The 144,179-nt window shown below is 48.5% G+C and overlaps 2 protein-coding genes across 2 annotated transcripts; both read left to right on the top strand.

The window, feature by feature from the left end:
• The first annotated feature begins 437 nt into the window (after positions 1–437).
• Positions 438–2,324, top strand: LOC125538007 (DNA-binding protein S1FA). The gene is made up of 2 exons (XM_048701317.1): positions 438–651; positions 1,876–2,324. The coding sequence occupies exons 1-2, from the start codon at positions 625–627 to the stop codon at positions 2,089–2,091; spliced, it is 243 nt and encodes an 80-aa protein (XP_048557274.1). The 5' UTR covers positions 438–624; the 3' UTR covers positions 2,092–2,324.
• Positions 2,325–5,840: 3,516 nt separating this feature from the next.
• Positions 5,841–7,126, top strand: LOC125541687. Its single transcript, XM_048705028.1, has 4 exons — positions 5,841–6,191; positions 6,408–6,518; positions 6,635–6,715; positions 6,876–7,126. Exons 1-4 carry the CDS (start codon positions 5,949–5,951, stop codon positions 6,948–6,950), a joined length of 510 nt encoding a protein of 169 aa, XP_048560985.1. The 5' UTR covers positions 5,841–5,948; the 3' UTR covers positions 6,951–7,126.
• Positions 7,127–144,179: the final 137,053 nt, after the last annotated feature.

Genomic DNA, 144,179 nt, shown 5'->3' with positions numbered 1-144,179 from the left:
AGCACACGATACGTGACGGTAGCTGGACGGACCACTTGAGGCACTCTCAACTCACCAAAGTGACTCTTGAGGGGCTCCCCAAGCGGTACCCCTTAAGTAATTTTATTTTTCTGGTACCCCTTAACTAGTTGCTCTACTAAAAAATGGACCTGAAGTTTTTGTTTTGCGGACACGTGGAAGCCTGGCCCGAATGTTTTTTCGGGCTGCAAAATGAAGCTCGAGCCCGACCCAGTTTTTTTTGGGCCGGGCTGCCCCCGATCACGTTTAGCACACGGGTGGTGGCAACAAACTTAACAGCAGAATTTTGTCACGGTCCAAACAAGATAAGAAAGGCGAAGCAATTGACGTGGCGTAGAAACTTCCAAACAAACCAACCCATACGACCCACGCGAGGAGGACGTCAATACGGGCAAACAAAAGGGGGGAGTTCGTAAGAAGGCCGCAGAAAGAAAGGTCCCAGCTGCTCGCAAAGGTGAGTTTTTTCTGGAACCCACAGATCTTACGAACCATCCTCCTCGAAGAACTCCAGTGCTTATCTCCTACTCGCCCCTGGCCTAATCCATCCAATCTCTCGGTTCAGAAGGCGAGGAGGGCGCGGTGCCTGGTCCAGATCTCGTGGCCGCCATGGCGGAGAAGTTCGCGGAGTCAGCGGTAAGGAATTTTCCGCCACTTCTTTCTTCTTCACTGCGTTGTTTCAAGATCGCTCTTCTTTGTGCGCAGCTTATATAGATGTGAGAGAGCGAGATGAGTTGTTTGCAGATCTGCCTTGCCCCTAGCCACCCAGATCTGCCATTCACCTCCCCGCGCCGGCGGGTGAAACGACGGTGCTTACTTGGTCACCGTGGGGCTTGCGTAGCGAGTAGAAACGCGCGGTGGCCGGCATCGTCGCCGACCATTGCGCATCATACGTATTTCTGTGGGTAGATAGTTAGATCTGCATAATAACTAATGCAATCATCTTATGTCTTCTCGGTGGTAATTGTAACAACATATCATGGTTCTTCACAATAGAAAAAACGATTGCAAAATGCTGAATTGTTTCAAAAGATTTGTTTTTTCACTTGCCAAGTTCGGCGACTGTTTACTGCTCTGAGTAGTGAATTTTAATCTGTTCAAGTATTCTATAGTTGATCCAATTTGTTTTCATTGTTTAATTTGTGGCGCACCCCCTTACCTGGCTTATGTCACGACTACCTGAGGATAGTTTAGTGTAACTGTTTATACCATGTGTTTTACAAGTTTTTGAAATGATGCTTAGTTTTACACTTATCTGCCTGCGAAAGGTAAATCATTTAGTGACTAGTTGTTGTTCTGTGATTAATTCGACATCCTAAACTCACTGTTTTGAGTATTTTTCTATCTAACGAATCCACTGAAATTGACTGTTGGCATGCATTGCTTTGTTGTTTTAAATGAATGTGTAGTTTCAGACACTGCAAGATAGATGTTCTGGATGTCCCTGTGCATCCTTGTGCCAGCGAACCTGCATCTCTCACTTTGACCACTTAGCTTTACCAATCCTGTTTCACTTCACTTTAGCTGTGACTTCTTGTATTCCTAAAATAGTCTCTGCTGTGAGTGTAGAAACATGCAAATATATGAAACTTCAGGGTTACTAATCTATTGAAATTAAGCTTCAGTTTGTGCTGTTGTCAAACTCGTGACTGCATACAACAGCTCTGTATTAGAAGTGTCTATTATTATATATAGGGAACGATCATTGATAATCTGAGCATGCGAAACTGTGAAGTATGTGACTTTTTCTTGCTAACCTAGTAAGGTGTTATCCATGCAAGCTCTATGCACTTACGTTTGTTTTGTTTTCACATAAGTATGTATGTTATAGCTTCTGATAGATCATCTCTTTATCTTCAGAACAATGTAATCATCGAAGAGGTGAACAAGGGCCTGAACCCTGGAATGATAGTCCTGCTTGTGGTTGCTACCACCCTGCTGCTTTTCTTTGTTGGGAACTATGCGCTGTACCTGTATGCGCAGAAGACGCTCCCTCCGAAGAAGAAGAAGCCAGTCTCCAAGAAGAAGCTCAAGAGGGAAAAGCTGAAGCAAGGGGTTTCTGCACCAGGGGAGTGAAGAGATCCATCGATTTCGCGTGTCGATTGCTTTATGCTGGGCTCCTCTTTACCTGATAAAAAATATATACCAGCTGGAGCTGCGGTGTTGAGCTACTGTTTATGTAGAAACCTTGTCTTGAGTGGTACATCGTCGGTATTGGACACCTTATTTAAGCGAACTGATAAACCTTAGTCTGAATTGAGCTGCTCCTGGTTATAGTTTTTATAAATTTAAAACTTTGCTGGGGATCATCTGTGGCAAACTTGCGAAACCTGTGTTGCCGTTTGCAGTTTGGTATGTTGTGTTGCATTGTGGTTTGGTGTCTCTCGGGTTTTTTAAGAAGTTTTCAAAATTTCATGCTGCCAAAGATACTTCATCAGTCTGCCAAATTAAAATAGTATGTTGATCACTTTTATGGCCTGTGCAAAATTGACTGTCCTGGATTATTTGACTTGTCTGCAAGGCTTCGGGTTTTGCTTTGTTATATGGGAGATGAAGAGGTATTTCTTGTGTTGAATGCAAAACAGGTAATCCCCTTGTATGTACCCCACGAGTCCTCTCAACCTATGAAGTGCTCATAATACAAACTCCATTGTGCGCGCCTCAAATTCGAAGCATGAGCTTTACAAACTGTTCGGTACGCACAGCCTTGTTTTGATGACGATCATAATGTTTCTATGACGACCCCGTCGTCTTTGCTGAAGTGGACCTACTAGATGACACGGAGGTGCCAAAGAGATGATTGGCTCTAATTAGCCTTGTACATGGACTAAAGGCAATGATGTCAACTCATACCGTATACAGTTTGACTCTTCAACTGAGCCAGCTCATACCACGGTTTCGTAGATCAGGTCTCCTTTGGTTTTGTTTAGAGGAATTTCATAGGAATTCTATCGGATAGGATTTTTATAGATTTTTTTTCCTTAGAGCTTTTTGGTTCATAGAAACGGAATCCTATTTCTACTACATAGGATTGGTTTCTATCCTTCAAATTTCAAAGTAAAATAAACATTAGCCTAGGCTCAATACAAAAATTCCTACCAAATGTCAGCCGATACATGAAAATGGTACTATAGGCGGGCAGGATTTATCATGCTCATGGTTAACTACATATGCATACACCAGAGACATCTCGCACCCTGGCTTCATTTGGAGATGCGACCGGTCTTATCAACAACTGTGCTAAAAGTCTTGTTGCTCCTATTTGATGTGATGGTATCAATCTGGACAACGTTCTTCATGCTTTCCCGGCGGTTCGTTCATCATTTCCAATGCGTTATCTTGGCCTTCCTCTGTCTGTTAAGCGTCTCAAGAGAATCCATTTCCAGCATCTTGAAGATAAGATCACGGGCAAGCTTCCCCCTTGGCAAGGAAGGCATGTGGCTGCTGCAGGCCGAACGATTCTTGTCAAGGCTGTCCTAACAGCCATCGCAATATATCATCTCACTCCTCTTGACATCCCAGTGGAGGTCCTTCAGAAAATTGATAGCATCCGCCGTGCATATCTTTGGGCGGGCACGAACAAGGTTTCTGGAGGGAAATGCAAGGTAAACTGGGACCTCGTTTGCAAACCAAAGAATAAGGGTGGCTTTCCTCAAAAAAAAAAAGAATAAGGGTGGCTTGGGGGTGCTCAATCTGAACAAATTTGCTAAGGCCCTGAGAGTTCGATGGTTATGGTTTGAGTGGAAAGATAAGAGCAAACCATGGATTGGCATGAGAGTGCCGTGCACGGAAGACGACCGTCATTTCTTTGCGGCAACCACCACGGTCACCGTGGGAAACAGAAGGACAATGAGGTTCTGGACTTCATCTTGGCTAGGAGGATTGTGCCCTCATGACATCGCTCCCTGTCTCTACGATCTCTCTCGCAAGAAAAACTCCTCGGTTCAGCAAGCTATGGCCAACAACCAGTGGATTGCGAATATTGACAGCTCAAATGGCCTCTCCTTTGAACACATCCAACAGTTTGCTAACCTTTAGCACAAACTAATAACGGTGGCTCTTGATGACGACGTTGAAGACCCTATTATATGGAAGTTCACCAAAGATGGGGCATATTCTGCATCCTCGACCTACAAGGCTCAATTTGAAGGCCTCGCCACCTCGGACCTTGTCCATTCTGTGTGGACGGTGTGGGCGCCCCCTCGATGCAAGTTTTTTGCTTGGCTTGTTCTTCAAGATAGGATTTGGACTTCAGACCGCTTGAGCCGCCGCGGTTGACCTAATTACGGTCTATGCCCTCTTTGCATGCAAACCCAAGAAAGGGCAGCTCATCTTCTCTTCCAGTGCCACTACACCATACGCATTTGGAATGACGTCCTCCCATGGCTCGGGATGCATCACATCACCATGTCTACTTGGGCGACAAGGGCTTCGGCCAGAGACTGGTGGAATGATAACCTTCAGATCCGTCTCGGCTCGCCCAAGGCGCTTGCCTCCCTCACGATGCTCATCTCTTGGGAGGTTTGGTTGGAGCGCAATGCTAGAGTCTTCCGCAACTCGGCGACCCCTTGCATGGTCATCATCAACAAAATCAAGCAGGAGGTGTTGCTTTGGGCTTTGGCTGGAGCGAAACATTTGGGTGTTGTAATGCCGCGAGAGTAGTCATTTTCTTCGCCGCTTTGCGGTTTCTGTCTAAACTTTCTCCTTTAATCAATGAAATGCAAGTCTTTTGCCTTGTTTCAAAAAAAAAAGAGAGAGAGAGAGACATCTCGCACTGGTTGAAAAATCTGCTCCGGCTTGTCTCCTTTCCCCCTCTTCCCCTCGGACTGTTTGATGAAAAGATGAGAGCGGCCACCTTCCTTCCTTCCCCGTCCGTCTCACTCTCACTTACACCCATCGATCAGCTCTGCAGCTGAAGGAGCGCAACCAACTCAACAAGAAAAACCGACCTTGTTGTCCCAGAGCATCTGCTAGCTAGCATGTTGCCTTCCACTCCAGCTAGTGACCACTGTAGTGGCTGACGGACGACAACACGCATCCACCACGTCCACACCACAGTATTTGTGTGTCTTCCAATCCAAGCCTCGCGTTGCAGACGGCTTGTCCCCCTCCATCGTCTTCCTACTCCCCAGCTGCCGCAACGCCTTTCTAGCACTATAGCTTAGCCACTCAACTCAAAATAAGCTGCGCCCAAGTGCAAGTGGTGGTACCTAAGAAAGAAAGAAAGAAAGAAAGAAAGAAAGATCGATATGCACAAGGAGACATGCATGCGCCGGCTCACCAGAATCACTTCCCCCGCACTGCACTGATCGAGCTGCACAGTCCGATCCCTGTCGAGAGCGAGCGGTCGAGAGGAAGAGTTACTTGCACTCGACCCCAGCCAGCCAGCCAAGACGGCATGGCAGCTCACCTAACGCCAACTACAGGTGCAGGGCAGATAGTAGCAATACAATACGAATATACGATCGACATGGTTTCTCTTCTGTCTAAAGCGATCGTTGGTTGGTTCGGCGCACGTACGAGATCACCCGGCCACATGCATGCAAACCACTGAAATGATGCATGCTTCCGTCCTTTGATTTGAATCACCTCCGCTTTTGTTTTGTTTTGTTTCCCGGCCGGGCCCCCTTGCATTGCATTGCATTGTGCGACGCAGCCGTTTCACCTCACTTCCCCTTTTATACTGTACAGCAGGATCGATCGCATTACTAGTTCCGCGGTCATGTTGCAGCCTGCCTGTTGCGTAGACGATAAGCATGCGACGGCGAAAAGCGACAAGGACTCGCCGCCGGTTGGTGATATAAGTGGCCGGGAGCCAAGAGGAAGAGAGAATACTACGCCAACTAGTAGCAACTGAGGAGTCGATTGATTACGTTACGTGCGTCGAGCGAGGGGTGCCGATCCATCCATCCATACCTAGGAAGGAAGGAAGGATGCAGGGGGAGGTGGAGCAGCAGGCGCCGATGCAGATGGTGCTGCGGGTGAAGCACCCGTCGTCGCTGTCCAGCGGCAGCGAGGAGGCGTCGGAGGGGGAGGGGTCGTCCAGGTCGGCGCTCTCGGTGTTCAAGGCCAAGGAGGAGCAGATCGAGAGGAAGAAGATGGAGGTCAGGGACAAGGTCTTCGCGCAGCTCGGCCGCGTCGAGGAGGAGTCCAAGCGCCTAGCATTCATACGACAGGTAAACTACTCTTCTTCGGTTAGTAATACTACTAGCCAAGTGTAAGTAGTACTAACGGCCGATCGCTTGATGGCATTAACTAGGAGACCCAAAATGACGTATACTAGTACAGTACCAACATGCATGATCAGTTTGTTCAGCCCAGTCGGGGAACTAATAACTCTGTAACAAGAAAAATGATATAGCTTTGTTTTGTTTTGTGTTTGTTTTCTATAGGAGCTGGAAGGGATGGCCGATCCTACGAGGAAGGAGGTGGAATCAATACAGCGGCGGATCGACACCGTCAACCGCCAGCTCAAGCCTCTCAGCAAGAGCTGCGTCAAGAAGGTGACAAGGACTTCCTGGACGTGATAGCTAGGAATTCTACTTACTTTCACTGCATTCATTATATGTATTGACATGTGGATTCTATTGTTCTTGAATTGGGAAAACGAACAAAACAGGAGAAAGAATACAAAGAGATTCTCGAGGCGTACAACGAGAAGAGCAAGGAGAAGGCCATACTTGTCAACAGGCTAATAGAGGTGACCTGACCTCAACATCATGCATGCATCACCTCGTCTTCTTCTTAATTACTCCCTCTGGTTCCCCCAGCGACAAGTATTGTGGTGCAGAGGGAGTAGTTAAATATATCAGCTTCCACATTATTAGTACTGACCACTTTACTCGGCTCTTCATGTGCAGCTGGTGAGCGAAAGCGAGAGGATGAGGATGAAGAAGCTTGAAGAGCTCAACAAGACAGTTGATTCACTCTATTAGACGTAATGATACCAGCTTAATGTTAATTACCACCCCTGAGAGCTTAATTTCGATGTGCAATCTCCGTCCATCCCATGAATTTGTGGCATGTCCTTGTTGCATGTATGTGATCTGTACGCGTCAGCTTGTAACTCACACCATGTCGTGAGCAATTCTTCTTTAATTTTCGCCTTTCTTCTTGCTTGCTTCCTTGTGATTGACGGCCGGGTTTGAGTCCATCTCTTGTTGCACTGTCGTTGTCGAGTAAAACTGACGTATTTAAACGAAAGGGACCAAGGAACAAGACTGACAAAAAGAGGGTGAACATCGCTGGAATTGGTGTCGTGTGTGTTGATTCATTCTTGACCAATGTTGATGGTTCATCCATTGTTGTCGCTGTTAGCTGCAGCTAATTAATATCGCTAGAGAGAGGCCAAGGGGAGGTGCCACATTGATTCTTCCGTTAGTGCTTAAGTAGCCCACCTAGTACTGTCCCAAAAAGGGTGCTCTTGCAGTTTCCGATTCGAAAGGTGAGCAGGTCAGCACTGTCGATCACACCATGAGAATTGAGAACCGATCATCCTGCTGGTGAGCAACCACCTCACTGACACCCATAACGAACTGGTGGGTGGCTAGCGGTAGCGGCTACTAACCGGGAGGTTAAAACGTCACGTTTAGCTGCAAAACTTCGTCGGATCGACCTAGGTAACATTTAATTAAGCTCCAGGAAAGGGAATGATGAGCGCTTGCTTCTTGGTAGAAGACTGCAATGCAGGTGGCTAGCTGGTCCCTGAGTTAGCTAGTGAGTGAGATGGAGGGGTAGCCATGACTCATGATGCTGATACATATAGATATGCTGTCGAGGAGACAGGCCACATGAACCCCAGGTGATTAGTGCACGCAAAGGCCCAAGCCATGAAGCCATCTTTTGGCTGGCTCCATGCTCGCCGTCCCGGAGCATGCATGGACTGATGAGTATGGACCAGCTGGTATGGTATGTTATGGTATGGTGCCATTACATCACCGAATAGGCGAATAATGTCACGTAGTACGAGTACTTGTGGCTCCAGCCATCACGCCATTAAGCTGTTCAATTATGGTACGTGCATGCTTAGGTGAAGGTGAGTACTTGTTGTATGTCCACCGGATCGTCAGTCCGTGTCATGTCACACATCTCTTCACTCCGCTCTCTGCAAAATGGTGCTGGTTGTTAGAAATATAATTAGGTTTAAGTTAGAGATAAGAAGATAAAGATAGAATTAGTTTAAATCACATGTAACTTGTCTTGTACTCCAAGTCTCTACCCCTCATATTGTACTCTATATATATCCCACATCTGGGTCAGATCAATACAACACATGATTCTAGGGTTTCATATTTTTCACATGGTATCAGAGCGGTTAGTCTCACGACACCGATCCTAGGTTCCTTCCAACACTTCCGCAGCGCGCCGCCCCCGGGGAGATTAATCTCCTCTTCCCGGGGGCGTGGCACCCGATCAACCAAAGATTAGATCGGTCTCGTAGCTTTAGATCCAATTTTTGAGTTCATCATCAGTAGATCGATTCCCTTGGTAGATTAGATTAGATAGATTTTTTTAGCCACCAAATAAACTCGCCAACCCTCAAATTTCGGTGAAGAAAATCCAACAGAAGCGGTGCAGGCGGCAGCGCCGCCGATCTCGCACGTGACCGCCGCTGCCAAGAGACAGGTCGGGCAAATCGATCATCCTCTCGTTGCACAACGAGCCAACTCCGGAGTGGGGCGCTCCGATATGATCTAACCGGCTTCATCGACTACATCCACATGCGGCGGACACAACGTATTCGGCACCAAGGGTACATCTGCACCGACCTTAAGCTCCGGCCAGCGATGGGTAGGCGGCCGCACACGCTGATGCGGCAACGGGCGTGCTCATACGCGCGCACGCGAGGACGAGCGCAGGCCAGGAGGGCTGGTCACGAGCGACGCCCCCCCTTGACTTCGAGCCACACATCGGCCCGACACCTCCCAACGCAATCTGCATCGACAAGCACCATGTCCTTGCTTCAGGTTCAGTACAATGCAAAGTTGATGTGTGTGCTGCCTGTTGCACTTGAAACAGTAGTACCGTAGAAGCAGATGAGGGCAGTAATGGTGATCGATCTGGCATCAGCCAGTCTAATAAGCCAGTTAACAGTTGGCGCGCCGTACTGGACCAAAAACAAAATTGTTAGCGAAAAGCATTGGTTGAAGTCGGGTCCATTTATGCATTGCATCAACGTATGGAGCATTGAAAGCCCCAGAACAAGGAAAACTAGATCTCCATTGTAGATCAGGACCTCCCAGGCTCCCGCTCCCGTGAGGTGCCGCCACGCCACATCGGAGCGCCCTCACCCCTTCCTCCGGTCCTCTTCAGTGCCATCTCCCTTACCGCCGCCGCCGCCGGGGGCTCGCAGGCAAAGCCTGTGCGCCGCAGCGATGGCGGCGACGCTTCTCCTTGGCCAGATCCGGTCAGGGGGGCAGCGGTCCACGCCGGCCGGACATACGGCAGTGGCGCAGGGCGGCGGCGGCCAGTTTCGGCATGCAGGCGGCGGCGTACGGCGACGGGTCCAGCGACGACGGCTTGGGCGCCCGATCTGATCTCAGATGGGTTTCGGCGGGCCGCACAAGCTGCTGTCGTGTACCATCCCTGTCCCGTCAACAGCATTGCCGTCACTGGGCTCGACCTGCAACACAAGGACGTTGGGGGCTCTGGCCCTAGGCGTGGCGGTGGTGGCCACCTCCTTCGCCGGAGGTGGTCGGCCTGAGGCTGGGTGGTCGGATCTCAAGATCCATCATCTAGTCCCGGCTGCGAGTTGGGGAGACATAGTTACCGGTGAAAACCGAGCCAATGGCGGTGTTTTGCGCCCTTACCTTGTTGAAGGCATCATCGTGTAACTGTTGTCGACCCACTCGTGCTGCTTCAGGGGAAACCCTAGGATCCGGTCTTCCAGATGGGACGATGACGGTACTGCGGTGTCGTTACTCTATTGGGAGCATCGTTCATGGAGCAGCGCTCGAAGACATAGGCAGGAGGTGGAGTGGCTTCGTCTTGCACGGAGTTTCAGTGGAGCTGCCAAGTCATGCCTGACCGACAGGTGCTACGCGGAGTCATGCCTGGTTGGCAGGTGCTACGCACGACAGATCTTCCAGAGTCTTCGCGTTTGGACGGACGAGCGTAGGGCGGTGGAGTCGTTGGGCGCCGTGATGGCGTCGAGGATGTCCAGACTGGCAAGGATGATGCGAATCTCTCTTCTGAAGATGGGTTAGTGGTCAGATGGGGATGGTGTCTTCTAAAACGTGTGTATATGATGTGCGCTTTAGGTCTGCTACAACGGCTGTTGGTTCTGATTTGTTACATGGATGGATCGACGATGACACCGATTTTAGATATGGAGAGTGAGAGCACCTCACATTATCAAGTTTGTAGGTGTGCGTGATGATGGATTGATGTATATTCTTGTCAAACCTTTGTTAAATAAAAGTAATGCTACACGTACAAATGAGTTACAGGATTTTACAAAGAGAGTTAACTTGATTGGTCAATACGTGGGGAGGCGGCCCACCCCTCCTGAAAATCAGGGAGGAGCAAGTTTGTGATTGGTTAGTAGATGAAAAGAGTTTGTAAACTCATGTATTTGTTTGTATGTCTAGCATTTTTGGTTGAATAATTAATAAAAGATGACTGCATGCATCGATTGATGCAAAGGCAGGGGGTTTAACCTCTTTTTCAAAAACAAAAACAAAAGGAGAGGGATGGAGATAGATACTCGTGTCTGTCCGATGTGTTCTCGGTTAAGGGCGTGTTTGGTTGCAGTAGTGAACAGTAGCTGCATTGCATAGCCTTCTCAACTCAGTCTGGCTATGCAAATGTAGCTTCAAAATGCACCATCTGCAAGTTGTTTGGTTGCCTGCATGCCCTCTTGCCTGCATGGGCTGGACCACACTTCCTGGTGTTTGGTTGCCTGCATGTTAGTGGACAAACCCAAGGCATGGTGTTTGGTTGTATACAACGCATGGTGTGTGGTAACCTCTTTGGCTAGTTGGTGAGGTTACCAACACACTTCGGCACAACCATGTAGCACACATCATAAGCAGAGCAGAGTATAAACAGAGCATCAACTACTTAACAGCATAATTCAGATAAGCAGTATCACACTTCATAACAGTTCAACGCATAAACTATAAACAGTTCAAAGCAGACTCGATAGTACTTAGGAAGGAGGTGCCCCGGCCCTAGTCCTTGGCGGCGAAGGCTTCGTCGTGCTTCCTGCACTTGTTGACGACCTCAATGCCATCGTCATCGAAGATGACGACCTTGAGGGTGTCGGGAGTGAGGAGCTTGAACGTCGCCATGTAGCCGATCTTGATCTGATGAACGGCTGCATAGGTGGCCCAACCCTGATCCAGGGTCACCCTGCCATTCATCAGCTTCACCGTCACCTTCCAGGAGCAGCCGGTGTTGTTCCTGAGCTTGAAATTCGTCGGCACCGCGACGAAGTGCTTGGTGAAGTCCAGGGGCATGGGGATGCACTCAAGCTTCGGTGCAAGGATGACCTTGCAAAAGTGAGTTGGGTCATCCTCCTCATGGTAGTGGTTGTAGTTGCGGTGCTTGTTGCTGGGGGGCTCCTCCATGCGCTCGTCGTTGCCAACCTCGGGCGTCTTTGGTTCTTCCTCGGAAGTGGGCGGCAGCACAACCTCGGGTATTGGATGAACGGGCTGCTTGCCCTTGTTGTCAATGTCCGGGAGCACCACTGTGCCCATCTCATTGCTCTCCTCGATCTGCACATAATTTATTAAGTCAGTCACAACACAGAGTTCATGGCTTATTGAAGAGCGTGTAGTTAAAACGGCATGACTGTCACTCTTTCTCCTCTCCGTCGTGCCTATATTTACTCACTCTGCCCACCACTACTTACCCACCCCCTCTTCTCTCACTATCTACCTTCCTCCTCTCCATCGCCATGAGCTCTAGCTCCAGCTCCAACGCCAACCCCTTCCCTTGGGGTATTGGCTGGAGGGCCTTCTTCCTCAGGTGGTCGCCCGGTGACCGCACCAAGTTTAAGAACAATGGAGGTGTGCTCGAACTTCGGCTCCATGCCTGACATGCAGAAGGAATCTAATGCAGTGCTCATGAGGGCCACTGCATAAGAGCCGAAGACGCTGATTCCAGACCCAGCGAAGGGCGCGATGACAGACAACATCATTCGCTGGGCCATGAATCAGGGCATCTCCGACGACACTAAACAGAGGAAGAAGTGGTCCAAGAACAAGAACTACTGGGCTCCTAATGATCGCCGTGCTGCAGTGTACTGGGAGACGACAACCGTGCCGCCGACGGTCATCGGTGGGGAGCCTAAGGAGGAGGAAGAACCGGGGCAGATGCCAGTGAGGGCGCCGGAGCCAGGCCGTCATACGTGGCAGATCGACCTCGACTCCTCCAACAGCGACGACGACCCGCCGCTCCGCACGATGATGGACAAGAAGATGAAGGCCAGCCACTCGACCCGCCGCTCCGCACGCCGGTGACGGCCGCCGCGGTTAGCCGGTGTCTATTCTGTACCCCCAATCCCCCTTCTACTGCATCCGCATCTACCTCTATTCCGACCTTGCATGAACTAGTATGAACTCGTATGAACTAAGTATGAACTGTCATGCTTATCTACCTCTATTCCCCATTCCCCTCTCCGTTGTGGATCGAATCTATTGCCGGATCGAACGCGAAATAGTAGTGCATGACGAACAAAGAAGTGCTTACCGCCATTGCCGCGGGCCAGGTGATGATCCGCTCGCCAGTGATGGAGTCCGATGGTCTTCTTGCTTTCCTCCGATCCGCCACCGCCGGTGAGAGTTAGGAGAGTGGGGAAAGGAGCGGTGAGGGGTGGTGAGGTTAATAACTGCCGGCGCTTCGGGAAGCAACGCGGCTTCTCGAGCGTGGCCGCACGCATGCAGCTGCGACGCCCACGTGCACCGCTCGGGCCTGGCCCTAGAAAAACTGCCGATTCAAACGTTCCCAGGGAGCCAGGCCCAGGAGTACTTTAAGGTTTGTGCCATGCAGACCGAACAGTAAAAGCAGACAACCAATCGACCTGTTTTGCGTCCCGCGCGAGGCAGGCCGAGCCTCATGCAGGCAACCAAACACGCCCTAAATGAAGACGCAGACCATTTGTTTCTCAAGTGTAAAGCGGTCAGACCCATCTGGAGAGAACTGCAGTTGGGAACGAGAGGGATAAGTTTCTTAGTTGTGGTGGCTCCAAAGAGAGTTCATAGATGCAGTCCTGAAACAACCTGATGAAAAAAGACTCCCGTGTATCACGATGCTATGGGTATGGTGGGATGGCATGCCAGGAACAAGAAGAACGCTGGAGAGTAGCGACGTGCCACAGGAGCTGTGGTGAAAAGGGCGCAATTGATGGTCAGCGATTTCCTGTTACATGTCCCTGCAGCGAGCGGCAAGTCAAGTTTCAGTACGATCCCGAGGCCGGCTCCCAACCAGGATATGCCACGGATCAATGTGGACGGGAGCAGGAGCCGGGCCATTGCAGTACGTACTGGATCCTCTCCGGCCTGAAGCTATTGTTTGTCTTCATAGCCTTCATGCAGCTCAAGGCTGGGGAATGACTAAGGTTTAGATCCACATGGATTCGCTCAATCTGGTGCAGGCCCTTAGACAAATGAGTTTGATCTCTCTGCTGATGGGACCCTGATCAAGGAAATTAGGTTCTTTGCTAGTTTGAATTTCACCCAGGTTGGGTTCATATTCTGCCTTGCGGACACGTTAGCGGCGTGTGGTGCAGATGCATACCTTGTGTCCCCAGCCTTTTGGCCGGACCAAGCCCCTGGCTTAGTGCACTGTCTGGTAGCCAGCGATGTGGCTGAGCTGTTTGGTTAATGGAAGCTTTGATTTTTTTTTATTTAGAAAAAACGTATGCATGCCCCGTCTTCAACAACTATCTTCGCGGAGCAGGTGGATTAAAGCTCGAAAGTGATAGCCGAAATTGACCTGCAACCGTATTAGCATACGTACATACACGGCCGTGTATAATAAGTCGATATAATGTTGTCAGCTGTCTATATAGTGCTCCTAATTATAGGTGACACGACAAAAAGAACGTGGATTGTTCAGCCATCACATGCAATAAAGATAGTATGACTTCTTCAAGGAAAAGACCATGTATTTATGTTTAAAACTTTCGAGGATACAAGACATTTTGAAAACTAGATGACATCCGGCGTGTTGTAGGGGATATTTGTAGAAGGCACATAAAACAAACGATTGTGTGACATGCACTCAATCCTTCATTATATTCTTTAGCTCGGATGCCGTAGTATCATGCTATTTGTTATTTTCAGGTAGACGATACAAGCGTGACACTCCTAAATACAAACTATCTAAATTTATTTTAATAATATAAATGGAGGTCCATGTAGAGCAATGATGCCTCTAGAAAAAAGAACAATGATCTTTGCATATCTGGAAAGTCAAAGTGCCCTTAAAAATTAAAGTATTTATGTTGTTTGTTCACGAGCAAGTCATTCTAACTAAGAATAATTTGGCTAAGCGTAACTGGACAAGATCGCGAAGATGTAGTTTCTGCGATCATGATGAGTCTGTCAAACGCATCTTTCTCGATTGCCCAATGGCAAAAAATTTATGGCGGTCTGTGCACATAGCTTTTAACATTACTCCTTCGAATACCATCCACACGTTATTTGGGACATGGCTGGATGGAGTACAACCAGAAACCATGAAACTGATTCGTGTAGGAGTGTGTGCTTTTTTTTGAAGGACCAGCAAAGGCTGGTGTTTCATTGATATTAAGCAGGGAGCAGATGACAAAAGTGACAAGGCGAGGATCTGAAGATCAAGGGGAGAAGGAAGAAGAATGGAGAGAAAACAAAGTGCCCTTGGCACAAACCACTAGCCTATTCTCCTGGGGGTCCCCGAAGGGGCTCTGGATGAACTTGACGCTGCCTTGTTGCCAGAGGTTTAGGCCTCTCCCGATTGCTAGTAGTACATCGGCCACATTGGCCTCTTTTGCCCTGAAAGTGCAGCGATCCCTCTCCTGCCAGATCTCCCACACGGCAAGCATCGCAAGTGCCTTGACTGCTTTCCTGGTTTTTGCCGGCGTAGCTTCGATCATGGCTTCAATCTTGTCCAGTGAGTTGGGGCTGCGGATCCAAGTCGCCTGACCCAGACCGTGGCAGCACTGCCAGGTAGATAGAGCAGTCCAGGTCGTGGCCGCGAAGTGGCAGTGCCAGAACAGGTGCTCGGAGCTTTCTAGGTTGCGAAGGCAAAGCTGGCAGAAATAGCTGTTGGTCCACCCTCTTCGCTGCAACCTATCGTTGCACCAGAGACGATCTTGGTGAAGCAGCCAGGGGAAGATCTTCAGTTTCCCAGGAGCCCAAGTGTCCCTGATCAGCGCGCGAAACTGAGTTTGCGCTGAGCCCTAAAACTGAGCGTAGTAGGCCGATCGTGCGTTGTACTGTCCGGAGGCAGCAATCTTCCATCTGATCTGGTCTTGGCTGGTCTCCTAAAGAGCAAGTTGTTGTGGATGAAGTCGCCTATGCAAATTGAGCATGTCCTGGACGATTGAGCTGGTGTCCCCGTGCGCCAAGTCGGAGATCCAGTGATCTTCAGAGAGGGCTTGAGCTACTGATCTGTTATTTCTTCTGGAGTGCTTATAAAGGTTGGGGAGGAGGAGTTTTAGCGGTGTGGAGTCTAGCCATGCAGAGTGCCAGAATGATACGGTCACCATTGTGGCCGCATTGAAGAGGGCGTGATCCAAGGCATCACAAGGTGTCTCCGTCCCCACCCACGGCCGCTCCGGGCTTTTCCAGGCATGCCATAGCCAGTGTAGGCATAGGGCGCGACTGAATTTCGTCAGGTCTAGGATGCCAAGCCCGCCATGCTCGATCGGGGAGCAGACCCGCCCACAGTTGACTTTGCAGCTGCCCCCAGAGAGCTCTTGATCACGACCCAAAGGAAGCGACATCTAGATTTGTCGATTTCCTTTAGCAGCTTCGTGGGAACGCGGAGCACCGTGAGGGCAAACGTTGGCAGGGCGGTGAGAATGCATCTGACAAGGACCCTACGCCCGACGATGGAGAGCATCTTTCCCTTCCAGCCAGCAAGTCTAGCCCGAATTCGATCTAGGATGAATTGGAGATGAACTAGTCGAAGCCGGCCAATCGTGAGGGGAAGCCCTAAGTATCTGATCGGGAATTGCGCAATTGCCCCCCCAAAAGACTGAAGAATGGTGCTAAGGTCGATGTCGCCGCAGCATATCGGAGTGGCCGTAGACTTAGCGTTGTTTATCTACAGGCCCGTTGCATCGCCGAAGATCTTGAGCATGGGCATTAGCTGATCAATCTCCTCCTTGACGGGGTTTGCAAATATGATGGTGTCATCCGCATACAAGCTAACCCTGAATTTGATCTCCCTGCCTGGCACCAGAGTAATGTCGAGTGCTTGTTCTACAGCTTTGAGCAGGTGATGGATGGGATCGATCGCTAGGATGAAGAGAAGCGGCGACAGGGGGTCGCCATGCCGTAGGCCGCGCCGGTGCAGGATTGTTTTGCTAGGGATTCCATTGAGGAGGAAGGCAGACGATGAAGTGGCAAGCAGCAGGGTAATCCAGTCACGTCATCTAGCACTAAAACCTAATGCCAGCATGAGCTCAAGCAGATACTCCCATGAAACGTTGTCGAAAGCTCTTGAAATATCTAACTTGAGGAGGACAACTGGCGTCTTTCTGCGATGCAGGGCTCTGACACAGTTTTGGACGTAGACGAAGCTATCATGCAGGCATCTGGTTTTCGGAAATGCTGTCTGGGCTGGCGATATGATGCTTTGAGCCACAGGAGCTAGCCTAATCGAGAGCACTTTGGAGACTAGCTTAGCTATGGAGTGAATCAGGCTAATCGGACGGTAGTCGCTAATGCCGCTCGCACCGTCTTTCTTGGGGATTAGGGCTACGATCGCCGAGTTGAGCAAGCCAAAATTGCTGCTGGACAGGTTGTAGAACTGGTTGAAAGCCTGCATTACGTCTTTCTTGATTATCGGCCAGCATGACCTGAAGAACAAGCCACTAAATCCGTTCTGCCCGGGTGATTTCTCTGCCGGCGTGGTCTGAAAGCCCACACCTCTTCATCTGAAAATGGGTTGTCGAGCCCACCGCCTTGGATTGTTGGCATTTGAATCTAGCTCTAGTTAATCGTGATTGATCTCTGTTGGGTAGCTCCAAGGATGTTATCAAAATGGTTGTGAATGGCTGCTTCTTTGTCGTTGTGCTCCGTGGCTACCGTTTCATTGATTTTCAGCGCATGAATGAAATTCTTCCTCCTTCTCGAGCAGATTTTGACCATGAAGAACTTGGTTGGGGCATCACCAGAGTGCATCCAGGTGGGTCTTGAGGCCTGCCTCTTCCTGCAGCACTCGATCGCTGCCAGTCCCAACAGCCTGAGCTTGAGGCCCTTCCGCAGCTCCCTCTCGGCCGGCGAGAGCTGATGCCTTTCCTGGGCCACATCTAGGTGCAAGATGACCTCGCAGACAATGTGGAACTACAACTTTGCATCGCCGAAGAGGTTTGACTCCAAATGCGGAGGTCCTTGGCCGTACGGGCAAGCTCTTAGCGTGGAGGCGGGCAAAAGCACAGGTTGCAGCAACTGGCCGCACCCAAGCCGCTGTCACCGTGTCAGTGAAGTGTGGGAAACGCGACCAGAAAGACTCGAACTTGAAGCACCTACACCGATGAGGGCCCACCGCGTCCTACAGCAGGAGCGGGCAGTGGTCGGAGCATGCCATGGAGGCTGCCATGAGCATGGCCAGGGGAAACAGGGTTTCCCGTAGTGCGTTGCAGAAGAATTTGTCAATGCCCACTAGGGTTGGGATGTCGCGTTCATTGCTCCAGGTGAACTTGCGGTTGTTGCATTTGATTTGGCGTAGACCAGCTCTATCTATTGCAGCCCTAAAGCACCCCATGAGCCTCCTATTGAGGTTGAGGTTGTTCTTCTCCCTAGCCTCATAAATTTGATTGAAATTGCCATTGATGAGCCATGGGGCTAGGCGGGGCAGAATTCGCGATCTCGGCGAGGAAGGCCTCTTTGCTCGCATCATCAGTCGGGGCATAGACCGTGGTTAACCAGAAAGAGGTCGGGTGCCTAGCTACAGAGACCTTAACCGTGATCGCAAACTGGCCTATGGCGTGGGTGTCGACGTCTACCAGGTCTTGGTTCCAGAGAATGGCGATGCCGCCCCGCGTGCCAATAGCGGGCAGTACTGCACAGCCGCGCAGAATTGGGCCGCCGATGTCACAGATGTGGGCCGACATCCACTCGTCAATCTTGGTCTCTTGCATGCACAGAATGGCGGTGCGGTGTGCTGCGACTACCTCTCGAACGGCCTCTCGCTTCGCCGGCGAGTTCAGGCCGCGTACGTTCCAACTCATGATCGAGGGGGGGGGGGGGTGGAGTGGTTGTCATTCAATTGGACACTGAGGGGATCTCCGGCGACTACAATGACTAATCAAAGACAGATACACCATCCAGCTCTCCGGGGAACGCCGTCGACCACCAATATGCTTTATTATGGGCTATATGGAATTGTAGGAACGATTTGGTTTTTAATAGAACAACACATATTCATTTCTTGCAGGTTATTTTTGGGCCACTACACTGCTCTGTATGTGGTCGCTACTCACTTTGACGGATGCCAGGGAGCATATGGTTACTGGCTCTATCCGTTGGGAGACGATAGCACGGGCTATCTTCAACCAGTTTGGATGACGGTCATGTAATAGGATATGTGTTTAGTTTCGTATCTTTCTTTATTCCGTCGGTTGTGGCTATTCCACTTTCTTGCAGTTAGCTCTTTGTGAGCCTTTTTGTATTTTGAGACCTGATGACATTGTCGGACTATTTGCTTTTTAATAAGATGGCCACATGCATCTGTCTGATGAAGAGGTCGGGGGATAATCTCCTTTTCAGAAAAAAAACAAACAAAGAGCAACAAAAAAGATATAAGAGAATATGTTTTCCATGTATGCTGCTTGTCCTCAGGGTGGATACGTCACTAAGCCTGGCATGGGTGTGGCCCAACCTGGCAGCCCAGCGTCCGGGCCAGGCTCAAGCCTCACTTTCCCACCCACAACCCGGCCCAAAGCCCAGGAAAAGCATGAGAATATGTGGTTTTTGGGATATTAAATGCAAAATAGGTATAATAGCATTATCTAATAGCGAAAATAGGGTTTTATTATTTTAAATACGAGAAAGTTGACATTTTTGGGCCTCGGGTCAGGTTGGGCCCAGGCTTGGGATTTAGGGCTTTGCAAACCCAGCCCGATCCGGTCAATGCCTAGGTTTAGAGCAATTCCACTCGTTCGGCCCCCCAGCGCATAGGCCGGCGCTATTTCGGACGCTCGCCCGGTGATTTCTAGGCCCTGGGGGCGATCTAGGTCCCAGCTACGCCCCCAGGTGCCGCCCAAAAAATGCCCCCAGGTGCTACCCAAAAAACGCCACAAGTCCGATGATCAATGCCACAAAGTCCCGGCGATCGGCGATCACCTCGCCACAGTTCGGCGATCAATAAAAAGTTCAGCGTGCAACAGAAAGGACGCATAGGCAGTGCATCAAACAGCGGCGCCGGCCTCCGGCGTCAGACTATTGGGAGTCAGCGTGCGCGGGCTGGTCGACGTCGGTGCGGCTTTTGTGCTGGGAGTCATGGAGGCATCATCGCTCGGGCTTGGCGGCGGCGTTGGGGTCGGCGTGGGAGTTGGCGCCGCCGTCGACGACATCTGGTTCAGGATGAGGCCACACTCCGCCAGGTACCACGCCTTGACCTGCTCGTCCATCACCGACATGTCCGCCCCCCATCAGGAAAGCCAGGTCGGTGTGCCTCTCCTTCGTGACGACATTGGTCCAGAGCAAGTCGAGCTTGACGGCGCTGTTCGTCATCAACGCCGACCATTGCGCCTCGGTTTTCTCTTCCCTCTGGGCGGCATGGGTCTGGGCGTCGGTGATGCAGTGCTTGATGGACTCTTGCAGGCGCGCGATGTCCTTCACCGACTTGGCTTGCTTGTTCCCGTCGGGGCGCCCATCGGACGCGCACGGCGTCGGCGCGTCCGGCTTGTACGTCTCCTTGGCCTTGGCGAGGGTGCGCCAGACTTCCTCTCACTTCTCGCACTTCTCGATCCGGGAGAACACGTGTTGGTACTTGAAATTTTGGTCGGTACTGCTGTCCTGGTGATACATGGCGAACATCCGCACCATCTGCGCCGAGGAACAACAGTCGGCGGCGCACCAGGGTGAAAGAACGATCGAGAGACCGGCGTGTCATACCTGACCCTCGATGTTGGCGCCGCTCTCTGGCCGAGCCACGATCTCCTCGACGATCCCATGCCATTTGTTGCATGCTATTTGGATGAGCGCCCAATGATTCACCATGGCCTTCGAGCGGCGCTGCATGTAGACGCCCTTGAAGTAGGGGTCGACGAGCTTGCGCTCGTCGAACTCGGACTTGATGCGCTCCCAATACGTTTCGACGTTCTAGTTCATGCCGGTGATCGGGTCGAGGCAGACGCGTTTCCACGGTTCAGCGAGGCACTCGTCCTCTTTGGATACCCACTTGACGCGCGGCTCACCGGTCCTGGCCGCTCGCTTCTTGTTTTTCCCTTTCCTCGCCGGAGCAGGCGCCGACTCCTTCCCCTCCTCCTCCGCTGGCTCCTCCTTGCCGTAGTCGAGCTCGCCCTTCATGTCATCGTTGAGGTCCATTTGTATCATCTTGGCCAGTGAACCCGGGGGAGGCGGTGGTGGCGACCGAGCTAGCCGTGATGATGTCGTCCATGTCAGCCTCCGCCGCGTCGGTGTTGCCGAGATGCAACGAGGAGGCTTGTGAGAAGAGCAGCGTGCCACGACGCAGAGGTGGTGTCGGGGAGGATGCGTAGGCCGGCGGCGAGTAGGTGTACGGGGGGTACTGGACGCGGGCGAGGGCGTGCGCTGGGCCGGGTGGCCATGTGGAAAGGTGATGTTGGGGTTGAACCCACCGTGCGCGTCGCCGTCGGCGTAGCCATGCGAGGGAGTGCAACCCCAGGGGTGTGGCGACGACGAGAAGCCCGCCGGAGAACCGACGCTCTGCTGGCTCCAGGACGCGTACGGGCCGTGGCCGCCGGGTGGATTCATCATCCCTGCGCGAGATGCCTCGACTTGTTCGGTCGCGCGATCTGCCTGCTCCGCCACGGCCGCAGCCGTCGCCGCCAGGGCCACCCTGTCCCGGGCTTTCTTGGCATTGGCCCTGTTCCACTGGTTGGTGGTGACAGCCTCCCGGCGCTGAACTTCCGCCTTCCAGTCGACGTTAGACATGCCCGGGGGCTTGGACGACAGCGCCCTCTGCTCTGCTTCGGCTGGGTGGTGGCAGTGGCGCTGGCATCGGTAGCGGCGCGGGGGGCCATGTACTTCTTCGGCGGTATGGTGGTCGGATGGAGGGGAGGGGAAGAAGGGGGAATTGAGGGAAACGGAGGGGGGAAAGGTGGGGGGAAACGACGGGAAAAGGGCCTTCTCTCGCTGACAGAGCGGATCCACGCCCCTTTTCGCTTCGGCCGGTGCCCTCACGCGACCCTCGGGGGCTTGGGTTCCGCTCGGGTTCGCCGGCTGCTATTTCGGCCCAAACCGGCGATAAACGAGATCCTGGGGACGCGATTGGGCTGATTTTCGGGCGTCGGCGCTAAAAAATCGCTTTGGGGTGCCTGTTGGGGGCGCGGCTGGAGTTGCTCTTACCTATCACCACTCGTTTATGTGGTCGTGAGGTGGATCCGTTCTGTTTTCCTATAGCAGGACGCGGTCACAAGCCCTATCGAGTGGTCCTTTCCTGGAAAACCCCTCCTTCTCTAACGCTGAACTCTCGTTGCGACATGGGTTTCCACTAGGCTGGAACCTTTCATTGGGATCCACTGGCACGATGTTTAGCTGCTTTTGAAGGCAGTTCATAATGTCCCTAGCTTCCTTCTAGTATCTTGGTTCACAACTCTTCTGTCTCTGAGGTCGGAGTTTCTAGGAGGAATTCGACTGAGGCGTGTGACGTGTATCTGCTCCTGGCTCGATGGCAGGGACGTACTGTCAGGCATAAGTCCTACATTGGCCATCTCTTTATTTGGGCTTGGGACCAAAGGAGGCGACGTCCATCGATCACATCATCTGCCATAGCGCACATTGGCAGGATCTCGTTGCTTGTTAATGTGATCGAATTCGAATCGTAGGCTAGATAGCCCCGAAGTAGTCCTTGGCTGCGAACCCATTTGGCGAGAGGTAGTAGCCGCTCGTGGGCTATCTATAGCTTTGCGAGTAGGGCATGTATGGTATGATGTAGGAGGTCCATAGTAGATCCCAATGTGGCATGTCGGGTAGTCCGGGTCCTAGCGACCGTTACCGGTGTAACACTTGGTCCGACGGACTCGGGTCGACGAAGTTATTGATGGGGTTAAAAGTGTTGATGTAGACCCACCAAAAATGGAAGAGTGAGGCGAAATTTCTCCATGCCAAAGGAGCCAATGATGTTGATGAAAATGGCACCATTGGTGAAGTTGATGTTGCTCTGTGGATTTGATCCAATATTGTGAAAAGGTCCCGATGGTCAGCGCGAACTGTCAGGGCTGGTGTCGGTGTGTGTTGTTGTGGATCAGCTTCGGCCATTTTCTTCTTCTTATAAACGGGCTAATTCTATTCTTCTTAATGAAAAGAAGGCAAAGTTAAGCCTAACTCTCTCTTCTTCTTAACGTAACACAGGAGCTCCGGACTCTCTGACAAGGTTCCGTAAAAGAATGTTAAGCCTAACCAAGCATCCTCTAAGATTATGGTAGTTGCTGTAAACGAAAACAATCGAAGTAGCTGTCTACATCTAGCTTACTCCTCAGGGCTTAAACGTGGGCTGCATTTCCGTACACGTGAGCAGCGCTGCTAGGCAAGTGCTGAAGGAGCAATGGCAGCACGATCCGTGTTGAGCTCATCGTGCTCCGGGAAAACGGAGGTACCATGTAGCCCCATCGGTCGACCGTGCGCTTGAAAATATGGTTGGCACAGGATGTGGATCATTAAATGCTCCTGCCACGTAGTAGTATATACTACTACATAAGTTAGCAAGCCCCATCTGGCTTCGTAATTATCCAGTTAATTTTTGTTGAGCGGTACGTCATGATACGGGAGGAGTACATAGCTTAAAGCAACACTTCACTACATGTTAGAAGGCCCACTCCCTCTAGACGTGGCTTTCTCTCTGATTTGATGTTCAGTTGCCAGGGAAGCAATATCGCTGGCGCATGCGGTACATGATGACGCATTAACGCCTAAGGAAGAAGATGGAAAGGTTTATGCTGTACATCTATCTACTTTGTTGAAATTGCTTCTTGTGTAATGGCATTCCGACTGCCAAGTAGAGAGAGAGTGTCAATGGTATGTGTGATCACTAATCGTTCTTATCACGTTGACCCCTAAAACAGTTATATTGTTGTATTCATGGACTGGTCCGGACTCGTCCACGAACACGGGATATGGAAGCCGGCCGTTCGACCATGCATGTCCCTAAACGTTTGTTTCTATTTTTTTCTTATGTTCGCAACACTGAAAATAATTATATAAAATAACATAATTTATCAAAAATAACATACACATATCTCTAGTACAACAATAATTTAAATGTAAATATTACATCCGACATTACCAGGTGTTCAACAAGTTTTTCGAATTCATCGATTCTAAATTCAACTATACTTGACTCAGAAACCGCACATGTCATTCCACGCATTGTGCCCCTTCTGCTTCATCCAACAATGTATGAACATAAATGACATGCCCTCGGTCCTGTGGTATGTAGCATGGCAACGCGTCCGCGCTATACAACATGATGATTATTAAGTTGCAACATTGGCTGTTATTGATAGCCTCGACTTGCGGGAACTTTCTATGTTGGGGCGCCAATACACCTGGGCCAATAACAGATCTATACCAACTTTTGAAAAACTTGACCGGGTGCTAGTTACCACCGACTGGGAATTTAAGTACCCCTAGCTTCGGTACGAGCACAGGAGAGAATTGAGGCTTTATCGGATCATGCCCCATTGCTTACTGATTTTGGTCAAGCCGCTCCTAGTACGAACCGCCAACAGTTCAAATTTGAATTGGGATGGCTCACTAGAGAGGGTTTTCATGAGTTGGTTGAAAAGGTGTGGCGGCGTCAACCTCGTGGCGACACACCAATTCAACGATGGAACAATCGCATCCGTGCGCTGCGCCAATTCATTCGTGGTTGGGCCAAACACACCGCAGGGATGTATAAGCAAGAGAAGTTGCGGCTCTCTACCTTAATTGACTCCTTAGATAAAATCGCGGAGGCGAGGCTTCTTTCTGCCACGGAGATTGAGCAAAAAAGTCATCTCAATGAGCAGCTAGCCCGTCTGTTACGCGAGGAGGAAATTGAATGGTACCAAAGGTGTAAGACAGAGTCGCTGATACTTGGAGACGACAATACAAAATACTTTCAAATGTTAGCCAATGGCAGACATAGAAAGAAACGAATCTTCGGTCTAGATCAGGAGGAGGGTCGGATTGAGGGGGATGCTTCACTAAAGAAATTCAGTACTAAGTATTACAAAGATTTGTTTGGTCCATCTATGAACACGACACTTGAGATGGATGAGTCTATTTGTCATGATATTCAGCAAGTTTCCACTGCGGAAAACGAATTCCTAACCTCTCCATTCTCTGAGGAGGAAATTCGGACTGCGGTTTTTCAGATGGAACATAATAAATCTCCGAGTCCGGATGGCTTTCCGGCGGAGTTCTTTCAAAATTTCTGGGACATGTTAAAATCAGACTTGGTTCAGTTGTTCAATGAACTGCATGCTCACAAACTTGAAATTTCCCGTCTAAATTTTGGGGAAATCATTCTTCTACCCAAGACGAAAGATGCGAGTCGGATTCAACAATATAGACCGATTTGCTTACTAAATGTAAGTTTTAAAATCTTCACCAAGGTCGCCACTAACCATCTGAACGGGGTGGCAGACCACGTAGTCAAACCATCCCAAACATCTTTCATGCAAGGACGAAACATTTTGGATGGAGTTGCTGTCCTTCATGAAACGGTTCATGAGCTTCATCACAAAAAGTTGAACGGAGTCATTTTTAAAATCGACTTCGAGAAAGCTTATGATAAAGTAAAGTGGCCCTTTCTGCTACAAACATTACGAATGAAAGGGTTTTCCGATACTTGGTGTCGATGGGTTGAGAGCTTTGTGTCCAGAGGTAGTGTCGCCATTAAGGTAAATGATGATGTAGGCAACTATTTTCAGATAAAGAAGGGGCTCCGTCAGGGGGACCCCGCATCACCCATCTTGTTCAATATTGTGGCTGATATGCTAGCTACTCTCATCGAGAGGGCCAAGTCCCCAGGTCAAGTCACCGGGGTCATTCCTCATTTAGTAGAAGGAGGCCTATCAATATTGCAGTATGCGGATGACACTATTTTGTTTTTGGATCATGATTTAGAAAAGGCCAGAAACCTCAAACTGCTGTTATGTGCTTTGGAGGATTTAACTGGACTAAAGATTAATTTTCATAAGAGTGAACTCTTTTGCTTCGGCGAGGCCGCAGAAGCCTCACAAGATTATGCTGAAATCTTTGGTTGTCAACTTGGGCAATTTCCGATTCGATATCTGGGTATCCCTATTCATTATCGGCGATTGACAATAGTTGAATGGAAGCATGTTGAAGAGAGATTGGAGAAACGTCTGGCTAGTTGGAAGGCCAAACTCCTGTCCTATGGGGGCCGATTAATTCTGATTAACTCGGTCCTTACCAATATGGTTCTCTACATGTTATCATTTTTTCATCTCCAAAAAGGTGTGCTTCAGCATCTTGATTACTATAGATCAAGATTTTTTTGGCAAAGTGATAATGAAACCAAGAAATATCGTTTGGCTAGGTGGAATGTCTTATGCCGTCCAAAAAGCCAAGGGGGACTTGGTATCCAGGATCTAGAGATCAAAAATATTGCATTGCTCAGCAAATGGGTATATAAACTACTCACTGAGGATGGTGTTTGGCAGGAAATCATTCGTAATAAATACGTGGGTTCCAAAGCAATCTCCCAAGTTTACTGGAAACCGGGTGACTCACACTTTTGGAGTGGGGTGATGAAAGCTAAAGATTTCTTTTTCCAATTTGGAACGTTCTCGGTCAGGGACGGCTCCCAAATACGATTCTAGGAAGACACATGGTTGGGGAACAACCCCTTAAACGTGCAATATCTAAGCTTATATCGGATAGTTAGACATAAGTTTGTCACGATTAAGCAAGTGTTGGGTTAAGAAAACCCAGATATTTCTTTTCGTAGAACGCCCTTTGGACCTTGTTTGGCAGCATGGGAGGATTTGCTAACCTGCTTGGGAGCCATTCAGCCGTCGGAGGAACCAGACAACTTTCGATGGAAATTGCATCAGAGTGGAAAGTTTTCGGTCAAATCCATGTATGATGCAATGGTACATAATGAGGTCCCAATTGATAATAGAAAACTGTGGAAGCTTAAGATTCCTCTAAGAGTGAAAATTTTCCTATGGTTTCTCAATAAAGGGGTTATCTTAACTAGGGACAATTTGGCACGACGAAATTGGCAAGGTTGCAAAAAATGTGTTTTCTGTCACCATGATGAGTCGATTAAACACTTATTTTTTGAATGCAAGTTTGCCTGATCTGTATGGGCCATCGTCCAAATAGCTTCAAATTTATATCCCCCACGTAGTGCACGGAATATATTCGGCAATTGGTTGAGGGGTATAGATAAACAGTTTTCTGCTCACATTCTTGTGGGGGCGGCTGCCTTATGTTGGGCACTCTGGCTCACCAGGAATGACATTGTTTTTAATCGTAAATGTGTTTCATCTCCTATGCAGGTTATTCATATATGCTCGCGATGGCTCCGTACATGGTCTATCCTGTAGAAGCCGGAGGACAGAGACCTTTTTATGATGCTGTCTACTCGGCTGGAGCGTTCTGCTTGGGAGATTTTCTACCCCCATGGATGGCGGTGTGATCTTCGGATAGGATCAGCCCCTTTATAGGCTGGATTTATTTATCTTTGCTTCTGGCTTTTGGCCAGTTTATTTCGATCTTTACTTCTTCGAACTTTTGGCTGTGTGCATCTAGTTATGCAGAGGCCAGGTGATTTTTGATGCGATTGTATCAACTCGATATTTCAATTCAACGAAAAGCCCTTTATCGAAAAAAAGAACCAAAACTTACAATCTCAATGGTTTGTGGGACCGGTAGCTATGTTCTCTCCACTTGTGCAATCGCACTGCAAAGTGTCATGATGAAGTTGGAGATGGTGTACCACCAATAGGCTACCGACTTCACATTGCGTTTATGGATAACGTGCAAGTCATAGGGCGCGAAGTGTTTTTGCTCATGAAACGAAGCATGCATGTTTTGCCAAAAGGTCGAGCCCCCTTCGCTCATGCCCATAAAGTCCGCATACACGACCTTCCACACATCGCACAACAACTCATCATGCATCACGGAGTACCCCGCCATCATGCTTACTCTAGAAAATCAACAAGAAGATCAACAAAAAAGCTCAATGACATTTGACCAAACACCTTCCGGGAGTGGTGTCCGCCATGGACGGCGTTAGCAGGGGTGAAGGGTACCTGGCAGCGGATGGATCCCGTGTGGACGACGGCGTAGTCCAAGGCAGCAGTTGCATGGGTGGGTTTTGCGAACATCCGACAACGCACTACAAAAAAGACACACCCGTAACATTATGGCCCGAACGAATTTTCTCTCTCTCATGGTTATGACACTTCTATGATGATAATTGTGACAAAACCACGTATCATCATAGATGTGGTGGGCCCCTACTTCTATGACGAAAAACTATGACAGAAAATGGGCTTTTCGTCCTGGGCGGGCCGGAGACGCACCTGCATGACATTCTTTGGGCCATCCATGATGGAAAAATCATGGTAGAAGCGAGGGCGAGGAAAATATCAGGGAGTTCCCAATTATGGTGGGTGGTCGAGGCCGAGCGATGCATTGTGGTCTGTGCGTTTTTCTCGTGTACACGCATGTGTGCAAGGCATTGGCTAACTAAACCCGAGCGATCGCACTAGCTACGTTACTAAACCCGAGCGGTTCATTCGCTGCTGACTGAACCCGAGCGATTTCTTCGCTGCTGCTGCTAACTGAACCCGAGCAATTGATCACTGCTGCTGCTTACTGAAGCCGATCGAGCCCCCATGTGAGATGTAGCCAGTCGGTGCTGGGTTGCCTCTTGATGAACAGTGACCGTTGCTACGTGCACGCGATACGTAGAACGAGTCGAGACATGGTGAGTCGAGCTGGTTGGTTGGCTGTGGATGAACAGTTCCCCGTGGGGGTCGGATGAACATGACCCTCTGGTAGTAGGAGGTTGCCGCTGGTTGAACAGGACCTCGAGGAGGCCGTCGCACCCCAGCCGGTTGGTGGTGGATGAATAGGACCCTGTGGAGGCTAGATGAACAGTAGCCGGTGGATGCTGGATGAACAGTAGCCCGTGGATGAATAGTAGCTGGTGAAGGTTGGAGGAAGTCGACGGTGGATGAACAGTAGTCTATGGAGGCTGGAGTGAGGCAGTAGATGGTGGATGAACAGGAGCCCGTTTCGACCATACATGCTTGAACAAGAGTCCATTTCCTCTGTTTTGCGGTGCACCACACCCCTTCCGATCAACAGGACCTCGTTTTGACCGTAGGCACTCGTACAAAAATCCGTTTCTTCCGTTTTGCAGTACGCCAAACCCTTCCCGATGAACATGACCCCATTTTGACCGTACGCGATCGAACAGAAGGATGTTTCCTATGTTTTGCGGTATGATAGACTGTTGGGGAATGTAGCAATAATTCAAAATTTTCCTACGTGTCACCAAGATCAATCTAGGAGATGCTAGAAACAAGAGAGAGGGAGTGCATCTTCATACCCTTGAAGATCGCTAAGCGGAAGCGTTACAAGAACGCGGTTGATGGAGTCGTACTCGCAGTGATTCAAATCGCGGAAGATCCGATCTAGCGCCAAACGGACGGCGCCTCCGTGTTCAACACACGTACAGCCCGGGGATGTCTCCTCCTTCTTGATCCAGCAAGAGGAGAGGAGAAGTTGAGGGAGAACTCTGGCAGCACGACAGCGTGGTGGTGGAGTTTGTGGTATTCCTGCAGGGCTTCGCCAAGCTCTACGGAGGAGAAGGAAGAGTTAGAGGAGGGAGGGGCTGCGCCAGGGAAGGGGTGCGGCTGCCCCCTCTCTCCCTCACTATATATAGGGGGAGGGGGTGGAGGAGGCGCCCTAGGGTTCCCTAAGGGAGGGGCGGCGGCCACAGGGAAAACCCTAGATGGGTTTGGGCGCCCCCACCCCCAGGAAACTTGCCCCCCAAGCTGGGAGGGGTGGCTGCCCTAGGGGAGGCACCCCCACCTCTCCAAGTTACGTGAGATGGGGTGGGAGGGGCGCACAGCCCCTTAGTGGACTGGTGTGCCCCTTCCCCTTGGCCCATAAGGCCCCCCAACGCTTGCCGGGGCCTTCGAAACCACTTTCGGACACGCTGGTTGTCACCCGATACCCCCGGAACAATTCCGGACTCCAATATATGGATCTTCACCTTCGGACCATTCTAGAACTCCTTGTCACGTCCGGGATCTCATCCGGGACTCCAAACAACCTTCGGTAACCACATACTATTTCCCATAACAACTCTAGCGTCACTGAACCTTAAGTGTGTAGACCCTACGGGTTCGGGAACCATGCAGACATGACCGAGACATCTCTCCGGCAAATAACCAATAGCGGGATCTGGATACCCATATTGGCTCCCACATGTTCCGCGATGATCTCATCGGATGAACCACGATGTCGGGGATTCAATCAATCCCGTATACAATTCCCTTTGTCTATCGGTATGTTACTTGGCCGAGATTCGATCATCGGTATCCCCATACCTCATTCAATCTCGTGACCGGCAAGTCTCTTTACTCGTTCCGTAACGCATGATCCTGTGGCTAACTCATTAGTCACATTGAGCTCATTATGATGATGCATTACCGAGTGGGCCCAGAGATACCTCTCCATCACACGAGTGACAAATCCCAGTCTCGATTCGTGCCAACCCGACAGACACTTTCGGAGATACCCGTAGTGTGCCTTTATAGCCACCCAGTTACGTTATGACGTTTGGCACACCCAAAGCATTCCTACAGTATCCGGGAGTTCCACAATATCATGGTCTAAGGAAATGATACTTGACATTAGAAAAGCTTTAGTAGACGAACTATACGATCTTGTGCTATGCTTAGGATTGGGTCTTGTCCATCACATGATTCTCCTAATGATGTGATCCCGTTATCAACGACATCCAATGTCCATGGTTAGGAAACCATAACTATCTATTGATCAACGAGCTAGTCAACTAGAGGCTTACTAGGGACATGTTGTGGTCTATGTATTCACACATGTATTATGGTTTCCAGTTAATACAATTATAGCAGGAACAATAGACAATTATCATGAACAAGGAAATACAATAATAACCATTTTATTATTGCCTCTAGGGCATATTTCCAACAGTCTCCCACTTGCATTAGAGTCAATAATCTAGTTCACATCACTATGTGATTGTAATGAATCCAACACCCATGGGGTTTGTTCATATTTCGCTTGCGAAAGAGGTTTATTAGTCAATGGGTTTGAACCTTTCAGATCCATGTGTGCTTTACAAATCTCTATGTCATCTTGTAGATGCAGCTACCACGCGCTACTTGGAGCTATTCCAAATAACCGTTATACTATACGAATCCGGTTTACTACTCAGAGTCATCCGGATTAGTGTCAAAGTTTGCATCGACGTAACCCTTTACGATGAACTCTTTTACCACCTCCATAATCGAGAAATTTCCTTAGTCGACTAGTTACTAAGGATAAGTTCGACCGTTGTCATGCGATCCATTCCTGGATCACTCTTGTACCCCTTGACTGACTAATGGCAAGGCACACTTCAGGTGCGGTACACAGCATAGCATACTGTAGAGCCTACATCTAAAGCATAGGGGACGACCTTCGTCCTTTCTCTTTCTTCTGTCGTGGTCAGGTCTTGAGTCTTATTCAATACTCACACCCTGTAACACAGCCAAGAACTCCTCCTTTGTTGATCTATTTTGAACTCCTTCAAAATTTTGTCATGGTATGTATTCATTTGAAAGTACTATTAAGCGTTTTTTATCTATCCTTATAGATCTTGATGCTCAATGTTCAAGTAGCTTAATCCAGGTTTTCCATTGAAAAACACTTTTCAAATAACCCTGTATGCTTTCCAGAAATTCTACATCATTTCTGATCAACAATATGTTAACAACATATACTCATCAAAAATTCTATAGTGCTCCCACTCACTTCTTTGGAAATACAAGTTTCTCATATACTTTGTATAAACCCAAAATCTTTGATCATCTCATCAAAGCGTACATTCCAAATCCGAGATGCTTACTCCAGTCCTTAGAAGGATTGCTGGAGCTTTGCATACTTGTTAGCATCTTTCGGGATTGGCAAAACCTTCTGGTTGTATCACATACAACCTTTCCTCAAGAAAATCGTCGAGGAAACAATGTTTTGACATCCTATCTGCAAGATTTCATAAATAATGCAGTAACTGCTAACATAATTCCAACAGACTCTTAGCATCGCTACGAGTGAGAAACTCTCATCGTAGTCAACTCCTTGAACTTGTCGGAAAACATCTTAACGACAAGTCGAGCTTTCTTAATGGTGACACTTACCATCATTGTCCGTCTTCCTTTTAAAATCCATCTGCACCCAACAGCCTTACGACCATCAAGTAGTTCTTCCAAAGTCTATACTTTGTTTTTATACATGGATCCTCTCTCGGATTTTATGGCCTCGAGCCATTCGTCGGAATCTGGGCCCACCATCGCTTCTTCATAGCTTGTAGGTTCATTGTTGTCTAGCAACCTGACTTCCAGGACAGGATTACGTACCACTCTGAAGTAGTACACATCCTTGTCGACCTATGAGGTTTGGTAGTGACTTGATCTGAAGTTTCATGATCACTATCATAAGCTTCCACTTCAATTGGTGTAGGTGCCATAGGAACAACTTCCTGTGCCCTGCTACACACTAGTTGAAGTGACGGTTCAATAACCTCATCAAGTCTCCATCATCCTCCCACTCAATTCTTTCGAGAGAAACTTTTCCTCGAGAAAGGACCCATTTCTAGAAACAATCACTTTTGCTTCTGGATCTGAAATAGGAGGTATACCCAACTGTTTTGGGTATTCTATGAAGATGCATTTATTCGCTTTGGGTTCGAGCTTATCAGCCTGAAATTTTTTCACATAAGCGTCGCAGCCCCAAACTTTTAAGAAACGACAGCTTAGGTTTTTCTAAACCATAGTTCATACGGTGTCGTCTCAACGGAATTGCGTGGTGCCCTATTTAACGTGAATGCGGTTGTCTCTAATGCCTAACCCATAAACGATAGTGGTAATTCGATAAGAGACATCATGGTATGCACCATATCCAATAGGGTGCAGTTATGATGTTCGGACACACCATCACACTATGGTGTTCCAGGCGGTATTAGTTGTGAAACAATTTCCACAATGTCTTAATTGTATGCCAAACTCGTAACTCAGATATTCATCTCTATGATCATATCATAGACATTTTATCATCTTGTCACGACGATCTTCAACTTCACTCTGAAATTACTTAAACCTTTCAATAATTCAGACTTGTGTTTCATCAAGTAAATATGCTCAACATCTACTCAAATCATCTGTGAAGTAAGAACATAACGATATCCACTGCGTGCCTCAGCACTCATTGGAGTGCACACATCAAAATGTATTACTTCCAACAAGTTGCTTTCTTGTTGCATCTTACTGAAAATGAGGCCTTTCAGTCATCTTGCCCATGTGGTATGATTTGCATGCCTCAAGTGATTCAAAGTCCAAACGATCCATCTGTATGGAGTTTCTTCATGCATATCTACCAATAGACATGGTTTGCATGTCTCAATCTTTTCAAAAACGAGTGAGTCCAAAGATCCATCAACATGGAGCTTCTTCATGCGTTTTATACCAACATGACTCAAATGGCAGTGCCACAAGTATGTGGTACTATCATTACTATCTTATATCTTTTGGCATTAACATGTGTATCACTATGATCGAGATTCAATAAACCATTCGTTTTAGGTGCAAGACCATTGAAGGTATTATTCAAATAAACAGAGTAACCATTATTCTCCTTAAATGAATAACCGTATTGCGATAAACATAATCCAATCATGTCTATGCTCAACGCAAACACCAAATAACAATTATTTAGGTTTAACACCAATCCCGATGGTAGAGGGAGCGTGCGATGTTTGATCACATCAACCTTGGAAACACTTCCAACACATATCGTCATCTCACCTTTAGCTAGTCTCCGCAGCCTTTTATTTCGAGTTACTAACACTTAGCAACCGAACCGGTATTTTTTTTACCCTGGTGCTACTAGGAGTACTAGTAAAGTACACAATAATATAACGTATATTCAAAATACCTCTGTCGACCTTGCCAGCCTTATCATCTACCAAGTATCTAGGGTAGTTCTGCTTCAGTGACCGTTCCCCTCATTATAGAAGCACTTAGTCTCGGGTTTGGGTTCAACCTTGGGTTTCTTCACTAGAGCAGCAACTGATTTGTCGTTTCATGAAGTATCCCTTCTTTCCCTTGCCCTTCTTGAAACTAGTGGTTTAACCATCAACAATTGATGCTCCTACTTGATTTCTACTTTCGGGGTGTCAAACATCGCGAGTTGCTCAAGGATCATCATGTCTATCCCTGATATGTTATAGTTCATCACGAAGCTCTAATAGCTTGGTGGCAGTGACTATGGAGAACCATCACTATCTCATCTGGAAGATTAACTCCCACTCAATTCAAGCGATTGTAGTACTCAGACAATCTAAGCACATGCTCAACGATTGAGCTTTTCTCCCTTAGTTTGCAGGCTTAAGAAACTTGTCAGAGGTCTCATACCTCTTGACGTGGGCACTAGTCTGAAATCCCAATTTCAGTCTTTAGAACATCTCATATGTTCTGCGACGTTTCAAAAACGTCTTTGGTGCCACAATTCTAAACCGTTAGCATTACACACTGAACTATCATGTAGTCATCAAAACGTGTATGTCAGATGTTTCCCAACATCTACAGATGACTCTCGAGGTTCAGCACACTGAGCGGTGCATTAAGGACATAAGCCTTCTGCTCAGCAATGACGATAATCCTCAGTTTATGGACCCAGCCCGCATAATTTCTACTATCAACTTTCAACTAAATTTTCTCTAGGAACATATCTTAAACAACCGAACTAAAGCGTAATCTACAAGATAATTTGCAAAGACCTTTTAACTATGTTCATGATAATTAAGTTCATTTGATTATTTAATGAACTCCCACTTAGATAGACATCCCTCTAGTCATCTAAGTGATACATGATCCGAGTCAACTAGGCCGTGTCCGATCATCACGTGAGACGGACTAGTCATCATCGGTGAACATCTTCATGTTGATCGTATCTACTATACGACTCATGCTCGGCCTTTCGGTCTCTTGTGTTCCGAGGCCATGTCTATACATGCTAGGCTCGTCAAGTCAACCTAAGTGTTTCGCATGTGTAAATCTGGCTTACACCCGTTGTATGCGAACGTTAGAATCGACCACACCCAATCATCACGTGGTGCTTCGAAGCAACGAACCTTCGCAAGGGTGCACAGTTAGGGGGAACACTTTCTTGAAATTTTAGTGAGGGATCATCTTATTTATGCTACCGTCATTCTAAGCAAATAAGATGTAAACATGACAAACATCACATGAAAATCATAAAGTGACATGATATGGCCAATATCATCTTGCGCCTTTTGATCTCCATCTTCGAGGCGCGGCATGATCACCTTCGTCACCGGCATGACACCATGATCTCCATCATCATGTCTTCATGAAGTTGCCTCGCCAACTATTACTTCTTCTACTATGGCTAACGGTTAGCAATAAAGTAAAGTAATTACATGGCATTTTCATTGACACGCAGGTCATAAATAATTTAAGACAACTCCTATGGCTCCTGCCGGTTGTTATACTCATCGACATGCAAGTCGTGATTCCTATTACAAGAACATGATCAATCTCATACATCACATATATCATTCATCACATCCTTTTGGCCATATCACATCACATAGCAAACCCTGCAAAAACAAGTTAGACGTCCTCTAATAGTTGTTGCATGTTTTACGTGGCTGCTATGGGTTTCTAGCAACAACGTTTCTTACCTACGCAAAACCACAACGGTGATATGCCAATTGCTATTTACCCTTCATAAGGACCCTTTTCATCAAATCCGATCCGACTGAAGTGGGAGAGACAGACACCCGCCAGCCACCTTATGCATCAAGTGCATGTCAGTCGGTGGAACCAGTCTCATGTAAGCGTACGTGTAAAGTCGGTCCGGGCCGCTTCATCCCACAATGCCGCCGGATCAAGATAAGACTAGTAATGGTAAGCAAATTGAACAAATCATCGCCCACAACTGCTTTGTGTTCTACTCGTGCATAGAATCTATGCATAGACCTAGCTCTGATACCACTGTTGGGGAACATAGCAATAATTCAAAATTTTCCTACGTGTCACCAAGATCAATCTAGGAGATGCTAGCAACAAGAGAGACGGAGTGTCATACCCTTGAAGATTGCTAAGCGGAAGCGTTACAAGAACGCGGTTGATGGAGTCGTACTCGCGGCGATTCAAATCGCGGAAGATCCGATCTAGCGTCGAATGGACGGCGCCTCCATGTTGAACACACGTACAGCCCGGGGACGTCTCCTCCTTCTTGATCCAGCAAGAGGAGAGGAGAAGTTGACGGAGAACTCCGGCAGCACGACGGCGTGGTGGTGGAGTTTGTGGTATTCCTGCAGGGCTTCGCCAAGCTCTACGGAGGAGAAGGAAGAGTTGGAGGAGGGAGGGGCTGCGCCAGGGAAGGGGTGCGGCTGCCCTCTCTCCCTCACTATATATAGGGGGGAGGGGGGTGGAGGAGGCGCCCTAGGGTTCCCTAAGGGAGGGGCGGCGGCCACAGGGAAAACCCTAGATGGGTTTGGGCGCCCCCACCCCTAGGAAACTTGCCCCCCAAGCTGGGAGGGGTGGCTGCCCTAGGGGAGGCGCCCCCACCTCTCCAAGTTATGTGAGATGGGGTGGGAGGGGCGCACAGCCCCTTAGTGGGCTGGTGTGCCCCTTCCCCTAGGCCCATAAGCCCCCCAACGCTTGCCGGGGTCTCCGAAACCACTTTCGGACACACTGGTCGTCACCCGGTACCCCCAGAACAATTCCGGACTCCAATATATGGATCTTCACCTCCAGACCATTTTGGAACTCCTCGTCACGTCCGGGATCTCATCCGGGAGTCCGAACAACCTTCGGTAACCACATACTATTTCCCATAACAACTCTAGCGTCACTGAACCTTAAGTGTGTAGACCCTACGGGTTCGGGAACCATGCAGACATGATCGAGACATCTCTCCAGACAATAACCAATAGCGGGATCTGGATACCCATATTGGCTCCCACATGTTCCACGATGATCCCATCGGATGAACCACAATGTCGGGGATTCAATCAATCCCATATACAATTCCCTTTGTCTATCGGTATGTTACTTGCCCGAGATTCGATCGTCGGTATCCCCATACCTCGTTCAATCTCGTTACCAGCAAGTCTCTTTACTCATTCCGTAACGCATGATCCTGTGGCTAATTCATTAGTCACATCGAGCTCATTATGATGATGCATTACCGAGTGGGCCCAGAGATACCTCTCCGTCACACGGAGTGACAAATCCCAGTCTCGATTCGTGCCAACTCAACAGACACTTTCGGAGATACCCGTAGCGTGCCTTTATAGCCACCCAGTTACGTTGTGACGTTTGACACACCCAAAGCATTCCTACGGTATCCGGGAGTTCCACAATCTCATGGTCTAAGGTAATGATACTTGACATTAGAAAAGCTTTAGTGGACGAACTATACGATCTTGTGCTATGCTTAGGATTGGGTCTTGTCCATCACATCATTCTCCTAATGATGTGATCCCGTTATCAACGACATCCAATGTCCATGGTCAAGAAACCATAACCATCTATTAATCAACGAGCTAGTCTACTAGAGGCTTACTAGGGACATGTTGTGGTCTATGTATTCACACATGTATTATGGTTTCCAGTTAATACAATTATAGCATGAACAATAGACAATTATCATGAACAAGGAAATACAATAATAACCATTTTATTATTGCCTCTAGGGCATATTTCCAACACAGACCTCATTTCAACTGTTTCGTCCAAGCCGGTTGGCTCCCGATGAACAGAATGTATTCCGTTGCCTCCCGATGAACACGATGCTGTTTACTCCGTTCCGACCCACCCGATTGGCTGCCGATGAACAGGATGCCTCGCTGTACGCGTTCGAGACCCCACCCATATGTACGTACGTAGCCACATTTACTTTCTTGCAACGTAGCTGTATGTACGTGTACATGATATAGACGGTACTGCGTGACATGTTACATCGGCGGCTCTACTATGACACATGTAGCTCCTTACTCGGCCATGGTTCATCGCTGCAGAGAGCCCGATCGACCAGTATGTACGTACATGTTCGCGACCAGATAGACAACCCTACGTATGGTTCGACCGAGTGGGTCCCAGCTGTCAGGGAGGATAAGGAGGCACTTCCTTGCGTGCAAAGATATAGCTGGTGGGTCCTAGCTGTCAGGAGGGAGAATCATTTTTTGCCCGTAATATGGACGCACTTCCTTCCGTGCGAAGATGTAGCTGGTGGGTCCTAGCTGTCAGGGGGAAAACATTTTTTTCAAAATACAGAGGCCCTTCTGGTGGGTCCCTGCTGTCAGGTGGAGGAATTATTATTTTGTATGTAATAAGGAGGCACTTCCTTGCTGCAGCCATGGACCCAGTGAAAGTGCAACTATCCCTAGGTGGTTTTGGTAATTCATAACAACATATAGCTCATTGAGCTAATACTATTCCAAGATAATTATTTCAGGAAAGCTCAATGATTGGCATGGCATGGATGTGAAAGTGGAACCCTCAAAATGCTAAGGACAATGGATTGGCTCAAGCTCAAAAGCTCAAGACTCTTCATTTTATATTTTAGTGATCCAAGATCACATTGAGTCCATAGGAAAAGCCAATACTATCAAGGAGGGATGAGGTGTTGCTTAATGAGCCTCTTGCTTCATGTGCTTAATGATATGCTCCAAAACCCTCAACTACTTTCCCATATCCACATATGACCTAAACTCTAAGCCAAACTCGGTCCTACCGATTTTTCCTATCCGGCGCCACCGAGTTTCACTTGTCATTAGCCACTGCCAAACCCTAGCAATTCGGTTCTACCGATAAGGATCTCGGTCCCACCGAGATGGGGTTGCAAACTCTCTGTTTCCCTTTCGTAACTTTTCGGCTCCCACCGAAAGAGCGAATCGGTCCCACCGAGATTGCAATGTAAACTCAGTGTTTCCCCTTTGTAACTTTTCGGTCTCACCGAGTTCCACTCGGTCTCACCGAAAGAGCAAATCGGTCCCACCGAGTTTGCCTGACCAACTCTCTGGTTAGCTAATTACCAAATTCGGTCTCACCGAGTTTGTGTAATCGGTCTCACCGAGATTACGTTATGCCCAAACCCTAACCATATCGGTCCTACCGAGTTGCATGTCAGTCCTAATGGTCACTAGGTTTACTACTTCGGTCAGACCGAGTTTATTATTCGGTCCCACCGAGATTGGAAACTGTGTAACGGTTGGATTTTGTGTGGAGGCTATATATACCCCTCCACCTCTTCTCATTCAAGAGAGAGCCATCAGAACACACACATCATTCCAACTCATTTGTTCTGAGAGAGAACCACCTACTCATGTGTTGAGATCAAGACATTCCATTCCTACCATATGAATCTTGATCTCTAGCCTTCCCAAGTTGCTTTCCACTCAAATCTTCTTTCCACCAAATCCAAATCCTATGAGAGAGAGTTGAGTGTTGGGGAGACTATCATTTGAAGCACAAGAGCAAGGAGTTCATCTACCTACACACCATTTGTTACTTCTTGGAGAGTGGTGTCTCCTAGATTGGCTAGGTGTCACTTGGGAGCCTCCGACAAGATTGTGGAGTTGAACCAAGGAGTTTGTAAGGGCAAGGAGATCGCCTACTTCGTGAAGATCTACCGCTAGTGAGGCAAGTCCTGTGTGGGCGATGGCCATGGTGGGATAGACAAGGTTGCTTCTTCGTGGACCCTTTGTGGGTGGTTGCTTCTTCGTGGACCCTTCGTGGGTGGAGCCCTGTGTGGACTCGCGCAACCGTTACCCTTGGGTGGAGCCCTATGTGGACTCGCGCAACCGTTACCCTTCGTGGGTTGAAGTCTCCATCAACGTGGATGTAGGATAGCACCACCTATCCGAACCATGGGAAAAACATCCGTGTCTCCAATAGCGTTTGAATTCTCCAAACCCTTCCCTTTACATTATTGCAAGTTGCATGCTTTACTTTCCGCTGCCTATATACTCTTTGCATGCTTGCTTGAATTATGTGATGATTGCTTGACTTGTCCTAAATTAGCTAAAATCTGCCAAGAACTAAAATTGGGAAAAGGTTAAGTTTTTATTTGGTCAAATAGTCTAATCACCCCCCTCTAGACATACTTTCGATCCTACAAGTGGTATCAGAGCTTTGGTCTCCATTTGCTTTGATTTCCATAGCTTTTGGTGGTCATAGCCTTGGTTTCACAACCTAGGAGAGTATGGCGTCTAGCGAGGGAAATTATCACCGTAGAGGTCCTTACTTTGATGGTACTAATTTTGCTAGTTGGAAGCATAAAATGAAAATGCATATTCTTGGACATAACCCCGCCGTTTGGGCTATTGTGTGTGTTGGTTTGCAAGGTGACTTCTTTGATGGGAGAGAACCAAACCGTGAAGCTACCGCGGATGAGTTGAAGATGTTGCAATACAATGCTCAAGCTTGTGATATTCTCTTCAACGGATTGTGCCCCGAAGAATTCAACAAAATCAGCCCTTGAGAATGCAAAGGAAATTTGGGACACTTTGATTGATATGCACGAAGGTACCGACTCCGTCAAGGAATCCAAGTTGGATGTGCTTCAAAGCCAACTTGACAAGTTCAAGATGAAGGATGGTGAAGGTGTCGCTGAAATGTACTCTAGGCTTGCTCTCATCACAAATGAGATTGCCGGCTTAGGAAGTGAAGAGATGACCGATAAATTCATCATCAAGAAGATCCTAAGAGCCTTGGATGGAAAATATGATACCGTGTGCACATTGATCCAAATGATGCCCAATTACAAAGATCTCAAGCCAACGGAGGTGATTGGAAGAATTGTTGCTCATGAGATGTCACTTAAGGATAAAGAGGAACTTCACAACAAATCAAGTGGTGCCTATAAAGCCTCATGTGAAGCCCCTACATCATCAAGTGAGAAACAAGACTTCAATGAAGAATTGAGCTTAATGGTGAAGAACTTCAACAAGTTCTACAAGAATAGAAGCAAAGATAGAAGCTCCATCAAGGTCCTACAATGACAAAAGATCTTCTAGTCGAGAGCGAAACTGTTACAATTGTGGAAGACCCGGACACTATTCCAATGAGTGTACGGCTCCCTACAAGAGAAGAGAAGATTCTCCAAAAAGAAGAAGCAAAGGATCACCACCAAGAGAGAGAAGGATTAGAGATGATCATTATGAACGAAGATACTCACGGAGAACAAGGATTCGGAAAGGAAGGAAAAATCATCAAGGAGCTACACAAGACAAAGACATCTAGCTCATGTTGGTGAATGGGTATCCGGCTCCGGCTCCGACAGCCACTCCGAGAGAAGTTATCACTCCGACTCCGAAGATACTCAAGATGAAGGTGTTGCCGGTCTAGCACTTGTGTCAACCAACTCCTACGACATATTTGACTCACCAAATGAAGGAATTGGAAGATGCTTCATGGCCAAAGGTCCTAAGGTAACACACCCCGAGTATGTTGATTTCAATAGTGATGAAGATGACTTGTTAGGTGCTGATTTGCTTGTTGACAACTCTAGTGATGAATACTATGATGAAACGTCAATTAATCATGCTAATCAAGATAAAACGAATGACAATGTTAAGGAGAAGATTGAGGCTCTAACTAAAGAACTAAACACTCTTAAGTTAGCTCATGAAACTATCTTCGAAGATCATCGAGAACTTTTAAGAGCAAGCTCATGAGAAGTTATGCTTTGAAAAGCTCAACCTTGAGCAAGAGCATGAGTTTTTAAAGGCAATCAATGATGATCTCCGCAAGAAAAGTTCTTCTTACATTGCCAAGCGTTTAGTCTTATCCACTTACATGCCTCAAGTCAAGTCTAATAACAAGAACAAGAAAGATTCTTCCTCTAGTAGTAACAATGATCATGCTAAATCCAATATTGTTGCTTCTAGTAGTTCTCTTGATTCCACTAATGATTCTCTTAGCCAAGTTACACTTGAGCAAGAAAATAGCTTATTGAAGGGAATTATAGAGAAAGGAGTGTACAAAAGCCTTGCCGGGAGTAAGCAATTCGAGGAAATTGTGCGCAAGCAAGGAATGCACCGGAAGAATCAAGGTGTTGGTTTTGAACGAAAGTTCAATGCCAATGGAGTTGAGTGGGAAGAAGATCAATACCCCAAGACAAAGTTTGTTCCTCAACAAGAGAAGTATGATACTTCTTTCAAGGGGACACAAGCTCAAGATGATCTTGCACCACAAGACTACAAGCAAAAAGATAAGGACAAGCTTTCAAGAGGAAATTGATGCATTTGAAGAAGCTCCTAAGACCTTAGTCAAGTGGATTCCCAAGACTACTTCAAGTTCCACCTCATCAAGTACGACTACAACTCCAAGGATTCCCATCAAGATGATGTGGATCCAAAAGAAGAAGAACTAGAGAGTTCTTGAGGGTGACTCCGCCAACATACTTCACTCTTATCATTTTGGCAAGAACAAGTGCAATCAACTTGCACATCTTGCACTAGTTCAAGGAGTCACAAACCCTCTTGTTGGTAAGACAAGGGACAAGGTAACCTAAAAGTTTTCATGGACATCATCTTTTGTGTACATCAGTGTATGTCTATGGATATCCTTGTTTGTTTCTTGTGGGACTAACCCATGTAGGTATTGAAAGTGCAATTCACTCAAATGGATAGCTCCAAAAGATCTACATCAACATTGAGCATCCACATCTTCAATATCTACGTGAAGTCATCATCGACAAAATCCAAGGTTAGTTCATCCCTCTTAGGGGGGATATCACATCTAGGGGGAGCTTTACTCTAAGACTTGAGCTAAAGCAACTCGAAAGATGTGAACAAAACAATGCTTTATGTAAAAGTGGTAACCCCACTTGGGCTTAAACGATGAGTATGACCTACGATCAAGTGTTCTCACTTGACTCCTAAGTCAATATACTCATATATAGATGACCTAGTCATCGCAAATTGCTTGATAGATGCTAGAATTGGTTGTGCATGCCTTGCCACATATTTCATTTGCCATCTTATTGTGTGAGCATGCCGATTGCATATTTTACTCATTCAAGGACATCCACTTGTTGCTTTGATTGTTCGGTTTTATTTATTTTTGCCAAATGGATGGACAAGAATGCCTAAGAACCTCCTCTAGCTATCTATGCTTTTCTCATCTCAAACTCTATTCATGCTGCATCACAAAATTTGATTAAGTCAGATTCGAACCACTCTGTGTGAGGAGCGCTCGGAGTCCCCGATTCGTCATAGACTTAAACTTCCAAAACCTCTTTATGAATCTCGGTCTGACCGATACTCCATTTTCGGTCCTACCGAGTTCATTAAGTTGATCTAGGTTTTCGATCTCGGTGCAACTGATTTGAACTTTTCGGTCACATCGAGTTGCAATAACTGCACATAATTTTGCATCTCGGTGCCACCGAGTTGTTCCACTCGGTCACACCGACAGGGTCAGGCTATATATAGTGACAGGCATAATTTTGGAAATTTCTCCGAAACCTCCTCGCCCGCGCGATAGCCTGCTCTGCCTTCGAGGTCTCCGGATCGTCTTCTTGCTGCCAGCAGCCTCCTGTCGCTGGTCTCCGCCGCCGTCAACGGATTTCTGCCCCGCCGTTGCCTCCGTAGCAAGTCCACGCCGAACTAGGGTATGGACTTGATCTTTGTGCTATTCCTCAATCTGATTCCTAGCACATTGTGATCATATTGTTTCTGGCCACGTTTGATAAACTTCTATCCAGTCAAAACACTCGTAGATTAGGCTTAATTCGAAAATTTTAGGGTTAGGTTTCCGCTGAAACCATCTCAGACCCACCGAGTTGAAAAACTCGGTCCCACCGATCTGGCTTTTGCCATTGCACAAGTGAAACTCGGTCTGGCCGAGAATAACTTATCGGTGCGACCGATTTTTGAATTCTGTGAAACCCTAGCAGTCTCGGTGCCACCGAACTGTGACTCGGTCTGACCGAGTTCACCAGTTCTGGTGCCAAAACTGCTTCGGTGTCACCGAGTTTGAAAATCGGTAGATCCGAGATGCTTTCTGTGGAAAACTAAAACTAAGTTTTTGAATTAATCTTTTGTAAAAATCTCTGCCTTTTGTGATGCTCATCCACTCTATCTTATCCATAATCTATTCACAGGGTCAGCAGTCAGTTTGCAGCATGTCTGATCAAAGTGACAGCCAGAATGTGTCTGAGCAGCAAGTTGTGATGAGTGAGGGCACTAGCCCCTCAAGTTCTTCTGATGATGGCAGCAGGAGCACCCCCAGCAATCTGCCTAAGGCTGCCACACGTCAAAGGAAGAAGAGAACGTCTAATTCTGAGGATGAAGACTATGTGGCAGAGGAAGAGGCCACCTCCAAGAGAGTTGAGCCAACTCAAGGCTCAAAGCCGGGCCTGAAAATTAAAAGGCCAGCAGGCAGGCAGCCCATGTCAAAGGCTAGATCCTCCACTGAGAAGCCTGCTCCCATTGAGCCCGTTGCAGCTGAGGGCAAGAAGAGAAAGGAGAGAGTAAAGAAGACTGTAGCCAAAGTGCTTGGGAGAGCCTCCATCATGGTAGAAGAGGAGGAGGAAGAAGAGGCAGCTGCACCAGTGCCCAAGGCAGCCAAACTCATGGGAGATGCCATAAGGTCAGGAACAGCTGCATCCAAGCCCAAGGAAGCACCCAAGGCTGCATCTAAGCCTAAGACAACACTAAAGAGAAACACAAGGAGTATACCAGCTGCAGAAAAGAACAAGGCCCCAATGCCTGAAGCTATCGAAGAAGAAGAGAGTGTCCTTAGAAAGCTCAAGCCCAAGATCCCAGACCACAACGATGCTCATCCCGTGGCTGAGGATATGAAGCTCAGGAGAGACTCAGGGCTAAGGAAATGGAGAGAAGCAGATCCATATGCTTCTAGGAGAAGGACTGCGGTGGATTACAGATTTCATACCAAGGAGCAACAAGACTTTTATGAGACTGTTTTGCTTGACAAGAAGCCAATCATTTGTGACATGAGATGGGTGGACTGGACCTATATCAAGGAGAATGAAGAGTACTACCCAGGAGTTCAGGACAACTTTAGGGCGTGTGGAGTAGAGGACTTTGTTGGGCAGAAGCTCACAAAGTGGAACGAAGAACTCATCATGCAGTTCTACTCCACAGCACACTTTTATCCGGATGGCAAGATTACATGGATGTCTGAGGGTACAAGGTACCAATCCACAGTGGCTGAGTGGGCACAGATCATTAATGCCCCAGAAGAGCAGGATGATGACTTGGACATTTACGCCAAGAAGAAGATGGATCATAACTCCATGTCCAACATGTACAAGGAGATCCCGAATGAAGCACTTGACACATTCAAGTTTGGCTTAGTACATTATCTGCTCTCAGGATTGCCTACGATCAATTGGATACTAAGGCATACTCTACTGCCCAAGTCTGGAGATCACAAGATGATCAGAGGTCACGCGATCAACTTGCTTCATGTCTTTGACGTGCCTCAGAAATTCAAGGTCATGAGTCTCATTGTGGAAACCATTAAGAGGACAGCTGCAGATCAGAAGAGGAGTTGTGGGTATGCCCCACAGATTCAGGAGCTCATCAACTCCAAGATGGGCACGGGCATATATTTGTTGGATAAGGAACACCTGCCCATCCGTCCAGAGTTCGAGGACAATGAAGTTGTGATGACTGAGAACGAGCCATCGTCTGCACAAGCTTTTGCAAAGAAGGAGAAGGCGAAGAAGGAAAAAGCTGCCAGGATGCCTACTCAAGAGGAGGCATCTGATTACTTCTTGAAGACCAAACAAGAGCAGCTTGGTTACTTGATTGCATCCACGCTGAGAATTGAGCAAAGTCTGGCCAACCTCACTAAGAATCAGCAGAGCCTAGAGAGGATCATGGAACAGAAGTTCTATGACTTGGATGTCAAGGTAACAGAAGTTCAGTCTGTAGTGGAGCAGCTCCAGGAGGACATGAATGAGAGGAGAGGCAGGACCACGACTCATGCTTTTTCTAGAGTGCCACGAGGTCCGAGGTCGTCTGCACTGCCAGTTGCTGACACCAGAGCCACTACTTCAGCACCAGCTACAGCCTCTGCTCCAGCATCTACTTCAGCTCCAACTCCAGCGACTACTTCAACATCTACAGAAGCCTTCGTCCTAGGAGTGATTCGGACTCCACCACCACCTGAAGATCAAGCCTGAGCGTCGACTTAGCACTATGCATTTTCTAGGAACTTTTTGGTAACTTGTTGCCAAAGGGGGAGAAGATGTATAGATCATAGGCTTCGAGAGAGAGAGAGAGAGTGTTGCTTTTCTCTCTTGTTTTATTTGGTGGTTTCTTCGAACTTTGTTTGCTTTTGAGTGCTTGATACTACGTTATGCCTGTGAGACATTGATGATCATGTGTTTGATCATAAGCTACACTTAATGTTTGCTTAATGCTTGCTTATATATTATCATTCTATCTATCGTTTGTGATCATTCACTATTCTTGGTGATGAGTGCATGTATTTCAATCTTATCATTTTGAGCGCTCCACCAAGATGTATGTGACATGGAAGAGTAACCCATGATTCTAACTCTTTGTGCATTTGCAGTCCAAAGCAAATTTTAAATATGCACAAATTTAGGGGGAGCTCTTACTTATCACATACTTCTCAAAGCGACGATATATTTCATTCTTATTATCATTTGTCGAAGCTTTGATCTATATGTTGTCATCAATTACCAAAAAGGGGGAGATTGAAAGTGCAACTATCCCTAGGTGGTTTTGGTAATTCATAACAACATATAGCTCATTGAGCTAATACTATTCCAAGATAATTATTTTAGGAAAGCTCAATGATTGGCATGGCATGGATGTGAAAGTGGAACCCTCAAAATGCTAAGGACAATGGATTGGCTCAAGCTCAAAAGCTCAATACTCTTCTTTTTATATTTTAGTGATCCAAGATCACATTGAGTCCATAGGAAAAGCCAATACTATCAAGGAGGGATGAGGTGTTGCTTAATGAGCCTCTTGCTTCATGTGCTTAATGATATGCTCCAAAACCCTCAACCACTTTCCCATATCCACAAATGACCAAAACTCTAAGCCAAACTCGGTCCTACCGATTTTTCCTATCCGGCGCCACCGAGTTTCACTTGTCTTTAGCCACTGCCAAACCCTAGCAATTCGGTCCTACCGATAAGGATCTCGGTCCCACCGAGATGGGGTTGCAAACTCTCTGTTTCCCTTTTGTAACTTTTCGGTCTCACCGAAAGAGCGAATCGGTCCCACCGAGATTGCAATGTAAACTCAGTGTTTCCCCTTTGTAACTTTTCGGTCTCACCGAGTTTCACTCGGTCTCACCGAAAGAGCAAATCGGTCCCACCGAGTTTTCCTGACCAACTCTCTGGTTAGCTAATTACCAAATTCGGTCCCACCGAGTTTGTGTAATCGGTCTCACCGAGATTACGTTATGCCCAAACCCTAACCGAATCGGTCCCACCGAGTTGCATGTCAGTCCCACCGAAATTCCTAACGGTCACTAGGTTTACTATTTCGGTCAGACCGAGTTTATTGATTCGGTCCCACCGAGATTGGAAAACTGTGTAACGGTTGGATTTTGTGTGGAGGCTATATATACCCCTCCACCTCCTTCTCATTCAGAGAGAGAGAGCCATCAGAACACACACATCATTCCAACTCATTCGTTCTGAGAGAGAACCACCTACTCATGTGTTGAGATCAAGACATTCCATTCCTACCATATGAATCTTGATCTCTAGCCTTCCCAAGTTGCTTTCCACTCAAATCTTCTTTCCACCAAATCCAAATCCTATGAGAGAGAGTTGAGTGTTGGGGAGACTATCATTTGAAGCACAAGAGCAAGGAGTTCATCATCAACACACCATTTGTTACTTCTTGGAGAGTGGTGTCTCCTAGATTGGCTAGGTGTCACTTGGGAGCCTCCGACAAGATTGTGGAGTTGAACCAAGGAGTTTGTAAGGGCAAGGAGATCGCCTACTTCGTGAAGATCTACCGTTAGTGAGGCAAGTCCTTCGTGGGCGATGGCCATGGTGGGATAGACAAGGTTGCTTCTTCGTGGACCCTTTGTGGGTGGTTGCTTCTTCATGGACCCTTCGTGGGTGGAGCCCTTCGTGGACTCGCACAACCGTTGCCCTTGGGGTGGAGCCCTGTGTGGACTCGCGCAACCGTTACCCTTCGTGGGTTGAAGTCTCCATCAACGTGGATGTAGGATAGCACCACCTATCCGAACCACGGGAAAAACATCCGTGTCTCCAATAGCGTTTGAAATCTCCAAACCCTTCCCTTTACATTCTTGCAAGTTGCATGCTTTACTTTCCGCTGCCAATATACTCTTTGCATGCTTGCTTGAATAGTGTGATGATTGCTTGACTTGTCCTAAAATAGCTAAAATCTGCCAAGAACTAAAATTGGGAAAAGGTTAAGTTTTTATTTGGTCAAGTAGTCTAATCACCCCCCTCTAGACATACTTCGATCCTACACACAGCTGTCAGCCTCTCCACGTACAATCCTCTTCTGACGGAAGTTGTTTCTTAACCACGTTAACCACACCGCACTGAGAGCACCAAGGCGGTGGCAATGGTGTGGCCTAGGAAGGGAATGACCTAGAGCCGGGAAAGACTCATCGGTTGTTTCCCACGCGGAGGGGAGTATGAGGGTTTACTGGTTCGGCTGCAGTGTGAGGCTGCCGTCGCCGGAGAATAACATGAGGTCTTGTGAGTACAGGGATGGCCAGTCCAGCGATGGGAGTAGGGTGGGGCGGTGAGGCCTGCGCGACAGCACAGCTGGCCACCGGAGGCAGGAGCAGGCGGCACGGCCGACGTTGGTTTGGGCGGCTGGAACAAGAGGACCAGAGGTTGAAGAAGCACGACGGCTGTTGGATGGACATCGTATGATCACTCCAGCTAGAATCGTTTATATTGACTAAGTTGACAAAGCCCTGCATCCGCGTCAACTTATTAGGCCCACAAGCCAGCCTACAAATATGGTGGGTCCCAACTAGCAGGGGGAGGATTCATTTTTTTGTGTAATAAGGAGACACTTCCTTGCGTGTGAAGATATAAGTGGTGGGTTCGAGCTGTTAGTGGGAGGAACATTTTTTTCGCGAAATACAGAGGCCCTTCCTGTGGGTCTCCGCTGTCAGGTGGAGGAATCATTATTTTGCACGTAATTAGGAGGCACTTCCTTGCATGCGGCCATGGACCCAGCTATCAGCCTCTCCACGTACAGTCCTCTTCCGCTGGATGTCGCTCGTTGACCACATTGACCACGCTGCGCTGAGAGCACTAGGGTGGTGGACGACAACAAGGCCTAGGAAGGGAACGACATGGAGCCGGGGAAGACTACACAGTTGTTTCCCACGTGGAGGGGTGTACGAGGGTTTACTCGTTAGTCTACCGTCGCCGGACAATAGTAGCAGGTGTGGGTGAGTAGAGGGATGGCCAGGCCAGCGATGGGAGTAGGGTGGGGTGGTGAGTCCTGCACGGCAACAGAGCCGACCACGGGAGGCAGGAGCAAGCAACAGCAGCACAACACCAATAGAGATGACAAAGCTCAATCATATGGATGAAATCTATGGGCCGGTACCAACCTTTGTCAGGAAGCTTTTCTATAGAGCATGCAAATGAATCACTTCTCCGGAACCACCCGTTATTATCTACGGTGGTTGCCATGCTTACTATAAACTCCTCGATTAGTTTAATGTTTCCAACATCTTCTTGTACAGTTCCACTAAAATATATGTTATCTTCAAACAAGATCCTTGTTTGCACAAGTAGAGATAATTATATATTACATTAAGAGTGGCATCAAATCACAGTGACAAAACAATTGCTCATTCCAGCCAAAGCAATAAATTAAGATGCAAACCTATATCATTACTTGTGTCATCACAGTTCCAGTGCTTCATTACAACACCGGGAGTTGATTTTTGTTCTTGTTCCGCTTGTTCTTCCCCTTCATCACTTGGTTTAATAACAGACAAGCTTCACCTTGAATGTAAGATTTGGCATGTCAATTATGGAGCACAAGTATAGCTCTAAACAACAACATTACTTTTCTGATGACAGTAGCAAAATACAAGCCAACAGTTGTGAAATATCATTATCTTACCTCAATGGGATATTACGGTGCACATACAGATTGGAAGTCTGGTCTTCTTTTGTGTAGTTCACTAAAATCAAGCAACCTTACCGTATAAGTAGCACAACATATGAAAGCACACTGCACAATCATGTGGAAGAAGGCCATTACTGACCTCTCATGATGCGGAATTCAAACAACTCACAAGAAGAAGATCTGAAACAAATTTACTAACACAAATAGGAAGTCAGATCTCCTCTTGTGCAGTTCCACTAAGATCAAGCAATCAAGCAACGTTGTCGGTGTGACATTTTAGTTGAACTACACAAAACACTCTTAAAGCAAAAGTGTTTTGTGCAGTGCAACAAAAGGTCGCAATATGTCGTGGGTTTGTCACGGAAGATGTCCTCGTGAAAGGACTTAGTAGTGGAGCCATCGCAACAGGTTAGCTTAAAGGGGTTAAACCGGACAAGGGGACACGGGAGTTTATACTAGTCCAGCCCCTTCGATGAAGGTAAAAGCCTATGTCTAGTTGTGATTGGTATTGCTAGGGTTTCGAAGGCCAGGGAGAGAATCCGCTTTGTCTGGCTTTTGAGTTGTTGTTGTCTGTCTCTAAACCGCGGCCGGGTCGTCCCTTTATATACATAGGTTGACGCCCGCCGGGCTACAGAGTCCCGAAGCCGGTTTATAAACGTATCCGGTTCGGCCTCTCTCTTTCTATCTTACTATACAAGTTACATGACTGGGCCGGTTTACATTTACATACTGTAACTCACCTTTGGGCCCTCCGTAAAGCGCCAACATCTTTACATCTTCATGGGCTTCTAATCTTCAAAGAGTCAACCCGGCTACCCAAGGCCGGTTTACCTCCGGTAGTAATATCCCCAACATTAGGCCCCAGATTGGTTTGAACTTGTTCATGTCAATCTTCCACACTTTAGAAAAAATCTTCTCTCTTGTCTTCGTTTTTGATCTTGTAAACCGCCGTGATGTCATACTTCAAAATTATGATAAACTGTCCTGACGTCATCCATCTGTTGATATCGGAGATTTCCTTCATTTAATATATATCCAGTTGTCGAGGCGACACCTTTATTAACTTATCCATTTTTTGGACTCCTCAACTCCCGCACTTGCCATTTTTCACTTCGCCTTATAAATAGGACCGAGGGGTCATTTTCACCGTTCCCCCCCGTGCCTCTTCGCATCGTCTTCCTCGCGCCGCTCAGCCTCTGGAACTCCGCCGCCACCGTCGACCGTCGTTTCTGCTCTGACCTCGGTCGCTGCATCGCCCTGAATGCACCAGAGAACTGCGGCGCCCTTCCGCTTCCTCACTAGCTCCGGTAAGTTCTCTGCTTTTTTCACCATAGATCTGTTCTAGGGTTTCGATATTCCTCGCAGTTCTTCCGAAGTTCACTAGTGCTATTCTTCCATGTTCTTCCTTTAATAGATGGACACTTCATGCTTGATACATCTCTTACCATAGCTTACCTACCATGATCATCACAAATCTTTATGCACAAAGAACTGATCTGTCTGTCAAAAATTGCTTCAGTTCTGCACCCCTTGAAGATCCAATTATTTTTGCTTTTCTGTCTTATCTCTAGATCCAAAAGTTTTATACATCATTGTGAAATCTGTTTCTCCTCGCACCAATATAAGCAATTTGATATTGGATAAATAGTCTATGCCATTATCCCTCTGATAAACCGGAAGAGCATGTTACCTTCATAATTACGCTCCGGTTTAACAGTGTCTGATCAATCCTGCGCCAGCATTACCTTCTTTCTCATCATACTAGTCTCCGGGTTGTACCATTTATTATATTAGTACGTTTCTTACTCCCTTATCTCTTGTGTATGATCATGCATAATTTATAAACCGGCCTTTCATTTTCAGTTTGTTCGCTTTGCAATGGCCAAACAATTCACTGCCTGCAACTGGGCTCGTTCCCGGGTTATTGAGGCTCAACTGGATGAGATGGTTAGCATCGGCTCTCTGCCTAAGAAAACTGAGATCAAATGGCGAGCCCCAGGAACTGAGAATCCTCCAACCCCAAGACAAGGCTAAGTGGTAATCTTTGTTGACCATATAGGCCATGGTTTCAAACCGCCAGGGTCAAAATTTTATCGAGATGTGCTCGCCAGCTTCCAACTGCATCCACAAGATATTGGTCCCAATTCAGTCTCCAACTTATGCAATTTCCAAGTCTTCTGTGAAGCCTATTTACAGGAAGAACCAACTGCAGAATTGTTCCGGGATTTCTTTCACTTAAACCGGCGCACAGAGTTTGTGAATGGCCCGAATACAGAGCTTGGTGGTGTTTTGATTCAAAAGCGGAAAGAAGTGGAATTTCCTCATGCCAAACACCATAGCCACCCAAAGGAATGGAACCAAACATGGTTCTATTGCAGAGACACTTCGCCTGAAGATGAGAATCCCCTCCCGGCTTCCAAGATCATAGATTATCCAATACGCACCCAATGCCACAACGCCTGAGCTCCTCAGAAAGGGAAAAATATGCTCCTCAAATCGCCAAGCTCCAGGCCTTTATGGCAAATGGTTTAACAGGTGTGGATTTTGTATGCTGTTGGATATCCTGGAGTATCTTGCCGCTAAGCCGGCGTCCCGGTTTAATGTGCGAATATACCGGTGAGGTTGACGATCCTCAACGCCACTGCAACATCCAATTATCTGAGGAAGAAATTATTGAAGGTGTAAAGAAAGATTCTGAACGAATCAGAACTGGTCTGTAGTCAAACCGGCCTGAGTCCCTTCTACACCAAGAACAAACCGCCTGCTATAAGCATTACACTTCCTCTTCATATCTAATATCTTTGACTTATACAAGCTATAACCCTTCTTCTTTATATGTATAGGGTGATGACCCCTTCTTGAAATGGAAATCCATAGAAAAAGCGGCAAAGCCAACTAGAGACAAAGTGGCCAAGCCAACCCGCCCGAAGACCAAAGCCGTAAAACGGACGTCAAAGCGGAAAACGGCTGACCGGATTAATATGGAGCTTGATGATGATACTGATGACCCAGAAGCTGAGGTAGAACTTGACTCACTTGGCTCTCTTTTTATGCATCTTGTTAACAATGATCTTCCTCAGGAGGAGGCCGAAGCTAGTCAGGCTGAGGACGTAGAGGTAATTACCCTTTCCTCCGGTTCAGACTCTTGCCAACACAAAAACCTCACCAAACAATCCGGAAAGTAAGCTTTTCTCATCATCTTGCTCACTTGGATCCAACATTTATTTTGAAGACTCAACAACATGAGGCTCGCCGGACAACTTGGCACAATGGCCAACAGGTCACCTCTACCAGTTTACCTGATACTCCGGTTCGGAAGCGTCGGTCTGAGGTCTCTCCTACTTCTGACCATTCTTACCCCAAGGTAGGTTATTTTAGACAGCCTCTTAATCCGTCCGATTCAAATTATCAGGTGACACCTCCTTCCTCTTTTGGTGAATTGACAGCAACTCAACTCCCCCCTTTGAAAACTGTGGCTGGGTGAGTTACAAAAAACCTTTCCTTTCAATGCGCCCTACATCTTTTGAACAAGATGTTAACCCTTTTAATTCTGTTTGCAGGGCCAAAGCCAGACCCAGCAAGAAAGCTCGGGTCACCAATCCGCCAGAAGACCCTGTTGCTGAAGAAGAAGAACCAAGAGTTGAACCGGAGCAAACAGGTGAACCAGAAGGCCTCCATCCTAAAACAACGTTTGATGATCCGCCCCTTGACGGCCAACATACTGACGAACCCACAGATGCTGAGCCTGCCGCCCCTGATGCTGAACCGGCAGAACCAAACCGGGCCAATCCAATGAAAGACACTGAAATTCCACCATCATCCGCCCAAAATCCTGAAGGCCAAGGCGATGACGTTATTATTACTGGAGCCGGCCACAGTTCTCCTGGTCATCCCGTCATTTTGGTTCAGCATAGTGCCAAAGAAGAGCAAATTGCCAGGGATAAAGGTAAATGGAGCAGCGACTTATCAAACTATGCTCATCTTAACGCTGATGAGCTTCATTCCGGCTTCTTGAACCGTCTGCACTCAAACCGGGATTATGAAGCCGGTTTGGTGAATTTGATGAAAGAACGATATGAGGTAAATTCTTCTCCCTTGCACATTGATTTATAGCTGAAATACTATTCCAAGTAGCCCCCAAGAGCCATTTTATGATTGTCAATCATAAACCGGGTCTTTGTAACACTTTAAGCATCCCATCATTAATCCTTGCCAAGGCGTGTCTTCAATCATAAATAAAACTCATGTTTGAAAAATGAGATAACATTCTGTAGCATAGCCCCCAAAGGCCGGTTTAACTTGGCAAGTTAATCCGGTTTTTAATCCACACCGCCAGTTTAGAACAAACGTACATTAGCCTCCAAGTGTCAAGGATAATGCTTGCATTGTTCTGGAGACTTGCATAGAAGGTAGTATTTGAGAGCAAATAAGCATTAGCCCCCAAGTATGAAGTGGATAACTTGTTATATGCTTTATACTTAGTGCATATATATGTTGTTTTGTTGAAGATACCTTCATTGTTGCAGGCTGAACTGAGAAGCAAAGATGCCAAAAACTCTGACTTGCAAGAAAATGTGAAGTCGCAACAAGCCGAAGCTGCAAAAGCCAAAGAGGAGTTGACCCAGGCCCTGGCCGGAATGGAAAAATTGAAAGAATCCTTCAATCAAGATCGTGCTGCATGGGAAACAAAAAAAGCCGGTTTGACCAAAAGAGCCGTAGATGCCGAGGAAGCCCTGAAACCGGTGGCTGAAGAACTAGCCGGTTTGAAGCGCCAAATCAACGCTATGACCTCTGCTATCTTTGGTAAGTATCTGCTTATGTATGTTGCATCAGTCAATGAATCTTAAAACTGACCACGATGTTGAAAAAATCTTTGGCAGGAACTCGGATCACTCATCTTGGTGCAGATATGCGGATGAAGCTCAAAGCGGCATACACATTGGTTGAGCAGCTATACTCTGGATCTCAGCGAGCCATTAGTACAGCAGCTTATAACAAACCGGCACCAACATTGATTAAGGAAACACTTGAGAAGCTGGGCATGTTACCGGCGCGTATTGCCGAGTTGAAAAGAGCCGCTGCAAGAGCCGGAGCATTAACTGCCCTTATTCGAGCCAAGGCCTGGATTCCAGATCTTGAAGCGGAGGATATCATTAAAGGGTATCCAAGCGTTAAAGAAGACGGCTCAAACTTTGACAATGATGATCTTCGGTAGTTGACCAAACAGATGCGGCCAGTGGCCAGCAAATTAGCTGAAGACACCGATTTGTCCCATTTTCAACCGTTTTATGATGCAGAAGGGAAAAGACAGCCGGCCGAGATCCATGAAGTCGAAGAACTTGTGCCTCCGATTCGTAAGCACACTTATGCCCCTGATATTAACCCTTCTGATCTAATCCATGAAGAAGCAGTATTCCGAGCTTTAACCGGAATCGATTGGTCAACGGCTGATTTCCAGCGGCTGGGGAGGGATGAAGAAGTGCGTGCACCAACTGATCCGCAACCGTCAAACCGTCGTGATGAAGAGTCCTGATCCGGTCGCCGGTTTATATGGCTACTGTGAAAAACAATGGCACTGTTGAGCCGCTTTAAAGCTTCATGTAATAGGATAGCTGAAACTTTGTTTATCTGCCATGCCATCGAGCATGCTTCATATCCCTTTGTGACAATCTGTGCCGCCCTTCAGGATATATTTTATGCATAGTCTATGATGACTTGCCTTCCTGGGTACAAAAAAATTAAAAGTGTCTAGCGGTTTACCGCTAAACATGTCATAATATCCAAGAAGTATATAGTACTTGAGCTGAATAACCAAGTGTTTGTACAAAAATTAATGTACAGAACATACCTCATTGAGTGAGCAAACGTGTATACAGCAAAGGTGTTTAACACCAACCCGATACGTTTGATAATCTCATCTTCAAAATGCCGGTCTATCTATTAAACCGGACCGGTATACCTACTGGATTTTCTTCATAACACTGGTGATTTAGTCAAAGCATACCGGGTCAGTGACCACCGGTTTATAACTGATCATGAGCACAGCTGGTGGTTGGAAAGCAAGCTAGATCAAGGATGCCGGTTTATCAAAAAATACTTATGATTGTCAACAAACAAAATGCAAATAGGAAAATATGCGAGGCTTTTTACGAGCTGCCAGGCTCCAAATCGAGGCTTTTCATGGGCTGCCAGGCCTCTGAGTTAAACCATTTAATAAAGCCTTTTAAGATGGGCCTCCAATTAACCAATCACCGTTTTAACTATGACAAGTTCAGGGTCTGTAAAAGATTGACTTGTCAAACGTTCGATGGGTCATGCCAGGATTACCTGGATAGGAGTGGCTTACTTGATGAAGGCAGGTTAACCCGGGGTTTTAGGTGAATACACTAGGCTTCCAAGCCATGGCTTGATAGCCAATTACGAGGGTCCTTTCAAACTCTTTGTTTCTTTGCAAAAAAGAGCCCCCAAGTAACTTTGTGAGCGATGCTTAGCGTGTGCCTATGTTTGAGTTTGTACAATGCACAATACTCTCTTTGGCTCCACAGATTTGTCCTTGTGTGGCTGAAAAGCCTATCAAGAGGTGTAGCTGTGGTTCAAACATGACCAAGCCCCCTAGTGATTTTCTTTATCTTTATGTAGTTGCTAAATCCGGTTTAACAAAGACTCTGCTTTGACCGTTAACTTGTAAAAGCACACATATGATATAAGAAAGAACAGATACCCCGCTTATAATGGAGGCTCCGGTTTATTATATGGTATATACACTATCATAAATATGTACATGTGAAAAAGCCTATGGCTTCAAGTATAGTAAGGCCGAAGGAGAGCTATGTTCCATGGCCGCTTTGTCTCCTCCTCCGATTAACGTGAGTCTTCATGCTCTCGAACATCAATGAGGTAGTAGGATCCGTTGTGCAGATTTTTGCTGACCACAAAGGGTCCTTCCCAAGGGGGGGGGATAACTTATGCATATCAGTCTGATCCTGGATGAGCCGGAGCACCAAATCATCTTCTTGAAAGGTTCTAGTTTTAACCCGGCGGCTGTGATAACGTCGAAGATCTTGTTGATAAATCACCGAACGTGCTGCTGCAAGATCCCACTCTTCATCCAACAGGTCCAGAGAATCTTGACGTGCCTTCTCATTATCAGCTTCAACATAAGCTGCCACACGGGGCGAATCGTGACGGATGTCACTAGGAAGAACCGCCTCTGCTCCATAAACCATGAAGAAAGGCATGTAACCCGTAGACCTATTGGGTGTGGTGTTGATGCTCCATAACATAGAAGGTAGCTCCTCGACCCAACAACCCGGCGTCCGCTTTAAGGGAACCATAAGCCTTGGTTTGATACCCCACAGAATTTATTGATTTGCCCTTTCCGCTTGACCATTAGATTGGGGGTGAGCCACTGATGCTAGATCAAGCCGGATGTGCTCACGTTGACAGAATTCTTCCATCTCTCCTTTTGACAAGTTAGTGCCATTATCTGTTATAATACTATGTGGAAAGCCAAACCAGAATATCACCTTTTTGATGAATTGAACCGCTGTGGCTGCATCACACTTGCTGACTGGCTCTGCCTCTACCCATTTAGTGAATTTATCAACTGCTACTAACAGATGGGTCTTCTTGTCCTTGGAGCGCTTGAAGGGTCCAACCATATCCAGCCCCAAGTGGCAAACGGCCATGTAATTGGAATCATCCGCAACTCTTGAGCCGGAACATGCGCACGGCGGGCAAACTTTTGACATCCATCACATCTTTTGACCAAATCCTCCGCATCAGCATGCGCCGTCAACCAGTAAAAACCATGGCGAAAAGCTTTAGCAACCAACGATTTTGATCCAGCGTGATGACCGCAATCCCCTTCATGAATTTCTCGCAAAATTTCACAACCTTCTTGAGGAGAAACGCATCGTTGAATCACTCCTGAAACACTATAACGATGTAACTCCCCGTTGAGTATGGTCATGGACTTGGAACGCTGGATTATCTGTCGGGCCAACGTTTCCTCAACTGGTAACTCGCCCCGGTTCATGTAATCCAGATATGGGATCGTCCAATCCGGTATGGCATGCAAAGCTGCCACCAATTGAGCCTCCGGATCAGGAACAACCAAATCTTCTTCGGATGGTATTTTGACTGACGGATTGTGCAACACATCAAGAAAGACATTGGGCAGAACCGGTTTACGTTGGGAACCAAGATGACTTAAAGCGTCCGCCGCTTCATTCTTCCGCCGGTCTATATGGTCCACCTGATAACCTTAAAGTGACCAGCCACTGTGTCCACCTCTCGCCGATATGCAGCCATGAGTGGGTCCTTAGAATCCCAAGTGCCAGACACTTGCTGAGCCACTAGATCTGAATCGCCGAAGCACTTAACCCGGCTCAAATTCATCTCTTTAGCCATCCGAAGACCGTGGAGTAAAGCCTCATATTCAGCTGCATTGTTAGTACAAGGGAACATTAAACGGAGGACATAACAAAACTTATCACCTCGTGGGGAGGTTAATATGACTCCAGCCCCCGAACCCTCTAGCTATTTGGACCCATCAAAATGAATAGTCCAATATGTATTATCTGGTTTCTCCTCAGGTGCCTGTAACTCCGTCCAATCGTTGATGAAATCTACGAGTGCCTGGGACTTGATCGCCGTGCGGGGTATATATCTGAGCTCGTGGGGTCCAAGCTCAATGGCCCACTTGGCAATCCGGCCAGTTGCCTCTCTGTTTTGAATGATGTCACCTAGAGGAGCTGAACTGACTACTGTGATAGGATGGCCCTGAAAATAGTGTTTGAGCTTCCGGCTTGCCATAAACACCCCATACACCAGTTTCTGCCAATGCGGATATCTCTACTTTGACTCAATGAGCACCTCACTGATATAATAAACCGGCCGTTGAACCGGATACTCTTTGCCAGGCTCTTTGCGCTCTACAACAATGGCTACGCTGACAGCCCGGGCATTAGCAGCCACATATAATAATAAGGGCTCTTTATCGATCGGTGCTGCCAGTACGAGCGGTTCCACGAGCTGTTTCTTTAGATCTTCAAACGCCTTATCAGCTGCTTCACTCCAGACAAAGTTATCCGTTTTCTTGAGCATCTGATATAAGGGAATGGCCTTCTCTCCAAGGCGGCTGATAAACCGGCTCAAGGCTGTAATCCGGCCGGCCAGACGTTGCACATCGTTAATACACGCCGGTTTAGCCAAGGACGTAATCGCTGCAATCTTTTCCGGATTAGCCTCAATGCCTCTGTTTGAAACCAGAAAGCCTAAGAGCTTGCCTGACGGGACACCGAAAACACACTTCTCTGGATTGAGCATCATCTTGTAGACCCAGAGATTGTCAAAAGTTTCCCGTAGATCATCTATCAACGTCTCCTCCTTTCTGGATTTGACCACAATATCATCTATATACGCATGGACATTGCGCCCAATTTGCTTATGAAGGCAATTCTGAACACAACGCTGGTAAGTTTCCTGGGCATTCTTGAGTCCAAAGGGCATGGAAACATAGCAGAAGGCTCCAAAGGGAGTTATAAAGGCTGTCTTCTCCTGGTCCTTAACTGCCATTTTGATCTGATGATAACCAGAGTAAGCATCCAAAAAACACAAACGGTCACAACCCGCCGTAGCATCAATTATCTGATCAATGCGAGGGAGAGCAAAGGGGTCTGCAGGGCAAGCCTTGTTTAAATCTATGTAGTCCACACACATGCGCCAAGTGCCGTTTTTCTTAAGAACCAGCACCGGATTGGCTAACCACTCTGGATGAAAAACTTCAACAATAAACCCAGCAGCCAACAAACGGGCGACCTCTTCACCTATATCCTTGCGCCTTTCCTCGTTGAAGCGGCGGAGGAACTATCGGACCGGTTTGAATTTCGGATCAATGTTGAGTGTGTGCTCAGCGAGTTCTCTCGGTACACCTGGCATGTCAGAAGGTTTCCATGCAAAGATGTCCCGATTCTCACGGATGAACTCGATGAGCGCACTTTCCTATTTGGGATCCAGGTTAGCGCTGATGCTGAACTGTTTGGATGAATCGCCAGGGACAAAGTCAACCATCTTAGTGTCTGTAGCTGATTTGAACTTCAATGCTGGATCTTGTTCCGTGGTTGGCTTTTTTAAGGAGGCCATGTCTGCCGGATCAACTTGCTCCTTATAGAATGTTAACTCCTCCGTGGCACAAACCGACTCAGCATAAGCCGCATCGCCTTCTTCGCACTCCAAAGCAATCTTTCTACTTCCATGTACTGTGATAGTCCCCTTATGACCTGGCATTTTAAGCTGCAGGTAAACATAACATGGACTTGCCATAAACTTAGCATAAACCGGCCGCCCAAACAGAGCATGGTACGGACTTTTGATCTTCACCACCTCAAATGTCACTGTTTCTGACCGTGAATCGTAGTCATCTCCAAAAGCTACCTCCAAAGCTATCTTACCAACAGGATATGCAGACTTACCAGGCACCACACCATGAAATACCGTATTCGATGGTTTAAGATCCTTATCTGTCAACCCCATACAGCGGAATCTATCATAATACAAAATATTGATACTACTTCCCCCATCCATGAGCACTTTAGTGAACTTGTATCCCCCAACTTGAGGGACTACCACCAAGGCCAAGTGACCTGGATTATCAACCCGGGGCGGGTGATCCTCTCTACTCCACAAAATAGGTTGCTCCGACCAGCGTAAATACTGAGGTACTGCCGGCTCAACAGAGTTGACTACTCTTTTGTGAAGCTCCTGATCACGTTTGCACAAACTAGTAGTGAAGACATGATATTGCCCGCTGTTCAGCTGTTTGGGATTGCTCTGATAACCCGACTACTGCTGCTGCTATTGACTCCCCTGATGGTTGTAACCTCCCTGGTTGCCTTGGTGTCCTTGATTGACGTGTCCGGTTTGATTGCCTGGAAACCCTGAACCGGAACCACCGCCTCCGTAACCCGGCCCGTGGAAACCTCCTCCTGAACCGCCGGGCGGGCCGTTGTCATATTGGAACATATTGGAATTCTTGAAATCCCGCATGATATAACAATCTTTCCAGAGATGTGATGCCGGTTTCTCCTTTGATCCATGCTTTGGACAGGGCTGATTTAACAAACGCTCCAAATTGTTGCCTGGACCTCCACCCCTCTGGGGCTACTTGCCTTTACGGCGTTGGCCATTCTCCTGTGCGTTGGTATTTGCGACAAAGTCCAAACCACTGTCAGCCTTGCGCTTACCAGCGTTCCCATGGCCTGCCGGATTGTGTTGTTGGCCTTTGGCATTGCCGGTCTTCTTACCCTTCTCCGGTTTGTCCTCCTCTGAATCCGGATCCTTGGTATTATCTGAATCGGCGTATTTAACCAAAGCAGCCATGAGTGTTGACATGTCGTTGCAGTGACGTTTGAGCCTTCCCAACTTCTGTTTCAATGGTTTGAAACCGCAATTACCCTCTAACGTTAACACTGCGGTGTCTGCGTTGATACGATCTGATGAATGCAAAATCGCTGAGACTCGTTTGACCCAATGGGTCGTGGACTCCCCTTCCTCTTGGACACAAGCGGCCAGATCTACAATTGACATCGGCTGCTTACACGTATCCTTGAAGTTCTGGATAAACCGGTGCTTCAATTCGGCCCATGATCCAATAGAGTTGGTCGGCAAGCTCTTCAACCAAGTTCGAGCTGTTCCTTCCAACATCATGGTGAAATATTTAGCACACACCGCCTCGTCCACATCTAACATCTCCATTGCCATCTCATAGCTCCCCACCCACGCCTCTGGCTGCAAATCGGCGGTATAATTTGGTACCTTACGAGGTCCCTTGAAATCCTTGGGTAGTCGCACATTACGCAAAGCAGGAGATAAGCACGGTACCCCTAAGGAACGGAACATCGCCCCTGGCTCCACGAAGGTAGTGGGGTGAACCGGAGTATGCTGTCGTGCCTCGTGTCGAGCTGTCAACTCAGCCTCTCGACGTGTGCGACCATGATCCACAACATCTTGTGCATTGGCACCTCCCCCAGCCGGGTTGTTCCCTCGTGGCGAATTTCGGCGGCGTGCACTACTGGACAAGGCCGGTTCGTCTTCCACGTGTCTGCTATAACTCCGGCTTGGGCGGGGAGTGGAGTGAATCCTCTCACGACTGTGTGAATATGCTTGCTGTTGATTTAGTGCTGTCTGAAGGAGATCCCTGGCCCGGCGTGCTTCCACTGCCGCTGGTGACTCGCCGTCGGTTGGGAGGGCCGCCAGGCGTGACGCAGCAGCCACAATGTTGTCCAACAGGTTGGAATAATGCCCGGGTGGCGTTGATGGTACAATGTTGTTCTGGCGAGGCAGGTCCGTCGTGCGCGGCTGAACCGGCGCTCCTGCTCCCGGTGCCCCCGCCTGGTTACCAGCTCCTGCGCCTCGCATGTTGAAAAGATTCTGCGGCTCATAAACCGACGGGAGACGTGACCGGTACCTTCTTCTCATGACTTCCTCTGAAGCATTCTGGTCCAGTCTAATCCGGTAAGCCTGTGCTTCCAACTCGGCCCGCTCCGTAGCCATCCTGGCGTTCTCTGCTGCTAGGTCCGCCTTGGCCTGGGCTATCTGATCTTTCACCTTTGCAATATCCGCATCATGCTGATCCCTGGCTGCTGCGTCTACCTCCGGGGACATCAATGTTGCCAGAGCGTCAAACAAATCGGATAAGACTTGGGCCGGAGGTGGCCCCGAGCTTCCTGCCCCTGCTGGTGTGGCCGTTGTCGAACCGGGGAGCATTGCTGCGGCGGTAGATGAATGAGGCGCCGATTGTGTGCCGGCCATGAAGATGGCGGCCCGATTTGGCAGACCGGGGGAATCCGGAATACTGTTGCCCTCGGATCCTCCCTCAATCCGGCCGTCCTGCAACTGGTAAAGCGATTCGGTTTCTCCAGAAGACTCGTCATCAGAGCAGACTACGGTTTCTCCTTCGGACACCGGTCAGTCCTCGTGCCCTGATCCATGGACGACACCTACGAAAACATGCCTTGCCTCGGGCTGAACCGGCGAAGGACTTGCACGCCGAACCGTTTCGATGATGTCGGTGCAGATGTCCGGCTCGGGGGCCAGTTCGCCGATCTTGCCGATGAAGACGTGAATCCCACCAAAGGGGACCCGGTACCCGTATTCGATTGAATCGGCCTCGGGACCCCATCCCGCGTTGTCGATGTAGAGCTTGCCGCGGCGACTCTTCGTCATCCGGCCCACAACGTATCCCTTAAGTCCATAGAAGCTGCCCTTCAAGAACTCGAAACCATCGTGCGATAGCCCCACGGTGGGCGCCAACTATCGTGGGTTTGTCACGGCAGATTTCCTCGTGAAAGGACTTAGTAGTGGAGACATCGCAATGGGTTAGCTTAAAGGGTTAAACCGGACAAGGGGACACGGGAGTTTATACTAGTTCGGCCCCTTCGATGAAGGTAAAAGCCTATGTCTAGTTGTGATTGGTATTGCTAGGGTTTCGAAGGCCAGGGAGCGAATCCGCTTTGTCTGGCTTTTGAGTTGTTGTTGTCTGTCTCTAAATCGCGGCCGGGTCGTCCCTTTATATACATAGGTTGACGCCCGCCAGGCTACAAAGTCCCGAAGCCGGTTTATAAACGTATCCGGTTCGACCTCTCTCTTTCTATCTTACTATACAAGTTACATGACTAGGCCGGTTTACATTTACATACTGTAACTCGCCTTTGGGCCCTCCGTAAAGCGCCAGCATCTTTACATCTTCATGGGCTTCTAATCTTCAAAGAGTCAACCCGGCTACCCAAGGCCGGTTTACCTCCGGTAGTAATATCCCCAACACAATAGTAACGAGGTGCAGTATATAACCAAGTTTAGACAGAGGTGCAAAGGAAACAATTACTGGTCAATAACGGTGGATGACACAGAAGCCCGCAAAAGGAACCATCTTACTTATGTAAATGGGAAATAATGCAAGACAGTTGCATTTCTCAAACAGTGGCATTGATTCATATTAACAGAGATATTATATTAACAATAAAATTCGTTAAGCATGTAATTTGCTTTTAACTATGGCATTGCTTCAATTTTCCAGCGGCATTATTAGATTCACAACAACTAAAGAGTTGTATGGGACAATGGACGCACTAGCACCATGTGCATCTACCGATGTATAAAGGGGTGATGCATAGTCTGTTGCAAGAAAGAACAAACAACCAAGGAGCATATTTGTGTTGGTCCCATCTTTGTTATCGTTAGACACCTTTCCCTATGTGAGGGCAACAAATCTAGTCATGCTCAAACGCTATAGCCTTGTCCCCTACCCACATAAAGATCAGTTCGCTACAGATGTGCTGAGGGAGTCCTGGATTAGGGGGTCTCCGGATAGCCGAACTATATCCTTTGGCCGGACTGTTGGACTATGAAGATACAAGATTGAAGACTTCGTCTCGTGTCCGGATGGGACTCTACTTGGCGTGGAAGGCAAGCTAGGCAGTACGGATATGGATATCTCCTCCTTTGTAACCGACCTTGTGTAACCCTAACCCCCTCCGGTGTCTATATAAACCGGAGGATTTTAGTCCATAGGACAACATACAATCATACCATAGGCTAGCTTCCAGGGTTTAGCCTCTCCGATCTCGTGGTAGATCAACTCTTGTAATACTCATATCATCAAGAATAAATCAAGCAGGACGTAGGGTTTTACCTCCATCAAGAGGGCCCGAACCTGGGTAAAACATCGTGTCCCCTGCCTCCTGTTACCATCCGCCTTAGACGCACAGTTCGGGACCCCCTACCCGAGATCCACCGGTTTTGACACCGACATTGGTGCTTTCATTGAGAGTTCCTCTGTGTCGTCGCCGTTATGATTGATGGCTCCTACTATCATCGATAGCAATGCAGTCCAGGGTGAGACTTTTCTCCCCGGACAGATCTTTGTGTTCAGCGGCTTCGCACTGCGGGCCAACTCGCTTGGCCATCTGGAGCAGATCGAAAGTTATGCCCCTGGCCACCAGGTCAGGTTTGGAAGCTTAAACTACATGGCCGATATCCGCGGAGACTTGATCTTCGACGGATTCGAGCCCTTGCCTTGTGCACCACGCGGTCACGATGAGTACGATTTAGCTCTACTATCGGACAGTGTTCGAGAAATCGCACCGGCAGCCGCTCCGACCCTCAATTCGGAGCCAGTTACGCCATCCATGGACGGGTGGATAGACCCCGCCACGGAGGCCGTATCCTCTGCGGCGATCAAGCCGAATATCAACCTTACCCTTCACGAGAGCCGTGTTGCTAAACTGTCGGATCCTTCTCCGGCCACGGACTCCGAACCGCCTGCGCCCGTTCCTGTCAAATCCGATTGGGCGCCGATCATGGAGTTTACCTCCGCGGATATTTTTCAGCACTCACCCTTTGGCGACATACTGAATTCATTAAGGTCTCTCTCCTTGTTAGGAGAGTCCTGGCCGAACTACATCCGGCAGGATTGGGATGCGGATGACGAAGAAATTCGCCGCCCACCCACCACCCACTTAGTAGCCACTGTCGATGACTTAACCGACATGCTCGACTTCGACTCCGAAGACATCGACGGTATGGACGTCGATGCGGGAGGTGAAGCAGAAACACTGACCATAGGGCACTGGACGCCCACTTCGTCACATGACGTATACATGGTGGACATACCCAAAGAAAACAACGACGAGGAACGAAAGGACGTAGTGAAGGGTTGTTCCCTCGAGAAGCAGTCAAAGCAGCGACGTAAACGCCATTCCAAATCCCGCCTCGGCAGAAATAACAATCATATAGACCCAACGATAGAGCAGGGTGCACCATCACCTGACCAGGGCAACATGGGGAATCAAACCGAACAACCCGACTCTGTCGAAGATAACAGTCCGGACGACATCACACCGGACAGGCGCCAGGAGCAACATAATGCCCACCAAAGGCTTGTTGCCACGGCGAGGAGTCTGAAAAAACAGAAGCAAAGGCTCAAGGCTGCACAAGACACACTCAAAATGAAATGGAGTGAAGTACTCAACACTGCAGCGAAGTACGGCAGTTATCGCCATACCAAGAACTATCCGAAGTGAAAGTTGCTACCTGAATTTGATGAGGAGGCCTTAGATCCTCCACAATTAAAAAATAAAACGGCCATCCGGTCGGATAGACGACCTCACAGCCAACCTAAATCGGCAAACGACGCCGCACATAAACCAGTACGCGATCCGCGTAAGGGCTCGCATCAAAAGGACGGCGCAACCAGATCCATCTATGGACCACGCAGGCGTGCTCCAACATAAAATGCACCACAACAAACATACGAACACCACAGTACGCCCAAATACAGGGGTGCCGCACACCGTCTATGTTTCACTGACGAGGTGCTGGACCATGAATTTCCAGAGGGATTCAAACCCGTAAACATAGAGGCGTACGACGGAACAACAGACCCTAGGGTCTGGATTGAGGACTAAATCCTCCACATCCATAAGGCTCGAGGAGACGATCTCCATGCCATCAAGTACTTACCCCTCAAGCTCAAGGGGCCAGCTCGGCACTGGCTTAAAAGCCTCCCCGAAAACTCCATCGGAAGCTGGGAAGAGCTCGAAGACGCCTTTCGGGAAAATTTTCAAGGGACATATGTCCGACCACCGGATGCAGATGGTTTAAGTCATATAACTCAACAGCCCGGTGAGTCAGCCCGAAAACTTTGGAACAGGTTCCTCACTAAAAAGAACCAAATAGTTGACTGTCCGGACGCCGAAGCCTTAGCAGTCTTCAAGCATAGCGTTCGAGACGAATGGCTTGCCAGACACCTCGGTCAAGAAAAGCTGAGAACAATGGCAGCATTAACAAGCCTCATGACCCGTTTTTGCGCGTGCGAGGACAGCTGGTTAGCCCGATGCAACACCAGCGACCCAAGTACATCCGGAGTCAGGGATGGAAACGGGAAATCATGACGCAGTAAGAATAAGCGCCGGAATAAAGAAGACAGCCCGAAGAGCACGACGGTAAACGCTGGATTTAGAAGCTCTCGGCCAGGGCAGCAGAAGCCTCCCTCCAAAGGAAACAGAGACGAATTGTCCAGCCTAAACAAAATTCTGGACCAAATATGTCAGATCCATAGCACCCCGGATAAAGTTGCAAATCATACCCACAGAGAATGTTGGGTCTTCAAACAGTCCGGCAAGCTCAACGCCGAACACAAGGGGCAGGATACACCGAGTGAAGACGAGGACGAGCCTCGCAAGCAAAGCACAGGGGAACAGAAGAAATTCCCACCAGAAGTCAAAACAGTCAACGTGTTACACGTGATAAAAGAGAGAAACAAAGCGGCACCTTTAGAGGAACATGCCCCAGGGCCTATCACCGCGGAGCTCCACCACTGGTCGTCCCAACCGATCACCTTCGACCATCGGGATTACTCGGCAAGTATCCGACATGTAGGATGGGTTGCCTTGGTATTAGATCCAATAATTGACGGATACCACTTCACCCGAGTCCTAATGGACGTCGGCAGCAGTTTAAATCTGATATATCAGGACACAGTCCGCAAAATGGGGATAGACCGAACAAAAATTTGCTGCAGCAATGCTACCTTTAAAGGAGTAACGGGAGGCCCAGAGGCTCACTGCAGGGGCTCCCTGCTACTAGAGGTTATATTCGTCTTCCCCGACAACTTCCGCAGCGAAAATTTAACTTTCCACGTTGCTCCGTTCCAAAGTGGCTATCAAGCACTACTCGGACGCGAAGCTTTCGCTCGTTTTAATGCAATACCGCATTACGCTTCCCTCAAGCTCAAGATGCCCGGTCCACACGACATCATTACAGTAAATGGAAGTATTGAGCGCTCCTTGCGTGCCGAAGACGGTGCGGCCGCCTTGGCCGCCGCACACTAAACGGCCTCACCAACTCAAGCATTCGACAGGTCATTAAGACCACGGACACGGCTAGACGAGTCCGGCTCAGCTATATGTAATTAATACAGGTTTGATGGCTATACCCCTATTACAATACAAGGGGCTCAACACGCGTGCAAAAGTGGCAATAAGGCTCACCTTTACTCATTTTCAACCATATATTGTTTATTATAACTTAACTTTTGCACGATAACTTTTCAATTAAGTTCCTCTCTTTTTCATATGACCATCATGCTACACCCGTCCAGGATACGGCACAACGGAGACACAGGCGCAGACGTGCAGCAGGGACCCGTTCCAAGGATTCTTTGTAGATTAAGACCCTGCGTAAACCTTATTTACTGTCTCTTGTTGACTTACATCCCTCGGATTCTCAGTACAACCGAGAAGGATGTTGACGTCTTGGCATGTGGCCACGCTAGAATAATGCACGTACCTGGACACCAGGGGCTTATTAGAAAGGGTACTGTTTAGACCCGGTTTACACCATAAAGACCGAATACCTTAGGGAGTGTTCGGCGTCGCGAGTTTGGCCTTATATGCATCAGCTCTGAATCATGTCTTTGGTCAAATGTTGGGTTTGCCCGGCTCCTGTGTTTTGCTGCCTTACGTTCCGCTCTATCGGCTAAGGCGGCACCAGGAGAACTGCTGCGATTGTGCCCTGGTTCATCCGGACGAGCACCTCAGTAGAGAAAGCCGAAAACTGACTGTCATGATATAGCGTGAGACTGGTCAACCACTCGATGACCTGTTGGAATCTTCGGGATTCCTCCGCATTAACGAAGGGCCGTTTCCCGGCCAGGCATGTACGCACCCCGAATCTGGATGAGTGCGGAGCCACCAGGGGCTATATAGTAGCCCCGCTGTCAAACTCCTATGGCTAAGTGAAAGTGTTAAAGCATTGTAGTCCGGTTGCCTAGTTCGCTGCGCTATCACCTCTTTAATAGGACCAAGACGTTGGATTAAGTGTGAATACATGTCTTCTGCGAACACCCCCGCATTATATGCGTGGGGGCTGAAGCCGACGACTGCAATCTTTCACGTTATATACATGAATACATAAACGGCCGCACAGGAGGCATCACAATACTTTTGGGCAAAAGTATAAATACAGCCTTGGTAAAATCAATAAAACATTGTTTTTACAATAGGAATACATATCACTCAAACATAACATTCTTCGAGCACTGGGCCTCTATCGCACGAGCGCCCTCAAGAACTTCTTCAAAATAGTGCTCGGCAGCCACTCGGCCTAGGGCCGAACCCTGCGCCGCGACAGTGGTGGCATCCATCTCCACCCAGTATGTTTTGACACGGGCAAGAGCCATCCGCGAGCCTTCTATGCACGCCGACCTCTTCATCGCATTAATGCGTGGCACCGCACCAAGGAACTGCTGCTCCAAGCTAAAATAGCTGTTCGGCTTTGGCTTTTCCGGCCACAGATGATCCACGACAGACCTCATGGCGAGTCTGGACAATCTATTGAGTTCATCCCATTCGGCAAGCTGATCAGTCAATGGAAGCGGACGCCCTAGAACGTTAAATTGCGACCAGAATAGCTTGTCCACTTCACGATCTATTTGATCTTGGAAGTATTCGGCCGCATCGATAGCGCTCGCCGCTAAGTCCATATATGCGTCGGCCAAACTCCACAACCGATCCAGAGGGGCATACCGCAGATCATCGAACTTCCTCCGCAGCATAAAGGGCTTCCTAGCCACAATGTCCCCGGCTTCACGCAGCTCCTCCTTCTTCGCTCTCATTGCAGAGCGGGTGTCTTTGGTCGCCATTGTGGCCTTTTCAAGGTCCGTAGCCTTCGCCCAGTTTTCTTCTTCAAGAAACTGGCAGCGTTCGGCAGTGTCTTTTAACTTCACAGCCATTTTGGCCATTTTCTCTTTGCTCTCGCTATGCGCAGCCTTCTCGGCTCTCAATTCTTCGGCCGCCTTCGAAGCGGCCGCATTACTATTCCTTGCTTGCTCCTTGGCTCGGGCAAGCTCTGCCCACAGGGCCTCCATGGTGGCAGCTCTTACTATGCGACATTCACTATAAACATCACCTACCCTGTGCCTCATCAAGCCGCTTGTTAACAAGCTCGATGTCGGCATCCGCCGCATCTAGTCGCCGCTTTAGTTCGGCAACCCCATCAGTCCGGCTAGCCACCGGAGCTTCAGACACCTGCACATAAAGGCGGTGTGGTTATTACCTGGGACTACGATCCTCTGTTTGCCGCCGTTCTCAACGACAACCAGAGTCTTAGGGGCTACTATCTACACAGGGCACACCTAAAATGCGCGGTACCATCACAAATGTATATCATTTCACGTACCTCAAAGCCCGTCAGTAGACTCATAAAGGCTTCATGCAACCCGTTTTCGGCGGACGAAATCCTTTCAATCACAGTACACATTAATGTACGGTGCTCTTTTGAGATAGTCGCTCGCTCTAGCAGACCCTTCAGTACGTCCGACCGCATACCAGATGGTGCCGGACTCTTTTGATTGCTCTCTTCAAGAGCCGGATACTGAGGGCTTCGGGTGACCATGGGATTACCTTCTGGCCTTACCGGACCCGGAGAAACTCTCCGTGGTGAAACTTCATGGTCGCTCGCTTCTTGAGCCAGGGAGTCCGGGGGAGGCGTTTCGCTCTCCATCATCTCCGGAAGAAGATCCCCCGAAGACGAGCTCTGCTGAGAAGGGCTCAGATCTGAACTGCAAGATAGATGCTTCAGTTATCTTCCTCAGAAGTAAGGTAGTATATCTTCACTATTAAGTACTTTTTGATTACTTACAACTCGTTAGAGGGCTAATCCCCGCACGGACTTTGTTCGGCAAGAGCACCCACCGAGGCGGGACCCTCTGGTGGAGTTTTCTTCTCCCGTTTGGAAACCTTGGTTTCCATATCGTCAGAGGTAGTCCTCTTCCTCCCTCGGGGCGAGGGAATGTCAGATTCCTTCCCTTGGTTATCCTCCCTCACGGAGGCGCTCGTTCCCTCGGTTGGAATAGTTAGCAATGGGGGCCCGCTTTCGCCCTCTTTATTCCCCTTCATCTTCCTTTGAGGGCACCGGGCAAGGTGCTGGCTCGAGCATCCTTTCCAGCACCGGATTGTCCAAGGCTTCGGGAACGGGGGCCGAACACCGGATCATCTTCGCCTTTGTTATCCAGACCTGGTCAAAAAGTGATTCTTCAGAATGATGTCATGATGAATGAAAGACAGTGTGTTCGACTAGAGGATTACTTACTTGGGCAGGGTGCGGTTGCTGCTCAGGCCCACGTCCTCGGAGGTGTCCAGGCACTCTATTTGGGGTCCGAGGAACGACTTGTACATCTCCTCGTGCGTCAGGCCGAGGAAATTCTGAATAGCGCGCGGTCCTTCTGGGTTGAATTCCCACAAGCGGAGGGGCCGGCGTTTGCAAGGCTTGACTCGATGGACCAGCATGACTTGCACTACCATAACCAAACTAAAATATCCCTCGAAGAGATCTCGGATGCGGCTCTGCAGTATGGGCACATCCTTGGCTGGACCCCAGCTCAGCCCCCTGCTGATCCATGACATCAGTTGTGGTGGAGGGCTCGAGTGAAAGGCGGGGGAAGCTACCCACTTGGCACTTCTGGGAGCGGTGACGTAGAACCAATCCCGTTGCCATAATCCGGACATCTCTGGAAAGGAACCCTTCGGCCACGGAGCTCCAATGATCTTGCTTATTAATGCCCCTCCGCATGCTGCATGCTGCCCCTCAACCGTCTTCGGATTCACATCAAAGGTCTTGAGCCACAGGCCAAAGTGAGGGGTAATGCGGAGGAAGGCCTCACATACGATAATAAATGCCGAGATGTGGAGAAAGGAATCCGGGGCTAGATCGTGGAAGTCAAGCCCGTAATAGAACATCAAACCCCTTACGAAGGGATCCAGAGTGAGGCCTAGTCCTCGGAGGAAGTGGGAGATAAACACGACGTCTTCATTGGGTTCAGGAGTAGGGACGACCTGCCCTCGGGCGGGCAGCCGATGCGAGACTTCAGCGGTCAAGTATCTTGCTTCCCTCAACTTCTTGATATCCTGTTCCGTGACGGAGGAGGGCATCCACCGGCCCTGGAGGCTGGATTCGGACATGATTGAAGGTCCGAAGCACCTGACCTGGGCTTTGGGTGTTAGAACTCGAGGTGGGGGAAGGATTCGATTGAGCACGGGAGAAAAAAAGTAAAAGCCTTGACCCTTTATAAAGAGGGTGAATATCAAGCGTCCTCCTTGTGGCCGTTTGGGACTTGCCTAAAATCTTGGAGTCCTAGGCGTGGTTGGGTTACCCACGACTGTATTGATGAGAATCCCGTAATAAGGGGGACATGATCTCTGCTTTGACAAGACGTGTCAAGAAACTGCCTCGCGTTATGTGCGGGGCTAGTTAAAGAAAAACAGTTCGAATAATCACCGAGCCATGGCGTGATGTCATGTTGCCAAAACATGTCAGCAGATTAGATTTGTGGAAATATTATTCTCTCTACAGTGGTATGTGGAACTTATTTTGCAGGGTTGGACACTATCCTTTTATTCGAACTCTTCTGTGGTGTATCCGGAGGAGGAACCCGCCTTGCAATGCCGAAGACAACACTGCGTGCCGGACTCATCATCCTTGAAGCCTGGTTCAGGGGCTACTGAGGGAGTCCTGGATTAGGGGGTCTCCGGACAGCCGGACTATATCCTTTGGCCGGATTGTTGGACTATGAAGATACAAGATTGAAGACTTCGTCTCATGTCCGGATGGGACTCTACTTGGCGTGGAAGGCAAGCTAGGCAGTACGGATATGGATATCTCCTTCTTTGTAACCGACCTTGTGTAACCCTAACCCCCTCCGGTGTCTATATAAACCGGAGGGTTTTAGTCCGTAGGACAACATACAATCATACCATAGGCTAGCTTCTAGGGTTTAGCCTTTCTGATCTCATGGTAGATCAACTCTTGTAATACTCATATCATCAAGAATAAATCAAGCAGGACGTAGGGTTTTACCTCCATCAAGAGGGCCCGAACCTGGGTAAAACATCGTGTCCCCTGCCTCCTGTTACCATCCACCTTAGACGCACAGTTCGGGACCCCCTACCCGAGATCCGCCAGTTTTGACACCGACATGTGCGTACTGCGTTTGTCATTGTTTTCCCTTTCCGACTAATGTAGGTGTTGGATAGCCAGTCTATACTGCTTTCCCCCTTCCTTTCCTCTTTGATCCACATCTTAGATTCATGATATACAACTTTTCCCACTACTTTACCGTTTGATCCAACACCTAGATTCGAGTGCAGAAGCGGAAAAAAATCCACATGCAGTTAGAGCAATGCATGTGGATTAAGTAAATTATACCTCAAGGTTGTCGGGGTGTGGCTCAGTGGGCGCTCAAGGCCGATCTGCCCACACTATGTACGACAGTGGGGAAGAAGGGGTTAGAGGCCCTCCCACGCCGTCGGTGGGTGAAAGAGAATAGTTGCGCCGGTAGTGGATTCCCTCCCTCGCCGAAGGAGACAACGTTAAGCCTCCTTCCCTTCCTCGGCGGATGGGATCCTACCGGCTCTTTGACCAATAGTGAGGGAAGAGAGAGAAAGAGAGGCCAACACAGTCTTGCTTAGATCTAGAGAGGGTGAGAGAGTGTGAAGAGAGCAACTACAAGCGCTGAGGCTCTAGCGTGTATATATATAGTGGAAAGAGAGTGTGAGGAGAGAAAACCCTAGAAAACAAGCGCCGAGGCTACAACATATATAGTTGGAGTAGTTCTCATTTTCTCTGCATAAAAATCGTTTTAAATTGTGCATGAAATGGAACTCTTTATTTAACGCAGTGAATAAAAATACTAGGTCAATGCTAATACGTGAAGAAAATTTAATGCTCGAAGGAGTCAACTCGCAATTAACGCTGCACGCCACCCGATCGCGCTTACTATCATTCATGTGTGGTACACGACCCTCCGAACTGAACAACAACTGGACCACACACGGTCAAAATATTGGAAAGGTGGGCCGCACCATCCTCCAATTTTAAATATTTTTGAGAAATTTAATTTTAATTACTTTGCATGTACACTTTGCTCTTTTCCAATAATGAGCGGGCACTTGTATTCGGCCTAAATCAGTGTGCTACCATATCTCGTATTACTGCCTCCGTCTAGGTTTTTACGTCACGTCATATATTTTTTGTCAAAGTTTGACCAAAATTTTTAACTACTCACTCCTTTCCAGTTTATAGGGCTTAAATTTGAAATGTCATCAACCAAGGCAGATGATGAGTGGAGAAATGTACTCCGTCTCGTAGTTTACAAAATTACGCAAACTTTAATCTGCATTAATTACAATATATTCATGGACGACCACTAAATGAGTAGAAATGGTTACATGCACTAGTTGGTTTCTTTAGACGGGAAGTAGTGAACTGCTAATACATGCCAACAAAAAATAAATATTATTGGCTTCTTTTTTTATGTGTTCAAAATGCTATAGTGCGAGGCAGCGATTGTGTCTCCGACGGACGTGCGTGTACCCCTTCTCTTCTTGTACGTACTCCATTTATCTCACTTCCTGTGGCTTCCCACTCCCATGATATTCCTATTCTATGAACCTGTGTGTGTGTGTGTTTTAACAACGGTGCCTGTTAGAGAGAGCGACACATCGACCTACAAAGAGATGGTGTGTAGTCTACATACTAACTCCAAAGCCACGAGAGTCGGTGCATCCTCTCGTTTTCAGGCATCTAGTCAGGACAGCTGACATGCCCGCTCCTGACCACCCTGGCCCACCCAAGGCCCCTCCATCACCCACGCGCTCTTCCCTCCTGAAACGGTCAGCGCCGCTCCAGAGAATCGGTGCCGCATTCATGCCCGGGTAGAGCGGACGTGACCTATCACTGGCGCATGTGTTGAAGGGAGAAGCGGATTCAACGAAAAGTGATGGTTGCTTCGTCCGTCCAACTTACTTCCAGGTCTATGTGATTTGACGGCCCATTGGTCATTATTACTAAGGTGGTACGATGGTGCTGAGTCTCACTTGTAACGTACACTTTACTTTGGTGCATGACACGTGCACCGGATGCTGGATGTCCCATGTTTCGGCAAAAGGAGGTATAGCATCTCCACTCTTTACAATTTTCTTCACTCTTTCAGTGGAGGAGTGCGAAATCAGCGAAAACACGGCAGCTCGGTGAAAACACGAAAGCAGTGAAAAATGTACAATGCTATGAAGATTTCAGCTTCTATTTCATGTATCTTGCATCACTACAGCAGGATTGTCCAAACGCGACAGTCGAATCAGAGACCCTTCGATGAAACTGTGTGCGATGCCATAATCGCAAACAGTGGTGTAAAAACCCGTCAAAAAGGTGCAAAACGTTTGCGATGACAAATGCATCAAACACGGGTCAGAATTTAGTTGCGTGTGCGATGCAGGGCATACAATTCAGCTTAATGAACTGTTTGTGATGAGGAGGCACAAAAGAAACGGGCAGCCAAATGAAGGTGTGTGCGATATACAACATACGGTTCACTGGGATGAACTGTGTGTGATTAGGGAACACAATGGAAACGGTTCAACTGAACAAGATGTGTGTGATACACGGCAAACAGGTCCGTAATCTGAAATGTGTGCGAAGACCAATAATAACACAGACGATTGCTGCTAATAAGCCGTGTGAATTGCTCTGCCTACAGTAGAATAACATGTATATATATAACTGAAATAAACATCCAATTACATAAGTGACTATACAGATCATTCACACATACCTCAATAAACAATTGCATGCATTCTAAAGTAGGAGAAACGATCTTCTAGTCATCTACTTCTTGTGACGCTCCCGCCACTGCTATGTGGCTCAATCCCTCATCTGGGTCAGGAAGAAGACAGTTCCTCATGTCAATGATCCGCATGCACATCTCGTAGCTTGTGTACGTGCCCATGGACGTGTACTTGACATGTTGTTCATGCAGTCTCTTATGCCACACACTGTGCCAGGCATTCTTGTCCTTATTGCTCTCTTGCTTCATCTTCGTGTAGTAGGGGTCGATGATGGCCGAGGCGAGGTCAACCAGGGAGTTCAGTTTGCTTTTGTCGGTGTCCCAGACCTTGTAGTGGTGCTGGATGTTGACAAGATTCGAGCATTTCAAGTCCGAAACCTTGAGCGCTTTTAGATCGTTGATGGTGTCCACCGTAGCGAAACTATATGTGACGCCCCCGATTTGACTATACACTAATCATACACGCAAATGTGTACGATCAAGCTCAGGGACTCACGGGAAGATATCACAACACAACTCTACAAATAAAATAAGCAATACAAGCATCATATTACAAGCCAGGGGCCTCGAGGGCTCGAATACAAGAGCTCGATCATAGACGAGTTAGCGGAAGCAACAATATCTGAGTACAAACATAAGTTAAACAAGTTTGCCTTAAGAAGGCTAGCACAAAAGTAGCAACGATCAAAAAGGCAAGGCCTCCTGCCTGGGACCTCCTAACTACTCCTTGAAGTCGAACTCCACGTAGAATCATCCTCGGGATCCTCTGGCTCCCGGACTCCATCATCTGGTCACAACAACCGAGTATAGAAAGGGGGAAAGGGGGGAGCAAAGCAACAGTGAGTACTCATCCAAAGTACTCGCAAGCAAGGAGCTACACTACATATGCATTGGTATCAATGAAAGGGGGTAGTGTGGATTGAACTGCAGAATGCCGGAATAAGAGGGGGATAGCTAGTCATGTCGAAGACTACGCTTCTGGCCGCCTCCATCTTGCAGCATGTAGAAGAGAGTAGATGGTAAGTTCACCAAGTAACATCGCATAGCATAATCCTACCCGGTGATCCTCCCCTCGTCGCCCAGTGAGAGAGCGATCACCGGTTGTATCTGGCACTTGGAAGGGTGTGTTTTATTAAGTATCCGGTTCTAGTTGTCATAAGGTCAAGGTACAACTCCGGGTCATCCTTTTACCGAGGGACACAACTATTCGAATAGATCAACTTCCCTGCAGGGGTGCACCACATTTCCCAAGACGCTCAATCCCCTTTGTCCAGACACACTTTTCTTGGTCATGCCTGGCCTCGGAAGATCAACACGTCGCAACCCTACCTAGGAACAACAGAGAGGTCAACATGCCGGTCCAAATCCTATGGCGCAGGGGTCTGGGCCCATCGCCCATTACACACCTGCACGTTGCGTACGCGGCCGGCGAGCAGACCTAGCCTCCCTTATACAAGAGCAGGCGTTCCAGTCCAACCCGGCGGGCGCCGCTCAGTCGCTGACGTCAAGAAGGCTTTGGCTGATACCACGACGTCGAGTGCCCATAACTGTTCCCGCGTAGTTGGTTAGTGCGTATAGGCCAGTGGCCAGACTCAGATCAAGTACCCAGACCTCGTTAACATGCTATTTTGAAATAACCGCGGACGCCGACCAGGGCCAGGCCCACCTCTCTCCTAGGTGGTCTCAACCTACCTTGTCGCTCCGCCACAAAGATCCACTGAGAGGGCCGTCGGGACAAACGTCCTTTCAGACCCAATCCATGAATCACTCGCAGGTACTCTACGAGCCAACCCGACTTTAGTCATCACAGGTATCATATAATATGTATAGTATATACCCGTGATCAACACCCGATGTGATGACGACCCGATAGTATAGCATGGCCGACTAACAAGAATGTAGGGCCACTGATGATAAACTAGCATCCTATACTAAGCATTTAGGATTGCAGGTAAGGTATCAACAACTGTAGCAACAATGACAGGCTATGCATCATAATAGGATTAACGGAAAGCAGTAACATGCTACACTACTCTAATGCAAGCAGCAGAGAGAAGAATAGGCGATATCTGGTGATCAAGGGGGGGGGCTTGCCTGGTTGCTCTGGCAAGGAGGGGTCATCTTCGATGTAGTCGAACACATGGACATCGGCAGCGGTCTCGGAGTCTGCCGGAAAGGAGTAACAGAGGGGGAACACAATAAAAAACAGAGCAATCAAATGTAACACAAAGCAAGACGCGACAGTACATTGTGCTAGGGGTGACCTAACGTAGGGATAGGCGATAGCGGTGAAGGGGGGAAACATCCGGGAAAGTATTCCCGGTGTTTCGCGTTTCTGGGCAGATGAACCAGAGGGGGAAAGTTGCGTGCTCGCTATGCTAGGGATGTGTGGCGGACGAACGGGCTGCATATTCGGATTTGTCTCGTCGTTCTGAGCAACTTTCATGTACAAAGTTTTTCCACCTGAGCTACGGTTTATTTTATATTAATTTTAAAATATTTAAGTCATTTTTAGCATTTATTTAATTATTATAAAATAACATTATCCAGAATAGTGTTTTATGACATCATCATGATGTTAGCATGACGTCAGCAGTCAACAGAGGTTGACTTGGTCAAGCTGACGTGTGGGTCCCATCTGCCATTGACACATCGCCCTAACTAACAGATTAGTTAGTTTAATTAGATATTTAGGTTAATTAAGTTTAATTAGTTTAACTAAACATGATTTAATTAAGTTAATTAATTAGCTAATTAATTATTTAATTTAATAATAATTATTATTATCTCTTTTTTAACATTCTGGGGGTGGGGCCCCTTGTCATAGGCCCCAAGGGGCGGGGCCCAACTGTCATAGGCCCCTTTGGCCTATGAAGGTCGGGTGATGGGGCGCTGGAGGTGCCTGACCCGGGCGAGGGCCAGCGGGCATGGTGGGGTGCCGGGCACAGGAGACAGCACCGGCGAGGCCACGGCGAGGCAGCATCGCGGCTGGGCGGAGCGGTGGAGGGCGCACAGGGCACAGCCACACGCAGCGGGCGGCGGGGCAGGCCACATGCGCGGGTGGTGGAGCAGCGTAGCATGGGCCGGTCTGCACGGGCAACCCCGGGGATGAGCAGCGACGCTGGGGGAAGCGGGCGCGAGCGGGTGGAGGTGGCCACCGGCGGAGGTAGGCGGACGCGGCGGCGGGGACAGGTGCGCGCGGGCAGGCAGCGAGCGCGGGCGCGACGGGGCTGGCAGAAGCAGCAGCCGCAGGGGCGCGGCGCCGGGCGCGGCGTGCACAGCTGAGCGCGGTGGTGCACTGAGGAAGACAGAGAGGAGGGAGAGGCTGGGCCTCACGCGCGAAGAAGGGGTCGGGGCAACGGGGCGCGAGGAGGGCGGCGGGGACGACGGCGCCGGTGGGGAAGCAGGCCGATGGGGAGGTTCCGACGACGGGCGGGGACGGGATCGTGCCCCTCCCGATCTAGAGGGGATCGAGAGGAGAGGGGGGAGAGGTGAGGGAGTGGGGGTGCGGTTAGGGTTTGGGTGTAGTGGGGAGGGGGGGGGGTTGGACCGGCCTGCTAGTGGCCACGTGGGCCAAATGGCCCAGGGAGGGTACTTTTTACTTTCTTTTGTTTTTCTTTACCATTTTATTATTTTCTGTTTTATTTTAGATACACTTTATTTTTAGTCTAGTAAAGTATGATAACAATTCCTAAAATAATGTTTGAGAACCACCCACTGACATAAAAGTTTTTCCCCGAAATAAATTAGTTTAGAGTTTTATTAATTGAAAAGAGGCATTTACTTAATTGTCTTTGCTACCGTTTAAAATCACCTTAGAGTATTAAAGCATTATATAAAAGTATGGTTTATTCACCATAATTACCTATGCATTATTTGGCACCTCCCGAACATTTTAGTTTTAACATTTGAAAACCTTTATCGTTTGCCTGATTTTGAATTTTGAATTCGAACCGGTTTCAATCTAACGTGAGTTTACCAACAGTAATCGAGGTGACATGGCAACATTAGAGGGGTTCACTATAGCTTAAATATCCGGGCGTCACAATTCTCCTCCACTACAAGAAATCTCGTCCCGAGATTTAAGAGGGGGACTAAGGGGGAAAGGTCTTGTTACGAAATTTAACCAATCTTCTCGGTCTTGGTTGCTCTTCTCGAAGTGGTTGATCCATTACATTGATGTCTTTATTTTTCTGCTTGAGGTCATCATGATGAAGTCGGCATCCTTTCTTCGGGAACTCCATCGTACTTACGAAAGAATAAATGGTGGGTATGTTCCAGGAGAACGGACCTCTGCAAGGTTGACTATCTGGTAGCTAACATCGGGGATGGTGGCGGAAAGTAACTCTCGAACTGAACCTTAAAAATATCGAGAGTAAAGTAAGGAGGTACCCTGAGAAGTTTCAAGCGGGTAGGCAATCGTTCGATGCCTGAAACAACATGTGAAAGGGGTTCAAAGCAACGGGAATAAGTATTATGTCTGATACCAGAATTGATGATCTCTCGGAGGGTGGCTCGTGAATTACATACGAGGTCACGCGCGAGGAATAACTTTGGAAACCGGGGGTGTACAGGAGAGTTAGGTTTCGATCCTATGGAACTGTGGGTTATGGGCCCACCAAGTAGAAAGGGCGGTGATATTTGCACAGTCATGATAACAAGGCATTTCAGAGGATAGCCTATCAATTATGTCGGCAACATCGGTACCAAGGGCGAGGGACGAAGAGAACCATTTTCCTGCTCGTTTAACGAGGCGGGCCAATAGGCAAGGTTCTCGTCCATCAGTGGTTACCGGAATGCTATCAACAAAAGCAACATGGTCTTACTGACATGGTTGTACACCAAGGTGTTTACATAAGCAGAAGAATATTACTGCTTAGATCATATAGATCACCAGAAAGGTTAAACCAAACAATGGAAAGGAAAATATGATCATCAGATTAAATAGAACAATGGAAAGGAAAATGTGTTAAAACACATATTTCAGGGGTATATCCTTCCCAAGGTCATGCAGAGCATGATATCCGTGACATGATATAATGTAGAAAACCCCTTTAGGTAAGGGGAGAGAAATTTCAAGACATTACTCATACAACGATGTTTGGATAAATGATAAATAAAATTTTAGCATCGTGCTTCAAATGTTCTTATTGAAGATCGGAGTACCACAAACATGCTTCGAGATAGCATTGACATGGTCTTCAAGCAAAAGTCAGACTTTGGATACACAAAGGATCCATCATGAACAACTCATAGAATAAGTTTTACCATTTTCTTATGGAGGAATGGCTAACTTTGCATAAAAGGAAACTATAACACTAGGTGCTCTCGCCAGGTATGCTAAGCATGACATCACCTTACCCGGCCATGTAAAGATGTCATAACTCCTGGAAATATGTTCCAATCATCACATCTCACCAAGATTCAGATCTGATTGGTGTCAGAATACCTCAAACTCTGGATGCCTGAGAAGAAGAGGGGCAACACAAATCAACGAGATGACATTATAAGATTATCGGGAAATGAACTATAGAAGCAGATTCCAAAGCAAAAGTTCATCATTAACCAAGGAGAAAATGAGGATGTGGTTGATGGAGTCAGCAACAATTCATCAAGATTAACCAAAGATGGATTTCCATAATTATGTGAATCAAGGAGGTAACATTTGTCATATCACACTACAAAAAGATACACTTCCATGATGATACATGTTTGTCATAGTAGGTCGCGTTTTTTTGTCATGCATGTACATCCATGACGATTTTATGACAGAATCAAGATAGTCATACCTGTGCTGTCGTAGAAGTGTTCCATGACATTACCAAAATTATCATCACGGAAGTGTGCACTTCCACGATGATAAATCGCGCGTCACAGAAGTGCTTTCGTCAAGGGTGACCGACACATGGCATCCACCGTAACGGAATGCCGTTAAGCTATCGGGTCGGGTTTTGGATCCGATAACCCATTAACAGCCCCGACCAATGGGGATTTTCCACGTGTAAAATCATCATTGGCTGGAGGAAACACGTGTCGGCTCATCGTTGGGACAGATGTCATCCACTCATTGGACAGAAGGCGCCTATGATACGTCGACACGTGGCACGGCCCAACAGAGGCCCATTCTTGTGGAAAGGCCGGCCCGTTTGACTTGGTCAAAAGGTTGCGGGCCGGCCCATGGAAAGCGTGTTAACGGCCTGTTCGCATATAGCCCATTTACATCCCACTAACCCAAGGCCCGTTACTCCCTATCCGAATTAGGCCCAGTAGCGTCATCTGGGCCATCCAATATGATTCCAGCCCGTTTTCACTTCTGGCCCATGTATGGCCCATGACGTCTTTCGGCCCATATGATGCCCTATGTAACTCTTGGCCTATTAACGGCCCGTGGTGAAACTGGCCCATAATGAACAATGTATCACTTTACACCCATTAACGGCCCGTGGTGAAACTGGCCCGTAATGAACAGTGTATCACTTTATACCCATTAATGGCCCATTATTCCGTTGGGCCATTTCCAGCCCATCTTATCTTTCGGCCTTCTCAGAGCCCATTTATTCTTGGGCTCATTTCCAGCATTCGTTTACTGCATGCGGACATCATCGCCTACCGGAACAATCAGAATGCTGCAGAGGGGGAGGAAGAGCCTCAGCAGTGGGACCAGTGGATGCTCGCTCCTCAGTACCCCAGCTACTATCCAGGCTTCTGATTTATTACCAAGTTAGGCCAAAAGCCTAAGCTTGGGGGAGTACGTGTTTCTCAGCGACATTACATTCATGTCCAGTTATTCCATTTGTCAGTGTTCTCACTTTTCATTGTATCATCCATGCCTAATTTTATTTTTCTTGCTTTCTTCTTGTGTGTTTGAAAAACATTAGAAAAAACAAAAAAAATTAGTTGTAGTTAGTTCACTTTCTATGCATGCTTAGCTATAATATTAAAAAGAAAATCCAAAAAGATTTCCTTGTTCTTATTTTGTTTATTGGAAGCTTTCCCGTGTAAATAGTTTTTCTCGTTTTTGCTTTTCCCTTTTATTTGCTTGTTCAAGAAAACCAAAAACTCCAAAACTATTTCAGTGTGTTTGTCTGAATTTCTTTTCTTCTTGTTCGAGTTGTACTGAGGAGAAGACCACGATGAAAATGTTGAGTGGCTCTCATATAAATAACTGTTGATCTAATAAAGAGCCCATTTTACCTTGTCTTCTCCTGTTGAATATTTTTTTTGCAGATTCCAGCTTAGTCCACGACACTCTTGCACTATTATTATTTTCACATTGTTCGGTCGTGCAAGTGAAAGGCAATAATGACGATACTCGATGAACTGGCCTTGGCAGAGAGAAACTGGTATGAACTCGACTTATTCTATTTGTGTAAATATGTTTCTAGTATCCAGGATTCAGCCCATTATGATTAAACATGTGTGCAATGACAATTAGAGATTATAGTTTCTCATGCCATGCATAAGTAGATGGGAGTGGATAATGATTTATCTTGGATATCAACATTGCGTGAAAATGATTATGATGTAGTATGATGATATGGTATCCTCCTCTAAATGTTCAAGTGGCTTGACTTGGCACATGTTCATGCATGTACTTGAATCAAAACCAACATAGCCTCTATGATATTTATGTTCATGGTGTTCATATCCTACTCATGCTAGTGTCCAATATTACTTATGCATAATGCATGTTTATAACCGTTGTTGCTCTCTAGCTGGCCGCTTCTCAACCTATTTGCTAGCCTTCGCCTATACTAAGTGGGAATTCTTCTTGTACATCAAAAACCCTGAACCCAAAGTTATTCTAGATGAGTCCACCATACCTACCTATATGCGGTATTACCCTGCCGCCCTAAGTAAATTTGCATGTGTCACCTCTAAAAACTTTTAAAAATATATATCCTTTTTGTGTGCCTGGATCGTTCATGGAACGACAGGAGGTGGTAGGTATCTTCCATGCTAAGCGGGTTATTCTTAGGTCGGGTGTTTATTCACTCGCCATCGCACGAGAAAAGGTGGGTAAAGGGATTCCCAGTCCCGAACTCAAAAATGAAAATAATTAAACAGAACTCCCCCGGGACTGTTGTTGGTTTGGACGGCACCTGTTGTTTCGGACAAGCCGTGGAATGTGATTGTTGGTCGAGGGGGAGTAAACCTTTACTTTTATCACTTGGGAACCGCCACTAGCGTGCTTAGCATGGAAGATTTTGATAACTAATAGTCGTCAAGTAAATGAGAAGGGTGCATGTCTCAAAATATCATTTACCTCTGTTTTAAAAACTTGAGCTCTGGCACCTCTACAAATCACTGCTTCCCTCTGCGAAGGATCTATTTACTTTTATATTGTGTCATCACCTTCTAAAACAAGCGCTAGAACCTGAGAGCACTGCTGTCATGACTTATGCATTGTGTGCAACTAATGTTGGGTGCATCATGATTGGATCTTTTCTACCATGAATTACAATGTTTAGTCACTGCTTGAACTTTGGAGGTGCTCTGTATTTATGTTTTGCGGTCTCAAAAAGGGCTAGCGAGATACCACTATTGTCATATTATATCATGGTTGTTTTGACAACGTGTTGCTGTTTGAGATATCTTATTATTGCTCGCTAGCTAATTGTGTCATTGATATGAGTTAATATAATCTTTAAGAGTTATTGTCGGCATGGTTAGTGAAGGAAATATGCCCTAGAGGCAATAATAAAGTTGTTATTTATATTTCCTTATATCATGATAAATGTTTATTATTCATGCTAGAATTGTATTAACCGAAAACTTAGTACATGTGTGAATACATAGACAAAACAGAGTGTCAGTAGTATGCCTCTACTTGACTAGCTCGTTAATCAAAGATGCTTAAGTTTCCTAGCCATAGACATGAGTTGTCATTTGATGAATGAGATCACATCATTAGAGAATGATGTGATTGACATGACCCATCCGTTAGCTTAGCACTTTTATCGTTTAGTTTATTGCTAATTGCTTTCTCCATAACTTATACATGTTCCTATGACTACGAGATTATGCAACTCCCGAATACCGGAGGAACACTTAGTGTGCTATCAAACGTCACAATGTAACCGGGTGATTATAAAGATGCTCTACAGGTGTCTCTGATGGTGTTTGTTGAGTTGGCATAGATCGAGATTAGTATTTTTCACTCCGATTGTCGAAGAGGTATATCTGGGCTCTCTCAGTGCTGCACATCACTATGAGCCTTACAAGCAATGTGACTAATGAGTTAGTTGCAGGTTGATGCATTACAAAACGAGTAAAGAGACTTGCCGGTAACGAGATTGAACTAGGTATGATGATACCGACGATCAAATCTCGGGCAAGTAACATACCGATGACAAAGGGAACAACGTACGTTGTTATGCGGTTCGACTGATAAAGATCTTCATATAATATGTAGGAACCAATATGAGCATCCAGGTTCTGCTATTGGTTATTGACCAGAGTTGAATCTCGGTCATGTCTACATAGTTCTCGAACCCGTAGGGTCCGCACGCTTAACGTTTGATGACGATATGTATTGTGAGTTATGTGATTTGATGTACCGAAGGTTGTTCGTAGTCCTGGATGTGATCACGGACATGACGAGGAGTCTCGAAATGGTCGAGACATGAATATTGATATATTGGAAGGTTATCTTTGGACATCAGAAAGGTTTCAGATAGGTTTAGGCATTTTCCGGAGTACCGGGGGGTTACCGGAACCCCCCCGGGGGGGTTAATGGGCCTTCATGGGCTTTAGTGGAAGAGAGAGGAGGCGTCCAAGAGGAGGGTCGTGCCCCCCAAGCCCAATCCGAATTGGGAAGGGGGGGCGGTCCCCCATTCCTTCTTCCCCTCTTCCCTTTCCTTCCCCCTCCTAGTTGGACTAGGAAAGGGGGAACCTACTCCTAGTAGGAGTAGGATTCCCCCCTTAGGGCGCGCCCTACGAGGTCGGCCGGCCCCTCCTCTTCCTTTATATACGGGGAGGGGGCACCCCATAGACACACAAGTTGATTTCTTAGCCGTGTTCGGTGCCCCCCTCCACAGATTTCCACCTTGGTTATATTGTCATAGTGCTTAGGCGAAGCCCTGCATCGGTAACTTCATCATCACTGTCAACACGCCGTCATGCTGACAAAACTCTCCCTCGGCCTCAGCTGGATCTAGAGTTCGAGGAACGTCACCGAGCTGAACGTGTGCAGATCACAAAGGTGCCGTGCGTTCGGTAGTTGATCGGTTTGATCGTGAAGACATTCGACTACATCGACCGCATTACTCAACGCTCCCGCTTTCGGTCTATAAGGGTATGTAGACACACTCTCCCCTCTCGTTGCTATACATATCCTAGATAGATCTTGCGTGATCGTAGGATTTTTTTTTGAAATACTGCGTTCCCCAATAGTGTTATTCGAGCCAGGTCTATGCGTAGATGTTATATGCACGAGTAGAACACAAAGGAGTTGTGGGAGTGGGTATATACATATTGCTTGCCGTCACTAGTTGTTTCTTGATTCGGCGGTATTGTTGGATGAAGCGGCCCGGACCGACATTACATGACCGTGTTCATGAGACTGGTTCTACCGACATGCTTTGCACACAGGTGGCTGGCGGGTGTCAGTTTCTCCAACTTTAGTTGAATCGGATTCAATTAACAGGGTTCTTTCTGAAGATCCAAAAGCAATCACTATACCATGTTGTGGTTTTGATGCGTAGGTAAGAACGGTTCTTGCTAGAAGCCCGTAGCAGCCACGTAAAACTTGCAACAACGAAGTAGAGGACGTCTAACTTGTTTTTGCAGGGCATGTTGTGATGTGATATGGTCAAGACGTGATTACATAAATTGTTGTATGAGATGATCATGTTTTGTAACACAGTTATCAGCAACTGGCAGGAGCCATATGGTTGTCGCTTTATTGTATGAAATGCAATCGCCATGTAATTGCTTTACTTTATCACTAAGCGGTAGCGATAGTCGTTGAAGCTATAGTTGGCGAGACGACAACGATGCTGCGATGGAGATCAAGGTGTCAAGCTGGTGACGATGGTGATCATGACGTTGCTTTGGAGATGGAGATCAAAGGCACAAGATGATGATGGCCATATCATATCACTTATATTGATTGCATGTGATGTTTATCCTTTATGCATCTTATTTTGCTTAGTACGGTGGTAGCATTATAAGATGATCTCTCACTAAATTTCAAGGTATAAGTGTTCTCCCTGAGTATGCACCGTCGCTACAGTTCATCGTGCCAAGAGACCACGTGATGATCAGGTGTAATAAGCTCTACGTTCACATACAACGGGTGCAAGATAGTTTTGCACAAGCAGAATACTCGGGTTAAACTTGACGAGCCTAGCATATGCAGATATGGCCTCGGAACACTGAGACCGAAAGGTCGAGCATGAATCATATGGTAGATATGATCAACATAGTGATGTTCAGCATTGAAAACTACTCCATCTCACGTGATGATTGGACATGGTTTAGTTGGTATGGATCATGTGATCACTTAGATGATTAGAGGGATGTCTATCTAAGTGGGAGTTCTTAAGTAATATGAATAATTGAACTTTATTTATCATGAGCTTAGTACCTGATAGTATTTTGCATGTCTATGTTGTTGTAGATAAATGGCCCGTGCTGTTGTTCCGTTGAATTTTAATGCATTCCTAGAGAATGCTAAGTTGAAGATGATAGTAGCAACTACACGGATTGGGTCCGTAACTTGAGGATTATCCCCATTGCTGCATAGAAGAATTACATCTTGGAAGCACCGCTAGGTGCCAAACCTACTGCAGGAGCAACTCCAGTGTTATGAACACCTGGCAGAGCAAAGCTGATGACTACTCAATAGTTCAGTGTGCCATGCTTTACGGCTTAGAACCGGGACTTCAACAATGTTTTGAACGTCATGGAGCATATGAGATGTTTCAGGAGTTGAAGTTAATATCTCAAGCAAATTCCCAGATTGAGAGATATGAAGTCTCCAACAAGTTCTATAGCTGCAAGATGGAGGAGAACAGTTATGTCAGTGAACACATACTCAGAATGTCTGGGTACCACAATCACTTGACTCAGCTGGGAGTTAATCTTCCGGTTGATAGTGTCATTGACAGAGTTCTTCAATCACTACCACCAAGCTACAAAAGCCTCGTGATGAACTATAATATGCAAGGGATGGATAAGACAATTCCCTAGCTCTTCGCGATGCTAAAGGCTGCAGAGGTAGAAATCAAGAAGGAGCATCAAGTGTTGATAGTCAACAAGACCACCAGTTTCAAGAAGAAGGGCAAAGGAAAGAAGGGGAACTTCAAGAAGAATGGCAAGCAAGTTGATGCTCAAGTGAAGAAGCCCAAGTCTGGACCTAAGCCTGAGACTGAGTGCTTCTACTGCAAAGGGACCAGTCACTGGAAGCGGAACTGCCCCAATTATTTGGCAGATAAGAAGGATGTCAAAGTGAAAGGTATATTTGATATACATGTTATTGATGTGTACCTTACTAATGCTCGCAGTAGCATCTGGGTATTTGATACTGGTTCTGTTGCTAATATTTGCAACTCGAAACAGGGGCTATTGATTAAGCGAAGATTGGCTAAGGACAAGGTGACGATGCGCGTGGGAAATGGTTCCAAAGTCGATGTGATCGCCGTCGGCACTCTACCTCTACATCTACCTTCGGGATTAGTTTTAGACCTGAATAATTGTTATTTGGTGCCAGCGTTAAGCATGAACATTGTATTTGGATCTTGTTTGTTGCGAGACGGTTACTCATTTAAATCATAGAATAATGGTTATCCTATTTATAAGAGTAATATCTTTTATGGTCATGCACCCTTGGTGAGTGGTCTATTTTAACTAAATCTTGATTTTAGTGATACACATATTCATAGTACTAAAGCCAAACTATATAGGTTTAATAATGATAGTGCAACTTATTTGTGGCACTGCCGTTTAGGTCATATTGGTGTAAAGCGCATGAAGAAAGTCCATGCTGATGGGCTTTTCGAATACCTTGATTATGAAACACTTGATGCTTGCGAACCATGCCTCATGGGCAAGATGACTAAGACTCCGTTCTCTGGGACAATGGAAAGAGCAACAACCTTATTGGAAATAATACATACTGATGTATGCAGTCTGATGAGTGTTGATGCTCGTGGCGGGTATCGTTATTTTCTGACCTTCACATATGATTTGAGTAGATATGGGTATGTCTACTTGATGAAACATAAGTCTGAAACATTTGAAAAGTCCAAAGAATTACAGAGTGAAGTGGAAAATCATCTTAACAAGAAAACTAAATTTCTACGATCTGATCGTGGAGGTGAATATTTGAGTTATGAGTTTGGTCTTCATTTGAAACAATGCGGAATAGTTTCGCAACTCACGCCACCTGGAACACCATAGCGTAATGGTGTGTCCGAACGTCGTAACCGCGCTTTATTAGATATGGTGTGATCTATGATGTCTCTTACTGATTTACCGCTATCGTTTTGGGGTTATGCTTTAGAGATGGCTGCATTCACGTTAAATAGGGCACCATTGGAACCCGTTGAGACAACACCATACGAACTATGGTTTACCAAGAAACCCAAGTTGTTGTTTCTTAAAGTTTGGGGCTGCGATGCTTATGTGAAAAAGCTTCAACCTGATAAGCTCGAACACAAATCATATAAATGTGTCTTCATAGGATACCCAAAGGAGACTGTTGGGCAAGATATTCGTTGCTAAGAATGGATCCTTTCTAGAGAAGGAGTTTCTTTCGAAAGAAGTGAGTGGGAGGAAAGTACAACTTGATGAGGTAATTGTACCTGCTCCCTTATTGGAAAGTCGCTAAGACACCTGCCCCATGATGGGCGCCAACTGTTGTGGTTCTAAGTCTGACCGTAGAAAGGGGGGCACGTAGGAGGAGGCAAGATCCTAGCTACGGTGAGGTTGTGCACACAAGATTTACGAGTTCAGGGCCTTCTTAGAAGAAGTAACAGCCCTACGTCTTGGTGCCTGGAGGCGGTCGACTGGATTATGCGTGAAGTTACAGGGGGTGCGAACCCTTGTCCTAATGGAGGGGGTGGCTTATATAGAGTGCGCCAGGACCCCGACCAGCCCACGTTACAAGGAGTTCAATGTAAATTAAGGTGAGACATTACTGGTAATGCCAACTACAAAGACATAAATGATCATTAATGCTACGGAGTGAACGCCTGACCATTGCCATCCTGAGTGACTTTAGATCTTCTGTACTCTGAGTGGTTTCTAGTACGGTCGAATGATGATATACTGGTCAAATGGAATTGGGTTATCCGAGTGGGATTGCAAGTCGAGTGGGTTGCACTCTGATGTGATTCCAGTCGGTGGATGCTGATGTGCTTTGAATGGCGTTGATCTTAGGGCAGTATCCTTGGGAAGGGCGTCTAGGTCAGGCCTATAACCCTACCCTAGGTACATGTCATTATCATTAGCCCCCGAATGGGTCGAGGTCCGAGGGTAGAAGAGGATGAAGATGGTTCTGACCCAATTCTTATGCTTCGGGGGCATCTTACCGGGGTCGGCGAGCCACGCTGGAACTTCAACTTTATTTTTAGTCGCCTTGATCCATTCAGAGTTTGTCGAGTGAACTTATTCTGATATGCTTCGAGTGTTGGAGTGGTATGAAATCTTGGGTGTGATTGGTTGCACTGCCATTCCCAGACCTCACGGGATTCGAAATTTGGGGAAGCGCGTGGGACGGAGAGCGCCGCAGTAAATGGGACGGATTAGCTAGGGGCGCTTCAATCTCCGTGCCACCTTTTTCGCCACGTATCGAGCGCACGGCTGTTGCGGGATTTGACAGGATCTCTCAGGCCCGCATGTCATCCACTCGGAAGCGGGCTAATAAAGGGCGTTGTGGCTGGTGTGTCTGCACAGCGCACCCCATTTGTCTTCTTCTTCCTCTGCTTCTCCACCTGGCCCTCCGCCGCTCTTGACGCCACCGCTCCAACTGTGAGCAGTCCGCGGTGATGGGCAAGGACAAGACGGCGGCCCTAGAGCGTGCCAAGAAGGCGACGGCGACGGCAAGGGTGAAACCGAAAGGCAAGAAGACGAGTCGGGGAGGATCATCTTCGAGGTTCGGCCTGCTGCCCGGCTGGATCCAGGGTGACTAGATTCGCTCCATGATACAGCAGGAGGATCTATAAGATCTGGCCGAAGGGGGCTTGATTGCCCATGGATCTTGGAGGCTGTCGGGCAATGAGACCGAGTCGCAGCCACAGGAAGGTGAGTGCGTCCTCCTCGCTACTCACGTCGATCGTGGTTTCTCTCTGCCCCCATCCTTTCTTCCAGGGTTTTCTGAACTTTTTTGGAGCCCAACTTCATCACTTTTTGCCCAACACCAACATGTACCTTGTTGCATTCGTTTCCATGTGTGAGAATTTCCTGGGCTGTCGACCACATTGGGGTCTGTTCAAACACATCTTTACCTTTCGCTCTCAGTCTGTGAAAAAGGATAATCCGAGTGATGAGAGGACGCATGTGATCCAGATGTGTGGAGGTCTAGGGATTCAGATGAGAAGCAACAGTACTTTTCCAGCTGTGATTCTTCCCGATTCAGTTAGAGGTTGGCAATCGACCTGGTTTTATTGCAAGGACCAGCCAACTCCTGGCCAGTCGACAAGTCTTCCTCCCTTCTCCATGGAGCGAGTCCAGCAGCCCACTTCTTTGAAAGTAACTCCGGAAGAGAAAGCAGAGGTGAATATGTTGGTGGAACCAGTAGTCCAATTAGTCCGCAACGGCGTGACTTGTATGGACTTGCTGGAGGTGTTTCTCAGTCGACGCATCCAGCCACTCCAGGCCCGCGATCATCCTATGTGGATGTACTCGGGTATTGAAGACACCACTCGGATCCACCCATAGGAGGTCACCGAGGAAACAGTGGAGCAGTGGTTGCAGGGCATCACTAGAAACAAAGACAACCCCAGGGGGTCCAGGAGAGTTCTACCATTCGATGCTGACAATGAACCTGAAAAGGTCTATTCTTTACTGGCGAGTGTCTCTTCATTCTGATTTGTAACTGTCCTTGTGCTCGACTGATGTCTATGTTATTCTTTGCCTTGCAGGTTTACACCAAGATGTACTTGATGCCCAATGGAGAGCAGGATCAGGAAGGAGAGGCGAGCAGAGGTGAAAGCGGTGACCGGAAATCCGATGAAGAAGACGGGGAGGAGAGTGAGGACTCAACCGACAGTGAGGAGGTCGACTCTCCACCCCACACTGAAAGGCGCTCCAAGCAGACCCATGATCTAGCAAGTATCCATGGAAAAGCGGTCGCGGACACCTTGAAGCGCACTCGAACTTCCTCCCCTGTTCCGACTGAAAAGGCCCCGAAGCAACCCAAGGTTGCGGCTTCCAAACCTCGGAAGAGCCTGCCTAAGATCAAGGTTGACGTTCCTATCACCTCCGAGTAAGCGTTTTGTTTTCTCTCTTTATTCAAGAGCCTCTTAAGTAGCTGTCGACTCGTTTTCTTGCTTGACCGAGTGAGTTCGGAAACTTGCCGCTACTTCTGGGACTTCCATGGATATTTATAGAGATGAAGACGATGCGGAAATGGAAGATGCGGCCATGTCCAAAGCAGGTATGACTCTGCCATCTTGCCTCCATTTTGTCAATTAATTTGTAGGTCGACTGATATCTTATGGTCGAATCTATTGCAGCGCCGCAACATGTGATTGAACTTCCAGATGACGATGAAGACATGCCCTAGAGGCCTACGAGAAGGAGAGACAGGAGCTCATGCACGAGGGCGCCAGCCGGCAAAATAGCTCAAACAACATCAGTGCTCGAACCGGTGATCCAGCAGTCCGGAGACCTCAATCGGGCCTCTGTCACTTTTGCCGATCCTGTGTCGACTGAACGTCCTTGAGCATTGACTGCTCGAGATCCTGCTTCATCTGTACCACTCCATACTTCAGACCCTCAGACTGCTGCGACTATTCCACCATCTCCGCTATTCGTCACCCATCATGTCCAGGAGGATCAGGCGAGCGCTGCTGAAGAAGCTATACGCCAAGCAGGCCTTATGATGGAGCGGATGAAGACGGTGTGTGAGACCAGTCAAGCTGCCTATGACGCCAGTGCAGCTCTCCAAACCAACGTCTAGGTTAGTTGATTTCTGACTGATCTTCTAGCTTGACACTTGAAAACTGTTGCTTTATTATTCGTAAGATGTCCATGGATGAGCGTTTTCAAACCTTTTCAAACTTTATGTGCATCTGTCATGAGTCTGCATCTGTTCACCCACTGGGTGCCTTCTTTTACTTTGCAACCTTGTTCACTTGAGTCGACTTTGTCTCACTAAGTGAACTTTCAAATCAGTGGGGGCACGCAGAGTGCACCTACTGGGTGTAGTCCCCGAGACTCTCGTCGTATGTTTGATTCAGCAGGGGTCTTAGATCTTATTTATAATATATCCACTCGGCCTTGAACAGATCCCATCGAGTGAACTCTTAAACCAGTGGGGGCACGCCAAGTGCACCCACTAGGTGTAGTCCCAGAGACCGCGGTCGACTGCGGGCAGTCGGCGGGGGTCTGAGAATCAATGTTGAAGTTGCTTTTCTCTTTTTTTGGGGGGGGGGGCAACTGGACTGACCAAGTCGAGTACCGAGCCGAACCAGTGGGGGCACGCCAAGTGCACCCACTGGGTGTAGTCCCCGAGACTACTGTTGGATGTTTGATTCTGCAGTAGTCTTAGAACTCTTTTTGTTGTAATATCCTGAACTTGTACTTCATCACTCGGGGGCAAGTAATCTTCGTTTCTGTCGACTAACATATCTTATTCACTGACTTCAGAAATCCTGTGAGCTCATATCTCAATTTGCTGAATTTGAGAGGAAGCAGATCCAGCTCAATCTTGATCTTGACTTGGCCAAGCAGAACTTGCAGAAGGCTAAGGACGAAACAACCGGTATGGAAGGTAAAAGCTTGCCGACTGTGAGATTGGATTGTCTCCTGTGCCATCTTTCCTTTCTTCTTTCTGAACTGAGTCTTGTTATTTTTTAGAGAAAATGAGGCAGGCCCTGGTGTAGAAGGACCTTTATCTTGCAGTAGCACAGAAAGAGGCGCAAGAGAAAATAACACTCGCCGACAAGAAGCTGGCTTTAGTCGGGAAGTTAGAAGAAGATAACGCCAAGCTGAAGACTACTCTTGATGAAGCCAACAAAGAAGTGACACATCTGAAGAAGGACAAGGGAGCCCTGAACGACAAGATTGAAGATCTCTCTCGGAAGAGGGACAAGCTGGAGATTTATCTAGGGGGGGGGGATTTGCCAAGAAGCTGTTTCTTATGCTTGAAGGTATTTTCTCCTGCTCTACTGGTTTCTCTTGTCAGTTGTTGATTCTTCATACAACTCTTCAACTCATTATTTTGCTGTGTTGTGCATAATTTTGCCAAAACTTCGAAGAAGAGACTGGGGGATTGAAACGAGCTTGGACCCCATCAACTCTCCTGTTAAGGATGAAGCTGCCATCAACGTACTCCAACTGGAATCTTGCCTTGCCAGCGTCGTGGATTATCTGGCTTGTCTGAAGGTGGAGGTTTCATGAGTCGACGTGGAGCTCTGGCCGAAGGAGAGATTCTAGAATGACCTCGAGTCTCTGATGACTCAACTCAACGAGATCCCCGGTCGAGTGCAAGCATGGAAGAAGTCATCCGCACGATGTGGTGCTGATGTGGCTCTGTCTCTGGTTCGCGTCCATTGCAAAGAGGCCAAGGAGGAGAAGCTAGCAGCGCTCAAGGTTGCCAACACCAAGCATCTCCAATTCCAGTCCTTCATGGACACCTTCATTGAAGCGGCCACTCACATTGCGAACGGAATTGACCTGGACGAGTTTGTCGAGCCTGCCAGCCCTCCTCCTGCGGAGTGAACAAACTTTATGCCTTAATTAAATTTGCCTCGAAATGCTGTGTGATTTTGTAACCGTTAAAACTCCTTCGGGCCTGATGCCCGAGCACTTTTATTTGCGGTTCTGAACCTCGCAAGACTTATCTGGACTTAGCTTTTCTTTGAATATGTTTGCCTTCACCTTTGCTGCTTTTGAATCCTCTAACTCCGAGTGAAACTTGATTCTTCACTCGGAACTGCCATTGAATTTCTGATGTAGCTCTGACGAAAGGGTTGTGGGCATGAGCATTAGGTGCTACACACGACCTGTGCCCCTTCGTCTTCGTAGATCAGGATGGAGCATACGTCGTACTTGTGACGTAGCTCTTTCGAGTGGGTTGTGGACAAGAGCACTAGGTGCTATGCACGACCTGCACTTCGTCGTCCTTGCGGATCGGGTTGGAGTGCACATTGTACTTGTGACGCAGCTCCGTCGAGTAGGTCATGGACAAGAGCACTAGGTGCTGTGCACGACATGCACTTCGTCATCCTTGCGGATCAGGATGGAGCGCACATTGTACTTGTGACGCAGCTCCGTCGAGTGGGTCATGGACAAGAGCACTATGTGCTATGCACGACCTGCACTTCATCGTCCTTGCGGATCGGGATGGAGCGCACATTGTACTTGTGACACAAATTCGTCGAGTGGGTCATGGACAAGAGCACTAAGTGTTGTGCACAACATGTACTTCATCGTCCTTCCGGATCGGGATGGAGTGCACGTTGTACTTGTGACTCGGCCACTAGGAGTGGTTTTTAACTTAGGCGAGTTCGAGACTGCAGCTAAGCCTCCGAGTGAGAGGGTTGCTCTTCACTCGGTAGGATTTTTAAAACTTAGGCGAGTATGGGACTACAGCTACCCCCGAGTGGGAGGATTGCTCTCCACTCTGTAGGATTTTAGAAACTTAGGCGAGTATAGGACTGCAGCTAAGCCCCCGAGTGGGAGGATTGATCTCCTCTCGGTAGAATTTTAGAAACGTAGGCGAGTATGGGACTACAACTAAGCCCCCGAGTGGGAGGATTGCTCTCCACTTGGTAGGATTTTTGAAACTTAGGCCAGTTCGAGACTGCAGCTAAGCCCTCGAGTGGGAGGATTGCTCTCCACTCGGTAGTATTTTTGAAACTTAGGCGAGTACGGGACTGTAGCTAAGCCCCCAAGTGGGAGGATTGCTCTCCACTCGGTAGGAGTTTAGAAACTTAGGCGAGTACGGGACTGCAGCTAAGCCCCCGAGTGGGAGGATTGCTCTCCACTCGGTAGGATTTTTGAAACTTAGGCGAATCAGGTTCACGGATAAGCCCCCGAGCGAGAGGATTTCTCACCACTTGGAGTAGTTTTGAAACTTAGGAAAATCAGGTTCGCGGCTAAGCCCCCGAGTGAGAGGATTGCTCACCACTCGGAGTAGTTTTGAAACTTAGGTGAATCAAGTTCGCAGCTAAGCCCTCGAGTGGGAGGATTGCTCACCACTCGGAGTAGTTTTGAAACTTAGGCGAATCAGGTTCGTGGCTAAGCCCCCGAGTGAGAGGATTGCTCACCACTCGGAGTAGTTTTGAAACTTAGGCGAATCAGGTTCGCGGCTAAGCCACCCACAAGTTTTTTTGAACACATGCATATGCAACAACGATCATTTAAGAGACTGTAAAACTATGTCTTTGATTATCAATCTAAAAGGTACTTCTTATTTTATCTCATTAGGCTTAATGTTCAAGTATGAAAATGGCAGAGCAGCTCCGCATTCCAAGCGCATGGCTCGTCTTTCTTTTGTTCCACATTGTAGAGGTGATACGCTCCATTGCGGAGCACCTTGGTGATGATGAAGGGACCTTCCCAAGCAGGAGCAAGCTTGTGGGGCCGTTGTCGATCCACTCGGAGAACAAGGTCTCCTTCCTGAAATGCTCGACCTCTCACGTTTCTGGCATGGAATCGATGGAGGTCTTGCTGATAAATGGTCGAACGGATCAAGGCCATCTCCCTTTCTTCTTCCAGAAGGTCAACAACATCTTGCCGAGCCTGCTCTGCTTCAGCTTCTGAGAAAAGTTCCACTTGGGGCGCATTGTGAAGCAAATCGCTTGGCAGCACGGCTTCAGCCCCATAGACCATTAAGAAGGGAGTCCGACCAGTTGACCGATTTGGTGTTGTTCTCAACCCCCAAAGGACTGATGGTAACTCGTCCACCCCAGCACTTGCTGCGTGCTTGAGGTCACGCATCAACCGGGGTTTCAGCCCTTGGAGGATTAAACCATTTCTCTGTGTAGTCGACCTGAGTTCCTTGGGAGGCGCATAATGCTCTGAATTCATCAGAATCAAAGTTGGAGCCATTATCTATGATAATACTATGAGGGACTCCATATCTGAATGTCAGCTCTCTGATGAAACTAATGGCAGTGCTTGAATCTAGATTCTTAATAGGTTTGGCTTCGATCCATTTAGTGAACTTGTCGACTACCACAAGCAAATGAGTGAAACCGCTCCTGCCGGTCCTCAGAGGTCTGACCATATCCAATCCCCAAGCAGCAAATGGCCAGACAAGTGGAATGATCATCAAGGCTAATGTAGGTTTGTGGGATATGTTGGAGTACAACTGACAACCCTCACACTTGTCGACTATTTCTTTTGCCATTTCATTTGCTCGCGGCCAGTAAAAACTCGCTCGGTATGCTTTGGCCACGATTGTCCGAGAGGACACATGGTCACCACAAGTCCTCGAGTGAATATCATTGAGAATCATTCGACCTTCTTCTAGTGTGATGCATCGCTGAGCAACTCCAATAACACTCTCTCTGTAAAGCTGTCCAGTTATCACGGTAAAGGCTTTGGATCATCAGACAATCTGACGGGCCTCATCTTCATCTTCCAGAAGCTCCTTCCTAAGAAGATATAAAATATATGGCAATGTCCAGTCGGGAGTGATGACTAAAACCTCCATGATCAGGTCGACCACGGTTGGGATTTTGACTTCAATCGGATCCGTAGAACTTTTGGGTTGTGGAGGCTCTTCTGTGAAGGGATTCTCTTGAACTGACAGAGTGTGTAGATGCTCCAAAAACACATAGCTAGGAATAGGCTCGCGCTTGGAACCTATCTTCGCCAGGTCATCAGCTGCTTGATTCTTGATACGGGGTATGTGGTGGAGTTCTAACCCTTCGAACTTCTTTTCCAACTTCCTCACTGCATTGCAATAGCTGGTCATGGCCGGACTCCTGATGCCCCACTCCTTCATCACCTGATTCACCACTAAATCTGAGTCGCCATAAACCATTAGGCGATGGACGCCGAGTGTAACAGTCATACGCAACTCGTACAGAAGTGCCTCATATTCGGCTTTGTTGTTGGATGAATCAAAGTGAATCTGGAGAACATAACTGAGTTTGTCACCTCGCGGGGACACCAGGACTACTCCAGCACCAGGACCATTCAACATCTTGGACCCATCAAAGAACATAGTCTAATACTCTGAGTGAATCTGAGTCGGTTATTGCTGTTCGATCCACTCGGTGAGGAAATTTGCAATTGCCTGGGACTTGATTGCTTTTTTTGCCTCGAACTTGATATCCAACGGAAGGAGTTCAATCGCCCATTTTGCCACTCGACCAGTTGCATCTCTGTTGTTCAGAATTTTAGATAATGGAGCATCACTAACGACTGAAACCAAGTGGTCAGAGAAATAATGTGCAACTTTCTTCATGGTCAAATAAATTCCATAAACAAGCTTCTGATAATGCGGGTATCTCTGCTTGGACGGAGTCAAGACTTCAGAAATATAGTACACGGGTGTTGAACTCTGTAGGCTTTGCCTTCTTCTTCCCGCTCGACCGTGAGCACAGTGCTGACAACTTGTCCCGTGGTTGCAATATACAACAGTAGAGGCTCTTTGCTGACTGGGGTTGCAAGCACCGGCTGGGTGGAAAGCAGGGCTTTGAGCTCTACAAATGTGCTTCAGCTTCCGGAGGCCACTCAAACTTGTCAGACTTTTTCATCAGTCGGTAAAGAGGCAATGCCTTTTCATCGAGGTAGAAATGAATCAACTCAAAGCGACTAAACAACCAGTAAGCTTCTGAACATCGTGCACACGCACATGGCGTTTCATTCGGAGGATTGCACCAACTTTCTCTGGGTTTGCATCGATCCCTCGTTCGGAAACGAGAAAATCGAGTAACTTTCCTCTTGGGACTCTGAATGTGCACTTTGACGGATTAAGCTTGATATCATATCTTCTCAGATTGGCAAAGGTTTCGTCGAGGTCAGTCAGTAGGTCAGAACCTTTACGTGACTTGACCACAATGTCATCCATGTATGCTTCCACATTCCGACTGATTTGAGTGAGCAGGCACTTCTGAATCATGCGCATGAATGTGGCACCAGCATTCTTGAGACCAAAGGGCATGGTAACATAGCAAAAGCACCCGAAAGGGGTGATGCAAGCTATTTTTATTTCGTCGCGGCCATACAGTCGGATCTGATGGTACCCGGAATAAGCATCCAAGAAAGACAAACGCTCACATCCCGCAGTCGAGTCGACAATTTGATCGATGCGGGGTAGAGGGAAATGATCTTCGGGCAGGCCCGATTGATATGCTTGAAGTCGATACCCATGCGAAGTGAATCATCTTTCTTGGGGACCATGACAACATTGGCGAGCCACTCGGAGTGGTATATCTCGCGGATGAACTCAACAGCCAGAAGCCGAGCCACCTCTTCCCCAATTGCCTTCCTCTTCTCAACGGCGGACCGATAGAGATACTCTTTGACATGTTTTGCTTTCGGGTCGACTCGCAAATGGTGCTCAGCCAGTCCTCTGGGTACACCTGGCATGTCAGAAGGCTTCCCTGCAAAGATGTCCCAGTTCCCACAGAGGAACTGGATGATCGTTTCTTCCTATTTGTTGTCGAGTGTTGTTGAGATATGAGTCAGAGCAACATTAGGATTGGTCAGGTAAATGTGAACTTGCTTTGTTTCACCAGACGACTGAAATGAAGATTCTGAAGTAGGCTTCTTGTCACGTAACAAATCACTCAGATCTGCGTTCTTCTGGTATTCTTGCATTTCCACTACTGCCATCTGCTCATCGGCAATCTTCAAGCCCTTCTGGAAACACTCCTCCGCTCTCAGTCGATTACCAGTGATCACACCCTTGGGACCAGGCATCTTTATCTTGAGGTATACATAACATGGTCGAGCCATGAAGCGGGCATATGCAAGCCTGCCCAGAATAGCACGATAAGCACTGTGAAAATCCACAACTTCAAATGCCAACTTTTCTTTGCAGTAATTCTTCGAATCACTGAAAACCACGTCAAGAGTGATATGGCTGAGTGAATTAGCTTTCTTCCCAAGGATGACACCATGGAACTGCATATTGCTTTCACTGAGATTGGACATCGGGATGCCCATCTCTCGGAGAGTCTCAGCATACGAAATGTTCAAGCCACTGCCACCATCCATCAGAACTTTGGTCAACCGAGTGCCCCCAATGACTAGGTCGACCACCAACGCTTGCCGCCCTGGGGTAGCAACGCGTGCCGGATGGTCAGATTGGTCAAATGTAATGGGAGTCTTAGACCACTTCAAATATGTGGGCGTTGCCGGGGCAACCATGTTTACTTCTCTGTTGATGACTTTCAGTCGATTTTTGCTCTCAACGTCAGCAAATATCACCAAAGTGGCATTAATATTGGGGAAACCATCATCCTCATCTTTGTCTTCATCCTTTATTAGATTCCTTCTCTTTCCCACTAGGCTGGCCCTCTCGGAATTGCTGGATAAGGAGTCGACACTGTTGAGTGGTATGCTTGGGATAAATCAGGTTCCCCTCTTCATCCTTCTTGGTGTGTGTATGAAACAGCAAATCTAGCACATCATTTCCTACTTCATCTTTTCACTTTCTTGGGGATCCATGGCCCCTTAGGCTTTCCCTTGGACTTTCCTTGGGTTACAACTGCGGTTTCACCAGGACCTGCGGGCTCGGCTTTGTGCTTCTATTTCCGACTGGAATATCCTCCTCCGGTGTCTTGGGCGATTGATTTGTTCTTGCCACTACGGAGTCGGTCTTCTTCTTTTCCATTGGTGTACCGAGTAGCTATTTCCATCACCCGGGCCAGGGTCATATCTCTTGTCCGACCGAATTTCACGTTAAGCTCTCTATACCGAATGCCCTCCTTGAAGGCGCAAACTGCCTGGTGCTGCGACACATTTTCCACTGTATGATGCAAAGTGGTCCATCTGTGGATATAATCCCTTAAAGTTTCATTCGGTTTCTGAACGTAATGTTCCAATTCAGTCAGCCCTGCGGGCCACTTGCAGGTGTCCTCAAACGTACTAACGAACACTTGGGCCAACTCTTCCCAACTGAATATACTGCCAGGAGCCAACTGATTCAACCAAGCCCTGGCTGACCCTTCCAACATCAGAGGAAGATGTTTCATGGCTACATCATCATTACCACCACCAATCTGTACAGCAACTCGGTAGTCCTCCAGCCAAGTGTCAAGTTTGTATTCACCGGTAAACTTACTTACCCCAGTCGCCAACCTGAAGTTGGGAGGGATTACCGTGGCCCTGATGGCTCTGCTGAAACATTCAGGTCCAGATACTTGCACTCGACTGCTTGTTGGAAGATCTCTATCATGTCCTTCTGTGAGCTCTATTCCGGTCAACTAGACCCTGTACCAAAATTGACCTTGCATCAAACCCGGGTTCTCTGGGGTCGACTAGAAGTCTTAGCTCTTCACCATATGGATGCCTGCCATCGTGTTACTGGGGTGCATACGATCCGCCCCTCTGACGGGGCGTGGGCACTCGACGACGGTCTTCACGGCCGAACCGATGATCATATTGCTCGTGATTCAGAATCAGGTACTGCTCTTGACGGTGCCCACGTCCCTCACGCCACAGAGGAGATCTTGGGCTGTGAGCCGACTGGACTGTATCCGCCACTACAGACCTGTTGTGGATCCTGTTGTGAGACTGAGATACGGTTGTGTTCTGATCTCCTACTGCCCGGAGAAACCCTCGAATCTGCAATAAACCCCTTCCAACCTCTGATTGGGACGGCTGAATCGATTATGCTATACGGGCAGCAGCTGTAAGATTATGAATCGGAGTGCGGTATACTTGAGGTTCAGGCGGGAACAATTGTTGCTATCGTCGACTGGACCCAGGGATCTGACGTTGAGCGCATTCGTTGAGTGAATACTGAAGGTTCTCCAGCCGTGCGTGCTCAGCCAAAGTGGCCAGGTGCGGAGCCTCCAAGGCCCGAGCCTCGGAGGTCTCCCCGGCGATGGGAGTGTGGAGTGCCTCCATGTTGCGACGGTGCAGTTCATCCTTCTATTGCGAAGTGAGGGCTTTGGGATGGTATTCCTCGTGAACATGCGATGGGTCACCGCCGCCATCGCCGCCGTCATCGCAACGAAAACCAGGCGGGCTGCGCGGTGTGTCGACCATCAGGACTTCTGCCGCAGGGTTGCTGCTGTCGTACTCGGATAGGGTCTCGACGGAGCCAGTCGACAGGTCTAAAAGCCCGTACTGAGATTCGTCGGGCTCGATTGCCGCGACTTGAGGGGTGGTCGACTGACGAGCCACCGCGTACTTGACCCACCGCTGAAGCCGCGATCGACTGGATCACTTGCGACGATGAGTAGTGGGAAGCGAAGATGTTGTGGGATCCGGCTGATACTAGGTCGACGGCTGCCGTAGAAGGATGCCGCGGACGCACACGCGGAAGTGCATCGCCCCGCAGATGGGGAGCCTCTCGACATCGAGAGGGGCCTCTTGGAGCCAGGCGGAGTCGTCGGCGACGGAAACGAGCACGCCGAGACGGATCTCGTGGCCCTCAGCCAAACCACCGCAGGAAACCATGATGATGGGGATCGGAAAAGAATGCAACCTCACCGGAAGTCTTTAAGACACCTGCCCCACAGTGGGCGCCAACTATCATGGTTCTAAGTCTGACAGTAGAAGGGGGGTACGTAGGAGGAGGCAAGATCCTAGCTACGGTGAGGTTGTGCACGCAAGATTTACGAGTTCAGGCCCTTCTCAGATGAAGTAATAGCCCTACGCCTCGGTGCCCGGAGGCGGTCGACTGGATTATGCGTGAAGTTACAGGGGGTGCGAACCCTTGTCCCAGTGGAGGGGGTGGCTTATATAGAGTGCGCCAGGACCCTAGCCAGCTCATGCTACAAGGATTTCAATGTACATTAAGGTGAGACGTTACTGGTAACACCAAAAATAAAGACATATAAATGATCATTAACGCTACGAAGTGAACGCCTGACCGTTGACATCATAAGTGACTTTAGATCTTCTGTACTCTGAGTAGTTTCTAGTAGGGTCGAATGATGATATACTGGTCGAATGGAATTAGGTTATCCGAGTGGGATTATAGGTTGAGTGGGTTGCACTCTGAGGTGATTCCAGTCGGTGGATGCTGCTGTGCTTTGAATGTCGTTGATCTTAGGGCAGTGTCCTTGGGAAGGGCTTCTAGGTCAGGCCTATTACCCTACCCTAGGTACATGTCACCGTCACATGGGAAATGGTTCCAAAGTCGATGTGATCGCCGTCCGTACTCTACCTCTACATCTACCTTCGGGATTAGTTTTAGACCTGAAAAATTGTTATTTGGTGCCAGCGTTAAGCATGAACATTATATCTAGATCTTGTTTGATGTGAGACGATTATTCATTTAAATCAGAGAATAATGGTTGTTCTATTTATATGAGTAATATCTTTTATGGTCATGCACCCTTTATGAGTGGTTTATTTTTACTAAATCTTGATAGTATTGATACACATATTGATAGTATTGAAGCCAAAAGATATAAGTTTAACAATGATAGTGCAACTTATTTGTGGCACTGCCGTTTAGGTCATATTGGTGTAAAGCGCATGAAGAAACTCCATGTTGATGGTATTTCAGAATCACTTGATGCTTGCGAACCATGCCTCATGGGCAAGATGACTAAGACCCCGTTCTCCGGAACTATGGAACGAGCAACAGACTTATTGGAAACAATGCATACTGATGTATGCGGTCCGATGAGTGTTGATTCTCATGGCGGGTATCATTATTTTCTGACCTTGACATATGATTTGAGAAGATATGGGTATGTCTACTTGATGAAACATAAGTCTGAAACATTTGAAAAGTTCAAAGAATTTCAGAGTGAAGTGGAAAATCATTGTAACAAGAAAAGTAAATTTCTACGATCTGATCGTGGAGGTGAATATTTGAGTTATGAGTTTGGTCTTCATTTGAAACAATGCAGAATAGTTTCGCTACTCACGCCACCTGGAACACCACAACGTAATGGTGTGTCCGAACGTCGTAACCGCACTTTATTAGATATGGTGCGATCTATGATGTCTCTTACTGATTTACCGCTATCGTTTTGGGGTTATACTTTAGAGACGACTGCATTCATGTTAAATAGGGCAACATCAAAACCAGTTGAGACAACAACATATGAACTATGGTTTAGCAAGAAACCCAAGTTGTCGTTTCTTAAGTTTGGGGTTGCGATGCTTATGTGAAAAAGCTTCAACCTGATAAGTTCAAACCAAAATCGGAGAAATGTGTCTTCATAGGATACCCAAAGGAGACTGTTTGGTACGCCTTCTATCACAGATCCGAAGGCAAGATATTCGTTGCTAAGAATGGATCCTTTCTAGAGAAGGAGTTTCTCTCGAAAGAGGTGAGTGGGAGGAAAGTAGAACTTGATGAGGTAATTGTACCTTCTCCCTTATTGGAAAGTCGCTAAGACACCTGCCCCACGGCAGGCGCCAACTGTCATGGTTCTAAGTCTGACAGTAGAAAGGGGGTACATAGGAGGAGGCAAGATCCTAGCTACGGCGAGGTTGTGCACACAAGATTTACGAGTTCAGGCCCTTCTCAGAAGAAGTAACAACCCTATGTCTCGGTGCCCGGAGGCGGTCGACTGGATTATGCGTGAAATAATCGGGGGTGCGAAAGCTTGTCCCAGTGGAGGGGGTGGCCTATATAGAGTGCTCCAGGACCCCAGCCAACCCACGTTACAAGGAGTTCTATGTACATTAAGGTGAGACGTTACTGATAACACCTACAATAAATACATATAAATTATCATTAAAGCTACGGAGTGAACGCCTGACCATTGCCATCCTGAGTGACCTTATATATTTTGTATTCCGACTGGTTTTTAGTATGGTGCTAACAAAGTGTGTAAGCTCCAGCGATCCATTTATGGACTGGTGCAAGCATCTCGGAGTTGGAATATATGCTTTGATAGTGTGATCAAAGCATATGGTTTTATACATACTTTTGGAGAAGCCTGTATTTACAAGAAAGTGAGTGGGAGCTCTATAGCATTTCTGATATTATATGTGTATGACATATTGTTGATTTGAAATGATACTGAATTTCTGAATAGCATAAAAGGATACTTGAATAAGAATTTTTCAATGAAAGACATCGGTGAAGCTACTTATATATTGGGCATCAAGATCTATAGAGATTGATCAAGACGCTTAATTGGACTTTCACAAAACACATACCTTGATAAATTTTTTAAGAAGTTCAAAATTGATCAAGCAAAGAAAGGGTCCTTGCTTGTGTTACAAGGTGTGAAATTGAGTCAGACTCAATGCCCGACCACTTCAGAAGATAGAGAGAAAATGAAAGTCATTCCCTATGCTTCAGCCATAGGTTCTATCATGTATGCAATGCTATGTACCAGACTTGATGTGTGCCTTGCTATTTGTTTAGCAGGGAGGTACCAAAGTAATCCAGGAGTGGATCACTGGACAGCGATCAAGAACATCCTGAAATACCTGAAAAGGACTAAGGATATGTTTATCGTTTATGGAGGTGAAAAAGAGCTCGACTTAAATGGTTACATCGATGCAAGCTTTGACACTGAACCGGATGACTCTAAGTCACAAACCAGATACATATTTTAATTGAATGGTGGAGCTGTCAGTTGGTGCAGTTCTAAGCAGAGCATAGTGGCGGGATCTACGTGTGAAGTGGAATACATATAGCTGCTTCGGAAGCAGCAAACGAAGGAGTCTGAATGAAGGAGTTCATATCCGATCTAGGTGTAATACCTAGTGCATCGGGTCCAATTAAAATCTTTTGTGACAATACTGGTGCAATTGCCTTGGCAAAGGAATCCAGATTTCACAAGAGAACCAAGCACATCAAGAGACGCTTAATTTCCATCCGTGATCAAGTCAAGCAAGCAGACATAGAGATTTGCAAGATACATACGGATCTGAATGTTGCAGACCCGTTGACTAAGCCTCTCTCATGAGCAAAACATGGTCAACACCAAGACTCCATGGGTGTTAGAATCATTACAATGTAATCTAGATTATTGACTCTAGTGCAAGTGGGATACTGAAGGAAATATGCCCTAGAGGCAATACTAAGGTCGTTATTTATATTTCCTTTTATCATGATAAATGTTTATTATTCATGCTAGAATTGTATTAACCGGAAACTTAGTACATATGTGAATACATAGACAAAACAGAGTGTCACTAGTATGCCTCTACTTGACTAGCTCGTTAATCAAGGATGGTTAAATTTCCTAGCCATAGACATGAGTTGTCATTTGATGAATGGGATCACATCATTAGATAATGATGTGGTTGACATGACCCATCTGTTAGCTTAGCACTTTGATTGTTTAGTTTATTGCTAATTGCTTTCTCCATAAGTTGTACATGTTCCTATGACTATGAGATTATGCAACTCCCGAATACTGGAGGAACACTTAGTGTGCTATCAAATGTCACAACATAACTAGGTGATTATAAAGATGCTCTACAGGTGTCTCCGATGGTGTTTGTTGAGTTGGCATAGATCATGATTTGGATTTATCACTTCGATTGTCGGAGAGGTATCTCTGGGCCCTCTCGGTAATGCACATCACTATGAGCCTTGCAAGCAATGTGACTAATGAGTTAGTTGCAGGTTGATGCATTACGGAATGAGTAAAGAGACTTGCCGGTAACGAGATTGAACTAGGTATGAAGATACCGACGATCGAACCTCAGGCAAGTAACATACCGATGACAAAGGGAATGATGTATGTTGTCATTATGGTTTGACCGATAAAGATCTTCGTAGAATATGTGGGAACCAATATGAGCATCCAGGTTCCGCTGTTGGTTATTGACCGGAGAGGTGTCTCGATCATGTCTACATAGTTCTCGAACCTGTAGGGTTCGCACGCTTAACGTTCGATGACGATTTGTATTATGAGTTATGTGTTTTGGTGACCGAAGATTGTTCGGAGTCCTGGATGAGATCATGGACATGACGAGGAGTCTCGAAATGGTCGAGAGGTAAATATTGATATATTGGACGAAAGTATTCGGACACCGGAAGTGTTTTGGAATGTATCAGGTACGTATCGGAGTACCGGGGGGGCTACCGGAACCCCCGGGGGAAGATATGGGCCATAGGAGGGAGGCAAGGCAGCCCACAAGGGGTGGCGCACCCCCCAATGGAAGAAGTCCGAATTGGACTAGGGGGGGATGACGCCCCCCTTTCCTTCTTCTCCTCCTTCTCCTTCCCCCTTTCCCCTTCCAGTAAAAGGAAAGAGGGGGGGGGCGAATTGGACTAGGAGTCCAACTGGGACTCCTCCCACTTGGCGCGCCCCTAGGCCGGCCTCCTCCCCTATCCCCCCGTTATATACGGGGGTTGGGGGCACCTCTAAGACACATCAATTGTTCTTAGCCATGTGCGGTGCCCCCCTCCACCGTTTACTCCTCCGGTCATATTGTCATAGTGCTTAGGCGAAGCCCTACGCGCATCACTTCACCCTCACCGTTACCACACCGTCGTGCTGACAAAACTCTCCTTCAACACTTTGCTGGATCAAGAGTTCGAGGGACGTAATCGAGTTGAACGTGTGCAGAACTCGGAGGTGTCATATGTTCAGTACTTGATCGGTTGAATCGAGAAGACGTTCGACTACATCAACCGCGTTAAACTAATGCTTCCGCTTTCGGTCTATGAGGGTACATGGACACACTCTCCCCCTCTCATTGCTATGAATCTCCTAGATAGACATTGCGTGATCGTAGCAATTTTTTTGAAATTGCATGCTACGTTCCCCTACAAATACGCCGTCTGTTCCAAAATAAGTGTCTCAAATTTATGCCAACTTTTGTACAAAGTTGCACTAAAGTTGACACTTATTTTGGAACAGAGACAGCTATAGAAAAAATCATCCATGCAGTCCCTAGGCCTTGAACCCTAAACCCTAACCATGCTTTAATTTTCCGGTGAGGTTGAACCTTCCGAAGGAATGAAGTTTGCAACCCTTTGACCATCGGATCATTTTGTGATGTTTCACTAAAATCGAGCTAAGCATCCCTATGGAAAATAAATTGAAGTGTGATTAGAATAAGACTAGCGGGACTAGTTTTTATGAGACATAAACTCATCAATAATATAGTAGAATCCAGTAGAGGTATGTGTGGGGCAAAGAAGTAGAGAAATATCCACATGGAGCAATGTGGGCAGCTGGGGCAGTGGTGCAAGCCGGCTGTAAAGGAAGTTGTACCCGAGGGATGTCGGGATGTAGCTAGCTTAGAGGAGGGCGAGGGTGGCGGCAACTTCCCACGTCGTGACAGTGAGCAAGGGGTGAAGGCAACCGCACCGGCTTTGTGAGAGAGAACGGCGGGGACCCCTGATCGGGACGCGCCGACAGTGGGTTTTCGCCATCGGCGACGGCTACCACATGTACACAAAGCATCCACCCCTTCCCCTGGCGGACGTGATCCGCCAGTATGTTGGAGATGTGGCCACATTCATTTTGTGCGAGAGAGTGTGAAGAGAGCAACCCCAGCAAGCAACCATGTAGGCTCCTAGCTATGTATATAGTGGAGCGGTTTCTTTTTTCTCCATATGAACCTATTTATACTGCGTACCGCCATTGAAGAAAAAAACTTTATTTATAAATAACGCGGCACCATTCATGTGTGGTTCCCGACCCTCCATTAAGTGAGTAACTACTACTAGACGCGTAAAATTATCACGTGGGTTGCATCATCATATAGAAATGAGCTCCACTGTGTCACGTGTGTCGTTGGGGAAGACGTAAAGAGTGCTACTAGTATGTGCGTGGGTGCGTGGACCTCTTCTCTTCGAGCATGGTTATTAAAAGTATAGCCAACTACTCTACCATGTGGTTATTATATGGGCAAAGTCTATATGCAGTAATAATGACTAATGAGCCAACAAATCACGAGGCCTAGCTTTCTCTATGTTTAGCCGAGGAAGCAGCCATCATTTCACTCCTTGTTGAATATCCATCCGCTACTACCTCCGCAAATAAATAAAAATCCGCTCCTACCTCCGCAGCTTGGTTAATAAGATAGACATGTCAATCATGATGTAGAAATATCATTCACTAATACAATAGGGCTGGCTCTAAGGTTGGTGATTTTTTTACTTTGTCTCTTTCTCTTTTTGTTTCATTTACCCATTTTACATAGTAGCACATGTAGATGATGGTTGTTTCTTTTGATGGGACTTCTTCATGGGGTTTAAGACTAAGCAGCTTCGAATATTATTCCCGCTGCCCACCACTCTCAATCGTGCCATCTATGATATTCCCATTGCAACAATGAAGTCCACTTGGTCTAGCACGTCCTGTAAAAAGAGACGTCACGCAAAACATAGATTCTTGTTGCCTTCTTCCTCCATACAGTATGTACTACTAGTACTACTACTACTTGTTCTCCTATAAACCTTGCACTGGCATCCCTAAAATATTAACCTTGCGTTTGCCTCTTCGCCTCTTCGGGAAGTCAAGCAATGATGGTACTACAGTATATGGTTCTGGCTATCTAAGACTGAATGAATTGCTGCACGTCCACCACGTGGGCGAGGGTCGAGGGGAGAGGGGCGAGGGAGAGTGCGTACTACTACGTCTGTTTCAATATGGACTACATACAGAGCAAAATGAGTGGATCTACACTCTAAAATACGTCGATATACATCAATGTTTGGAGTATGTACTAGTAGTTCATATTGAAATCTTCTAAAAGACATATATTTCAAACAATATGATAATATCTCTAACCAAGGTAGGGACAAGGAGTATATATGTCTAACGAAGGGAGTAGTAAAATTTTCTCCTCGTCCTGCGAGCCACCACGTGTGTGGGCGAGGGAGCGGGCGTAGGCGTAGTAAGCAAGCTTCTCCTTGTCATGCGACTCTACGAGCCACCACGCCCGTGGGCGGGGGAGAGGTCGTACTAAGCAAGCGTCTCCTCATTCTGCGAGTTGATGGGACACATCAAAAGTAATACAGAGCATCTCCAGTGTATAGAGCCTTGCCTCTAAGGTAGGCCCCACATGGTTTGCCTCTTTTTTTAAATAATGCATCAAGTTGCAATTTGTTTGTTCACCCGTGGTACACTATCCTCCATGAAGTGAACAACCAGTAGACATGTCAAATCACCACGTGGGCTGCCTTTTCATACAGAAATGAGCCCCACCGTGTACCTGTGCGGGTGTGGTTGGGAAAGAGAGAGGAGTATGTGCGTCGTGCGTGCACCTCTTCTGTTCGTGCATGCCCCCCACCTACGGGGCTGTGTGAGAGAGAGATACAAACCTAGAGAGATGGCGTGTGCGTTCGTGAGTGTTTCTTGTTATGGGGGGGTGATTTCATGAACGTATTTGTGGGAATATGTGTCGATGATATCTCAAATAAAAATTTGACACTTGCAATGTGTGTGAAATAGTGACCTATCTATATCATACATAGAGGGGGCGATCCACGAGAAGAGAGGGAGGGGTCATAGATATCGATAGAGTCGAAGAGAGGATCAAGTGTGTGGGTGCGAGATCGATGAAGAGAGCCATCGAAATTGTGTGTGTGCACGTCAAAGATATAGGGAGACTTACCTACCGGAACGTCAGAGGGGAGAGGGCAAGTTTGTGTGTGGCAGGGAGACATGACTAGAGTGCTCGATGTATCGATGTGTGGGGGGGGGTGCAGTGACCTAACTAGAGAGGTAGATCGACGTGTATATGTGTTGAGAAGGAGATACCTATAGCTATGTCTTGAGGGAGATTGGTCGAGATCCATACATAAGTGAAGGACGGGAAATAGGTTGGAACACACACACACACACACAGAGAGAGAGAGAGAGAGTGCCGGAGGGGTGGTGGAGTTGCTTCACGGAAATGGTGGGAGAGGCCTACTAGACAAACTGAGGGTACAACTGTAATATCAAGAAGAGAGGAGGATGTGTTCTGTGTGTCCGTGTGCGTGATAGATGTGTCGGGAGGCATGCATGGCTGATGAAGGGGACCATGTGTATTTGGTAAGCCGACCTAACTAGATCAGTAAATCAATTGTTGTGTGTCGAAGGAAGGGAGAGACATAATAATGAGGTAGATTGATCGGCGCGTGGGGAAAACTAGTTGTAAATGACCTAGCTATCTATAGTGGGAGATCAGTCGGTGTACATCGGTTTGTTAGAGGCAAATAAGGCCTAGAGCGAAGGATAGAGAGAGGGATGGATCTAGGAGATGGTGAGAGAGGCCTACTACATATGGGGAGGAGTGTGCCATTGTGAGATCGATAAAAAGAGGGGCAAGAGTTTACATGCATGTGGGACCGTATGGGAGACATGGGGCATGGACAGAGAAAGGAGGAGATGAAAAGTGTGTGTGTATGTGGTAGGCAGGCATCGCTAGAGAGGTTTATCCATAGGTGTGTGTCGAAAAGAAGGACTTGTGGAGACCGTGAGAGAACGACCTAAAGAAAATAATGAATGTGCGCGATGGATATAATGCTGAGGGAGGGGGAGGGTGAGGAGGGTGTGTGCATGGACGAGAGAAAGTTAGTGCTAGCTACAAAGGTTAGAGGATATGTGTCGATGATATCTCAAACAAAAATGTGACAATGCAATGTGTGTGAAATAGAGGCCTATCTATATCATATATATAGATGGGGCGATCAACAAGAAGAGAGGAAGGGGTCATAGATATCGATAGAGTTGAAGAGAGGATCAAATGTGTGGGTGCGAGATCGATGAAGAGAGCCATCGAAATTGTGTGTGTGCACGTCAAAGATATAGGGCGACTGACTTACCGGAACATAAGAGGGCACAGGGCAAGTTTGTGTGTGACATGGATACATGACTAGAGCGCTCGATGTATCAGTGTGTGTGGGGGGAGGGGGGCAGAGACCTAACTAGAGAGATAGATCGAATCATATATGTGTTGAGAAGGAGAGACCTAACTATGTCCTCAGGGAGATCGGTTGACATCCATATATAAGTGAAGGACGGGAAATAGTTTGGGACAGAGAGAGATAGAGAGAGAGAGATGGAGAGAGAGAGGGGGAGAGAGAGGGAGGGACAAATAGAGAGAGACAGGTAGAGTGCCGAAGGGGTGGTGGAGTTGCTTCTCGGATATGGTGGGAGAGGCCTACTAGACGAACTGAGGGTACAATTGCAACATTATCAAGAAGAGTGGGAATGTTTTTCTGTGTTTGCGTGTGTGCGATAGATGTGTCAGGAGGCATGCATGGATGATGAAGGGGGACCATGTGTTTGGTAAGTAGACCTAACTAGATCGGTAGATCAATTGTTGTGTGTCGGAGGAAGGGAGAGACATAACTAATGAGGTAGATCGATCGGTGCATGGGGAAAACGAGTTATAAACGACCTAGCTAGCTATATGTATAGTGGGAGATCGGTCAGTGTACATCCATTTGTTAGAGGAAAATAAGGCCCAGAGAGACGGATAGAGAGAGGGAGAGAGATGGATCTAGGAGGTGGTGCAAGAGGCCTACTAGCTAGATAGGGGGAGGAGTGTGCGATTGTGAGATCGATGAAAGGAGGGGCGAGAGTTTACACATGCGTGGGACCGTATGAGAGACACGAGGCATGGACACAAAAAGGAGGAGATGGAAAGTGTGTGTGTGTGTGTATGTGGTAGGCAGACTTCGCTGGAGAGGTTCGGTGTGTGTCGGAAAGATTGAGTTATGGAGACCGTGGGAGAACGACCTAAAGAAAAAATGAATGTGCGTGATGGATAGAATGCTGAGGGAGGGGGAGGGCGAGGAGGGCGTGTGCATGCACTAGAGAAAGTTAGTGCTAGCTACAAAGGTTAGAGGATTGTTATATTTGAATAAGAGATCATAGTGTTATAAACCTATGCATGCATGAATATAGCGGTGATACGCGTGGTGTGGTTTTGGACATGTTATACTATAATGTGATAATGCGTGGCGTTTGCAACTCACAGCTAAATATTGAACAAGCTCACATTTTATTTGAATTTGTGATAATGTGTGGCGTTTGTAGCTCACAACTAAATATCGAAAAATATAAACCATACTATATATCAAGCAACCTCACATTTTATTTGTATTTGTGATAATGTGTGGCGTTTGCAACTCACATCTAAATACTTGTAGGCATAGGGGGTGGGGTACCATACATTATGTGATAAACACATTATACATATGAGACATGGTTTAGATTATGAAGATCTAGCTAGAGCCTGAAAGGTACTGTGATTTGAAATCAACATAAAGTGGATACAAAAAATCGAGTTCGAGTTCATATAGTACACATAGTTCATATCTAACTTGACAGTAATTAATCATGTGGTGTGCTGTGAAGATAATATACAAACGATAGTTTAACTTGACAATAATGATGATTGTAGATATTATTAAAATAGATAAACAAATTCAAACAGTTTAACTTGACAACAATCATGATTGTAGATCTTATTCAAATAGAGAAAAAGTTCAAATTTAGTTCATATTGAAGCAATAGTATATACATTTGGAATGCACTAAAATGTTCATTTGGGTAGTAGGTTGCATGCATTATACACATAGCGAAATATTTTAATTGAACATAACATGGATTCAAACTTTTGAATGGCATTTGTAGTGTGAATTGATTTGGTACAGTACACGGGACTAGACTCTCTTGTGTGGTGTGAATTGGTTTCTTTTTGGTTTTTTCGTCAAGGGAAGTGCGAATTGATTTGATATAGTATACAGGTTAGGCTTGTCCGAAAATTTCAACCCGCACCTTGTTATCCCCAAAATTTAAGATATCTCTTTGTCCCATTGTACTCCTAAAATTCCCTCCATCTCAACCCGTGCCTTGCTATCCCAAAATTACAATGCACGTGAAAACTCCCACCTCATGCGAAATCCCGACACGCGAAATTCCCATGATCCCCGTGAATCGAAAGAACCACCTAGTTCAAACCGATGGGGCTAGTTTTGTAACTTACCCCACATTTTGGACAAGCGCGTTCCTAAGCCATGGTTCCCCCTCCCATCCCCTCCGCCCCCATTCTCACACCAAGGCCGCGAAAACCCGCGAAGCCCCACACCCTCCTTCGTTCGCCACCCAGTCAGAGCCTCTTCCCCGATGACGTCATCCACAACAACACCTCAACGTCCCTCGTCCACTGCACCAGATGAGGATCCATCGTCTATCTCGTCGTCCCGCCGGTTCAGCCACCCCGTCCTCCACATCAAAGGAGCTGCTCCGACATTCTCCTCGTCTCTCGTGCCACCTCCATTCACACAACACCGTCTTCACCTGCACCATCGAAAGAGCTGCACCATCACTGATTCCTCAGATGAAGTTAAGGCCTAATTGGTGCCACCAAAGAGGTTCTACACTAATCGCTGGATTTTCTTCTTGATTCGACCTCACGGTGCTGCCAGCGCTCGGTCCCGAGCCGCCATGGCGCGGCTCCATTTACGGCAGCGTCATCGACCACTTCCTCCACGGCTTCGCTCCTTCGATGGCGATGTCCACATCAGTCGGAGTTTTTGCTGCTGCTCTGGCTCTCGCTGGCCCTGCAGCTGCTGCTTCAGCTCTCGCTCGCGTTGCTGCTCTGCTCTTGCTCTCGATCCCCTGCCTAGTCTGCTCTGGGTCTTGCGCGCACTGCTGCTCTTGCTCTTGCTCTCGGTCCCCTACCTGGTCTGCTCCAGCTCTTGATCGCGGTGCTGCTCTTGCTGTTGCTCTTCCTTGCACTGCTAGTCTACTCTTGCTTGTGCTGCTGCAAGAGGAGCATCTCTGGCTCTCGCTCAAGCTCCCGCTGCTACTACCCAAGATGCTGCTACACGACCAGCTGCCCCGGCTCTCGCACGCACTGTTGCTCTACCCCGGCTGCTCTCTGGTAGTATGGTAGGAGCGGCTATCGATTTAGATCATTGCTACTTTGTGACTAGTGTTAGAGCGGCCTAAACTATTAGTGCACTTCTGTCGGATTCATGGCTCTGCAGACCCTTGAGAGGTTTGAACACTGGGGTGCGTACTAAGAACACTCTCTCCCTAGCTCGCTCGCTAACGATCCCACGGCCTAGCTCGATGAACCCAAAGAACGAGAGACATAGAGATTTATCCTGGTTCGGGCCACCTTGCGGTGTAATACCCTACTCCAGCCTTGTGGTGGATTTCCTCGAGGAGCTGAGGAAGAACTAGTACCGTGGATGAACAACCTCCGGAGGTGAGGTGTTCTTGAGCTCGATGAGCTGGTGAGCTGGTCAGGGTGGAATGGATCCGATCCCCAGATCCCCCTCTATGGTGGTGGCTAAGTCCTACTTATAGTGGCCTTGATACTCTTCCCAAATGTTAGGCGGGAAGGGATCCCACAACGGCCAAATACGAAGGGGGACAATGAGTACAAGTTATCTTAACAAAAGTAGTCTTCGCCTGCAAAGCCTCTGGTGGTGACGCTGCCGTGGGCTCCACGATGACCTCCGTCCTGGCGGTCTTGGTCTTGTTGCACCTATATGAAAACCTTTGCCTGATTCCTCGGGACTCCATGCCTGCGCTTGCCTCCTTAGCACCAAAGATGAAACTGGTACACTGCGCTCGCTGGCGCCCGCCTGGCCTTGGTCGTCATGTGAACCTCACAAGGTGCACCTTGCCTTGATATCTCCGCTCCTCGGGAGCCAACCTAGTGAGGCCGCCCCCCGGAGGTCTTGGTGTCGTCCGCCTCACAAGGGTCTTGTGTTGTTGCTACCGAACTGGGCCGTACAGGGCCGTTGATGGAGCCACGCCACGGGCCGCAGGCAGGCAAGTCTGGGTACCCCCGGTCCCAGAATGCCGATAGTAGCCCCCGGGCCGAAGGCGCGCTTGAGCTTGGCTTCGAGGTGAAGCCAAGGGGCAAGTGCGGAGTGCCGCAGGCCCCAACCGCCTGCGGCCTCGGTCAATGCGTGGCGATTGATGGGACGTGGGCGTCTCCGCTTCCCCACGCTGCCTCGACAACCGTCTGACTTGACGAGACGCCACTGCATGTAAAGGGAAAATCATCATTACGCACGATCATGGTGACCGGCGGTTGGCCTCCTCTTAGCTATAAATGAGGGAAGGGGCGGAGCCCCCTTGCTCATCTCCGTCTTCTCGCAGTCCACTCCCTCTTCTTCATCTCAGTCCCTCCATCTTGCTAACTTGTTGAAACATCCATGGCACTGATCAGGAGAATTTCAACGGTGGAGAAGGGAAAGACCCCCCTCGTGGGGCCCGAGCTACTTCTGCCGAAGAAGAGGTCCCGGCGCCCTCATGATGCTGGGGCGAGGCAGGAGGTGACATGGCCCTGGTACGAGCGGCCACCCCCTGGCTTCCCACTTCCTCTGCACGCTCAGGCGTCAGACCTAGGAGCAGATGGCAGCGTCCCACGCCGCGCGAGCCGCGGGGACCAGGCTGGGGCCGCGCGGCTGTCCATCTCGCGATCCCACGACGAGGCCACCTCGCGCGAGTTCGTGTTGTGGGCGGCGATGCCTCCGCGCACGTGATCCGGTTCCCACAGTTCTTCGCCAAAGAGATGCCGCTGAGAGGGATGTTCGAGCTGTGGTTGCAGCACGCTGGGTGCTGCAGTCTAGCCATGGGAGCGGAGGTTGAGGTCATCTCCCCCGACAATATCTTCAGGACTCGGGGATGGAGCGAGGTCGCCCGCGCTTGCCGCGCGGAGGGGGCCCTCGCCACCCATTTTGAGTACGACGGCGCCTCCACACTGTTCTTCAAGGTCTTCGATGAGGCAGGCCGTCGCCTGGAGTGCTGCCCCAGAGCAGACCGTTAGTAGGGCGAGGCGGCGGGCGCAGTGCCTGCCGTGGATCCTGTCGATGGCTCCTCCAACAATAGTGATGACTCCTAGGAGTCCAGCGACTCTCCTGAGCCTAGCGAGTCTCCAGAGTCGAGCGATGACAGCTACGTGCCCTCGAGCTCCCGCCGTGCCCAAAGTGCTGCGACGACCTCCGCCCGGCGCCAACGGTGATCTGGATGGGGTTGGCGCCGGCCTCACGTGGGCCACTATTGATGATGGCATTGGCGGCAGTGCCCGTAGCTAGGACCTCTTGAGGTCGTTCTTCTTTTGTTCCCTGTGAGGAATTGAAACGAACCCCGAGGGGGTATGTAAAGAACATGTAATGCTTTTGTTCCATCGCTTATTACTCTTAACATGAGATTGTGGCTGCGTGCCTCGATTAGGCATTACTCCCCCTTTTCGTTCTTGCGGTAGCTTTAGCGCTCTACGCCGTCAGGTCCTAGTCCACAGGCAGGCTCCAGCCGTCGCTGGTATTCTAGGTCGCGATGTCGTGGTCAAGGCCAGGAGGTGAGCGGCCCGAGGTCCGGTAAGAGCTCCCGAGGCGCGATGCTCAGGAGGTCCCCTTTGGCATGCAAGCAGCTCCCAGGAGAGCGAAAAGGAAAGCAGTACTGCCAGAGCGAGTTTACAAGAATGGAGGGCTTCAGACAGAGAGATTCGTTTCGTTACGCATGGGTGACTTATCTTTTGGAAACCCGGTAATTCCCCTTGCACAATGCCTGGCTTATGCTTCAGTGGTGGTACTACTAGGTAGGGTCACGCCGGTCGCCCCTTTCCCCACTCATCTGTATGCTCTGCGTCCTTGGGTCCCGACACTTGAGCGAGGCTCAGCCGCTGTTGGTATGCTATGTCGTGATGTCATGGTCAAGGCCAGGGGGTGAGGGCTGGAGAGTCTGTAAGAGCTCCTGAGGCGCAATGCTCAGGAGTCCCCCCTTTAACGCGCAAGCGAATCGCGTAGAAAAAGGGGCGACCAGCGAGGCCACCCGTAGTTGAGCTCTCGAGGTTCATGCGGGTTAGTTCGAGAGAAGAGCATGACTCATAATCGCGTTCGCTGTCCCGCCGCTGTTCTTTCCGCAAGAAGATGAAGGCACTGAGGATCTGGTGAGGTGACAAGCGCAGAGCGGGCCGCGAGCCAGAGCTCGATCGCACAGGTTTATCAGCGTTGCAGGGACGGACCCGAGCACAAGCGTCGTGCCAGCTTGTGAATCCCTCGTTGCAGGTTGAGCGAGAGGCCGGTCAGCTACACAAGGAGCCGCGAAGGGATTCAGGCAGGTAGGTGATAATCATAAAGTAACTCATGGAAGGAGATAAAGCTAGTCCAGATAGATGCAAGAACGATACATGCTGCAAGGACGAACCCACGTGACTTTGGGATGATGTAGCCTGAGGGGCACCCCCAACAAGGTAAACTAAAGATGCAGAAGAATATGCGCCACAGGGACAGGCTCATGCGACATGGGGATGATACAGCCCGAGGGGTGCCCCCAACTGAATAAATTGGAAAATGTCACCTGGTGCCTTTGCTGGAGAGGTGTTGGATAGCTGAAGATACGTCCTGAAGAGGTTGCTCCTCACGGGCCGCCTTGGTCTTGAACCTCGGGAGGCTTTTGAGGCTCGGGAGGTTCACGAAGAACCATCACTGCCTCCGCCAGGACCGCGTGGTACCTGGTCTCTTGAGCAGCCACGATGCTTCGCACGCGACGCTGGTAGGCAGCAGCCACGCTCGGTAGGCCAAAAGGCATGTGAACGTAGCTGTGATGTGGGCCCTCACACCGGCCAGTGCATGAAGGTCAGTAGCACTGCTGAGCTGTGGCTCTGTTGAGCCTTGGGATGTTCACGCAGACGCGCAACTCATTGTCCTCGCTAGGACAAGGAGCTGCACCAGGTGGTGGGCGGCGGTCGCTGCGCATGGCTCTTGCCTCTCGAAGCTCGTCAGTCATCTTGGTGATGAACTCCTGAGCACCTGGCACCTTGTGCCTAGTGACCTCATTAGGGAAGCGTGCCGTGAAGCATGCCTCCACGTGGTGCCCGAGCGCCTCCCTTGTGAATTGGCTAGGTCAGAAACCCTCTAGAAGAGAGCCCTCGAGCCCAGCCTGAGGAGGGCGCGGGCACGCCTTCCTATGCGAGAAAGGGAGGCGTCCCATCCGTGGGCGCTGGTCCTGAGGTGGTGCCGCTGGAGACACCACTCTCCTAAGGCCCTTGGCGGAGCAGCTGCTTCTTCTTCTTAGGGACTACCTCAGGAGGGTAGATGGCACCTTCGTTGTCTGGGTCTTCCACTGCTGCAGCCTAGTAGGCGCGCTCGAGGGAGCACACTGCGTCCTTCTCCTTACAGGCGATTGCAATGATGCCGTGGCTCCCTGGCATCTTGAGGACATTGTAGCCATGGTGGATCACTGCCATGAACTTGGCCAGGGCCGGATACCCAAGGATGGCGTTGTACAGGAGCCGGATGTGAGCGACATCAAAGTCGATGAGCTCGGTGCCGTAGTTCTCGTGCTGGTCGAAGGTGACAGGGAGGTGGATCTACCCTATCGGGGTGGTGGAGCCGTCGGTCACTCATGAGAAGGGCTTGGTGGGCTGCAGCTGATCGTATGGCACTTGGAGGTGTTCGAACGTCTTAATGGAAAGAACATTGAGCCCTGTGCCACCATCGATGAAGGTCTTGGTGACAAGAATGTTGCTGATGATGGGCGAGCAGAGCATCGGGAGGGCACCGACGGTTGCCGCGCACTTGAGCTTGTCGAACGAGCTGAAGGTGATGGTCCACTTGGACCACCTGAGCGGGCGTGTGGCCTCGAGTCTGGGGAGGGCTGTGTTGACCTCACGAGCGAACTACTTGAAGATGCGGTGGGAGGCTGGGGCCTGAGCGCCACCCAAGATGCAGGTGATGGCGCGAGGCTCCTGGAAGCCCCCAGCCCCCTTGTCTTGGTGGTGGTCATCATAACTCCTTGGTGGTGGTGGCAGTGGAGGGAGGCCGACGTTGCCCTGAGGACGGTCCTCACGAGGCTGGTGTCTCCAGGCGCCCTCGCGAGGCTAGCCTTGCCAAATATCCTCATGAAGCTGATCGCACCACTCCTGGCGGGGGCCGCGGTCATCCCAACGTCCTCCACTTCTACCTCCTCCGGGGCCATAGCCTCGGTCGTTGCACTCGGGGCGTCGACCGAAGCGCCCATCGCGGATGGCCGACCCTTAGCTCCTGACAGTCATTGGTGTTATGACTATGTATGTTGTGGAATATGCAGAATGGGCGGCTGCCCTCGAACGACTCTGGGTGGTCGCAGCCGCGCTTCATCTCTGGTTTGGCCACGAGCACGGCCGCCCCTTGCGCTTCATGTCCTTGCTCTTGGCCTTCTTGTCTTCTAGGTCGGCAACTGGGAGCTCTAGGAGGGAGAGGCACCCCTCCTCAGCCCTCGCACCCTTGGTAGCCATGTTGAACATCTCCAGAGCCCTGCACAGGTCCTCGTGCATGGCGAGCTCCTCCTTCATCTTGACATCGCGGACGTCATCGGAGAACGCTGAGATGATGGCTTCGTCAGAAACCTCGGGGATCTTGAGGCGAACGTTGTTGAAGAGTTGGATGTACTTCTACAGGGGCTCCCCAGGCTGTTGCTTGATGCGTCGTGGGTCACCCGCGGCAGGCGGGCGGTCACGAGTGCCTTGGAAGTTGGTGACAAAACGCTCGCGCATCTCGCCCCAGGAGGATATTGATCCTGCGGGCAGGCTCAGGAGCCACGAGCATGCGCCATCCTTGAGGGCCATGGGGAACCAGTTCGCCATGACCTTCTCGTCGCTGCTGGCCGCCTAGATGCTCAGCTCGTAGAGCTGCAGGAACTCCATAGGGTCAGGGGCGCCGTCGTAGCGTGGAGGCAGGCCAGGCTTGAACTTTCCTGGCCAGACTACGCTATGTAACTCGAGGGTGAAGGCGCGGCAGCCCACTGTGGTCACCGGGGCCCATCGTAGAAGTGGAGCTTGATCTTGGCGATCGCGCACCACCGCTACAGGCGGCGCGCGGTCTTTTCGTGTTGGTCGAGGGAGTGCTGGGGCACCTTCTTGTGGCCTCTGGGCCTCCCGGCAGCTTTCTTTTTCGCGCGTGGGCGCCTGGCGCGGTAGGGCATGCCGAGGGGCCACGCGTCTTGGGCCGAGGGTGACGTCTTGACGGGGAGGTGGCGAAGGCCGTCCATGGGCTACGTCGCCCAAAGCAGGGGGTGGACGAGGCAGTGAGAGGGACGGTGCAGGAGAGCCCCCAGCCGCGCTGACAAGCTCAGCGATGCGGTCCAACCAGTCTTCGTAGAGGTCGTCGACGGGGCGGTAGCGTAGGAGCTCACGTGCCATGAACAATGCAGCCTGCGCATCCGTAGGCCCGCGACGAGCGTGGGACGATGATTCAGCCGGAGTCAGCGGGGGTGGCAGTGCGTCCGTCCTGCCGCACGGAGGGATGCTGCGACAAAGCTTGCTTCTCGTGCCCCGCCGGGCCGGTGACGGCGTTGGTGGCTGGTGATGGAGAACGATGGGGAGGCACGCCGACAGCCGCTGTCTGGGCGACGCGCGTGGAGAGAGCGGCTCGACGCTCAGCATGGGCTCGACGAGCATCTGCCATGGAGATGGTGGAGCGGCGGCGAGTCGGTCGATGGAAGAGAAGCTTCGATGCACCCCTACCTGGCGTGCCAAATGTCTGATTAAGGGCTCCGTAGACCCTTTAGAGGTTCGAGCACTGGGGTGCGTACAAGGAACACTCTCTCCCTAGCTCGCTCGCTAACAATCCCACAGCCTAGCTTGACGAACCCAAAGAACGAGAGACACAGAGATTTATCCTAGTTCAGGCCACCTTGCGGTGTAATACCCAACTCCAGCTTTGGGGTGGATTGCTATCGGCGTCCTGGGAATGGGGGTCCCTAGACATGCCTGCCTCCGACCCATGGCGTGGCTCCGCTAGCGGCCCCGTACGGCCCATCTTGACCAGCAAACACTCTAGACCCTCGTGAGGGGCCAAGCCTCGCGAGGCGGGAGACGCAAGACCTCCTCGGGGGCGGCCTCACCAGGCTGGCTCGCGAGGGGCGGAGAGATCAAGGCAAGGGGAACCTCGCGAGGTTCCTGTGATGCAAGCCATGACGACCAAGGCCAGCAGGCACCAGGCGGGCGCCAGCGCGCGCAGTGTCCTCGTTTCCTCTTTGGTGCTAAAGAGGCAAGCGCAGGCGAGGAGTCCTGAGGCATCAGGCAAAGGTTTCCATATCAGTGCAACGAGACCAATACCAGCAGGACGGGAGGAAGGAGGTCACCGTGGAGCCCAGGACGGCGTCACCACCAGAACCTTTGGCAGGCGAAGACCACCTTTAGTCAGGATAACTTGTACTAGTTTTCTCCCTTCAAATTTGGCCATTGTAGCACCCCTTCCCGCCAGCATTTGGGAAGAGGACTAGGGCCTCTATAAATAGGGCTAGCCACCACAGTAGGAGGCAACAGATCCAAGGCCATTCCACCCTCATCCACGCAAACTCACCAAGCACAAGAGCACCTCTCCTCAGGAGGTTGTTCTTCCCTTGTAACTGTTCATCCTCAGCCGAAGAGGCAATCCACCACACCACACTGGAGTAGGGCATCACACCACGTCGGTGGCCGGAACCAGTATAAATCTTGTTTCCCTTTGTTTTGCGAGTTCGACGCGCTGAGCCTTGAGATCGCGGCGAGGGAGAGTATGAGGGGGAGGAAAGATCTTTGTGCGCACCCCAATGTTCAAACCTCAAGGGTTTTGACAACCGAAATCCGACATTTGGCGCGCCAGGTAGGGATGCACTGAAGCTTTCCTTTCGTTGATCCGCGTTCGATCGCTCTGCCGCATCCATGTCAGACACACGTCGAGCCCGCACTGAGCGCCGGGCCACCCTCGTCGCCCGTGTCGCTCAGACAGCCCCTGTCGGCGGGCCTCCCCGTCGTTCTCCATCTCCTGTTGCCAACGCCGCTACCGGCCCGGCAGCAAATGAGCAACAAGCATCATCACTGCACCCCTCCGTGCGGCGAGACGGCCACACCGCCACCCAGTCGCTGACTCCGACCGGCTCATCCTCTCATGCTCGCCGCACACCCACGGACGCGCAGGCTGCGTTGCTCATGGCACACGAGCTCCTGCGCTACCGCCCGGTCAACGACCTCTACCAGGACTGGTTAGACCGCATCACCGAGCTCGTCAGCGCCGCTGGTGGCTCTCCTGCACCATCCCTCTCGCTGCCTCGCCCCACTCCAGCCGTGGGCGATATAGCTCACAGAGCGCCTCCGCCGCCTCCGCATCAAGATGGGCCCTCGCGCCGAGATGCACGGTCCCGCGGCGTGATCCTCCACGCCGTGTGCTAGTGCACGAAGAAGGAAGCTGCTAAGAGGTTGCCCGGCCGCAAGAAAACACTCTAGCGCTCCCAGCACCAACACGACAAGACCGCGTGCCGCCTGCGGTGGCGGTGCACAGACATCAAGGGTAGGCTCTGCGCTTGCAGAGGGCCCCGGTGGCCACCGTAGGCTGGCGCGCCTTGGCTCCCGAGCTGCACACCATCGTTTGGCCAGGCAAGTTCAAGCCAGATCTGCCTCCGCACTACGACGGCACCCCCGACCCCGCGGAATTCCTACAGCTCAATGAACAGAGCATCGAGGTGGCCAACAGCAATGAAAAGGTCATGGCAAACTGGTTTCCCATGGCTCTCAAGGATGGCGCCCGCTCATGGCTCCTGAACCCGCCCGCGGGATCAATCTTCTCCTGGGGTGAGATGTGCAACCGCTTCATTGCCAACTTCCAGGGCACTCGTGACCGCCCTCCGGTCGCAGGTGACCTACGTCGCATCAAGCAACAACCAGAAGAGACCCTACAAAAGTACATCCAGCGCTTCAACATCGTTCGTCTCAAGATCCCCTAGGTGACGGACGAGGCCATCATCTCAGCATTTTCCGATGGCGTCCGCGACATCAAGATGAAGGAGGAGCTCGCCATCCACGGGGAGCTATGCATGACTCTGGAGCTGTTCAACATAGCAACCAAGTGTGCAAGAGCTCAGGAGGGGCGTCTCTCCCTCCTCGAGCTCCCTGCTGCCGACCCAGAGGAGAAGAAGGCCAAGGTCAAGGATGTGAAGCACAAGGGAGTAGCCGTACTCGCAGTAGAGCCGGACACGAAGCGCGGCCAGGACCACCCCGAGTCATCCAAGGGCAGTCGTCCGTTCTGCGCCTTCCACAACGTGCACAGCCACAACACCAATGATTGTCAAGAGCTCAGAGCCATCCGAGATGGACGCTTCGGTCGATGCCCCGAGCGTAACGACCGAGGATACGGCCGAGGAGGAGGACGAGGTGGAGGACGCTGGGATGACCGTGGCCCCCGCCAGGAGTGGCGCGACCGACCTCGTGAGGACCACTCGCAGGAGCAGCCTCGTGAGGGCACCTGGCGCGACCAGCCTCGCTGGGACCGTCCTAAGGGCAATCCTGGCCTCCCTCCACTGCCGCCACCACCAAGAAGGAACGACGACCACCATCGGGACGAGGTGGCTGGGAGCTTCCAGGAGCCGCGCGCCATCGCTTGCATCTTGGGTGGTGCTCAGGCCTCGGCCTCCCAGCGCATCTTCAAGCGGTTCTCTCACGAGGTGAATGCAGACCTCCCCAGGCTCAAGGCCACGCGCCCACTCAGGTGGTCCAAGTACGCCATCACCTTCAGTTTGGCGGACCAGCTCAAATGCGCGGCGACCACCGGCGTCCTCCCGATGCTCTGCTCACCCGTCATCAGCAATGTCCAAGTCACGAAGACCCTCATCAATGGCGGCGCGGGGCTCAGTGTCCAATCCATCGAGATGTTCAACAACCTTCAAGTGCCATACGATCAGCTTCGGCCCACCAAGCCCTTTTCAGGAGTGACTGACGGCTCCACCACCCCGATAGGGCAAGTTCGTCTCCCTGTCACCTTCGGTCAGCGCGACAACTACCACACTGAGCTCGTCAACTTCGACGTCGCCCACATCCATCTGCCATACAATGCCATCCTCGGGTACCCAGCATTAGCCAAGTTCATGGCAGTGACCCACCACAGCTACAACGTCCTCAAGATGCTAGGAAGTGGCGGAATCATCACAGTCCCCTGCGAAGAAAGAGATGCAGTGTTCTCCCTCCAGCGCGCCTACCAAGCCGCAGCAATCGAAGACCCTGACAGCAAGGGCGCGTACCCTCCTGAGGCCACCCCCAAGAAGAAGAAGCAACTACTCTACACAGGGCCTCAGGGGAGCGGCTCCTCTAGCGGTGCCACATCGGGATCGGCGCCCGCACCTGGGGTGCCTCCCTCCCTCGCATAAGAAGGCGTGCCCGGCGCCCTCCTCGGCAGGGCTTGGGGGCTCTCTTCCGGAGGGCCTCGGACCTGGCGAACATCACGAGGGAGGCGCTCGGGCAACACGTGGAGGCATGCTTCGTGGCACGTTTCCCTCAGGAGGGCACCAAGCGAGGAGCGCCCGGTGCTCAGGAGTTCATTGTCAAGGCCACCCAGGAGCTTGAGGAAGCAAGGGCGATACGCGGAGACCGCCGCCCACCTGGTGCAGCTCCCCATCCAGGCGAGGGTGGCGAGCTGCGCGTCTGCATTAACATCCCAAGGCTCAACTGGGCCGCATCTCAGGAGCGCTTCTGGCCTTCACGCGTGGGACGTTGCGAGGACCCACCTCACAGCTATGTTCGCATGCCATTTGGCCTGCCGAGCATGGCAGCCGCTTTCTAGGGCAACCTACGGAGCATCCTGGCGACCCAGGAGGCCAGGCCTCATGCAGTCCTGGCAGAGATGGAGACGGTCCTCAGGGAGCCACCTGAGCCTCCAGAGCCTCCCGAGGTTCAGGGTCTTGGCAGCTCATGAGGAGCGACTTCTTCAGCGCGCGCCTTCAGCTACCCCAACGCTCCTGCCACAACAAAACCAGGTGAGATTTTCCATGTTCATTCAGCTGGGAGCGCCCCTCGGGCTGCATTATTCCCAGGTCGCATGGGCCTGTCCCTGCGGCGTGTATCCTCTTGCATCTTTAGCTTACCTCACTGGGGGCGCCCCTCGGGCTGCATCATCCCCAGGCCGTTCGGGTCCGTCCAAGTGGCATGTATTGTTCTCGCATCTATCTAAGCTAGCTGGTTCCCATGCATGAGTTATTTATAGTCATCACTTGCTTGATTGCCACCCACCATGGGAGCCACTCATGCTGGCACGACGCTTCTGCTCGGGTTCGTCCCTGCAACGCTCACAAAACTGAGCGGGCGAGCTCTGGCTCGCGGCAAGCCCGTGCACATCACCTCACCGGACCCTAAGTGCCTTCACCTTCTTGCGGAGCGACTAGTGGTAGACTGGCAATCGTAGTAGCAATTTGTGTCCCTCCTCGCGCTAACATGCAGGAACCTCCTGAGGACAATGGCAGGCGGTACCGCGCGCTCTCTCTTCTCCCATGCAATTTGCTTGCACGTTAAAATGGGGGCTCCTGAGCATCGCGACTCAGGAACTCTTACTAGTTCTCCAACCCTCACCCCCTGGCCTTGACCACGGCGTCGCGACCTGGCATACCAGTGGCGGCTGAGCTCGCTCGAGGGCCGGGACCGGAGGACGTAGATCACATAGAAGAGCGTGGAGAAGAGGGGGAGGCTCGCACGGGCCTAACCTAGCTACACTAGGGCCATTGACGCACGAGTCTGACACAACACAAGGAACCGACTTTGGACTGCCAAGATAAGTTTCGTGCCCGGGTTGGCCAAGCGCAGCGGCATAGGTGAAAGGATCGATATGGTTGACTAGAGGGGGGGGGTGAATAGGCAACTACCAATTTTAGCTTTTATTTAACAATTTAAACTTTGCATCAAAGTAGGTTGTCTAGATATGCAACTAGGTGAGCAACCTATATGATGCAACAAGGATAGGAACACAAGTAAGCAAGATATATGAAACATTGCACAAGTAAAGGAACAAGATAACCAAGAGTGGAGACGGTAGAGACAAGGATGTGTTGCCGAAGTTCCTTCTCTTTGAGAGGAAGTACGTCTCTGTTGGAGCGGTGTGGAGGCACAATGCTCCCCAAGAAGCCACTAGGGCCACCGTATTCTCCTCACGCCCTCACACAATGCGAGATGCCGTGATTCCACTTTGGTGCCCTTGGAGGCGGCGACCGAACCTTTACAAACTAGGTTGGGGCAATCTCCACAACTCAATTGGAGGCTCCCAACGACACCACGAAGCTTCACCACAAAGGACTATGGCTTCGCGATGACCTCAACCGTCTAGGATGCTCAAACACCCAAGAGTAACAAGATCCGCGAGGGATTAGTGGGGGTGAATCAAATATCTCTTGGTGGAAGTGTAGATCGAGGCCTTCTCAACCACTCTTGAGCAAATCAACAAGTTTGGTCGGCTAGGGAGTGAGATCGGGAGAAAATGGAGCTTAGAGCAATAATGGAGCTTGGGGGTGGAAGAGGTAAGTCAACGGGGAAGAAGGGGACCCCTTATATAGTGTGGGACAAAGATCCAACCGTTACCCACCAACCAGCCCGCGGCCAGCGGTACTACCATGCCTGGCCAGTGGTACTACCGCAAGGCCGCGCGGTACTACAGCTTGCAACCAAGCGGTACTACCGCACGGCTGTGCGGTACTACCGTACCGACCCACGGTACTGCCGCAACCCCAGCGACAGTAAAGATAAACAGACGCGCAGGAACTGGGGGCGGTACTTCCGCAAGCGTGGTACTACCGCGCCCCCCATGCGGTACTACCGCAAGGAAAAAAACCCCAGCCAGGGGGAAGGAAACTTCCGTGGCTACTTCCGCAAAGAAACGGAAGTAGCAAAAACCCGACACGGTAGTACCGCCGAGGGGCGGTACTACTGCCTGACTGCATAGCGTGGTACTACCGTGCGGCGAAAACGGTACTACCGCGGTAGGTGCGGATGTAAAAAATTACATCTGCCCCTACTACCGCGAAGGGGCGACACTAGCCTGGTGGGCAGCGGTAGTGCGGCTCCAGGGGAGCGGTACTACCGTGGGCACCTGCGGTACTACCGCGCCACCGCGCGGTACTACTGCGGATGCCTATGGTACTACCGCTTTCCTGGGAGCAGTACTACCGCGACCAACCACAGCAGCCACACAAGGGAGGCAAGAAAATGGAGGAAGCTCCAAGGAAAAGGAGGGGACAAGAAGGAGACGTGTACGTGATGATTCCACCCAAACCTTTCCAACGCGGAACCCCTCTTAATAGTACGGCTTTCCTACTATTAAGATCCTCCAAAAAGAAATGTAGAAAAGACGACGTCTTCATCAGTCTTCGAGGGGCACCCAACCGTCTTGTGCCTAGCAATGAAGTGTCTGGAATACTCAAGGCACACGATTAGTCCGCAAATGCGTTGTCATCAATCACCAAATCACTTAGGGATAAATATGCCCTTACAATCTCCCCCTTTTTGGTGGATTGATGACAAAACGGGATTTGCACAAGGAAAATAATATTAAGTAAATGCAAACCCATCCTCTCTAGAATATAGACGTGCTCCCCCTAGATGTGTGCCACCTAGATGAGTGCTTTGGACTGCACGGCACACGAATACTAGGATCAAAGCTCCCCCTATATTATAGAGACAAGGCATATCTATCACTAGACAAGATAGCACAAACATAAGTTAACTACGAAAGATAAAGTGCATATGTCTTACACCATATGAGGAAAGGTCTCGAAAGCACAAACCAAACAAGAGCAAAAAAGCACAAACAAGGTCCAAACAAGGTCCAAAAGACAAAGCAAATAAACGCACCAAGCACGACACAACGCAAATCCCTACACTCTCTCCCCCTTTGGCATCGAGATGCCAAAAAGGCAGAGAGGACACCTACACACACGGGGTGGCTCAGGCAGAGAAGTCGTCCCACTGCTCCTCGTGCTCCTCGTCAGACTCAGCGGCGGGGATAGTCTCCTTGAAGTCATCCTCTGAACTGGTCCACTTGTATCCCTGCTTTGACATCCAGGCAGCCTCAGGTGTGATGAAGTCCTCAGACCCGACAGACACATCCTCTCCAAAGAGCCTCATAACCTTCTTGTCACGACGGTGACTCTCCTTTTCTGCCACATGAGCCATGTACTGTCCTTTTGCCTACATGAAGAAGAGAGTCTTCATCTTGTCCTTTAGCTTCTTGGCCCATGACGGCTCAGAGGAAGGAGTGGTGGACCTAGCAGCACGGTCCTCAGCAACATTCTCAGCAGCAGCCTCCCCCTCACCAGCAGCCCTCCTAGCAGAAGAGGCCTCAGCACGAGTAGTGGTGTTGGCCCAGTTGGGCTTGACGCAGAGGCTGATGGAGTCATGGCGAATCCAGTCTGGAGTAAGGAACTCATCACCAGCGTACATATTCTACCAAGTGGTGGAGAGCAGCAGAAACAGGTACGGTCCATAGATAGGTACCTTGCGAGTGAACACCGCAAACCGAAGCTCACACCACATGATGTGTGAGACATCAAGTGGCTGAGTCTGAGAAGAACATGCCTCTGCACACAGGAGCAGCATGTCCACTAGATATGCATGGACCTTGTCCTTGTCGCCAATGCGTGGGAACAGAGTGTTGCGGAAGATGTGATGCATGATATCCAGAAAGGAGTTCAACACCCAAGTTGACTTGCCATTGGGGAGCACCTTCTCAACAAGGAAAGGCTGAAGCAGGTTTTTGTTGGCAGACTCAGAGTTGGCATGGGGGCGAACACCAACGGGGGTGTGAAGCCCGTCATCAGGAATGTGCAGCAGATCCATGAACTCTTTCCATGTAGCAGACAGCTGACGGCCGCTGGTCATCCAGGTCATCCTCCGCTCCTCCCCAGGATGAAAGTACACTGAGGCAAAGAACTGACAGATGAGCTCACGGTCATAGTCAAGGTGAAAGGAGATCACCGGCTCAATAGCAAACTGCTCCACCAAGTCCAGAGCCTCTCCAAAATAGCCACGAAACTTATCCTTCTGCATGTGATGCATGTCTATCCACTTGACATCCACAAAGGTATTCTGCTTGCTCTTGATCACATCCAGATAGATGAGAACCTGTTGCTTGTTCCAGAACATCTCGGTGCCTCTGAGCACAGCCCGAGGAGTCACATAGGGATTGATACTCTGGCGTTCGACATACTCAGAGACAGAAATCTCGTCCATGCCCTTAGCAGGTTCCTTTTGCTTGCTGGCAGTGGTCTTGACATTGCGCTTGGGGGCATTGGAGCCCTCTGGGGCTTCATCTTGGGGGTTGCGCAGACACTTGGAGCCAGTGTCACGACTGGGATTGGAACGGCGAGAGCCACCACCTGAGACACAAAAACACAAAACACCCACAACAACCAAGAGGGATTAATGCAAAGACCACAACAAAGCAAGAGAAACAAGCAGAAAGCACACATGATAAATGCCTAGAGAGAGATTTGATCCCTACGGTAGTACTGCCAAGTGCTGCGAAGCTAAGATAGTAGTACTGCTCTTAGACGTGGTAGTACCATGCAAGGTCACGGTAGTACCGGGTCTAGGAGCGGTAGTACGACCTTAGCGCCTCAGCTAGCGCGGTAGTACCGCGTCTGCTGAGCGGTAGTATCGCACAAGCTAGCACGGTAGTACCACACTTGACGGGTGGTAGTACCGCAAGAGCGGTAGTACCGCACATCAGACACGGTAGTACCGCACTGCGTCAGATCTGAACAAGTTCAAATATGAGAAAAGCCCGCGAAACCACGGCGGTACTACGGTTCGACAAAGCTACCACAAGACAGCATATCAAGTATGATTCCTACGCATCACGACTCTCCTACATCCTACTCTTGCATAGATTTGGCCTAAAATCTCAAGAACAACAAGTTTCTCCCCAAAAACCTAGAAGCAAGAGAACAACCAAGAAAATAGGGATTTGGGGAAAAACCTTGGTCCATGGCAAGAGGAAGTGGTGGGGAACGATCCCACCGGTCAGAATCGAAGGAGAGTGGCCGGAGACGGAGATCCGGCGAGGGCCTCTGGCACCGTTCTTGAGCGAGAGAGAGAGAGACGTGGGGAGAGAGATAAATGAATGGGTATGGGGAGTTGGAACTCCCCTGCCCGAGTCATAACCCCCACGCTCCATCGACGGCGTGGTAGTACCGTGCCCCAACGCGGTAGTACCGCCCGGCGCGGTACTTCCGAAGTACCGCACCTGAGCGGTAGTACCGTGTTGTGGCGCGGTAGTACCGTGCCTCCCAAAGCAGTAGTACCGTGGCCAGCCGCGGTAGTACTGTGGGCTCAAGAAGATGCACGTTTCAAGCACACGAAAAACGGGGTCTTTGCAAAAACACTCTGAGCCAACACGACACCACAAGACCACGCTACACACAAAGCCAGAAAGGCACACAACAAACGAAACAACCACGAGACACCACCTCTCCAAAGAGAGGGCGGTGGCCGTAGCCACCAATGTTTGAGTCAATTGGTATGGCACCACGAAGAATTATCCTTGGGTCCATGACCAAAACTCGTCTTTGAAGCACAAGTACCATCAAACATGGCTAATGTGAAAGACTTGATCAATTTATGCATAATGGGGGGAGGGAGAGTTCATTGAGAGAACATCACTCCCCCTATGTCCATGCCTACATCTAAACAGGACAACACGTTGAGTATGGTGGGGTGTGCAAGGGTTCAAGCAACATTGCTCGAATCAATGATATTTAGCTCATGCCTTAACTCGCGAAATCTTACTTCATCCAAGGGCTTTGTGAAGATATCTGCAAGGTTATCATGAGTGTTGACATAGTTGAGCTCGATCTCTCCTCGCCTAATGTGATCCCGGATGAAGTGATACCGGATCTCAATATGCTTCGTCTTGAAGTGTTGCACCGGGTTGAGAGAGAGATCTTGATGGCACTTTCATTGTCACACCAAAGAGGCACTTTGTCACAAATGACACCATAATCCTTTAAAGTTTGCCTCATCCATAAGAGTTGTGCACAACAACTACCGGCTGCCACATACTCCGCTTCGGTGGACGAGAGAGACACACAACTTTGCTTTTTGGAAGACCAACTTACCAAAGAGTAACCAAGGAATTGGCACCCTCCAGAAGTGGACTTCCTATCCACTTTGTCTCCCGCCCAATCGGAATCTGAATACCCTACAAGCTTGAAGTTTGCTCCTCTTAGGTACCATAGGCCAAAGTTTGGGGTATGAGCCAAATATTGAAAGATTCATTTGACCGCCACATAGTGACTTTCCTTAGGTGCGGCTTGAAACCGTGCACAAATTCCCACACTCAACATGATATCCGGTCTAGATGCACAAAGGTAAAGCAAGGAACCTATCATGGAGCGATATACCTTTTGATCCACCGCTTTACCATTGGGATCTATGTCAAGTTGGCACTTGGTGGGCATGGGAGTGGAAGCCGGCTTGACATCACTTAGCTTTAATCTTTTGAGCATGTCTTGAGTATATTTGGCTTGATTGATGAAGGTTCCTTCTCTTCTTTGCTTCACTTTGAACCCTAGAAAGAACTTCAACTCTCCCATGGAAGACATCTCGAACGTAGTCGATACCCTCGACTTGGGAGTAGCCTTGTGCTACCAAACGAGCCTTGTTGTGAATGATAATCCCATGGGCATCTTGCTTGTTCTTAAATATCCACTTGGTTCCGATGACATTGTGGTTCCCCGTCGGTCTTGGCACCAATCTCCACACTTTGTTGCACTCGAAGTTGTTGAGTTCTTCATGCATGGCATTGAGCCAATCCGGATCTTCTAGCGCCTCATAGACCTTGTGGGGTTCCACACAAGAGACAAACGCGTGATGCTCACAATAATTTGCTAATTGTCTACGAGTGCTTACCCCCTTTCTTAAGCTTCCAAGCACATTCGTAATGAGATGATCCTTGGTGGAGAGCTTGGAAGCAACCTTGGCGGCACGACGCTCTAATTCCTCCTTGGGGGTGAGATGAGGAGTGGTCACTTGATCATCTTGAGCGTTGTCTTGAGCTTGTTCTTGTTCTTGAACTTGATCGGAGGAGAGAACTTGACCTTGGGCATCACTTGATGTGTCAACACCGTCTTGAGCGTGATCTTGCCCTTGGTCATGTTCTTGAGGATGAGGGCCTTCATGTTGTTCTTCGGAAGTGTGTGGGCCTTGGGTTGGTGATGGCTCCGCTTGAGTGGAGCTTTGTCCTTCTCCTTCGGCCACAAGGGGTTCCTCAATGGGTAGGATAAAGCCAACACCCATTCTTTGTTGGGGAACGTTGCAGAAAACAAAAATTTTCCTACGATTTCACCAAGATCCATCTATGAGTTCATCTAGCAATGAGTGATCGGATTGCATCTACATACCTTTGTAGATCACGCGCGGAAGCGTTCAAAGAACGGGGATGAGGAAGTCGTACTCGACGTGATCCAAATCACCGGAGATCCTAGCACCGAACGGACGGCACCTCTGTGTTCAACACACGTACGGTCAGCTTGACGTCTCCTCCTTGATCCAGCAAGGGGGTGGAGAGGTTGATGAAGATCCAGCAGCACGACGGCGTGGTGGTGGATGCAGCAGTCACCGCAGCAGGTCTTCGCGGTTCTTATGCGAGAGGGAGAGGTGTAGCAGGGGAGAGGGAGGCGCCAAGAGTCAAGGGTGCGGCTGACCCTCCCTCCCCCCTTTATATAGGCTCCCCTAGGGGGGGCGCCGGCCCTAGGAGATGGGATCTCCTAGGGGGGCCGCGACCAAGGGGTGGAGTTCCCCCCAAGCTAGGTGGGGCGCCCCCCCACCCTAGGGTTCCCAACCCTAGGCGCATGGGGTGGGCCAAAGGGGGCGCACCAGCCCACTATGGGCTGGTTCCCCTCCCCACTTCAGCCCATGGGGCCCTCCGGGATGGGTGGCCCCACCCGGTGGACCCCCGGGACCCTTCCGGTGGTCCCGGTACAATACCGGTGACCCCCGAAACTCTCCCGATGGCCAAAACTGCACTTCCTATATATAATTCTTCACCTCCGGACCATTCCGGAACTCCTCGTGACGTCGGGATCTCATCCGGGACTTTGAACAACTTTCGGGTTACTGCATATTCATATCTCTACAACCCTAGCGTCACCGAACCTTAAGTGTGTAGACCCTACGGGTTCGGGAGACATGTAGACATAACCGAGACGGCTCTCCGGTCAATAACCAACAGCGGGATCTGGATACCCATGTTGGCTCCCACATGCTCCTCGATGATATCATCGGATGAACCATGATGTCGAGGATTCAAGCAACCCCGTATACAATTCCCTTTGTCAATCGGTACGTTACTTGCCCGAGATTCGATCGTCGGTATCCCAATACCTCGTTCAATCTCGTTACCGGCAAGTCACTTTACTCGTACCGTAATGCATGATCCCGTGACCAGACACTTGGTCACTTTGAGCTCATTATGATGATGCATTACCGAGTGGGCCCAGAGATACCTCTCCGTCATACGGAGTGACAAACCCCAGTCTTGATCCGTGTCAACCCAACAGACACTTTCGGAGATACCCGTAGTATACCTTTGTAGTCACCCAGTTACGTTGTGACGTTTGGTACACCCAAAGCATTCCTACGGTATCCGGGAGTTACACGATCTCATGGTCTAAGGAAAAGATACTTGACATTGGAAAAACTCTAGCAAACGAACTATACGATCTTGTGCTATGTTTAGGATTGGGTCTTGTCCATCACATCATTCTCCTAATGATGTGATCTCGTTATCAATGACATCCAATGTCAATAGTCAGGAAACCATGACTATCTGTTGATCAACGAGCTAGTCAACTAGAGGCTTACTAGGGACATGTTGGTGTCTATGTATTCATACATGTATTACGATTTCCGGATAACACAATTATAGCATGAATAAAAGACAATTATCATGAACAAGGAAATATAGTAATAATCCTTTTATTATTGCCTCTAGGGCATATTTCCAACAGTCTCCCACTTGCACTAGAGTCAATAATCTAGTTACAATGTGATGAATCAAACACCCATGGAATTCTGGTGTTGATCATGTTTTGCTCTAGGGAGAGGTTTAGTCAACGGATCTGCTACATTCAGGTCCGTATGTGCTTTACAAATATCTATGTCTCCATCTTGAACATTTTCACAAATGGAGTTGAAGCGACGCTTGATGTGCCTGGTCTTCTTGTGAAACCTGGGCTCCTTGGCAAGTGCAATAGCTCCAGTGTTGTCACAGAAGAGTTTGATCGGCCCCGACGCATTGGGTATGACTCCTAGGTCGGTGATGAACTCCTTCACCCAAATTGCTTCATGCGCTGCCTCCGAGGCCGCCATGTACTCCGCTTCACATGTAGATCCCGCCACGATGCTCTGCTTGCAACTGCACCAGCTTACTGCCCCACCATTCAAAATATACACGTATCCGGTTTGTGACTTAGAGTCATCCAGATCTGTGTCGAAGCTAGCATCGACGTAACCCTTTACGATGAGCTCTTCATCACCTCCATAAACGAGAAACATTTCCTTAGTCCTTTTCAGGTACTTCAGGATATTCTTGACCGCTGTCCAGTGTTCCTTGCCGGGATTACTTTGGTACCTACCTACCAAACTTACGGCAACGTTTACATCAGGTCTGGTACATAGCATGGCATACATAATAGACCCTATGGCTGAGGCATAGGGGATGACACTCATCTCTTCTATATCTTCTGTCGTGGTCGGGCATTGAGCTGAGCTCAATTTCACACCTTGCAACACAGGCAAGAACCCCTTCTTAGACTGATCCATATTGAACTTCTTCAATATCTTATCAAGGTATGTGCTTTGTGAAAGACCTATGAGGCGTCTTGATATATCTCTATAGATCTTGATGCCTAATATATAAGCAGCTTCTCCAAGGTCCTTCATTGAAAAACTCTTATTCAAGTAGGCCTTAATGCTGTCCAAAAGCTCTATATCATTTCCCATCAAAAGTATGTCATCTACATATAATATGAGAAATGCTACAAAGCTCCCACTCACTTTCTTGTAAACGCAGGCTTCTCCATAAGTCTGCATAAACCCAAACGCTTTGATCATCTCATCAAAGTGAATGTTCCAACTCCGAGATGCTTGCACCAGCCCATAAATCGAGCGTTGGAGCTTGCACACCTTGTCAGCATTCTTAGGATCGACAAAACCTTCTGGCTGCATCATATACAATTCTTCCTTAAGGAAACCATTAAGGAATGCCGTTTTGATGTCCATTTGCCATATCTCATAATCATAGAATGCGGCAATTGCTAACATGATTCGGACGGACTTCAGCTTCGCTACGGGTGAGAAACTCTCATCGTAGTCAACCCCTTGAACTTGTCGATAACCCTTAGCGACAAGCCGAGCTTTATAGATGGTCACATTTCCATCCGCGTCTGTCTTCTTCTTAAAGATCCATTTATTTTCTATGGCTCACCGCTCAACGGGCAAGTTAGTCAAAGTCCATACTTCGTTTTCATACATGGATCCTATCTTGGATTTCATGGCTTCTAGCCATTTGTCGGAATCCGGGCCCGCCATCGCTTCTTCATAGTTCGAAGGTTCACCGTTGTCTAACAACATGATTTCCAAGACAGGGTTGCCGTACCACTCTGGTGCGGAACATGTCCTTGTGGACCTACGAAGTTCAGTAGCAACTTGATCTGAAGTTTCATGATCATCATCATTAACTTCCTCTCTAGTCGGTGCAGGCACCTCAGGAACATTTTCTTGAGTTGCGCCATTTTCCGGTTCAAGAGGTAATACTTCATCGAGTTCTACTTTCCTCCCACTTACTTCTTTCGAGAGAAACTCCTTCTCTAGAAAGGATCCATTCTTGGCAACAAAGATCTTGCCTTCGGATCTGAGGTAGAAGGTATACCCAATAGTTTCTTTAGGGTATCCTATGAAGACGCATTTTTCCGACTTCGGTTCAAGCTTTTCAGGTTGAAATTTCTTGACATAAGCATCGCATCCCCAAACTTTTAGAAACGACAGCTTAGGTTTCTTCCCAAACCATAATTCATACGGTGTCGTCTCAACGGATTTCGACGGAGCCCTATTTAAAGTGAATGCGGCAGTCTCTAAAGCATAGCCCCAAAATGATAGCGGTAAATCGGTAAGAGACATCATAGATCGCACCATATCTAATAGAGTGCGATTATGACGTTCGGACACACCATTGCACTGAGGTGTTCCAGGTGGCGTTAGTTGTGAAACTATTCCACATTTTCTTAAGTGTGTGCCAAACTCGTGACTCAAGTATTCTCATCCACGATCTGATCGCAAGAACTTAATTTTCCTGTCACGTTGATTCTCAACCTCACTCTGAAATTCCTTGAACTTTTCAAAGGTCTTAGACTTGTGTTTCATTAAATAGACATACCCATATCTACTCAAGTCATCAGTGAGGGTGAGAACATAACGATAGCCACCGCGAGCCTCAACACTCATTGGACCGCACACATCAGTATGTATGATTTCCAATAAGTTGGTTGCTCGCTCCATTGTTCCTAAGAATGGAGTCTTGGTCATTTTACCCATGAGGCATGGTTCGCACGTGTCAAATGATTCGTAATCAAGAGACTGTAAAAGTCCATCTGCAGGGAGCTTCTTCATGCGTTTGACACCTATGTGACCAAGGCGGCAGTGCCACAAGTATGTGGGACTATCATTATCAACCTTACATCTTTTGGTATTCACACTATGAATATGTGTAGCATTACGCTCGAGATTCATTAAGAATAAACCATTCACCATCGGAGCATGACCATAAAACATATCTCTCATATAAATAGAACAACCATTATTCTCGGATTTAAATGAGTAGCCATCTCGAATTAAATGAGATCCTGATACAATGTTCATGCTCAAAGCTGGCACTAAATAACAATTATTGAGCTTTAAAACTAATCCCGTAGGTAAATGTAGAGGTAGCGTGCCGACGGCGATCACATCGACCTTGGAACCATTCCCGACGCGCATCGTCACCTCGTCCTTCGCCAGTCTCCGCTTATTCCGCAGCTCCTGCTTTGAGTTACAAATGTGAGCAACCGCACCGGTATCAAATACCCAGGAGCTACTGCGAGTACTGGTAAGGTACACATCAATTACATGTATATCACATATACCTTTCGTGATGCCGGCCTTCTTGTCCGCTAAGTATTTGGGGCAGTTCCGCTTCCAGTGACCACTTCCCTTGCAATAAAAACACTCAGTCTCAGGCTTGGGTCCATTCTTTGGCTTCTTCCCGGCAGCTTGCTTGCCGGGCGCGGCAACTCCCTTGCCGTCCTTCTTGAAGTTCTTCTTACCCTTGCCTTTCTTGAACTTAGTGGTTTTATTCACCATCAACACTTGATGTTCCTTTTTGACTTCTACCTCTGCTGATTTCAGCATTGCAAATACTTCAGGAATGGTCTTTTCCATCCCCTACATATTGAAGTTCATCACAAAGCTCTTGTAGCTCGGTGGAAGCGACTGAAGGATTCTGTCAATGACCGCGTCATCCGGGAGATTAACTCCCAGCTGAGTCAAGCGGTTATGTAACCCAGACATAGTGAGTATGTGCTCACTGACAGAACTGTTTTCCTCCATCTTACAGCTGAAGAACTTGTCGGAGACTTCATATCTCTCGACCCGGGCATGAGCTTGAAAAACCATTTTCAGCTCTTCGAACATCTCATATGCTCCGTGTCTCTCAAAATGCTTTTGGAGCCCCGGCTCTAAGCTATAAAGCATGCCGCACTGAACGAGGGAGTAATCATCGGTACGTGTCTACCAAGCGTTCATAACGTCTTGTTCTGCAGGGAGAGCAGGTGCTTCATCTATCGGTGCTTGTAGGACATAATCTTTCTTGGAAGCTATGAGGATGATCCTCAGGTTCTGGACCCAGTCCGTATAGTTGCTGCCATCGTCTTTCAGCTTGGTTTTCTCTAGGAACGCGTTGAAGTTGAGCACAACGTTGGCCATTTGATCTACAATGCATGTTGTAAAGATTTTAGACTAAGTTCATGATAATTAAGTTCATCTAATCAAATTATTCAACGAACTCCCACTTAGATAGACATCCCTCCAGTCATCTAAGTATAACATGATCCGAGTTAACTAGGCTGTGTCTGATCATCACATGAGACGGACTAGTCAACATCGGTGAACATCTTCATGTTGATCGTATATTCTATACGACTCATGCTCGACCTTTCGGTCTTCTGTGTTCCGAGGCCATATCTGTACATGCTAGGCTCGTCAAGTCAACCTAAGTGTTTGCATGTGTAAATCTGTCTTGCACCCGTTGTATGTGAACGTTGGAATCTATCACACCTGATCATCACGTGGTGCTTCGAAACAACGAACTGTCGCAACGGTGCACAGTTAGGGGGAACACTTTCTTGAAATTATTATGAGGGATCATCTTATTTACTACCGTAGTTCTATGTAAACAAGATGCAAAAACATGATAAACATCACATGCAATCGAATAATAGTGACATGATATGGCCAGTATCATATAGCTCCTGTGATCTCCATCTTGGGGCTCCATGATCATCTTGTCACCGGCATGACACCATGATCTCCATCATCATGATCTCCATCATCGTGTCTCCATGAAGTTGCTCGCCAACTATTACTTCTACTACTATGGCTAACACGTTTAGCAATAAAGTAAAGTAATTTACATGGCGTTTCTCAATGACACGCAGGTCATACAAAAAATTAAGACAACTCCTATGGCTCCTGCCGGTTGTCATACTCATCGACATGCAAGTCGTGATTCCTATTACAAGAACATGATCTCATACATCACATATATATCATTCATCATTCATCACAACTTTGGCCATATCACATCACAGAACACTTGCTGCAAAAACAAGTTAGACGTCCTCTAATTGTTGTTGCAAGTTTTACGTGGCTGCAAGAGGGTTCTAGCAAGAACGTTTTCTTACCTACGTTAAAGACACAACGTGATTTGTCAACTTCTATTTACCCTTCATAAGGACCCTTTTCATCAAATCCGCTCCAACTAAAGTGGGAGAGACAGACACCCGCCAGCCACCTTATGCAACTAGTGCATGTCAGTCGGTGGAACCTGTCTCACGTAAGCGTACGTGTAAGGTTGGTCCGGGCCGCTTCATCCCACAATACCGCTGAAGCAAAATAAGACTAGTAGCGGCAAGAAAGTTGACAACATCTACGCCCACAACAAATTGTGTTCTACTCGTGCAAAAAGAACTACGCATAGACCTAGCTCATGATGCCACTGTTGGGGAACGTTGCAGAAAACAAAAATTTTCCTACGGTTTCACCAAGATCCATCTATGAGTTCATCTAGCAACGAGTGATCGGATTGCATCTACATACCTTTGTAGATCACGCGCGGAAGCGTTCAAAGAACGGGGATGAGGAAGCCGTACTCGACGTGATCCAAATCACCGGAGATCCTAGCGCCGAACGGACGGCACCTACGTGTTCAACACACGTACGGTCAGCGTGACGTCTCCTCCTTCTTGATCCAGCAAGGGGGAGGAGAGGTTGATGAAGATCCAGCAGCACGACGGCATGGTGGTGGATGCAGCAGTCACCGCAGCAGGGCTTCGCCGTTCTTCTGCGAGAGGGAGAGGTGTAGCAGGGGAGAGGGAGGCGCCAAGAGTCAAGGATGCGGCTGCCCCTCCCTCCCCCCCTTTATATAGGCTCCCCTAGGGGGGCGCCGGCCCTAGGAGATGGGATCTCCTAGGGGGGAGCGGTGTCCAAGGGTTGGAGTGCCCCCCAAGCCAGGTGGGGCGCCCCCCCACCCTAGGGTTCCCAACCCTAGGCGCATGGGGTGGGCCAAAGGGGGCGCACCAGCCCACTATGGGCTGGTTCCCCTCCCCACTTCAGCCCATGGGGCCCTCCGGGATGGGTGGCCCCACCCGGTGGACCCCCGGGACCCTTCTGATGGTCCCGGTACAATACCGGTGATTTCCGGAACTCTCCCGATGGCCGAAACTGCACTTCCTATATATAATTCTTCACCTCTGGACCATTCCGGAACTCCTCATGACGTCCGGGATCTCATTCGGGACTCCGAACAACTTTCTAATTACTGCATATTCATATCTCTACAACCCTAGCGTCACCGAACCTTAAGTGTGTAGACCCTACGGGTTCAGGAGACATGTAGACATGACCGAGACGGCTCTCTGGTCAATAACCAACAGTGGGATCTGGATACCCATGTTGGCTCCCACATGCTCCTCGATGATATCATCGGATGAACCATGATGTCGAGGATTCAAGCAACCCCGTATACAATTCCCTTTGTCAATAGGTACGTTACTTGCCCGAGATTCAGTCGTCGGTATCCCAATACCTCGTTCAATCTTGTTACCGGCAAGTCACTTTACTCGTACCGTAATGCATGATCCCGTGACCAGACACTTGGTCACTTTGAGCTCATTATGATGATGCATTACTAAGTGGGCCCAGAGATACCTGTCCGTCATACGGAGTGACAAATCCCAGTCTTGATCCGTGTCAACCCAACAGACACTTTCGGAGATACCCGTAGTATACCTTTATAGTCACCCAGTTACATTGTGACGTTTGGTACACCCAAAGCGTTCCTACGGTATCCGGGAGTTACACGATCTCATGGTCTAAGGAAAAGATACTTGACATTGGAAAAACTCTAGCAAACGAACTATACGATCTTGTGCTATGTTTAGGATTGGGTCTTGTCCATCACATCATTCTCCTAATGATGTGATCTTGTTATCAATGACATCCAATGTCCATAGTCAGGAAACCATGACTATCTGTTAATCAACGAGCTAGTCAACTAGAGGCTTACTAGGGACATGTTGGTGTCTATGTATTCACACATGTATTACGATTTCCGGATAACACAATTATAGCATGAATAAAAGACAATTATCATGAACAAGGAAATATAATAATAATCCTTTTATTATTGCCTCTAGGGCATATTTCCTACATTCTTCTTATGGCTTGGGGAGGAATTTCATCACTTACATCACAAGTGCCACTTTGCTCCACTTGGGAGGTGTTATTCTCATCAAACTTCACGTTACCCGTCTCCTCAATAAGTCCCATGGATTTATTGAGGACACGGTAAGCATGAGAGTTTTTAGCATAACCAACAAATATGCCCTCATAAGCTCTAGCCTCAAATTTAGACAACCGAACACCTTTCTTCAGAATGAAACACTTACACCCGAACACCCGGAAGTACTTGAGGTTGGGCTTGTTACCAGTGAGTATCTCATATGGAGTCTTGTTCAAGCCCTTGCGGAGGTAGAGCCGATTGGATGCATGACACACGGTGTTGATGGCTTCGGCCCAAAAGTTGTACGAAGACTTGAACTCTGCCATCATGGTCCTTGCCGCATCCATCTACGTCCAGTTCTTCCTCTCCGTGACAACGTTTTGTTGAGGGGTGTAAGGTGCGGAGTATTGATGCTTGATCCCCTCATCACTAAGAAACTCATCGAAGGTGTAGTTCTTGCACTCGGTGCCGTTGTCACTTCTTATTGTCAAGATCTTTGCATTGTGTTGACGTTGTGCTTCATTTGCAAAGTCAATGACGGTTTGTTGGGTCTCGCTCTTCCTCTTGAATAAATACACCCAAGTGTATCTTGAGTAGTCATCCACAATCACCAAGCAATACTTCCTACCCCCAAGACTATCGAAGGATGGAGGCCCAAAGAGATCCATGTGAAGGAGCTCCAAAGGCCTCTTTGAGTAAATGATAGTCGTGGGAGGGTGAGCCTTCTCATGTAGCTTTCCTTTGATACAAGCACGATCTTTAGCAAAACTAACATTCGTTAGTCCACGGACATGGTCCCCCTTGAGGAGACTTTGCAAAGATCTCATATTGACATCGTCTAAACGGCGATGCCAAAGCCATCCCACATCAACTTTAGCCATTAGGCATGTCGCGGTCTTAGTGGGTCGCTTCGAAAAGTTAATCACATATAGACCGTTCTCGGCATGCCCAACAAAGGCTACTTTAAGAGGCTTGCTCCACAAGAGGGCCACGGTATCGATATCAAAGAAAGTGGCAAAGCCCGTGATTGCAAGTTGACGAACGGAAAGTAAATTGTATGCAAGGGACTCAACAAGCATGACCTTCTCGATCGTGAGATCATGAGAGATGACCACCTTGCCAAGTCCCAATACCTTGGAGGATGAGGTGTCACCCCACTCGACATTGGTGGGCATAGATGGAATCTTGTGCACGTCCACTACCAAGTCCTTACTTCCGGTCATATGATTCGTAGCTCCACTATCGAGCAACCATGATCCCCCACCGGAAGCAAACACCTACAAGAGATTAATGCTTGGTTTTAGGTACCCATTTTGTAATGGGTCCTTTGATGTTAGTAACAAGGGTCTTTGGAACCCAAATAGACCATTCAATATATTCATGAAGAGAATCAACGAATTTGGCATAGACATGCCCATCACTAGCACAGCATAACACATAAGAAGGATTAAAGTCGCCGGCTTTGATGCGAGGAGTGACATTGTCCCTTCTGACAACGCCACCCTTCGTATTGTTCTTCTTCTTCTCCTCGGAGGCACTTTCTCCCTCCTTCACAAAGGTTTGCATGAGAGGAGGAGGTCGTTTGGTCTTGTCATTCTTCTTCTTGTTCTTGGAGTCGGGCACGTACCCAACCCCTTCCTTGGCTACAACTCCCTTTTGGTTGATCAAAAGATCATTGAGGTTCTTCTTGCCTTGTATGCAAGTCGCAAGACCTTTCTCAAGTTGCCCCTTTAGCTTAGTGTTCTCCTCAATGAGATGCACATGCTCACAACACGGGTTAGTAGCATTTGCATTATCAATTAACATCATACGAGGGAAAGTGGCTTTTTCCTTGGTTAGCTTTACTTGAAGTTGATCATGAGACTCTTTGAGGCTAGCATGAGCACCCTTCAAGACCTTGTGAGCCTTGTCAAGTAGATCAAACTCCTCTTTGAGTCTAGCAAGATCAACCTCAAGTTCGGCCTTCTCGGAGTTTAGCACATGAGAAACAATGAGGACATGATCATAATCTTTCTTTAACTTAGCATGATCAATGTTGTGTGACTCCTCAAGAGCCAAACGAAGACCACGCTCTTCCTCAAGAGCATTGGAAAGATCCGAAATCTCATCGGCATAGTCACGGCTATGCCCTTCCATCTTAGTGATGGTGTTTTCGTGAGCCTCGATCATGTCATTGGCTTCACCAAGTTGTTCCAAGAGAGCAATAAAGTGCTTCTTGGATTTTCCCTTGAGTTTGCCCATAAAGGCCTCAAACTCATTAGCCTCCACATTAGCTTCCTCAAGTTCATTAATGCTATCTGTCGGAGAAGGATGATTAATGATGGTAGTTTTGATGTTGGAGGTTACCTTGTTGGTGGCTTTAGCCATGAGGCACTTGGCGGTGATGCTCTCATTGGGTGAGTCGAAGAGAGACACCCGTGGAGTCATCGCAATGGCAACTGAGGCCATGGCAACTGACTCATCACTTTCATCATCGTCATCATCCTCATTGTACTCTTCTTATACCACCAATGCCTTGGGAGGAGTCTTCTTGGTGAAGTTGCTCTTGTTGGGGAACGACTTGGCCTTGTCCTTTTGGATGAGCTTGCCACCATTGTCTTCCCTCTTCTCATACGGACACTCCGCAATAAAATGACTCACGTTGCCACAATTGTAGCAAGTCCTTACACGTTGCTTGCTCTTCGTGCCACTTGAGTTGTTCTTGCTAAA

The sequence above is a fragment of the Triticum urartu genome, chromosome 2, assembly GCF_003073215.2.
Source record: "Triticum urartu cultivar G1812 chromosome 2, Tu2.1, whole genome shotgun sequence".
NCBI lineage: Eukaryota > Viridiplantae > Streptophyta > Magnoliopsida > Poales > Poaceae > Triticum > Triticum urartu.
The sequence above is the reverse complement of the archived record's forward strand: the minus strand, read 5'-3'. Positions and strand labels throughout refer to the sequence as shown.

Coding starts and splice junctions, on each gene's coding strand:
- LOC125538007 (XM_048701317.1), top strand. CDS start 625: ATGGCGGAGAAGTTCGCGGAGTCAGCG. Junction 652..1,875: donor AGAAGTTCGCGGAGTCAGCG/GTAAGGAATTTT, acceptor CTTTATCTTCAG/AACAATGTAATCATCGAAGA.
- LOC125541687 (XM_048705028.1), top strand. CDS start 5,949: ATGCAGGGGGAGGTGGAGCAGCAGGCGCCGATGCAGATGGTGCTGCGG. Junction 6,519..6,634: donor GCAAGAGCTGCGTCAAGAAG/GTGACAAGGACT, acceptor CGAACAAAACAG/GAGAAAGAATACAAAGAGAT. Junction 6,716..6,875: donor TTGTCAACAGGCTAATAGAG/GTGACCTGACCT, acceptor CTTCATGTGCAG/CTGGTGAGCGAAAGCGAGAG.